This window comes from Thermobia domestica, chromosome 10, assembly GCF_964235325.1.
Source record: "Thermobia domestica chromosome 10, izTheDome1.hap1.1, whole genome shotgun sequence".
Lineage (NCBI taxonomy): Eukaryota > Metazoa > Arthropoda > Insecta > Zygentoma > Lepismatidae > Thermobia > Thermobia domestica.
In genome coordinates this window covers 121222885-121367063 of record NC_137463.1, presented here as the reverse complement: position 1 = coordinate 121367063, position 144179 = coordinate 121222885, and the positions used below count along the sequence as shown (strand labels likewise).

General features: G+C 36.0%; 2 protein-coding genes across 3 annotated transcripts; both read right to left on the bottom strand.

Moving 5' to 3' along the window:
- Positions 1 to 8454: 8454 nt before the first annotated feature.
- Positions 8455 to 22938, bottom strand: LOC145662079 (uncharacterized). The gene is made up of 5 exons (XM_081727419.1): positions 22818 to 22938; positions 15012 to 15116; positions 14040 to 14122; positions 13457 to 13556; positions 8455 to 11241 (listed from the first exon to the last, which is right to left on the bottom strand). The coding sequence occupies exon 5, from the start codon at positions 11119 to 11121 to the stop codon at positions 9079 to 9081; it is 2043 nt and encodes a 680-aa protein (XP_081583545.1). The 5' UTR covers positions 11122 to 11241; positions 13457 to 13556; positions 14040 to 14122; positions 15012 to 15116; positions 22818 to 22938; the 3' UTR covers positions 8455 to 9078.
- A 32957-nt stretch (positions 22939 to 55895) lies between these two features.
- On the bottom strand, positions 55896 to 142131 carry Patr-1 (Protein associated with topo II related - 1). Of its 2 annotated transcripts, none has more exons than XM_081728520.1 (12): positions 141973 to 142131; positions 129790 to 129889; positions 120151 to 120254; positions 117231 to 117359; positions 112754 to 112936; positions 107311 to 107803; positions 88808 to 89196; positions 72894 to 73061; positions 71721 to 71849; positions 69156 to 69317; positions 63381 to 63650; positions 55896 to 57547 (listed from the first exon to the last, which is right to left on the bottom strand). In XM_081728520.1, the coding sequence occupies exons 1-12, from the start codon at positions 142009 to 142011 to the stop codon at positions 57275 to 57277; spliced, it is 2439 nt and encodes an 812-aa protein (XP_081584646.1). In that variant the 5' UTR covers positions 142012 to 142131; the 3' UTR covers positions 55896 to 57274. The 2 variants fall into 2 exon arrangements, with proteins under 2 accessions (XP_081584646.1, XP_081584647.1); XM_081728521.1 differs by lacking the exon at positions 141973 to 142131 and adding an exon at positions 141638 to 141946.
- Positions 142132 to 144179: the final 2048 nt, after the last annotated feature.

Here is a 144179-nt window from a genome sequence, read left to right as displayed (position 1 = left end):
TAGATCTGTACATAACCGATTTACTTTCAGACAAAATTTTATGCTGTTTTTCTTGTACATCTTGGGTTAATGCTGGCTTATTTGGGCGATTTAATCGTATATATCTTTTATGCTCCTCCCATCTGATTTTCATTGTATGTACTATTTGTCCAATGTATATAAGGCCACATTCGCAAGGAATTGAATACATATCTGGGATATCCAATCTTTTCTGATCATTCACGGAACGCAGCATTTGTCCGATTTTTAAATGTGGTATGTGAACTGTTGTTATTCCATATTTGTTCCATAAACTCCATAAACGAGTTATTTTATTAGCATATTGCAAATGAAAAGTATGAAAGCTAAATTTTGTTTTCCTTCTGAAATGCTTTCTGAATTCTCTTGTTACATATTACACTTTTTGTTTTCTTCTTATGTTTTTTTTTTTTAATTGTAAACATTATCTAGAAACATATTTTAAATAACGTATTTCGTCCTGAAGGTAATCAGATTTATTAGATATTACTTTCGCGTTGTGTAATAATGTTTGTAATCTTGTATTTTTTTCTGGGTTGGATGATGATATGACGCCAAAATATATTTATTCTCAGAAAGTCAAGCTTTGCTCTACTAAGAGAAATAAAGTATATAAAAAAGAAATATGATTGGACAAAAAGAACTCTGGTTAAATTAAACTCTGATTCTAATCTGAAAATTTAATGAATCAGAAATACCTGTACTTTTAGAAGTTCTAAAATTCGCACCAATTCCTAAATTTCTTCCTAAGAAGGAGTTAATACGTTAATATGTCCCAACATGAATGTGTTTACTCGTCTAGAGGATGTACTGTTCAATATATCCGGATCAAATTTTAAATTGAAAACTTTTATAAGATTCTCCAGGGTATGGGATTCAATTTTTTTCACACCGTGTGCGTGGGTTTTCTCGGGGTTCTCCCGTTTCCTCCCACTTTCTTCATTCCACCATTTCATTCATTACTCATTATCACCGTCTCCTTTAGCCTAACCGGCATAAGCGTGGGACGTAAAACTCAAAATTTCATTTCATTTTTTTTCAAATTTTTTGTACCCCCTAAATTAGGAATAATTTACTGAAAGATGAAAACAAAAATTCTGATCTTTTTAAAAACAGTTCTAACTATTTTGTTTATATTTCGTACATAAATATTTCAGTAAGAACTTTATAGGAAATAATTTCTCTGGAAAAAAAAACCCTGAAAGATTAATTTACTCCTGCGGTGAATTTTTATCGGATGATTTTCTCAAAAACGACTCAGATAATTTTGTTTATATTTCATAAATAAATATTTCATTACTAACCTGACAATATAGCATAACTCATGTTTTCTGAAAAATTTACTTTTTTTTGTTTCAAAAAGGACAGACAATTTTGTTGATATTTTATAAATAAATGAATATTCCATTAATAAATCTAACAACATGGTATAACTCATTTGTCCTTTACAAATCCACAATGACTGCTTTACTCTTGAAGTGATCTTTCAGGGCGATTTAAAAAATCAGCCGATTTTCTTCATACTTCATAAACAAATACGTACTTCATTAATGATCTAAGAACATTTGTTCTAACAATATAACTGACTTGTTCTTTTAAAATGCACAAAGGGTAGTTTACTCTTGAGACGATCTTTGGGTGATTTTTTTTAGAAATCAGTCGATTTTGTTCATATTTCATAAATAAATGTTTCATTAATAATCTGACACTGTGGCTTAACTCGTTTGTCCTTAAAGCCACAAGGGGTAGTTTACTTTTGAGAATGAGTTCCTTTTCGGATGTTTTTCTCAAAAGCGACTCAAACGATTCTTTTTAATATGTCATAATTAAATATTCCATTAATAACCTGTAGCGTTGGCTAAATTACTTCTTATAAAACTGTCCACAAGGGCTAGTTTTCTTCTTCGGGCTAAGTTTCCTAGAAACGCCTTACAATAGTATTCGTGTTTTATAAATGAATGTTTCAGTAATAACTGCAGCATAACGTGATTTATAGCACGGCCAACAAGAGATGGTCTCTGACGTTTCTTACCACATGCGGTGGGACATTGCAGCCCCTACTTTGATACCAGTGTTACCAACCACGATCACTCTGTCTTATACCATTAATTAAATTGCCACTACAGTTGCACCGAAAAAGACCTTGACAGGCGAGTAGTGGCAATGTCACTGCGAGCTGTCAGAGACGTTCTCTTACTGGACGCACTATAGTTTAAGAAATTTGAACGAGAAAGTTTAGTGCGGTGGTTTTATTTTGTTTTAGAGTACAACGAATGCATGTTTGTTAATAAACGATAACATAAGAAAAAGACCACAAAAAGTTATTTACTAATTCGACTGAAAGGATAATATTTCCAAGGAATGATAAATATAACAATTGCATTTCGTTACAGAAGAAAATACTCGGCCAATCGAGCTGAAATTTAGAACACAGATGGAGACTAAGAAGTACCAGGTCTGAGAGAACACTACTGAATATAGGTTAGGGCTAGTTAACAAATCGCAATAATGTTACGTAAATCCTATAATGTTACGTGAATCATTTCCATGAAAATTCTTATAGTGTATAATTAGTGTATAGTGGGAGTGAGCTTTTTTAAAAGACAATTTTCTCAAATGTGACTCATATACAATTTTGTTATTTTAGAAACAAATATTTCATTAATATCCCTAATTTATGGCATAAATAATTTGTTATGAAAAAAATATATATAAGTGATAGTTTACTTTTGAAGTTGAATTTTCTTCGGGCGAAATATTCCGAAAACGCTTTATTAAGTTTGTTCATATATAACAGGAAAATGTTTCATTACAGTTAATAATAATTAACTATGATTTAGTTTAAAGAATTGGAGCAAGACAGTTCAGTGCGAACCTTTTATTTTTCAGAGTGTAACTACAGTGTTTTCAGAGTGTACCTTCCCTACACGTCCTAAAAGAAATGTTCCCCTGGAAGATGGGCTCTGATTCGGCCATCGACGTGATGAAGGCACTATCGTGATTCATCGAACAATGCAACATTGTGCACTTGTGCCGTTGCTCCATGGTCCAATAATCAAATAATGGGCCGTTGCTCCATGGTCCAATAATGGGCATGTGCCCAATCCAGTCGTAAACAACAATACCATTTGGTTAACATGTGGGCCTTTGTGGCGTACAATGTAGCCCAGGAAATGAAAGGAAAAAAATCATGATTGTCGGGAAAAATTCGAGACAAGCTGAATTTTTGCCAGTTGTTAAGACACAACTAGAGATGTGTTTTCCCAAAAGTCTCCCCCTTGTGTTTTCCCCTCCACCCCCTTTAACATCCAATTTGCAAGGTTTTCGATTATCGCTCATATCTTCATTATTATTAATCCGGCCTTCAAACTACTTTTACAATTATTTTCCTTGAACGACGATCTGAAAAAAAGCTATTCTTAACAATTTTCGCTAGGTCTAATACTTTAAGGGAGATCCGTAGAAATATGTAAAATTTTACATTTTTATAAATACTTCTTTCCGTTTTTTATATTTTAACTTTTGTGTATTCGATAATTTGCAGAAATGTTTCAAATAAAAGTTGTAGAGCACACCTTTAGCTTTAAAACGGTGTGTATATATATATTAATATACTTAGAGGTATGGAAAGTGTAAAAGGGCACCTTAAGAGAGCGAAGTGCGTGCTCACCAAGCAGTACCACACACACTGGCGCTTGGACAGCCGCTCCCTGCGAATTGTTTAGTCGACTTTAATATATCAACATAACAGTTGAGAAGTTTGATGTAATAATGGCGTAAGCGAGTTTACGCCCTTTTTGCATCAAACGCATTTGTGGCTTTTGCCATGCTTATTAGCCTCCTGGCAGTGGTGGACAAATTTCAATTGAATTAACAATTAATCTGTAAATTTAATTGTAAATTGCAATTAACAACTGAAGTAAGTAATGGTCAATTGTTAATTGCAGTTGGCCATTAATAGAGGAGAATCAATTGCAATTAATCAATCGATTGAAAGTAATTGCAGTGGAAAGAAATTGCAATTGAATTCAGTCATTCAATTGCAATTGAAATTAATTCGCAATTAATTCAATTGCAATTGATTTCCACAGCAATTACTTTCAATTGATTGATCAATTGCAATTGATTTTCACTGATTAATTTTCAACACTGTAGTTCAGAGAGGGCATGGGGCAATGAAAACTTTAGCCACGACCAACTGACCCACCACACATCGTGACCCACTCTGACCCACCACCCACCATGAACCACTCTCACCCACTGTGACCCACAGATCCACCAAAACCCATTGTCATCAACTCTGACCCATGATTCACACCCTCTTCTCTGCTGACTAAAGAGTTTAAACTTGTAATAAACAAGGCTATGAAATTATCACTCATCGAAGTTCGAATTTCTACGATCAACCGCTCAAGCACCGCTCTATTACAATAACGGTGGATTTGACCATTCTAATATAAAGAAAATAAAGAGTTTGTTTGTGTGCCTGTCTGTCTGTCTGTGTGTGGCCTGTGGACCGGACGAGTGGACCGAAAAGATTCAAAATTTGGTCACGGGTACCTTGGTCTAGGCCCCAGATCAAGACGAAGAGTTTTTTTTTTTTAATTTCGAACTAGGGGAGTCTCAGGGAGACGTTTACCGGGACCGGCCTGGGGACGAGACAAGTTGACCGAGGGTTACCAAATTTTGGTCACATATACCTTTGCTCCAGGCCCCAGACCAAGGCGAAGCATTTTTGACAAAATTCGAACCAGGGGGGTCTCAGAGGAGAGTTAACCGGGACATGTAAAAGTAGTAGAAAATGACCTATATTAGTGTCGATTTCATAGTTTTCACGGTCGCTGAGATCAATGGTGAAACTCAAAACCGCGTTTACTTTCACATTTAGCCCCCATCAGCTAAGAAACAGGAGCATTATAAAGGGTATCACGAGACATGTACAAATAATCCACAATGACCGGTATTAGTGTCAAATCCATAGTTTTCGCGGTCGCTGAGATCAATGGTGATGCTTTCATTAGCGATGATTTTCAAATTCAGCCACCATTGTATGCGGGCCGGAGTAGAGTGGTTTCCTATCGTGACCGCCCTGAGGCGATATCATTTTAATCGTGGTCTTTTACGCTGTATTATGGGGTTCTAGCGCCGCTGTGTTGCCAAATTATGCCCGAAAGGGTTGAAATTCCCTATATTTTGTATATTTATAGTGTAAATCATGCAACATTGTAAGATATAATTTAATTAAATTTTGATATCAATTTAATTAACCCTTTAATTAAACTCTTATCAAATTGATTACCCCTTTAATCAAACAGCTATTAATTTATTCAATTAAAGATGATTGCGTAGAATTAATGTAATCGCGTATGATGATATACGTACCGTTATTACCTTATAGTGGTATTTAATTACGAAAGGGTTTAATGTATTATTGAAGTAATGACTGCAATTATTTTGGATTGATAAAGCGTGTTAGATGGTACCGTTGGCGCCATTACTGTCTGACCGCAGCGCGAGTTTCCTTTATAGTTTTTCCGTGCATTTACTTTGTATATTACCGACTGTGCATTAACTGCACTGTATTGAGCGTTAGCTTTCCGCTGGCGCCATTTCCGTCGCGAGTTTTCAGCCCCGCCCGCTTTGTATATCCGCCGCCCGACAACCGTGGACGCTAATGGTATTTTCGGCGCACTTTGTATGTTGTCCGATATTTTAACTTAAGTAAGAAGAGAAAGTTTACTTACCTTTGATAATATTCCGCCACTGCCTATTTCCTGGTTGTTGTTACTGCTTTATTGATGATAACAATCTTTTTATGATGTAGGAGAACTTGTTGCACGAACAAACAAATATTGCGATACCGCATTTTGTAATTTTATGTTTTAGGATATATTTATAACCATGGTTGACTTTTTGATTCAGATTATTATTAAACTTAATAAAATAATAATTCATTGAGTGAATATATAAATTTGATATTGTAATTTTATGAAAAGTATAAATATTGTGGCTTTATTAATATTCTATTTTTATACATATGAAGCATATGTATTCTTCCTTTATCTTATACAGAATACACATACTTTAGTATAATGTACGTAAATAAGTTTATATAATAGTATATGAAGCATATGTATTCTTCCTTTATCTTATACAGAATACACATACTTTTGCATTAAGTACCTTTTTTAATTTTATAGGGTGTAGAAATTAAAGGCATGAATATAGTTTAAAAATTTTATTGTAGAAATAATGACAAAATATTATATATAATAAAAAATAAAAAAATGTAAATATAATAAAATGAAAATGTAAAATATATAATAAAAATTAAAATGAATGTATATAATAAAAATAAAAATGAATGTATATAATAAAAATAAAAATGTCGATATATAATAAAAATAAAAATTGTAAAATATATAACAACTGTTTAATATAATGATATATACAATGTTCTATTGATTGTTTGTACTTGATTAACAAAACTAATTTAATATTTGAAAAATGGTATTTACTATATGAAAAAAATCTATTTACAATATATAAAAACTATTTACAATATGAAAAATGTATTTACAAATTTACTATATGAAAAAATCTATTTGCAACATGAAAAATTCATAATATATAAAAACTATTTACAATAAGATACAAATGACTTAAAATACAATATACACAATATATAAATACTATTTATAATATAAATTATTTGAAAAAATATTATTTACATCTGAACCCGTGAATCATAGGGTGTGAGGGGTCATGAAAGATTTAAAGAATTTGATAATATAGCATACCCGGGAATAACATGTTAGAATGTATAATTCTTACGTGTTTCCTTTCATTTATTCATACCACTATTTATATTTTACTATTTATTCATTTATTTACAGTTTGTTCAATTTTATTAACAAGATATATACAAATATTTACATTACATTCATGCACTCACACATTCACACATTTGCCAACCATTAGGCACGGTACCCAAAGGGTAATGTCCTGTAGTCAGTCGTGCTGTCAGGATTTAATCGTCGTCGTTTGTTGGATACCATTTGATGGGTCTTTGTTTCAGGACGTGAAACGATGACAAATCCGCGCTTACGGGTAATCCTACCTGGGATGTTTATTGTTTTCCTTTCAATTTTTCCACGAACCAGGTTGTAAAAATGCTCAAAATTAATTTCTTCGCGTGTTCTATAATCCAAAGTGATACCCCGAATTTTATATACATAATCTAGTTTTCCCGTCCCAATTTCTTTCATACGGTAACTATAATTTTTTGGCCCCAGACCTATAAATTTGTCTATTTCCCACCCTTCCGGAACTTCGTCGGTTAGTTCACCCAAGTAGGGCCCTAATGTAAGCGGAGATTTTCCATCACGGCGTTGTACAAACATGATGCTATCAGTATCACAATACAACACCTTATCACGTCCTACACTTGTCATTAAGTCATACAGTTTTAACCGCGCCCATGACGTAATGAACGCCGCAAGAACAACGTTTGAGAATTTCCAGGGCTTATTCTTATTTTCCGTATTATGAAAAGTAAGAATAAGATGTTTATCTCCGACGGGTAATACGCTTTGTACCTCATATTGCGGTGCCCATAGATAATGCAAAAATTTTTCCGGTGTGTCAACAATTACAGATTGCGACAAGTCCCTTCTTTGTCCCCATTTCCCATAAAGCGAATTGAGGAATATCTTGGAGATATACCTCAGACCAGGGTTCAATCCAATATTATTCTCCATTAACTCTATGCCTTCGTGGGCATAATAATCTGTTATGTATTTTTGTTTGTCTCCTTTACTTTGACATGATGCAGGAAATCCTGAAGATTCCTGCTTCATTTGGAGGAAAGAATTCACGTAGTTGCGGAACAAACTACGCGAATTACGCTCCTCAGAACCGAACAGTTCGAATTCCCATACTTCAATAATTTGCAGAATTTTATATCCGGCCTTTAACGCTTTATGAAGTTCTGGGGAACAATACGTGTCTGTTAAGGCACGCTCGGCGTCGCAATGCGTGCAATTATTGATACCTTCTTCCATACACGTGCGACATAGGCCAAACATAAGTCGCCCGTTACACGTATATGGGAGCACCGGAAAATACAAATCTTTTGGAGGCAAAATGGTGCATTTTACTAGCCCATTGATACTTCCCACATCTGGAAAATCCGGCCCCTTGTATATTTTTGGCTTACCTACGGGCATTGGTTTACGTGCCATTACCCAAGGATACAATGATGTTACATCATAATATGCAATGAACTCATCGGAAGTACATTCGTACAAAGCATTGAAACACTCGGTCCGACCACCATGAAAACCGTCCTTGGGTACAAGATGATTAACAAGATCATTACACTGAGTTTTAATAAACTCTTGCAAACTCTTGTCATTTTTCACCATGTGATCCCAATTACATTCCCACATTTCAACGAGATTAACACCCCGTTTCTTGAGGTAATTAGCTTTTATGATGGTCTTTTCGTAGCGGTCTTGCAGGGATGCACTATCCTTAGAGGCAGAATCGAGACTGACGTGGCGCAATGCTGTAAAACAACGCTTACACCCGTGGAAAAAACATCCATGAAATTCATAAACTGTATTTGTTTTGCTATCATACCCATCGACTTTATATTTACCAATACGCCTTTCCAATCCATTCCCTGAATGTTCAATTTTATTACCTTTGGTACGTTCTAAATACCGTAACCAATACAAAGCTTTTAGACTTTGCCGGTCACGATGATCGAACCCATAAGGCGGAATAATTGGAATGACCTCATTTGGTAAATATAAGGACCGATAGGTTAGAATTGCCAAACTTGCAATTGTAGGGGAGGAAATAAAACACTGGATACCATTCGTTTTTTCCTCGATTAAGTTCGAAAACTTAATCACAGCCTCTGCAAGAATCTTAACGTCATTCCTACAGTATTCCATCATCTCGTATTGGAGATCATACTCCTCGCCGCTTAAAGCACGTTCTTGGTGCCAGGCGATTAATTGTCCCCGTTCTTTCGGGCTGAGACTGTCTGCATCAAAATACTCTAAAGACGGAATTTTGCCTACATAATTTTGATTTTTGGATGTTAAATAAATAGGGGAAATATCCCTTTCGCAAATTGCCAGATAAACCTAATGCTTCAGGGAGCCGGGACAATTTGACTCCCGTATACAAATATGTGTCACGAAAATAAATTTTATTTCCAAGTCTAATTTCCACAATTTTTTGGCCCGTCATTATTACATTTGGTACGAGATCATGTTTTTCTATTAAGGTTCTTGCACAGAACTGCATATCATAGTTACTTCCATTATGAGAAAGTAATGTGATCTTTTTGAACATTGGCCGACTTATTAGCACGTGACTAATAAATCCGTCAATATTCTGGAAATCAAACTTACGGGATCCATTTTTATCCCCACACACAAAGCATGGATCATTCAACTTTGTGTCTTTGCATTTATGGCAAATATTAATACAGTTTACGAAATTCACGCAATGTTCTTGTTCTCCCCGTTCATTCTTGGGTAATAACATCGTCTCCACGTCAAATACGATGTACAAGAAGGTATCGACATGCTCAACTTGGGCAGCCTGAACAAAACAAATATGGTCACCATCCACATGCATGTAGCATGCTTTGCAGAAATGTTCACCACATTTGTGTTCAGACTTCCTGTTTCGCATATCGAACATATCACCACAATCGGGACAAACTCTCTTTAATTCACACATTGTCTTGCCACGTGCAATTACATTTTTATGATTGGCAAAACACTCATGCGAAGGAAACAGTCGTAAACAATCATTACACTCGCGTTTAATATCGTCACCACAAGACTCATGATATTTTTCACACGCAGGACACTTATATGCACACTTGTGATATTGTACCTTATTATATCCTTGCAGACAATAGCAACAATATGAGTTTTTGTCCAAAAGTGTAGTAATATTGGTAATCAGCTCATAATGCCCTTCTGTGTACAATATTAAGATTTGTTTGTTTGCATGAATTCCCGGATATATTATATTATACTCCCGAGTCAGTTTGTTCTTCTCATAAATGACAATTTGATATTCGGGGGTTAGTTTGTTTTGGAATTTTTTCGCATCAGTAATAGTGCACCCATTTTGATGCTCAATGGTAACATCAGCATCATCGCACAAATCCTTAGCCTGCTTCAACAATCGGTCAGGATTGTTTTTTAACTTGTATACTTGAAATCGATTTTGATTAGCCCTAGCCTTCCCGAGGATGATAGCCTTAGGAAGACAATAGACATTTCTTTCCATAGGGATGGTACACTTTTCCAAAAGAGTTGTATATTCCTCATATTTGGCCGATCCACGGGTTCGACCCCTTCCCTTGCGTGGATTAACAATGTGAATTTTAAAATCCACCTTATTCCCAAAAAGAAAATGTTCATTACTATTTAAAACATTTTCAACTGTATGAAATAATACATCAGGGTTCAATTCCTTTTTAGGACGCCATGTCATGTACACTGGTTTGTTTAATTTTGACGCAGAACTTTCAATAGTAATAATAATGTACATATCATCATTGACGTCATTTAGCGTATGCTCTTGTACAAATTTAAATAATGAGCGAATATATGTTTGCGGGTCTTCAATTCCAGTAGTGCGCATACGCTCAATGGTAACTTCCTTTCCACGCAGACCAAAGTAAGGATAGTGCTTAGTTCTACTATTAACAATGCGAAAATAATCCCGTTTGCCTGCACCATACAATGTAGGTTCAGGTGTAGAACATGTACTATGTTCTGGTGCAGAACTCGTACTAGCCCCCGGAAGAACACCCATTAACTTGCCGGAATCATCAACAGTTAAGCCCGTAGTCTTCCCTGCAGACACAAATTCTCTAAATTTTTCACGCGCTGCTTCCAGCATATTGTCTTGACGAAAGAAGCCCACACGATACAAATCAATAATATCCTTTGCGGACTTGCAACTCTTCAATACAATAGCCGGTACACAGCCAAATGCACAAATACCGCTTGCAATAACTTTACATATGATAAAGTGTTTACCCTCACACCCGTAGCATGGCATTGCGTCAACACTTCCCACGTAAAAAACACTTCTTCGGCATTATTATAGCCCCGAGCTTCCTGGGCCGCCAGCATGGTGGAAATAACATTGGTGGCTTCCATTTTTTTCACTCTTCAAGCACTGTTTAAATAAAATACGTAGTTTAGTTCTTCCTTATAACTTTCTAAATATTCTTACACAGTTTTGCACTAATTATATAATTAAAAGTTTTCGTGCTTCAAATCAGTTACTTAATTTTTTAATTTACTGAACACACTGTTTAACTTTATCGGCAAATCCGTTAGTACTTTCCGCAAACAACAATTTGCAATGTCCCGTAATCACCTAATGATCACAACACGGAAACTACAATTAAGGACGTCTTCGCTTTTTCAATAATTCTTCACTACTGACTGACCGTGCAATTTTACCTGTTTTATATACACGAAAATATTGTAAATTCCAGACGAAGTTTTCCGAACATTAACGAAATTTTCCGAAGATTACCGAAGATTGCCGAAAAATACCAATCCTATATTAACACTGTTTATTGAAAATATAATTAAATGTTTATCAACAAATCCTGATAACTATAACTCCGTAAGTTTTTCACTTTACAGAATTGGCAAATCCGCTCACAGTTTCCAAGAACACTAAATGACAAAATCCTGTAATATTTATCTGTTTTGCAATTGCAGCACACAACGTACAAACAGGAACGTCTTCACTGCAGCAGTCCTTCTATAGTGAACCGCCGCGGCTTGCTGCGCTCTATTTATACTTTCGGAAATGTAATCTCGAACCCAAATGCATTTAGTTTGTAATCTCGTACCCGGATACACTTACTTTAAAGTCTCGTACCCAATCGTGTTCAGTTTGTAATCACGTACCCAGATAATTTAGTTTGTAATCTCGTACCCAGACGACATAAAATATTTTCTAAAGTAATAATGTTATTTTACAAACATGTATTATTTAAAGTCATGTGTCATTTTCGAAGATTTCCGAAGTTAACCGAATGTTTCCGAATATTTAATTTTCACGGAGATTAATATTTTCATATTTGAAAAATGAACATATCTGATGTGAACATTCCAATGAATAAAAATCATTTCAAATTAACATTGGCAATAAAGAAAATCCAAGTAGTAATAAACAGAAACACAAATTAATAAAAATAACATAGTAAACAAAACATATCAAAGAAGAAATAATTTAGCAAAAATCAATTAAGAAACAAGATTAGAAAAAGTTTTAGAATAGTTTATGACTCAAATCATCAGAACTTTATCAAAGAAGCAATATAGCAGAGATTTAAAGAATATACTGAATTAATCCACATAGGTTAGGAAACCCATATTTAATTAAACCAATTATTAAACAAACAATAGCATAGAAACAGCAGATTTTAAAGATAGTTAGTTAATGCAGTTCTATTCAAAATAGCATTCAAATAGTTAATTGTTAGAAATTATAGTTAAGAAAAATTACGTATGGTTAAAATGAAAGTTTGATTACTTACAAATCATAGTTAAACACCAATCAACAGAGAAAATTTATTAAATAGGATTAGCAAAAATTAAAATAATTAAATCATATTAGGAAAAGCATCATTATTTAAAAGATCAATTACTAAATTTAAAATACGTATAGTTAGAGAAAGCATATTAAATTAACAAACAAAATAAGAACAAATAAAATAATTAATATGATAACTGTTCTACAGTATTCAATGAAATGCATCAACAAAGAAAACTAATATATTTAATAAATATTTTGTGACTTTCTATTATTCAATTTGTAAATTTTGATTTATTGTAACTATTTTTTATAATGCACTACTAATGAAAGTTCAGTTAATTTTATTTTTTTACTTTACCTGTAAACGTTAATGTCTATTTTTAAATGACATTAAATTTTGCAATGCAATTCTTTATATGTTTACATGGTGCTTTTTGATTGTAAAATAAAAAAATGCAAAGTGTAAATGTAATTTTCACATCTAACATGAAACTTTTTGATTGCAAAATACATTTTTCATATATTCGTTTCATCATATGAAACTCTTTGACTGTAAAATAAAAAATGTAAAAAGTAATTAAAATTTAAATGAGTTGCAAACGAAAATATAATTTTACATGGTCTTAAAATATTCATTAAGTTTATGTACTTAAACACATGTAAAGTTAGTTTACTCAAAATTATTTGTCAATATGTTTTTAATTATATACTCTTTATATTATAGTTTCATTAGATTAAAATATTGTTTTTATTAGTTCATTTATGTAAGTAACAAATATTTTTATTTTTATTAACAAGTTTTAAAGTTTAACAAAAAATGTATATGAACACTTACCGCCGCTGTAAAGACAGGAAATCCTTATCTAAATGTTCTTAGATGTCAAATAAAATATGTGAAGTTGTAAATTCACAGTTGAGGATGAAACACTTGAATGCTGTAATAATAAAGAAAGACAATATTACTTTACATGAAATTATATTTCAGTATAAAAAATGAAAATGTGTATTACTAAACTGTAGAAATTAATTTGCAAAACTTTAACTATGTTGCGTGCTACAAAAATTTAAGAGGTGTTAACAAAACTGCATGCTAAAAAACTTACATGTGAACAAAAAATAAATTCAAAAGATGTATGCAAGAAAAAAATGTATCAGTTGTTAACAAAAAAAGAAAATGCATGTTGTAAACGGAAACATGTTACAAACTTTATGTTGTGCAAAACAAATGCATGTTCTCAAAAAATAAGTAATGCAAAATAATTCTTTCATAAAGTAATCTGCATGTTACAAAATAATGCAGGCTTTCAAAAAATAACTGATGCAAAATAATTCTTTCAAAAGTAATTTGCATGCTACACAAGCTCAAAGCAGCTACTCTGTGAACTTACAAACTATTAAATGTTGTCAATGATACTTACTTTACTTCTGTGAACTTTGATACTTTGGAATTCTTAATTCCGCTGCCACTTTTACTCCAAGTAGTTTCCTCCAATTAGTTGCCCTGAAACAATGAAACATTACTAAGTAACACTTGTAATTTATTTTCCTAATCATTTTTTATGATTCACTTCTTATTTTTATTGGATCGTATCTTATTTTTATAATCTCCTTTCTTATAGAAAGTCGTAATTTTAATAATGGATCGCTTCCATAAGAAGCTCCTTATTCATTTAACCTCTCGTAATAAATTACTCGAACACTTACAGTGTGATTATTTTATTCGTTCGTGTTATTTTATTTTATTGGTTCATTAGAAGTTCCGTGTTATTTATTGGATTGTATCTTATTTTTATATTCTCCTTTCTTATCTTTTACCGATCGCTTGGTACATAAGCTCAGAACAGGTACCCTTTGAACCTACAAATAATTTCAAAAATACTAAAAATTGAGAACTTGTAAATTAATCGGAACAACTATACTATGAATATTAGAATGATTAATCAAACTAACTCAACATAACTTAAGTTAACCATTTTTATATATTTGACTATTTCTATTTGGTCTTTAAATGTTCTTTCTTATATATTTGACTATTTCTATTTGGTCTTTCAATGTTCTTTTTTAACTTTGACGGATCATTTTCTGTGAAAACTTCTTATTTTTTATTGATTCGTATCTTTTTTATCATTTCGCTTGGTACACAAGCTCAGAGCAGCTATGCTGTGAACTTGTAAATATTAAAATGCTGCTAATAAATTACTCGAACACTTCGTGTGAACTTGCAAAAAGTTCTTATCTTTTATTGGACCGTATGCTAAAGCATACTCCTAAGAACACTTGCAGTGTGAACTTACAAAAAAAATCTTATTTTACTAATTCGTATTATTTTCAATAATATTTTTGCAGAAACATAATTGGTCTATTTAAGTACAAAGGAATAAAAAACATACCTTTGGTAGCAGAAAATATCTTGCTCCTCTGGTACTTTTGGTTGGTGCTTCTCGATACTTTGTAGTACTACACCAGTAATAATGGTATTGTCACAAAAGGGTAACCTAAAATATAACATAAAAGTGTTAGAACATATGTTGTAGTATAAAACCTTATACCTAACTATATATCTATATTTACATTAGAGATATATCTATATCTATATCTATCTATAACTATATCTATATCTATCTATAACTATATCTATAACTATATCTATAACTATATTTATATATATCTATATCTATCTATATCTATAACTATATATCTATATATAGCTATATATATATATCTATATCTATAACTATATCTATCTATCCATATCTATCTATAATTATATCTATCTATAACTATATCGATATCTATCTATATCTATAACTATATCTTTAACTATATCTATAACTACCCATAACTATATCTATATTTACAATACCGATATATCTATACCTATAACTATATATCTATATTTACATTAGAGATATATCTATAACTATATCTATCTATAACTATATATTTATATTTACATTAGAGATATATCTATATCTATATCTATCTTATATGTTAGTATACTATATGGTATGTCTTATATAAGATACAAGAACATGATATTGAGTGTATCTAAAGATATATATTTCTGAAATATGTATAAATAATTTGGTTCTGTTAGAATTAAATTTTCAAATATCAGTACTAAGACACTAGGAAGAGGTGGCAGGAAAAGGTATACAGGTGATGTCAATGGAGTTTTGATAAGTTACGAGAAACTTAAAGGAAACATTTATAAAAAACGGCTACGAAAACAGTACAAAAAACAATACAAAGAAAAAACAAAGGCAGGCATAAGAAGAAAACATGTATAAAGACAAATGACAAAACAACAAATTTAGATTATAAACAAACAGAAAGCTTCTGCTATATACAGAAAGATAAAAGACATATAATAGCTATTGTCAAATAGTTTGGGTTAGGTTAAAGAAGATATAATAGAATAACAGACAATCATCTTGAAAAAATACAAGTAGTAGTACTAATAATAGTAAATAGCAGTAGAAGCCAAGCAAGAAAAAGAAATACTAAACACAATAGAATAGTACTCAAGCAGATTAAGAAATATATAATGCTAACATAATAAGGAACCCGTACACCAGTCTTAAAATCATCTACAAAGAGGAGCACAATTGAAAATTCTAAGAGACATCTAACAATAGAATTGGTAACAGACATATAATAGCAAACAGGGAGACAGAAAAACTTTTCAAATAGCTTAAGCTTAGTTCAGGATAGGGACATAAACTTGAGTATGCAATAGTTAAAAGTACCATACTGGTTTAGCATTATTTAAGAAGTAGCGAACTAATTAGTTAGCAAGTAAAAGCAGAACATGAGCTTAAGTTTAGAGTTTAGGAAACATTTAAAGTTTAGTTGTTGTTTTGTATGGCTGCAAAACATTGTCACTTACTCTGAGGGAAGAACATAAACTAAAAAGTATTTGAAAACAAGATCCTAAAACGAATATTCAGTCCTCGGAAATGGAAAAATGGCGGAACTACATAATTTATATGGTTTTACCCAACATTGTTAGGATCGTCAAGTCTAGGAGGGCAAATCATGTAGCTAAAATGGAAGAACACTTTCAAACTCTTGACTGGAAGACCAGTCGGAAAACAACCATTAGGAAGTTCTAGGCGCAAATGGGAGGAAAATATTAAGATGGATCTCCCAGAGATTGGAATACAAAGTAAAAATTGATGCAAAAATAAAAGTCACTGGAGAGCTTCTGTGAACCTCCGGGTTCCATAAAGTTAGTTAGTTAGTTAGTTAAAGCTTAGCTGCGGACAAGATCTTAAAGTTTAAAATAATTCAAAACAAATTATTCAGATCATGACTGTATTGGCATTTATTAAGTATTGTAGGACATTGACAGTTGACGAATGAGGCAAAGCACAAATACAATAAATTAAATTTAGTTCAGTACAATATCCGCAGGAATAAAAGTAGCGGCAGCAAAGTAAAAGAGGAAATCATGTAGTACAACAAACAGAAAGAAAATATTTATCGATTCATACCATGAAAACAAAGGACAGATATATTACATAACAAGTAAAGGTGGCTGGGCAGAAGCAAGAATATGTTAGCTAAAGCATAGTTGAAAAGATACCAAAGAAAGAGCGGATCAAGATGTAATTTATGTAAAATTTAATTGGAAGGCCATCAAAGTTAGGGTAGCACACAATAAATTGGAATAGCTTAGGTTAGGACAGGTTACATAGAAAGTCGTCAGATTCAAGCAAGAGAAGATACTAATCTGTAAGAGAAGGCTTGTTAATGGTACTTTACTTAATTTACCTACTTCATCATATTATTCTATAAAAAGAGATAGACATACATGAGAAAAAGAGAAATATTCAATAGAGATAAACCACCGAAAGAAATGGGGGGAATTTAGAAGCCGATCAAGGAAAGAGTAAAATAGAAATAGGTACAAATAGTACAAAAAGGTGAAATAGAAATCTAATAGCATTCCACATAGAACAAATAGGTAAAAATAGAGAGAAACACAAAGAAAAGAAACTTTGATTAGAAAAAAGGGCATACAGGCAAAGAAAGAAAAAAAGAGGCATACATGGAAAAGTTTACATGGTAGTAGAAGAAAGAAGGTTAGATTACAAGCGGAACAAAGAAATAGCAGCAAAGCAACAAGTAGTAATCGATATTCGATAGTTCACATGCAACCAATAGGAGTAGTAGTAGCGGTAGTAATAGTAGTAATAGTAGTGGTAGTAGTAGCGGAAGTAGCGATAATAGTAGTAGTAGCAGTAGTAGTACTAATAGAGTATTAGTAGCAGTAGTAATTGTGGCAGTGGTAATACTAGTAGTAGTAGTAGTAGTAGTGGTAGAATACTAATAGCAGTAGTGGCTAACAGTGGTAATACTAGTCTGTAATAGTAGTAAAGGTTGTAGTAGTAGTAGCGGTAGCGGTAGTACTAATAGTAGTAGTAGTAAGAGTAATACTAATAATAGTAGTACTGATAAAAATCTGGTAGTACTAGTAGTAGGGGTAGTAGTAGCAGTGGTAGTGCTGATAGCGTATTAGTAGCAGTAGTGATGGTAATACTAGTAGTTGGTAGTAGTAGTAGTAGTGGGAGTAGCAATAGTAGTAGTACTAGTAATACGGGGTAATAGTAGTAGTAGCAATGATAGTACTGGTAGAATACTAGTGGCAATAGTGGCGGTGACAGTGGTAATACTAGTAGTCGGTAGTAGTAGTAGCGATAGCAGTAGTACTAATAGTAGTAGTAGTAGTAGTAATAGTAGTAGTGGGAGTAGCAATAGTAGTACTAGTAGTAGGTGGTAGTAGTAGCAATAATAGTACGGCTAAAATACTAATGGCACTAGTGGCGGTGACAGTGGTAATACTAGTAGTCGGTAGTAGCGATAGTAGTAGTAGTAGTAGTGGTAGTGGGAGTAGCAATAGCTGTAGTAATAATAGGAGTTCATGTAGTTTCAACGATCATGTGTTTTTACATATATAAAGTATCTGTACTTCAAAACTTAGTTACTTAAGAACCCAAGGTAAATACAAATGTAGCGGACTCAACTAATACAGATTTACTTTAAATTAAATACTTTCTGTTACATATACAATAAGTTTCCATATACGTAGACTCTCATTGGGTAAGCATTTATCTAATGTAGGGGTCCAGGGTAACCATTCTACTTTGAACTAAATTAGTGACTATAAGAAAAAAGGAATGCCTAAATTTAATAATTATTATTGGTAAGCTTGAAATGAGTCTTTACAATGTATCAGCTATATTTTCTAACAATATCAATAACTTGGCCCTATCTGGAAATATAAGTTGGACAAATAATGAACCGGTTTTTTTTCTTAGTTTCGCATGTGTCAGTGTCTTAAACAATACTATTCACATTGAATTGAAACAAGAGTTTCTGCTTCTATTATTCATATTGACTACTCCCTATACTTTCACGAGAATATTAACAGCGTACAGTTCTTTCGCCTCTGATTATATTGAAATCTTCTAATTAAATGCGTATCCTACTTATAGTTAAAATTGCGTCCATTTAACTCGAATGTATGCCATACTCAATAGTAAAATTGTTGGGGCCAGTGGTAGAAATTCTTGGTTCAACAAATCCTGTAGCGTTCTCATGACAAAAACAAGTGTTTTGTATAAATTGTAGTAAACAATCATCATAATCGTGGGTTTCCTTCCACTTTTTTATATACTTTTTTTCAACAGCTTTCTTTGTAAAGCAAATCAATATAAAATTCATTTTTCATAAGGGGCCGCGGAGGCTCAGTGGTAGAACGTTCACCTCCGGTGTTTGAGGTCCCGGGTTCAAACCCTGCTCCCTCCAAGTAAACTTTGTGGTGGACAACATCGTGTCCATGGTTTTTTCTCGGGGTTCTCCCGTTTCCTCCCACTTTCTTTATTCCACCATTTCATTCATCTCTCATCGTCACCGTCTCCTTTAGCCTAACCGGCATAACCGTGGGACTCAAAGATTTCATTTCATTTTTCATTTTCTCATAATCACCATAAACTGAAAGATACTGATCCTCTAACAAGTACATACAAAATTCCCTCTGCCCCAATCTTAGTGTCCGGTCTTAGTGTCCATGTCCGATCAAGTAATTTCATAACAATTTTAAATCTTATATAAATTGTGGTGGGACCCCACCCCGCCTTTGGCTTACATTTGAAAGAAAATTGGTGAGTATTTTTCGAAAGTCATAATTGTGGGACGCTAAACTAAAATATGTCATCTCAGTATAATAATAAATTTCAAAGAATAAGTTGAGATATGGTAGTATCCCTGGTTGTATGCAATCCAGCAGTACATAAGTGCTTATCTAGTCTACATAACATTTCAGGCACTTTTCTATTAAATATGTTTGGTATCGTTCCCTATATAGTTAAACCCGGTGTACGCTAAGCATTTTAAATGTCAAAATATACAAGTTTCGGCATGTCCTCAAATAAGTCATTATCCAAGGTAGCCTAGAAATCTAAAATTCTCAATTCCAATTCTATACGTATTTCTAAGTATTGTCCTGAACATCCCACTAATCAACCTTACAAGTATTGAGGAGTGCTATAACATTTCTCGCCGGCATCAAATATTTTAAGGAAGCTAAAGACTCTATTTGTTAATTAAAAAATTTCATTTAAAATTTTTTTGTCCATCTAAACATTTTCTCATTTGTATTATCAAACGGAAATAAATATAAAACAAATCGGGTACGGTAATATTCAAATATTACTGTAAACAAGGCTGCTAAAAAAAACACAATTTATGTATACTGTTCAACTTATTTTACATAAATACGGAACTAATACCTAATTTGATGATTCTGATATAAAATTATGTTTCCAATAATAATATTGAAACTCAATCGAGTACAAATCAAATTTAGTTTCAGGAAATACTAGTTTCAATAAAGTCAAATAGTACGCTACAAACAAAATTCAAGAGTACTATAACTCGTTGTATCTGAAATTGTGTCTACGGACCCTGTAATCATCATTATTTCTTAATAAAATGTAATCTACAAACTAAAATACAATGTAATTAATCTAAATACCAAATCAGTACAACTACTCCTTTATATAGTCTTAGTATTAATCAATTTGTCCTCATACCAATATATTTCCTATATTTCTTTAATTGTGGGGAAATCAGTGATAGAGTGCTTACTTCAAAGGCAAGTTAGGGCATTATAACAATGTCCATAGATTTTTTCGACGTTCTATCTATTTTAATGGATCAAAATAACCACCATTTCCTTCATAACTTAGCAACTATAATTGCAAAAAGTCGGAATTATTCCTCAAATCATTATAAGTGTTAGTTTTTCCTCAAGTGACTTAAAACATTATAATGCAGTAAACAAAGTGAGAGAATTCTTTAAATTTGTTCTCCAAAACTTTTTTTTAAAAAAAACGTGTGTGCCGTCCGTTTTTTAAAATTACTAACAGTCTTTAGAATCTCAAACCAAACAAAGCGGCGCTACTAATTCAATAATATATGCCTCATATAATTACACCGTTGGAGGTTCATGTCTCAAATAGCCATAACTTTAAAACTTATGTTTCGCCACCCATTAAAAAAGTAATAACTTAGTTCATACACTCTATCCAATGTCGTTAAGTGTCAACATTAACTGTATTACGCTATTACATCAGTTATGAATCTATTCGCTTTGCTTCACTCTATGACATCCAATAAATTAAAAACTGTTATTTCGCTCTACGCGATTTCTACTTTCATTTAAGCTGCTCCCCATAAATTTAATTTTATATGCGTCCAAAAGAAATAACATCTATAAAGTATTAAAGTTTTCTCGGAGTATCATATACGGCTTTAACACGGTGGAGATCCCCCATGTTACTTCCTGTGGTTCAGGAATATAATAATAAAATATAGGTCCGTGTCTCCTATAGCCTAGCTGATAAAGCTTGTTTCTTACTAATCAATTAACATACACGTCCTAGTTGTGAGAAACCCACCAATGGGGAAGCAACGCTAAGCTATACTTCATATAGCCACAGTTCTAAATGAACTCTATGTATTATCTTGGACTTTAAACGTAATTTTACTCAATAACCGTAAAATTGAAAAAGTACATTTTCGATAAGTTATAATCCAAAAGATCTAAGTGGGAAAATAAAATTCAATTACAAAGCTAATTAAAGAAATAACATTACGGTCAATAAGCGTAGACTCCTCTCATTATGCGGTGTAAAGCATCTAGATGTTAATGGAAATTATTCTACAATTACATCTCATGACTTGTCCCTAGCTGGACATTCTTTATTTTTACTGCTACCAACTCGCTGGATACTCACAAAATTTTATAATTCAAACCCTTTAAACTTAATTATTCTGTCACGCACCAATTCCTGTAACATTGGCAATGCCCCCATTTCATATAAAGTCAATACTTTATACTATCGGTATGTAAAATCAACAATAAAAAGCTTAGTATTCGATGACTATAAGGAAACATCCTAAATGTAATTCACTAGACTTGACATCATAATTTAATGGTCATATTACAAAATAAGGAAAACAAACGTAATGATGATAAAGGCACTGAAAAACAACCAAATAAGATAATATTCTTGCAATTAATCCTTTTTTCGCAAAACGAAGGAATCTCTCTTTATATATAATCTCAAATTGATTCCTAGTTAGAAAACCTTAAACACCAAAGTGATAAATACGCATTTCACACTAGTAAACTCCAATAAATCACTTCAACAAATAATGTTTCCTACAACTTTGATTCAATTCTGTACTGCACAATAATAAAATAAAAAAAATCTCCAAAACGGAAAACAAGTTTGAAATTAAGCTCAAAATGTGCAAAATTCCAGCTCAATAATAATAATAATAATAATAATCATAATAATAATAATAATAATAATAATAATAATAATAGAGCTTCTTTACTGCTAAACTTTTTAGCGTATGTGCCTTCGGCAATTAATTCTTTTATTCCTACAAAGTAATATTCAGCTTTGCTTTCCATTGTTTATTAGTTTGTTCGTTTCATTTAAAAAAAATCGGTGCTAAACAGGTCTATAAACTCAAACTTAAGTACAATCAACATAGTGAAACAAATCTCTTTTAATAAAACAAAGTTTAAAACGAAATATCAATTTCATGAATCAATCAATCTTTGCAATATTTAATTCTATATTTTCTATGTATAAAATTAGCTAAAGTTTTCTTACCTTAATTCTGCATAAGCGCTGAAACAATCTTCAATGTCAATACACCTATCTGCAGAAATCAAACACCAAACTAGTACACCAATAAATTCTAATACGACCACACAATAAATCTTCTCTATACCAAGCGCAGTACTCGGCATATAATAAAATGGCTATGGTCGGTCATGTATTTATAAAGCCACCTCAATTCCGTCAAAGCATAAGTTCATTTACCTGCCCTCCCTTCTTCTATCTATGATTAGTTACAAAATATCTTTCAGCTTTCTACCGGTATGCTTATTTAAAAAAAAAAAGATAAAATCTGATTTCCTCATGCGTTTTCATCAGATATAATAAATGAGGGGTCAGTCTCCTGCCTTGTCCTAGTTTTTGGGTTAAGCAAACAGTTAACCAATTTATTTATTTTATTTCTAGCCAGCATGTTATTCCAAAATAAGATTGCACTTAAAAGAGAAAATTGTGGAAACCGTTTACTGATTACATGGCAATAACCTCTGTAAATAATGACCCCAGTATACATAGCACTTTCTTTCCTTAACTAGCATTCCATCAAAGTAACCTTTAGTGGCCATTCCTTTCAAATCGTCTATTGGTACACAATTAGAGGCGTCTTACAGACATAAATATCTTCACATAAGTAAATCTTAAAATATCTAAAGAGTCGCCATAAAGTGGTTCTTTAGATAATATCACTCATTGGGCCATCACTGCAGATAATATCATCTATAGGAGAAAGTCCCATAGAGGTTCAGAAAATAGCACTAGAAATCAAAGCATGTATTTATTTCAACAGCTGTGGCTATTAATCAGATATTGTCTACATTTATAACTCGTCAACAGTCCTCATTTCAAAAATACTTTATAGTTCTTGTGTACATCAAAATAGACACAAGCATCAAAAATAATATTTCAACAAGCTGTATTTCAATTAGAGGTAAATGACATTTTAAAAATAAATATGTTCCACATGCTTTCAAGACTGAGTTCCAAATTTCCAATATCAACGAATATTCCGCTTCAATTACACCAAAACCTATTGCTAAGGGTTCATTTCAAACAGGTCATATATCTTGTCTCATTCTCCGACTCATTGTAGTACAAATATCTGCCACATGATGTCGCCAGCTCCTTATACGCAAAGAGAAATCTATCTTCAAAAGTATTAACACACAAAGAAAGATGCATAGCTGAATTGTCTTTGATTTTCTTTCACCAACGTATCGTAAACCGTTGTTACCGCTGTACCGTAAAAAATATCAAATATTTTATAGTGTAATTTCCAGTATTTATAATTCCACGTACTTAAATAGATCAACTATTTTTCCTAAATAAATATAATATGTAAAAATGTTATTATAACAATAAATAATTCTAAGTTGTTCGAAAAAATCAAGTTCATTCTAGAAATAATTAAAAATTAAAAAAAAAACTCCGGAATCATAAAACCACGATCTGTGCGGTTCATGTGTCATCGGAGTGCTACGTCAAAAACATCACTGGTGATATCAAAGGTAACATGTCTTCCTACTTAAGTTAAAATATTGTATAAATATACAAGTGTGCCGAAAATACCATTAGCGTCCACGGTTACCGAGCGGCAAATATACAAAGCGGGCGGGGCTAAAACTCGCGACAATAATGGCGTCAACGAAAAGCTAACGTTCAATACAGTGCGGCTGTCGGTAATATACAAAGTGGACGGGCAGGGAAAGTATAAAAGAAACTTGCATTACGGTCAGACAGTAATGGCGCCAGCGGCACCATCTGCCACGCGTTATCAATCCAAAATAATACATTAAACCCTTTCGTAATTAAATACCACTATAAGGTAATAACGGTGCGTATATCATCATACGCAATTACATTAATTCTACGCAATCATCTTTAATTGAATAAATTAATAGCTGTTTGATTAAAGGGGTAATCAATTTGATAGGAGTTTAATTAAAGGGTTAATTAAATTGATATCAAAATTTAATTAAATTATATCTTACAATGTTGCATAATTTACACTATAAATATACAAAATATAGGGAATTTCAACCCTTTAGGGCATAATTTAGCAACACCGCGGCGCTAGAAAGCCCATAATACAGCGTAAAAGGCTACAATTAAAATGATATCGCCTCAGGGAGGTCAGATAAGGGAACTATCCTACTGGCCGGGAGTCACCGGCGGTGGAGAATTGCGAGACATGTAAAAATAATGGAAAATGACCGATATTAGTGTCAAATCCATAGTTTTCGCTGTCGCTGAGATGCATGGTGATACACCCACAGGCGTTGACTCCCAAATACAACCCCCATCGACTGGGGGCCAGAATCGTTGTTTTATCAAAATTGGACCCAGAGGATCATAGGGGCGTTTACCGGAATATGTAAAAGTAGTAGAAAATGACAAATGTTAGTGTCTCATTCATAGTTTTCGCGTTATCGGCTGTGGGCCAGAGGCGTTTTTTTCACAATTTGAACCAAAGGGGTCTCAGGGGGCGTTTACCGGGACATGTAAAAGTAGTAGAATATTACCAATATTTCTGTCGAATCCATATTGATCGGGGTTGCTCAGATATATAGTGACACAACCGATAGTGTTTACGTTCAAATTCAACCCCCATCAGCCCCCAATGAAAACACGTACGTTGTTGGATATATATTCAGACAAAATATATCCAATTTTAGAAATGTTTTTTAATTGTTCTTCTGTTGTTCAGTTTGTTTACATTGATATTTTATCTGATCAGTGCGAAGAACGGGCATAACACCTAGTACGAAATGGTAAACTGTTTGTCATTGACCAAATTACAATGAATGCAATTATATGGATAATTATTATAATTATTTCCTTGTTGAATTATAGATACTTTTCAGTGAAAAAAAGAACAAAATTTGAAAGTTCCAAATCAAGGTAAAGTAGACCAACTTAAAGGGAACAAAGTATAAAATTTTCCATATAATTAAGCTTACAGTACAAATTTTATGTCTCTTTTTCTCACAACTTGATTTCCTTGTGACCTGAACGCTAAATACAAGCTTCAACAATTATTATAATAGAAAGCAGTGGATATATAATGCGCAGCACTGTATTTTCTGTTTCTCAGGTTTTTTTTTTCTCTAATATCGATCATTTTCGATTATTTTTTACAAATCAACCCACTACCAATTTCCCATACGTAGAAAGTCCACCTCCCCATAAAAGAGTTTTTTTTTTTTTAATGTTAGGACACGTTCTGTTTATTTTTAGCTCCATAAATTGATGTCAATTTGAGCCGAGTTTCTCAAATAGCTCCTTCGTTCAGCTCGTTTTAACTCGTTTTGAAATCATGATCTGCTTATACTGGAAAGCGAAAGCCATAAGAAATATAAGCAGTAATATGGAAGACTTTTAGTGGTGCTCACGACAGGGTTGCATTTTGTCTCGTACTTTTAGTGCATCTCGAGGGGTACTTTTAGTGCATCTCGACTCGTCTCTATAGCGAAACGACGGTAGATTTTTTATAACAAGACAGCGTAAAATGCCGTGAGCACCGGCGTCATTAACTTGTTCCACCACCAACGAATTTCGAGATGGTTTCTTTTGCATCGTTTTGTGCCATTTTGTACGCCTATTTCCACTTTTTGTGCGCCACCGCAAGTGGGTCAAAATGGGCCTACAAATATGACAGAACAAGTTAATGCAGTTCCGTCACCAACGAATTTCGAGGTCGATTCTTTACATCGTTTTGTGCGTGATTTGTGCCGTCTTGTGCGCCAACTTCCACGTTTTGTGCGTCATGGAAAGTTGGTTAAATTGGGTCTTCAAGGTGGGACGAAAATGACCCACTGTTCCTCCACCAACGAATTTCGAGGTCGCTTCTTTCACATCGTTTAGTGCCAGTTTCTTGCCGTCTTGAGCGCCTATTCCCACGTTTTGTGCGTCACCGGAAATGAGTCAAAATGGGCCTACAAATATTTGAGAACAACTTAATGCTGTTCCGCCACCAACGAATTTCGAGGTTGTTTCCTTCAAATCGCCTAGTGCCTGTTTCGTGCGGTTTTGTGCGCCAATTTCCACATTTTGTGAGTCACTGGAAGAATGTCATATGGGCCTCCAAGGTGAGACGAAAACGACCCACAGTTGCGCCTCTATCGAATTTCGAGGTCGTTTCTTTCGCAACGTTTAGTGCCATTTTTTTGTCGTTTTGTGTGTCATCGGAAATGGCTCAATGTTATCATACAAATATGGCGGAACAAGATAATGCTGTTCCGTCAGGAACGATTTCGAGGTCGTTTTTTTTTCGCATCGTCTTGTGCATGTTTTCTACCGTTTTGTAAGCCTATTTCCACGTTTTGTGAATCAATGGTAGTTTGTCAAAATAGGTATTCAATGTTAGAAGAAAAATTACCCACTGTCCCACCAGTATCGAATTTCGAGGTCGCTTCTTTCACAATGTTTAACGCCTGTTTTGTACCTTTTCTGGGCATATCTTCACGTTTTGTGCGCCACCGAAAGTGGGTCAAAGAGGATCTACAAATATGTCAGAAAAAGACATATTCATCCCACTTTCAAGGCCCATCTTGACCCACTTCCACTGACGCACAAAGCGACACAAACCACGCACAAAAAATGTGAAGGAAACGACCTCGACATTCGATGGTGACGGAACAGCATTAACTTATTCCGCTATACTTGTAGACCATTTTGACCCATTTTCGTAGTCGCACTAAAGTGAAAATAGGCGCACAAAACGGTACAAAACAGGCACTAAACGATATGAAGGAAACATTCTCCAAATTCGTTGGTGGCGGAACAGCATTAACTTGTTTCGTTATATTCGTAGGTCCCTTTTGACCCAGTTCCGGTGACGCAGAAACGTACAAAACAGGCACTAAACGATGCGAAAGAAATGACCTCGAAATTCGAGAGTGGCGGAACAGTGAGTCACTTAACTCCCACTTTGAAGTTCCGTTTAACTCACTTCCGGTGACGCTCGAGACGAGGAACTAGGCGCAAAAAAAATTAAAAAAACAAGCACTAAACGATGCGAAAGAAACGACCTAGAAATTCGATAGTGGCGGACCAGTTGGTCATTTTTGACACACTTCTGGTGACGCGCAAACCGTGGAAATAGAGGCACAAAATGACACAAAAGAGGTACTAGTCGATGCGAAAGGAACGACCTCGAAATTCGATAGTGGCGGAGCAGTGGGTCATTTTCGTCCCACCTTCGAGACACATTTTGACCCTCTTCCAGTGACGCAAAAACGTCGAAATAAGCGCACAAAAGGGTACGCGATGTGAAATTAACGACCTCGAAATTCGTTGGACGCGAAACAGAATTAACTTGTTTCGTTATATTCGTAGATCCATTTTGACCCATTTCCGGTGACGCACAATAGTACAAAACAGGTATTAAACAGTGCGAAAGAAACGACCTCGAAATTCGATAGTAGCGGAACAGCGAGTCCTTTAACTCCCACTTTGAAGGCCCGTTTAACTCACTTCCGGTGACGCACAAGACGAGGAAGTAGGCGGAGAAAACTTTTAAAAAAATAGGCACTAAACGATGCGAAAGAAATGACCTCAAAATCCGATAGTGGCGGAACAGTGAGTTATTTAACTCCCACTTTGAATTCCCGTTTAACTCACTTCCGGTGACGCACAAGAGGAAGTAGGCGCAGAAAACTTTTTAAAAAATAGGCACTAAACGATGCGGAAGAAATGACCTCGAAATTCGATAGTGGCGGAACAGAGAGTTATCGGAGTTGGTCTCGGGTCCGATTCCTGGTGGGAAAGTACAAAATGTAACTTTACAATCCTTCACTCTCATTAATCATCTGTCTTATTAGCCTAAAACACATAAGCGTAGGACGTTAAACTAAAAAAATAGGCAAAAATGGGCACATTATAAACAGCAATTTAAAATATCTACTTCCTTTTACACTTTTAGTGGAAGACATAACAACGTGGTAGAAATCTTCAGTAATCTTGCTTCATATTTAGTGGAACCATATATCGAATAATCTAAAGAATTCCTGACTGGCACAACAGCCCATGATGGGCTATATAGCAAACTAGATGGCGAATATTTAATTGGGTGATGCGTAGTCAAATGGTCTACATTGCATGCATTCTTTCTTTGATCTTTGTATACAGTAGCTTATCTCTTAATTCATGCTCAACTTTCTCCTTTCTGTTGGATAAACAACGAGAATTCTGAAAGAAAGGAAGAAAGAAATGTAAGCATAGACCACAGATAGCGAAAAGTAAGTACGCTAATTATTTGCTTAGGATCACAGTGACACACACAAGAAAATAATAGTTCTATGCACTAGACCCCAGGATATGGATTAAATGCAATTTGTTACGCAGAATCCAAATTTCGAAACACCAAGACAATCGACCGTGTCATTTTTTTATGGGCGAAAAACTTCAAGGAATTGTGGTACGTAAGACAGAACATGTGTTTTTCGCCCATAAAACAAAATTTACACGGTCAATCGTCCTCGGGTTTCGAAGTTTGGGATTCTGTGTACCAAAATGAATCGAATTCATACCCTGGGGTACACTGCACAGAACTTTGTTTTTTTTTTATGGCTCTATTACCTGTATCCTCCTTATCTAAAATCGCTACTAAAGTTTTTCGCCGATAAAAAAATTGACACGATCGATCGTCCTGGGGTTTCGAAGCTTATATTCTCCGTAACAAAATACATCGAATTCGTATCCTGGGGTCTGGTGCATAGAACTTTTATTTTTGTGTGTGTTTGAATTCTATATTCTACATTCTGACTAAGAAGTAAAAATAAATACTCACGTTTTCTATTTTCTTTATTCGAAATTTTAACGGAAAGTGACTTCCATTACACATAGAGAGATCTTTTTAACTTTAAACTGCATATAAGTTCACTGTCTGTTCTACATAATGTACAGATAAATATTCCACTTTACTTATTAAATTAAGATTCATTTTCTTGCATAGGCTCTGCCGCAATATGTGTTCGCGAGACAAAAATACATTTGCCGATTCAGATCATAAATCAGACTAATTTCACGGATAATATAAAGTTATCATTAAAAGTATTTGTTTTATATAATTTTAAAATTGAAATTATGCGTTTTACGATCTATAATGATTTGAGTTGAACCAATCGCACATCAGACATAAATAATCAAATGTTTAATTTTCATTACGAAACAAAACTTTCCTTATTAAAGAAATACACACATCTATCTATCTATCCACATCTACATATATCTCTATCTATCTATCTATCTATCTATCTATCTATCTAAAAGTAAACAAGAAAGTTCTATCGCTTTTTGCGGAGGTTTGTGTTCAATTGCTTCTCACATGGTGAGTTGAATCCGAATAGAGATAAGGCAAAGGTCAGTTGTTTGTGTGGGTATGTCCAACATACTAACTGGTTGTGGCAGTTCAGCTACACCGAGAACTGCGTAAGGACAGAGTAAACATGGAACCACCACAGAGAGTCATAAGGACGTGTATGCGGCACGTGTTCAAACTGGGGTCAAAAGCTGCTGCAGCGAGACGGAAGATATGCCAGGTCTTTGGTGAGGGTGTGGTAACTACGTCAAGAATGCAGCGGTGGTTTAACAAGTTTAAGGACGGCAATGAAACACTCGAAGACGCACACGTGCTGGAAGACAAGCACGTGTATGAAATGAAGATCTTCAGGCAGTAATTGAGGTGAACAGTGGCCATACATGTGAGGAACTGGGATTACAATTCAATGGAGAAACAATTCGACAGCAACTCCATCAACTTGGGAAGCACTACAAGTTGGGCTGATGGGTCTCACATGATTTAACTCCGGATCAGAAGGCAACATGAGCAGACACCTGTATTACTTTGTTGTCTCGTCTGAGAAAGTAGCCATTTCTGGACAGGATGTTGACATGTGATGAGAAGTGGATCCTGCATGAACTTCCACTGCACCGTCATCATTGGTTAGCATCCCATGAACCGGTTCCACAACAAGCAAAACCAGCATTGCACTAGAAGAAGGTCCTCCTGTGTGTTTGGTGAACTGCTCGCGGCATCGTGCATCGCGAACTGCTACCAGCTGGTCAGAGCATCAATGCAACTGTGTGCGGTCAGCAGTTGAGCTGTGTTCACGAAAAATTCAGAACTCTGGAGTCAGCACTTCTTAATCGCAAAGGGGTTCTCCTGTTACAGGATAACGCGAAGTCCCACGTGGCTAGGATGATTCGGGACACCATTCTACGCCTTGGATGGGAAATACTATTGCATCCGCCACACTCCCTGGACATTGCACCCTTCTATTATCACCTGTTCCATGCCTTGGACAATTACCTTAGAGGATACCAGTTCAAATCGCTAGTAGAGGCACAAAATGCATTCTACCACAATGAAATCCATGGCTTTCCTCGACGTTGGCAGAAGGTCGTCGATGAAAATAGGGATTATTTGTGATCTTCCACGTACGTTTTAAGTGACATGTCGATGTTCGAAGATGGTGGGTGAAAAAGCGACAAATAACTCTATGGTCTACACAGAGCACTATTCTAGAGGCCAAAAGAAAGCGAAAATGTTATATGATGTTTTGCCCACCAGGGCTTCCTTCAGCCGCTGTGGGGAATCAAAATTTCACAATGTGGCAAGGTCGCAGATTAACTTGGAACTTGGATGGACTTGGAACCATCACTCTCAAATACATCAAGCAGTTAAATCGATTGCTACACTAATAAGTAATGCTAGTATCAATCTATATCGACTTTAGCTGCCATCTGGAAAGAATCGATGCAACTATTCGATAGATTACTAGATCTACTTTATAGTTCTTTATTTGCGACGTTACCACATAGTGCAATTCGTGTTTTTAGACAAGGTCACGAAAGGTATATATTAATTATGACTTGTAGAATAATACTCAATGGTCCGTGGGCGCCATTTTTAGAACACCCGGAGATATATATATTTCTCCGTATTTATTTCAAAATCCATGTCTGTATGCGTTCAATAAAACCTTTGCACTTCTTTTTTATTGTTGTCATATTATTCTCTATCACACTTATTAAATACATCATCAGCATAAACTATAACCTGGCGAGTGCCATTCCCTCTAGGCTCTGGTTGCTCTATTTTCCTTATACGAGGAGTGACTGAAAAGTTTTGAGCCTAACATAGAAAATGAGAATCTAGAATAGAATAATTACATGTACTAGAATAGTACAACCTTTGATATTAATGTGTATCAAGCTCTTGGTTCTAAGTAATTTCTTTTGTCTTTTACAGACTCTTGAAGTGAGTGAGATGGCAGAAGTTGGGAAAATGGAAAAATCGAGTATAGGTCAGTCATCAAGTATCTGCAATTAAAAGGAATGGCAGCGTCTGAGATCCACCAGGATATGGTTAGTACCGTAGGTGAATCTGTCTCTTCATATGACACCATCAAAAGATGGGTACAGGAATTCAAGCGTGGTAGGCAGTGCTGAAGATGAGCCGAGATTTGGGAGACCATCAAGTTCTACCACCACGGAAAACATTGGCCTGGTACTTGATATGATCATGGAGGATCGCCGATTGTCAATTCGACAGATAGCAGACAGGCTAGACATATCACAGGAGCGAGCAGATCATATTTTGAAGAATGACTTGGTTTATCAAAAGTTTCTGCTCGATGGGTCCCACGTCTTCTCACTTTCGAACAAAAACGCACTTGGTACCACCTATCCGTGGACAATTTGAAACTGTTAGAACGTGATGCGGACAATTTTCTCTGTCCTTTCATCACCACGGATGAGTATTGGGTACACCATTACCAGCCAGAAACAAAACAACAATCCAAACAATCGAAACACCACTCCTCCCATACCCTAAAGAAGGCAAAGGTGATCACCTCCGCTGGCAAAATGATGGTCTCTGATTTTTGGGGTTCCCAAGGTGTAATATTCATTGATTACCTGCTAAGGGGTCATACCATCACAGAAGAATACAAGAGTGACCTTTTGAAAAAAAAAACTTCGAGTGCAAATTCAAGGATAAAAGGCCACAAATGATGTCCAGACAATGCTCCCGGCCACACATCAGCAGTTGCCATGGTTACTATTCACGAATGCGGCTTTGAACTCGTTCCTCATCCACCCTATTCACCGGATCTGACTCCTTCAGACTTTCACCTGTTCCATAATCTTAAAAAAGCTCTAGCAGGACGACGTTTTGCAAGCGATAGTGACGTCATGACAACCGTGGAAAAGTTTCTGTGGTCACAAGCTTTTTTTTTTTTTTTTTTTTTTTGCTGGGATAAGGGCATTGCAGTACCGTTGGAGCAAGTGTGTTGCTGTCCAAGGGGATTATGTTGAAAAATAAAGGTACTACCAAATCTGTACTTCTTATAGTTTCCTCAAGGCTCAAAATTTTCAGTCACTCCTCGTAGCGTATACCAGGTTAAAATTGAATAATAATGATGTCAACCATCGTCTTGTTTTACACTATTCTCGACGTGAAACCCCGTTGACAAGTAATTTTCTACGTGGAATTGATTTTGGGACTTACTTAAACACTTCTTAATTAATCTAACTAGCTTTTTTGGTATAACAAATTCAATAAGAATGTTATACAATGACTCTCTCTCCACACCGAGCCTTAAGCCTTTCTGAAATCAATAATACTGATGTACCGGCTTATTGTATTCCCATTTCTTTTCGATCATTTGACGAATGACAAATATTTGATCGATAATCGATTTAGCCCAAAATACACACTCATAATATCCAGTAATTTCATCTGCGTGTAGGGTCAACCTTGCTAACAATATTTTAAACATTTTTATAAGATAATCATAAGAGATATATGACTTTTCTTATGACTTGGAAGAATGATTGATTCTTTTCACTCTTGTGGTAACTTCTCCTTGTTCCAGATGAGAATGAGAGTAGTGTGGGCGAGAGTTGGCCGAAATTTCGTGGCCCTGAGTCCGTGGTTCAATGATCCTGGAGCTGATATGACCACCTCTACAATTTCGAAAGGGATACCCATCCCCAAAATTTTGAGAGAGGTATATAGGATCACTCTAAGGGGTAGGCTATTCAAGAATGCGTTAGCGAACGCGACCCCGCAGCTAACGCGACCTAGGTGACTACTCGGTAATTTTACTTTTGCCAGAGTTATAAATCATACTGTGAACCAGTCAGGGTTTCCAGGTCTTTTTTTGCCAGGTCCACTTCTATCCCCTTCAGTCCCTATGTCCACATTTGTGGACATAAATTGATATATTGCTTCTGATCGTTTCGTTAAATTTGCTCGATTAATTCCTGGCTTACACATGCGTGGACGTCTGAACACCAAATACATTTGTTTTCGTTAAGCTAGAGTGCAAGCGGCAGGCGCATTTAAATTGTTTGAGATGGCAAATGCTGGTGGAACATAGGCTTTTGTAAGTTGGAAAAGTAAGTATTATTTCCGCCCATATATATAATTGCTACAATCAAGATTTTTTTGGTGATAAACAAAGTTTCAGAGACGTGTCGAGGATTATTAGCTTTGCTTTATCTCTGATGAACAAAAAATGATGAGGAATTACTTTTTAATGTCCACAATTGTGGACACTGGTTGTATATTTGAGAGTTGTTTCTCTATATTTTTTCGTATAATTTTTTAGGTTTGTTTTGATGCAAAATTGTACATGCTAGAAACGAAACACGATATACTTTCATTGAAAGAGTAAAATATCTATTATTAACTACAGAATTATTTCATTTTCACTATTAGAAAGTATAAGAAAATTTGTAACTACACTAATTTCAACTATTTGTGCTCATCATTGATGCAACAAATATTGCAACCATACTGGCAATGGTTTCATTATTTTCATTCTTAGGAGAGTTAACCACAGAAGATGTTTAGATTTGCTTAAGGTTAAGATATCGTCGCTTCAGATAATGATCCAGATTTTATGGATGATGACTCCAGTAAGTCTTTGCAGTGAAGATAACGATGGCGGCGTTGCAAGAGACGAAAATGGTAAGCAATAAATTGTTTTACTTGTTATCTATTCTGAAGAACTGAATTAATTACACGAGGTTATTTGGCCAGTCACAGGCGGGTCTATTTAATTGTAGTGCGATTCCTTCGTTTATTTGAATAGTACAAAAATTTTTTGTTGGTTGGACAAAAATTGGAAAATATCCTGAGCCACTTAAAGTCAAATATGAAAATGTTGTACTACAACTAAATGGACCCGCCTGTGATTGGCCAAATAACCTCGTGTAAATAATTCAGTTCTTTAGAATTGACAATGAGTAAAACAATTTATTGCTTCCCATTTTCGTCTCTTACAGCACTGCCATCGTTATCTTTACTGCTAGACTTACTGTAGTCATCATCCATAAAATCTGGATCATTATCTGAATCGGCGATATCTGAACCCTCAAGCAAATCTAGAACATCTTCTGTGGTTAGCTCTCCTAAAAATGAAAACAACGAAACAATTGACTATATGCTCGTTTTTGCAAAGTGGAGATGAAAATTGCTTTTATTTGTTCCCCCAAAAAATGAGAAAATAGATATTCAGAAACACAACAAAGTAGTAGAAAATGGATCGATCTGGAACATACTAGAACAACTCAGGAGCCCCTGGGAAATTGAGCATCGTACACCGTGAGCCCACGGTCTTTTACGACCTCCATTTTAGGGGTGAATTTATTCCCTTTTATGACCACTTTTTAGGGGGTGTATTCGTTCTCTTTTACGAGCACATTTTATGGGGTGAACTCGTTCCCTTTTATGAGCATATTTTCCAACCCCTATTTGAACATAGCAGAAATTACACTGAGATTATGAACACACAGCAGAGAAGATAACACATAGCACTATTTTAACATAGCAGATAACATATAAGATTACGAACACATAACATAGCAAGGGTGTACTCGTTTTCCACCCCTATTCTGAACATAGCAGATAACACATAGAAGAGCAGATAAGACATAGCACTATTTTAACATAGCAGATAACATATAAGATTACGAACACATAACATAGCAAGGGTGTACTCGTTTTCAACCCCTATTTTAACATAGGAGATAACACATAAGATTACGAACACATAGAAGAGAAGATAACACATAACACTACGTAACACACAGCAGAACAGATAACACATAAGAGTACGTAACATAACAAGGGTGTATTCATTCCCATTTATGAGCATATTTTTCAACCCCTATTTTAACATAGGAGATAACACATAAGATTACGAACACATAGAAGAGAAGATACCACATAACACTACGTAACACACAGCAGAACAGATAACACATAAGAGTACCTAACATAACAAGGGTGTATTCATTCCCTTTTATGAGCATATTTTTCAACCCTTATTTTAACATAGCAGAAATTACACTGAGACTATGAACACACAGCAGAACAGATAATACATAGCACAGCTAATAAAAGAACATGGCTTATTTTCCAACCCCTATTTTAACATAGCAGAAATTACACTGAGACTATGAACACACAGCAGAGCAGATAATAAACACAACATCCTCCATTTTAGGGGTGTATTCATACCCCTTTTATGATTACTTTTCCAACCCCTATTTCACCATAGCATTTTTTTTTCAACCCCTATTTTAAGACAATGAATACCTATGTAACATAGCGATTCGATACGTTCTTTGAACCGATTTGGATGAAACTCGGCATATGGGGGTTTTCGACCATGCTGAGTACGAATATCATACATTTAGCAATAGGTCATCAGATACTACATGTCCCAAAACTAGTGACCATCGAGGTCAAAGGTCAAAATACTTAAAATCTAATAACTCAGAAACGGAGCCACATATTGAGATGCTCTTTCCACATTTAGTAATTGGTCATCAAGTACTACAAGTTCCAAAATAATGTCCATCGAGGTCAAAGGTCAAAATACTTAAAACCTAATAACACGAAAACTGAGCCACATATTGAGGTGCCGTTTCCACATTTAGTAATTGGTCATCAGGTACTACATGTTCCAAAATAATGACCATCGAGGTCAAAGGTCAACATACTTAAAACCCAATAACTCGAAAATGGATCCACATATTGAGGTGCCGTTTCCACATTTAGTAACTGGTCATCAGGTACTACATGTTCCAAAATAATGACCATCGAGGTCAAAGGTCAAAATACTTAAAACCCAATTACTCGTAAACGAAGCAACATAATCAGGTGTTGTTGCCACATTTAGTAATTGGTCCTCAACCACTGCAAGTTTCAAAAATAATAACCATCGAGGTGAAAGGTCAAAGTACTTAAAACCCAATAACTCGAAAACGGAGCCAAGTATTGAGGTGCTGTTTCCAAATCTGGTAATTGGTTATCAACTACTACAAGTTCCAAAATAATGACCCTCTAGGTCAAAGGTCAAATATTTAAACGCAAATAACTCGAAAACGGAGCCAAATATCGAAGTGGTGTTTCCATATTTAGTAATTGGTCATCAGGTACCACAAGTTCCAAAAATAATGACCATCGAGGTCAAAGGTCAAAATACTTAAAACCCAATAACTGGAAAACGAAGCAACGTATTGAGGTGATGTTTCCCCATTTAGTAATGGGTCACCAGGTACTACAAGTTCCAAAATAATGACCATTGAGGTCAAAGGTCAACATACTTAAAACCTAATAACTCGTAAACGGACCCACATATTGAGATGGTGTTTCCAAATCTAGTAATTGGTCATCAGGTACTACAAGTTCCAAAATAATGATCATCGAGGTCAAAGGTCAACATACTTAAAACTTAATCACTCGAAAACGGATCCACTTATTGAGATGGTGTTTCCAAATCTAGTAATTGGTCATCAGGTACCACAGGTTCCAAAATTAGTGGTCATCAAGGTCAAAGGTCAAAATACTTAAAACCCAATAACTCGAAAACGAAGCAACGTATTGAGGTGCTGTTTCCACATTTAGTTATTGGTCATCAGGTACCACAAGTTCCAAAAATAATGACCATCGAGGTCAAAGGTCAACATACTTAAAACCTAATCACTCGAAAACGAATCCACTTATTGAGATGGTGTTTCCAAATCTAGTAATTGGTCATCAGGTACCACAAGTTCCAAAATTAGTGGTCATCAAGGTCAAAGGTCAAAATACTTAAAACCCAATAACTCGAAAACGAAGCAACGTATTGAGGTGCTGTTTCCACATTTAGTTATTGGTCATCAGGTACCACAAGTTCCAAAAATAATGACCATCGAGGTCAAAGGTCAACATACTTAAAACCTAATAACTCGAAAACGGAGCCAAATATTGAGGTGCTGTTTCCAAATCTAGTAATAGGTCATCAACTAGTACAAGTTCCAAAATAGTGACCATCGAGGTCAAAGGTCAAAGTACTTAAAACCCAATAACTCGGAAACGGAGCCAAGTATTGAGGTGCTGTTTCCAAATCTGGTAATTGGTCATCAACTAGTACAAGTTCCAAAATAGTGACCATCGAGGTCAAAGGTCAAAATACTTAAAACCTAATAACTCGAAAATGGATCCACATACTGAGGTGCTGTTTCCACATTTAGTAATTGGTCATCAGGTACCACAAGTTTAAAAAATAATGGTCATCGAGGTCAAAGGTCAAAAACTCGAAAGCGGAGCCAAGTATTGAGGTGTTGTTTCCACATTTAGTAATTGGTTATCAACTACTACAAGTTCCAAAATAATAACCCTCTAGGTCAAAGGTCAAATATTTAAACGCAAATAACCCTTAAACAGAGCAACGTATTGAAGTGCTGTTTCCACATTTAGTAATTGGTTATCAACTAGTACAAGTTCCAAAATAATGACCATCGAGGTCAAAGGTCAAATATTTAAACGCATATAACCCTTAAACAGAGCAACGTATTGAGGTGCTGTTTCCAAATCTAGTAATACGTTATCAACTATTACATGTTCCAAAAGTATTGACTATCGAGGTCAATGGTCAAATATTTAAGCCTTAATAACTTTAAACAAAGCCTGTGTGATCTATTCAATTTTGTACAAGTGAAGAAGGAATAAATTTGAGTGGCTTATTTACTTTTGTATTAATGAGAAAGAAATCCAATTTTAACTAGCGCAGAATTTCTGTACCTTTTTAGGCTATTCAAATGGATTAACAAGAAAGCAAGCAAAGATATGCCATATTAACTAGCTGAGAATTATATGTCATCTTGTATTATTTAAGCAAAACGAAGAAAGCGAACATGGACCATTTTACTCAAATTTGGATGGAGTATTCATCTTTGTATGAACCAGAAAAAAATGAAGAAGGTCCGTTTTAACTAGTTCAATATTTCTGTACAATTTTGTACTACTCAAATAAACGAAATTTTATTTTTGTATCAATCACAAGAAAATCAAAGAAGGGTCATTTTATACCTTTTTTGTGCTATTCAAATAATAGAGGGAACAAATTTCAGTGGTCTATTTTATTTTTTGTAGCAATCAGAAGAAAAGCAAAGATATGCCATTTTAACTATTTAAACAAAAGAAAGGATAAATTTGAGTGACCTATTCAATTTTGTACCAACGAGAAATACCATTTTGTACTACTCCAATAAACGAAGGAATACCAATAAAAAAGAAGCGAAGATTAGGTGAATTATTTTCTTTTGTACCAACTGGAAAAGAGAAGAAGAGCTACTTTAACTAGCTCAGAACTTATATACATTTTCTACTAATCAAATATACGAAAGAATAAATTTAAGTGACCTATTCAATTTTGTACCAATGAGAAAAGTCATTTAACTGGCTCAGAATTTTACTACTCAAATAAACAATGGAGTATTTAGTTTTTCACCATTTTGGAGTATTCAAATAAACAAAGGACTTATAATTTGTGTCAACACAAAATCAATTAAACGAAGTAATGCATTTGAGTGAGGTATTTAATTTGAAAAACCGAAGCAGGATCATCTTATACCATTTTGTATTATTTCAACAAACAAAGAAATAAATTTATATTAACCAGAAAAAGCAAAAAAAGGACCATTTTAAACTAGTCTAATAAACGAAGGCATAAATATGAGTGAGCTATTTAGCTTTGTACGAACCAGAAAAAAGTGAAGAAGGTTAATTTTATAAATTTTGGTGCTATTCAAATAATCGAGAGAATAAATTTGGGTGGTCTATTTTATTTTTGTACTCATTCGAAAAAAAGCGAAGAAGGACCATTTTATACATTTTTTACCATTCCTATTTCCTTTTGTTCCAACGAGAACCATTTATAACAGGCTTAGATTTTTATGCCTTTTTTGTAATATTTCTACCAAACAGAAAAAAGCTACCCAAATAAACAAAGGAATAAATTTGTAATAACCACAAAAAGCGAAGAAATGACATTTTTAACTAGCTCAGAATTTCTAGACCATGTTGTACTATTTAAACAAACAAAGGGATAAATTTGAGTGGTTATTCAATTTTGTAGCAAGAAGAAAAAAGGAAAGAACTAACATTTTGTACTAATCAAATAAATGAAGGAATATTTAGTTTTGTACCAAGCAAAATAAGAAAAAGCAGTGAAGAACAAATAAAATTTGGATGGACTATTTTTTTATGTACCAACAAAAAAGAGAAACCGAAGGAGGAATAAATTTGGGTGACCTATTCAGTTTTGTACTACTAAAATAAACGAAGGAATAAAACGGAGAATGGCCATTTTATTTAATTTTGTAGTACTCAAATATACAAAGGTATAAATCTGTGTAACCCATTCAGTTTTGTACTAAGCAGAAAATTTGTTGGCTTTGTTTAGAAAGACCATTTTATCTTTTGTATTCAGATTTTCCGGCTACTTTTTGCGCTCTACAAATAGAGATCATTTTATGTGCCTTTTGTAACGAAGGAACAAATTTGAAGAAGGCTCATTTTAACTAATCCTGCTTCGAGTAGATCAATGTGGCATTATTGCGACTTTCATTTTCGAATACATACGGATTAAACAAGAGGACCAACAATTAGAAACCCACTAGTACAGGGCATCGATTCAGTAAAAGCCCGTTATGCTTTCTTCTACGGTCTTCTTCGGCATGCAAGATTAATATTCGATACTTGGAACTTGACCCAATAAGCATCTGTTAACTTTATCCATATCCGTAAAATATTCTTTGGTGTGTAAAATTGGATCCACTCATCAGTATAGTAGTTAAAGATAATTGCTTCCCATCTCGTAATACCCTGTAAAGGCTTGTCTGAACAATGAACAAAATCAATTAGATACTTGTAAATTTTAATGGAAGAATTACCTGTATTCTATCTAAGACAATCTACACTCACGGAATCATCGTTATTACAAATAGTGTTAATAGGCATGTTTTTCCACCCCAAAATTAAAATAGAAGTTCTGAAATTTTTCTATTGGCACATCCTAGTACTTCTTAGTTATATCTCCCAAATACTGTACATCTCTTGCCCATTTAATTTAGCCTTAAATCTGAGAAATTGGATTGTATAAATGTGTTCGCAGAATGGCGGTGTAATTGGTTCTCCACTAGCAAATTGTTATCTTTACCTAACAACTCTCTTAGAGATCATTATTGCTGGTAGACTACAACACACCTTTAAAATCTATTCTCATTCGAAAAATAAACTGCACAATAACAGACTATTATAAGTACAGTGCAATACCGCTATTAATTGGAAATTCTTACACAATGTATCGTTCTTGTGAAACCTACTACTAATCGGGGAATTATTGTTATCGAAGTCTATTCCAACTAAGCATAAGGAGAAAGTAGTATTTTTTTGCCATAATGGATTATTCTGTATGTATAGCTTTATTGTGAGAAAAACCATTTGTTATTCTTTATCACCAAGTTTCCAAATACCGCGAGGTCCAACAGATAGGTATCAGGAGATACCGCAAAAAGGCCACTTTTACCACATCGTGTAAAGCAACCAAGTAAATCTGCAATCTGGATACATGGCCTGAACTCGCACCCATGATTCCAAAACTGTAGTAGCTCATCCAAAGAGTCCTGTGTTCTCCCATAGCGAAAGAAGCGATAATATCTATCCATCAAATAATTGTCTACCACATCGTTATAGTGTGACTTATGCTCAACAAAACATGGCTGTATACCATTATGTAACCGAAAATATCTAATTGTAGACCATTACATTGTACCACAGGGAAATGAAAAAACAGTAACTCACACAACCAAGTATGTGTTAAAGTATTTAGTCGTTAATACAAAAGTAAACAAGCCTTGGTACAAAACTAAATATTCTATACCTTCATTTATTTGAATGATTTTTATCCTCGGTGGTACTAAATAGTACAAAATACTCAGTTTGTTACAATGGTACAAAACTAAATTCCTTCACTTTTCCCAGCTGGTACAAAAGAAAATATTCCATTCTTCACTCCTTTTTTTGCCTGGTACAAAACTAAATTCCTTCGTTTATTTGAGTAGTGCATTTCCATACATTTGTTTAAACAGCACACGCTAATATAATAAAATGGCATATCTTGTTCGTACATATGCCACTCAAATTCATTTATTCTTCCCTTTGACCTCTAAAATGATAATAATAATGATTTAAAATTTAATTATCCATTTTTTCACACTCTCTCTTTATCTCTACTTAATTTAAAAAAACTACCGTTTCTACTACTACAGTATTTACCCATATGGAACTGTCTCAAAATTATCTATTCGTTTTCTTTTACTAGCTGTAACCTCATAAATTCTAAGATATGGATAAAGTTAACAGATGCTTATTGGGTCAAGTTCCAAGTATCGAATATTAATCTTGCATGCCGAAGAAGACCGTAGAAGAAAGCATAACGGGCTTTTACTGAATCGATGCCCTGTACTAGTGGGTTTCTAATTGTTGGTCCTCTTGTTTAATCCGTATGTATTCGAAAATGAAAGTCGCAATAATGCCACATTGATCTACTCGAAGCAGAATTAGTTAAAATGAGCCTCCTTCAAATTTGTTCCTTCGTTACAAAAGGCACATAAAATGATCTCTATTTGTAGAGCGCAAAAAGTAGCCGGAAAATCTGAATACAAAAGATAAAATGGTCTTTCTAAACAAAGCCAACAAATTTTCTGCTTAGTACAAAACTGAATGGGTTACACAGATTTATACCTTTGTATATTTGAGTACTACAAAATTAAATAAAATGGCCATTCTCCGTTTTATTCCTTCGTTTATTTTAGTAGTACAAAACTGAATAGGTCACCCAAATTTATTCCTCCTTCGGTTTCTCTTTTTTGTTGGTACATAAAAAAATAGTCCATCCAAATTTTATTTGTTCTTCACTGCTTTTTCTTATTTTGCTTGGTACAAAACTAAATATTCCTTCATTTATTTGATTAGTACAAAATGTTAGTTCTTTCCTTTTTTCTTCTTGCTACAAAATTGAATAACCACTCAAATTTATCCCTTTGTTTGTTTAAATAGTACAACATGGTCTAGAAATTCTGAGCTAGTTAAAAATGTCATTTCTTCGCTTTTTGTGGTTATTACAAATTTATTCCTTTGTTTATTTGGGTAGCTTTTTTCTGTTTGGTAGAAATATTACAAAAAAGGCATAAAAATCTAAGCCTGTTATAAATGGTTCTCGTTGGAACAAAAGGAAATAGGAATGGTAAAAAATGTATAAAATGGTCCTTCTTCGCTTTTTTTCGAATGAGTACAAAAATAAAATAGACCACCCAAATTTATTCTCTCGATTATTTGAATAGCACCAAAATTTATAAAATTAACCTTCTTCACTTTTTTCTGGTTCGTACAAAGCTAAATAGCTCACTCATATTTATGCCTTCGTTTATTAGACTAGTTTAAAATGGTCCTTTTTTTGCTTTTTCTGGTTAATATAAATTTATTTCTTTGTTTGTTGAAATAATACAAAATGGTATAAGATGATCCTGCTTCGGTTTTTCAAATTAAATACCTCACTCAAATGCATTACTTCGTTTAATTGATTTTGTGTTGACACAAATTATAAGTCCTTTGTTTATTTGAATACTCCAAAATGGTGAAAAACTAAATACTCCATTGTTTATTTGAGTAGTAAAATTCTGAGCCAGTTAAATGACTTTTCTCATTGGTACAAAATTGAATAGGTCACTTAAATTTATTCTTTCGTATATTTGATTAGTAGAAAATGTATATAAGTTCTGAGCTAGTTAAAGTAGCTCTTCTTCTCTTTTCCAGTTGGTACAAAAGAAAATAATTCACCTAATCTTCGCTTCTTTTTTATTGGTATTCCTTCGTTTATTGGAGTAGTACAAAATGGTATTTCTCGTTGGTACAAAATTGAATAGGTCACTCAAATTTATCCTTTCTTTTGTTTAAATAGTTAAAATGGCATATCTTTGCTTTTCTTCTGATTGCTACAAAAAATAAAATAGACCACTGAAATTTGTTCCCTCTATTATTTGAATAGCACAAAAAAGGTATAAAATGATCCTTCTTTGATTTTCTTGTGATTGATACAAAAATAAAATTTCGTTTATTTGAGTAGTACAAAATTGTACAGAAATATTGAACTAGTTAAAACGGACCTTCTTCATTTTTTTCTGGTTCATACAAAGATGAATACTCCATCCAAATTTGAGTAAAATGGTCCATGTTCGCTTTCTTCGTTTTGCTTAAATAATACAAGATGACATATAATTCTCAGCTAGTTAATATGGCATATCTTTGCTTACTTTCTTGTTAATCCATTTGAATAGCCTAAAAAGGTACAGAAATTCTGCGCTAGTTAAAATTGGATTTCTTTCTCATTAATACAAAAGTAAATAAGCCACTCAAATTTATTCCTTCTTCACTTGTACAAAATTGAATAGATCACACAGGCTTTGTTTAAAGTTATTAAGGCTTAAATATTTGACCATTGACCTCGATAGTCAATACTTTTGGAACATGTAATAGTTGATAACGTATTACTAGATTTGGAAACAGCACCTCAATACGTTGCTCTGTTTAAGGGTTATTCGCGTTTAAATATTTGACCTTTGACCTCGATGGTCATTATTTTGGAATTTGTAGTAGTTGATAACCAATTACTAAATGTGGAAACAGCACCTCAATACGTTCCTCTGTTTAAGGGTTATTTGCGTTTAAATATTTGACCTTTGAACTAGAGGGTCATTATTTTGGAACTTGTAGTAGTTGATAACCAATTACTAAATGTGGAAACAACACCTCAATACTTGGCTCCGCTTTCGAGTTTTTGACCTTTGACCTCGATGACCATTATTTTTTAAACTTGTGGTACCTGATGACCAATTTCTAAATGTGGAAACAGCACCTCAGTATGTGGATCCATTTTCGAGTTATTAGGTTTTAAGTATTTTGACCTTTGACCTCGATGGTCACTATTTTGGAACTTGTACTAGTTGATGACCAATTACCAGATTTGGAAACAGCACCTCAATACTTGGCTCCGTTTCCGAGTTATTGGGTTTTAAGTACTTTGACCTTTGAACTCGATGGTCACTATTTTGGAACTTGTACTAGTTGATGACCTATTACTAGATTTGGAAACAGCACCTCAATATTTGGCTCCGTTTTCGAGTTATTAGGTTTTAAGTATGTTGACCTTTGACCTCGATGGTCATTATTTTTGGAACTTGTGGTACCTGATGACCAATAACTAAATGTGGAAACAGCACCTCAATACGTTGCTTCGTTTTCGAGTTATTGGGTTTTAAGTATTTTGACCACCTTTGACCTTGATGACCACTAATTTTGGAACTTGTGGTACCTGATGACCAATTACTAGATTTGGAAACACCATCTCAATAAGTGGATTCGTTTTCGAGTGATTAGGTTTTAAGTATGTTGACCTTTGACCTCGATGGTCATTATTTTGGAACTTGTGGTACCTGATGACCAATTACCAGATTTGGAAACAGCACCTCAATACTTGGCTCCGTTTCCGAGTTATTGGGTTTTAAGTACTTTGACCTTTGACCTCGATGGTCACTATTTTGGAACTTGTACTAGTTGATGACCTATTACTAGATTTGGAAACAGCACCTCAATATTTGGCTCCGTTTTCGAGTTATTAGGTTTTAAGTATGTTGACCTTTGACCTCGATGGTCATTATTTTTGGAACTTGTGGTACCTGATGACCAATAACTAAATGTGGAAACAGCACCTCAATACGTTGCTTCGTTTTTGAGTTATTGGGTTTTAAGTATTTTGACCTTTGACCTTGATGACCACTAATTTTGGAACTTGTGGTACCTGATGACCAATTACTAGATTTGGAAACACCATCTCAATAAGTGGATTCGTTTTCGAGTGATTAGGTTTTAAGTATGTTGACCTTTGACCTCGATGGTCATTATTTTTGGAACTTGTGGTACCTGATGACCAATAACTAAATGTGGAAACAGCACCTCAATACGTTGCTTCGTTTTCGAGTTATTGGGTTTTAAGTATTTTGACCTTTGACCTTGATGACCACTAATTTTGGAACTTGTGGTACCTGATGACCAATTACTAGATTTGGAAACACCATCTCAATATTTGGCTCCGTTTTCGAGTTATTAGGTTTTAAGTATGTTGACCTTTGTCCTCGATGGTCACTATTTTGGAACTTGTACTAGTTGATGACCAATTACCAGATTTGGAAACAGCACCTCAATACTTGGCTCCGTTTCCGAGTTATTGGGTTTTAAGTACTTTGACCATTGACCTCGATAGTCAATACTTTTGGAACATGTAATAGTTGATGAGCTATTACTAGATTTGGAAACAGTACCTCAATATTTGGCTCCGTTTTCGAGTTATTGGGTTTTAAGTATTGTGACCTTGGACCTCGATGATCATTATTTTGGACTTTGTAGTACCTGATGACCTATTGCTAAATGTGGAAACACCACCTCAATACGTTGCTTCGTTTTCGAGTTATTGGGTTTTTAAGTGTCATACAAAGGGCGTATCCCACATAAACTATAAGACCCAGGTAAAAATAAGTATGATATTCGTAATCAGCATGTCCGAAAACCCCCATATGCCGAGTTTCATCCAAATCGGTTCAAAGAGCGTATCGAATCGCTATGTTACATAGGTATTCATTGTCTTAAAATAGGGGTTGAAAAAAATATTTTATGTAATTTCTGCTATGGTAAAATAGGTGTTGGAAAAGTAATTATAAAAGAGTACGAGTACACCCCTTAAAATGTACTCATAAAAGGGAATGAATTTTATGTATTCTCTGGTCTGCTGTGTGTCCGTAGTCTCAGTGTAATTTCTGCTATGTTCAATTAGGGTGGAGAAAATGAATACACCCCCTGTGCTATGTTTCGTAGTCTCTGTTATGGTAAAATAAGGGTTGGAAAATATGCTCATAAAAGGGAATGAATACACCCCTAAAATGGAGGTGGTTGTGTTTATTATCTGCTCTACTATGTGTTCGTAACTGCTATGTTACATACTCTTATGCTAAGGGGTTGAAAACGAATACACCTCTGCTATGTGTTCGTAGGGGTTGCAAAATATGCTCATAAAAGAGAACGAGTCTACCCCTAAAATGGAGGTTGTTGTGTGTTACGTAGTCTTATGCTCTGCTATGTGTTCTCACTGTAATTTCTGCTATGTTAAAATAAGGGTTGAAAAAATATACTCATAAAAGGGAACGAGTACACCCTTGCTATGTTACGTAGTCTTATGTTCTGCTATGTTAAAATAGTGCTATGTGTTATCAGCTCTTCTATGTGTTCGTAATCTTATGTGTTATCTCCTATGTTAAAATAGGGGTTGAAAAATATGCTCATAAAAGAGAATGAGTACACCCTTGTTATGTTACGTACTCTTTTGTGTTATCTGTTCTGTTGTGTGTTACGTAGTGTTATGTGTTATCTTCTCTTCTATGTGTTCGTAATCTTATGTGTTATCTCCTATGTTAAAATAGGGGTTGAAAAATATGCTCATAAAAGAGAACGAGTACACCTTTGTTATGTTACGTACTCTTATGTGTTATCTGTTCTGCTATGTGTTACGTAGTGTTATGTGTTATCTTCTCTTCTATGTGTTCGTAATTAACATAGGGGTTGGAAAAGTGCTCATAAAAGGGAACGAGTTCACCCTTAAAATGTGCTCATAAAAGAAAACGAATACACCCTTGCTATGTTACGTATTCTTATGTATTATCTGTTCTGTTGTGTGTTCGTAGTCTCAGTGTAATTTCTGCTATGTGTTAATAGGGGTTGGAAAATATGCTCATAAAAGGGAACGAGTTCACTCCCTAAAATGTGCTCATAAAAGAGAACGAGTACAACCCCTAAAAAGTGCTCATAAAAGGGAATAAATTCACCCCTAAAATGGAGGTCGTAAAAGACCGTGGGCTCACGGTGTACGATGCTCAATTTCCCAGGGGCTCGTGAGTTGTTCTAGTATGTTCCAGATCGATCCATTTTCTACTACTCAACAAACACTTTGATGTGTCATATTATCTTCTCAAAAAACGAAAAAAATGTAAGAAAAATATTACTAAATAAAAGTGTTATATTTAATAATAATGTATTCAGTTCATGCTATTTTCAGTGTACGTACAAACGTAGCCGTTGTTTTATTGTCACAACAATGTATATTATACAGTAGAGCGTCGATTATCCGAACGTCGGTCAACCGAACGACCGCTTAACCGAACTGTGTACTCGCTCGCACCTGTTACTCTCCCACCCTACCGTCCATCATCCCCCTCACTCCCAAACCAAGTTTCCCACAGTAGTCGCCGTACTGAGCCACCGCTGGCGGAACATTGCTTCTAATGGGGCCTTCATAAGGCGCTGCTGACCGGCCAAGCCGCCAGTCGCTGTGTTTCAACAATCAGCACACTTCTGTCGGTTTGGCACTGGCTGTAGAAGTACAGTCCAGTACAGTGCAGTACAGTACAGTACAGTTCGATTATCCGAACAAACCAGTTTTCCGAACACCCATGTGCCCCAATTACTTCGGATAATCGACGCTCTACTGTAATAATATATCAGAAGAAAGGTGTAGCATAGCCAGGGCCGGCCTTAGGTGGTGCGGGGTCCGATAGGAAACATTTTGCGGGGCCCCAGGTTTACAACTAACTTCTGTACCAAGGTCTGTAAAACCAATATATATTCTGGTGAAAACACTCACCCTCTTCATTGCTTATAGCTAGTTTTTCAGAGAAATAACAAAAATGGGAATGCAAATAGTGAGTGAGTCAATTTTAAAATACGTATTTCATCCTTTTGCCTATCAATTTTTCAAGAAGGTTCTGTACCAGTACTTCAGTTTTCTTCTGTTACAAGTAAACTTATCGATGTCGAAATCTCAGAGAAATGTGGAATATCAAGAAACGAGCGTAAGCCAAATTTAAAGTGCTTCCATCCACAAAGACGGCCGCAGTGGCCAAAATCCTGATTGATCAGAATAAACCATAACAATGTGTTTCAAGTTTGAAAATTTCATTTTATTTGTAAAACTGGTAAAGGGATGAAAAACAAAAAAGCACATTAACCGACACCGGGAGGAAGTAAATATCTATTTGAAGGTATGCTTATCATGACCGCCATCTTATATCTCGCTCGACTTTTTTAAATAGGAAGGGGGTCATGTAATATACCAAATTGAGCTGGAATTTTACGAGAAATACAATGGTGAAGTCTTAAGTTTCCATAAGTTCATATTTGTAAGACATAATGAAATGCATATTGAGACGAATTCGTTGGCTCAAAGATTTCTTAACAGCTGTATCTTTTTAAAAGTAATTCGTCAGGAAAACCTAATGTACTCTAGTGAGAACATCGCAGGTAGCTACTTATGAAAGATATAATGAGCTTGAAATCGTTCTCGACTGCAGACAAAATGAAATGGTGATAAGAGCCGTAACTATAGAGTTCGGCGCCCCTACGCTCACCTTACCAAGTTTTTTTTTATTATTATTATTATTTATTTATTTTTACATACAAGAGAAGCATCTTCCGTTGTTATACCTAGATACTACACTGAATAGCTGCTTGGATGGATCATTGCAACGACCAAAAGCAATTATTGCGTATTCATTTACAAATAAGAGCTATTTGTTAAGAATTTCGTCTGCAGAGGATTGTGTGCGCCTATGCTAGAGAGATTTTGCTGCACTATTAAATTTGATTATGAAAGACATATTAACAGAACCATTGAGGAATGTCCCAGCAATATGGGATAAAAAAAAAACAAACATTATAATAGGCACGTTTTAAATAGAGAATTAATAGCTTAAGAGGGGAATTAAAGAACTGTTTTAGTGTATATACTATGTTCATGTTGCTTAGTTATTACTGTAATTATATTTTGCTTAACATGAAATAAATTTTAAAATATTTTCAATAGAGAATGGAAGAAAAAAGCAATTGAAATGGGAATGTTAGATAAGTTATTCATATTTATATGAGAATTATACTGTAGCTTATTATTATATAAGGCAGTGGCGGTCACAGGGAGGGGGCTTTCGGGCTGAAGTCCGTTAATTGTGGAATTTCTAAAGGAAAAAAAAGAACCTACTCTTAATCATATCTACACTTAAAAATTCCACGCCCCCCCCCCCCTCCATTCCGAGATTAATAAAGAAGAGTTTCTTCTAAATTCGTTCTCGTAAGGTAAAGAAATATCTGTAAAGATGCAAGTACCGATAGGGAGGAAACGTCGAATAATGGAACTGCAGTGATAAAAGTTCATTTGCTGAAGTTAATACCCCCCCTTTTTTTTAATCGTTTTTTTTTTTTTTTTTTTTTTTAATTTTACTGGGAAATGATTTCTCGCCTGAAGAGGGCATTTTTTCACAGAAAATTGAAAAGGCACAAGTCTTTGATTTATTGATAGAGATGGACAAAAGATGAGACTCGAATATTTTTGCGAAACAAGAGACGAGACTGGTATTTCTCATGTCTCGTCTCGCGTCCATCCCTATTTATAAACTGTTTGGTCCTTTCAATTTCAAAATGTAGTTTCGCAGTGATTTTTACACACTGTCGGAATAATTTCACACGCATCACAGTAATGTTTCTTCTCAAACTTGAGAATTTATGGCGAGGGTGCGACCTCCTCGCTATGTGCGCCCTTCATCCATCGCGACCTAGACATCGAGGTAGCGACCGCGACTTAAACCTCCACCTCGATCGCGAGGTCTCTTCGGCATTTTCGTACCCTTAGTTTTTTATGAGTTTAATCAATGGATCGAAATTAACTTATACATTAAAACAATGGGGGAAACATACTAGATACCCCCCAAAAATATTTTTCGAATTTCTGGACACACTGACTTCACTTTTAGTTTCCTCTTGAAGGTTGCTGGTTGTAGGTCACTATACTTAAATGGGAAAGTCTGTAAGAACAGGTAAAATAGGAACTTCAATCAGCATTATTATGTTTCGCTAGTTTTAAACTTGGAACTAATGCTACTGACAGTGCAACGAAGATTTAACAAATACAGGGTTTTCATAAGTCTGGACGGATTTAATTTGCTTATAATTTTCCTAAAAATGCTCATAATGAAATCAAATAAAGTGCAAACGGTAGCGGAAGGATTAAATTTTTAGTTGGCAACACTGTTAGATAAGCGGCAACTATGAACACGTTGAGAGAGGGAGAGGGAGGGCAAGGGTCAGTTTCTTATGTTCTGTGGTACGCAGAGCTAAAATCACCAATTCTGGTGTGTCGAAAGTTCGCCAAAGAGTTCAAAAAGCCGGCACCGACTGAGAGTGCAATCCGAAAGTGGCATGCTAAGTTCTTGGAGACAGGAAGCGTCCTGGACCGTCCTCGAAGTGGGAGGCCGCCAACATTCCAGCGCTGCCTACGCGAATGTGGACGTAAATGGCGCCCAGTTGGAGGTGTGGCGGTGAATGAACTGAGCTGGTGCAGATTACAGGTAAAAATTTAATCCTTCCGCTACCGTTTGCACTTTATTTGATTTCAATATAAGCATTTTTATGTAAATTATAAGCGAATTATATCCGTCCATACTTTATGAAAACCCTGTACAACTGCAATGGATTCCTCCAGGATGTACACTCATGTCCAAAATTATTGTCGCATGTCTATAAATACGTTGTTGTACGAATATAATTTGATGACGAATTCGCGCGGTATTTCTTATAATGTTAATATCTGTATAATCGGCAAAGAGATGTATGTGGCAAATTTCATGTCAAAAGAGCACTAAATAAAAACAATAAAACGAAAATAAAACTTTCTTGTTCATTTAGCAACATTTTGTTTTAATCATTCTAATTTACGCATTTATAATTCTTTTCCTATGAAATTTACCACAAATAGATATTTCGCAATTATACACATAGTATTAAAAGTACCTTGCAAAATCATTATCAAATTATATTCTTACAAGAAAACAGTTAAAGATATGCGACGATCATTTTGGACATGAGTGTACCACATATGGGACGCCCCCAAGTCATAAACAAAAATGGGTCCAATGTTCAAGCATATGAAGCATTGGAAGATGCATTCAACTCCTATTTAGAAGCCATCTGCGAAAACCTACATCAGCTTGGGTAAACGCGCGAAGTGGACAATGAGACCGGTGTAACCTGACCGGCTCAAAAGTATCATGTACAAATGTATTTCTTTCTTGTCTCATCAGAGGAAGGATAAATTTCTGAACAGACTGATATAAAAAGTGGGTTCTTTACGATAATTTGAGGTCCCGTTATCGTCTATTGGCACCAAACAACTCATCAAAACTATTACTGTATCAAAAGGAACTTTCGCTCTACTATGTTTGATAAACTACTCGAGATATAATGCATTGCGAACTGCTGCTACGTGCATAATACTCGCAGCAATATGAACGAAAAACTGGAAGCAGTGGACCAAGTGCTTATGAATCATAAGAGGTGTTTCTCTGCTTTAAGAAACACGGAACCACATGCTGCTAAAGTCACCAGAAACACCATTATCCCACTCGAGTGAAAACTCCAGTTTCCCCATATTCTCTGAAAATTGCACCGTCGGATTAGCAATTACAAGCATTTCTTAAGACAATCATCTACGGAAGCGACGGTTCCGATTCCTTAACGATATGGATCCACACACTAGATGACTTCCTTAATTTATGTTCCACTGAGTTCTACCATTGTGGAATCCTATACTTTACCCAAGTATTTAAGACAGATTATTGTACTGATTGAAACTATTTCTGATTTTACAGGTCATTGTAGTCTTACTTCAAACTTATCGCCTTTTCCATTACATACTGTAATATAGGTAGAGACTGTACACGGGTTATTTCTTTTCCCTCACCTTTTAATTACAAAAGTTCTATACAACTTCTTTGTACATTCTACAACAAAATGAATAGTTTCCTCTATGTAACAGTCCGTCCTTTATGAGGCAGAACATCCTGCCCGTAGCAGACAGAGGCCTTTGTGCTTGACGGTAGGAACCTCCTGCCCGTGCAGCACGGACATGGATTGATGTCTCCTGCTCAGTGCATCTCAGAGACGAAAGGAACTTCCTGCCCACTGCAGTGCGGGGGTAGGTAATATCTCCTGCCCAATGCAGTGCGGAGATAGGATAGGAACCTCTTGCCCAGAGCAGCGCAGAGGTAAGATTAGGGTATCTTTCCTGGCCGGAGCAGAGCTGCAACTGATGTCTTCTATCCCACGACATGCTCTTTTATAGCCGATTTTGGAGGTGGAACCTGTGAAGGGGTTGTAATGGTCCTTCGTACTTCTTTGTAGGTGGCTTCTGTCGGCTGCTTGACGATCCTTGTAAAGCACATGTTTACAAATATGAAGGGATATTGCAATACGGTCAAATTCCAACATCATTTTTTGGTACCTAACATAGGTGTAGCCACGGGGAGTGCCGCGTGTGCCCAGGCACACCCTAACAGACTGCTTTATCAAAGAGAATTAATGACAGATATTTCAATAAGAGAAAAATAAGTGGTATCTTTTTCCAGGGCAAAATTATTAAAAGTACAGATTATTCGAAATATTGGACCCGCTGAGTATAGTCCCGAATTCCACCTTCCTTCCTCAATATTTGTTTAAAACTTCTGTATTTGTGGAAATGTAGAAACTGATAATTTTCTTTCCCGAACCCTCGAAATTAAAAATATATAAAACAGGGCTTTGTGTTCCAGGCAAGAACAAACAAGATTGCAAAATCGATAAATCATGGAGAAACTAATAAACATAATTCTTTGGCTTACAAAAGGAGTCCACCCATTGAGAGGTCACACTGAAAATAAAGAACTATACGACAGTGGGTTATTTCTAGATACTAGATTTAATTTCCAAATATGACAGCGTTTTGAAGGAACACGCAAGTAACGGGCAAAAAACAGTTACTGAAGCCCACAAATTCAGAATGATATAGTCGCAGTTTGAAAGAAGTTGAAAATGTCATTACTTGGTACAAACGTGTGCATGATGAAACGAGAGATTGTGGTCATCATGAACAGATGCCAATAAACAGTGACCTGTTGAGCATTTAGTGGCTCTTCGTAAGTTATATTCTGCAGATGCACAAACAATTTTAATAAGTTAACACTAGTAGTGTCAGAGTTCGGTGTTGATAGGGAAAACGTTCTTTCTGTTTGCTTCAATGGAGCCTCAACAATGTCTGGGACACTATCTGGGATGCCAATGAAATGTAAAGAAAAGAACAGTTCAATAATGTACGTTCACTGTTATTCTCATTGTTTGAATCTTGTACTTGTGGATTCACGCAGCTCGCTACCCGAAAATGGGTACGTTTCAGATTTTATCGGAACATTTCAATTCCTTTATTCTTTCATTGAAGTAGTTTGTCAAGGCATGCAGTTTTTGAAAGTGTATAACCATGAAATTGGTGTAAGTTTAAGAACACTGAAGTCTTTGTCAACAACGAGATGGCTGTGCCATGCTGAAGCTGTTTCTGCAATGAAAAGAAACTTACTCTGCAATTATTTTGGCTTTGGAAGAAATCACTCAGTCATCAGGATGATGTGAGAGCTAAAGGGAATGGACTAAAACAACAAATCAGATCGTTTGAGTTCTTTTATCTCATAATGCTACATCTAGTCTTATAAATGATCGTAAAGGTTAGCGTGTTACTCGCAGCTCGCGACGTCCAGATGTAAATCTACTTTCGGCTGTATCTAGTGTAAGTAGTTTCGGAATGATGCGCAATCCATGATACCTCATCTCAATTTATGAAACTTTACAACAAAGCTATTAAGACCTGTGATAGTCTGGAGATTTCAATTCCTTCAATGAAGAGGCGAAACATTGCAGTCTTGACAAATCAATCAGCTCGCAGTATTTGTACGAAGAGGATATGAGAATTTCTTATTATTCTCTTTTAGACTCAGTAGTGTGCGGTATTGGTGAAAGATTTAGTCGAACTATTCGGGTCATCAGTGCCGTACGAAATCTGATTTGAATGTAAAGAATGAAGAAATAATCCTCTTAGCTAGAACATGCAAATTGTCAGGCAACGAGTTGACACCAGAAGTAAGACTTGTGAAAGGAAAATCATCTGCACCTAAGAGAAGTTCTTCTTTATGCTACAGGAGTGATTTCAGTGGTTGGAGAAAGATATTTACTTGAGATATTCCGTAAATCAGCACTTCACTTCTATACCTGTCACAAGCTGCACGTATGAGAGTGCTTTCTCCAAGCTTACCCAAGTTAAAACTAAATGAAGAACAATTCAGAAGCAGGATAGATTGGAAGCTTTGTTCTGGTTGTTTGTGAAACAGGAAAAAACTTCGTCTATTGATGTAGATGAGGTTATTGATGAATTTAAGAACATTGCGCCTTTTGATAGACATCTTTTGTTATAAATTATGTGCTTTATGATCTATTTGTTTGTAACATTTACGAACATTTTGTGTGTGTGTAATTTCTATACAATTTGATTCTTTTTCTACTAAACTCAGTTTGCAAGGACTCCAGCTTCATATACAAGCATGTATAACATTCTGCCTGTATATACAACACTTGATGGGATTGGATGCAACATTACAGAATATACACTATGACTAAAATCTTGATGACAACTGTTATATATCTAAGATTACACAGAACAATTTTGTAATCATTCATTGAAACGTCTGCATACTTAAATGAAACAAATAAAAACATACAAAAGGTTAAACTGTAAATTAAATTTTATTTTCAGCATCAGTCCTAAACCTGCTTCATGATTCTTTTTATTTTTATTTTTTCAAACAATGTCTTATATACATATGAAACACATATGAAAACAAAAAGTATTACAAATTTTGTACATAATAGAGAATTTCATCACAGTACTTGCTGAATTTCGAAAAAAAAATCAGATTCCTTGTTGCAATTAAGACAGCTTTGAAAAACACCCTTAAATCTGCCTTGTTTCTCCTTAAGTGTTCTTAAAAAATGTAAATAACACTGACTTACATTCGTATTTCATATTGAAGCATTCTCTATAATCTTTAATTGATAATATACACAGAAATACATATAAAATTAATTAGCTAGTATTAATTAATAAGAAAGAAACAAGAATATATTTTTCTTTTAGTTACATTCTGAAAAAAGCAACATGCTACCTAAATGACCATTTTTTTCTAAACATTTAATAAACACGTATGAGGGACGGTATAGATTTTTTTCTTATTTTAACAATTAACATGATCGGGGCATTTTATACATATGTGTGTGTGTGTGTGTATGTATGTGTCAGCAGACACATGAAACAAAACATAAAAGTATTTAAACTTGCAAGTAACTTAGATCAAAAAGTTTCCATTGACTTCTCAAGGGTGTTTTTCTATCGTTTTAAGAATATTTTCCAATATACAATAGTTATATTTAACATATTTCGTTTTTCTTTTATAGGCTAAACGTGCTGTCATACATTTTTTAATTACAGCAGATAATGAACTCAAACTTTTCGCTCATTGATAATTAATATAATCAAAGTATACTAAAATGAGTAAACTAGCTGTTAGACTGTAATCTTCAACAGAATGTCATGTGCCATTACTATACTGCCATTTTCAAAGCATTTCAGTTCGAACTAAACAAAATTACATTTTTCTCTTTTAGCTGTTTATAACTTTCATATTTCGACATATGATGTGAAATAAACCCGTTCACATAGTCACGGATCGAAACACTAGTAGCATATAATAATAAATGGAGGAAAAATTACATTTTCCAACAATCATATAGATGTAAAAAGGGACGTGCATTTCCTTCACAGCAATAGATCGAAATGCATTATTTTTAATTATTTTTTTTAAAAGAAAAAATCTGCGAACCTTGTGGGGTACCTATTGATCCTTTCATTCAGGTACTGTATTATTACATTCAACCCACTCACAGCTGTCACTTCCGAGTCTACAGTCAACAAATAAATAAAATCATTCAAATGTTTGAAAAGTAATAAATGAAAAAAGAAAAACAAAAGAAAAATAAACAAATCAGCTGTGTATTTCTACGGAAGATTGGCACAAAATTTTGCAATTCGTGCTTCTCTGTTTTAGTTTTAAGACTCTTTTAAACTGCATTTCTCTTCATTCTTGAGGCCTTTTAGAGCTTTCTCCAGAATATCATAGTTTTCAGTGCGGACATTCACGTGATTCAAATGCGTGTCCAACGAACTCACTGGTTCCGCAGGGATTGGCGTATTGGAAACCAGTTCCGTAGCTTCAATTAGATTCACGAAGAAGTTGGACCATTCTTTCAGTTCGGATTCTTCTAACGATGGATACAGTCTCTCTACGCGATTCATTAAAGCTGCCACCGCCGACACACCGAACTAGGAAAAACAAAATAAGGTTAATGTCCTACTAGTTATAAATAAACCTATTGACATTGAAACTTAAGGCAAAAATTTGCCCAAGCTGGTAAATTATCATCACATACTCATACCTTTACACGAGAAGAAAGATTGTCAACATTTTTTTCTATCTTTTTTTTTACTTCAATAAATAATTCTAGAACGAGCATGCTTATTTACTACAATCATCCACAACTCTAATACTTCGAATCTAACTCCTCACTTCATCCCTAAACGACAATACAGGATTTAAGATATGTTAACACTTCGTTCAAACGATTTCCTTTCAGTTGTACTATTATCCCATTAAAAGTTGTAGCCTAAATAAATACATTCTTCGATGTAAATTTAGATTGCCTGAACATAATTGCACGAGTTTTGCATGTCATTGGTTGGCTGACTTTTTCTTTAAAGTTATGTGACAACCCTAAATACTCTCAAAATTCTATAACTGAAATCCAACAGTAACGGAAAAATGACTTTTCATCAGAGAAAATAATGGAATTAATTTAAATCAATGGTCCTATGGGACGTGAAGAACGAGCAGGAGGAGGAGGGGCAAAAGCTAGCATCAGAAATAGACCGTAAAATCATGGAGAATGCACCAGTTATAGTTATTATTCAACTTACTTTTAGCAAACTTCAAAGACACTACGTGTTTGACTCTACAGTACCCATAACTCTTCGTTTCTAAGCTTTTTTCTGACAATACCATTGACATTTTTTTAAATACTGTAGAAGCGGTTGTCGGTGTTGTTGGAAGTATTGAAAAATATAAAAGCAAGACATTATAAATAATCCATAACTGATTTACAAGGAGCCAAGAATGTATGCTTAATTTCACGGTTTCTTATATATATTTTTAACTTACAAATACTGTATTACAAATGCTGTAACAAAGAGGCGTTAAATTCAATACCTTACAAACACAAAAACAACTATTAACAAGTTCAGTGGTTTCATTAAGAATGATGGTAAAACATATTACTGCACTGCAATGGTATGCAGAAGTCTTGCTAGAAATAAATTGTGAGATAATAATAATAATAATAATAATAATAATAATAATAATAATAATAATAATAATAATAATAATAATACGTTGGCTACAAAATCCGAATGAAATAACTATACAAAATTTAGTAGACATCAGGCGGGAAACTTCCAAAACTTTTAGAACAAAGAAACGCGATTTTTTGAAAGCTAAAATTAAGGAACTTTAAGATAATAGTAAAAATAAAAACATTCTGCACATGTATAAGGGATCAATGAATTTAAGAAAGGCTATCAACCTCGTGCTTATATATTAAAGAAAACTGACGGAACAGTTCTCACTGATACGGGTAGCATCTTAAATAGATGGTAAGATTTCTTTGACGATTTGCTGAACACGCAGCCAAAAACTAATGTGCGTAGAGAAAAGGAGATACACACCGCAGAGCCGTATATTCCAGAACCTAACCGAATAGAAATAGAAACCGCTATAAAGAAATTAAAGAAACACAAATATCCTGGTGTAGACGAAATTTCGGCTGAGTTAATTTTAGCTGGAGGCGAAAAACTGTGGAACCAGATATACAAACTCATTCTCCTCATCTGGAACAAAGAATAATTGTCACAAGAGTGGACAGAATCAATCATTGTTCCAATTCACAAGAAAGGCGACAAAACTGACTGTAATAATTATCGATGTATTTCTCTTCTGTCAACATCCTACAAAATCCCTTCAAATATTCTATTAGCAAGATTGACCCCATACGTAGATAAAATTATTGGAGATTATCAGTGCGGATTTAGGCGAAATCGATTCAACTATCGACCAAATATGAGCGGAAAACGAATGAGAGAGTGTTAGAAATGGTGGGTGAGAAAAGAACACTTTTAGATAGTATTAGGAAGAGGAAGATAAACTGGTTGGGACATTGCCTAAGAAGAGATTGTATCATGAGGGACGTGCTAGAGGGTATGGTGGCGGGAAAGAGAGGGAGGGGGCGAAGGAGACTACAATTAATGGATGATATTAAAACAGAAAGATCATACGCGAAGACGAAAAGGTTAGCGGAGGACCGTGGAGCATGGAAGCTTCTCAGCTGCGGCAAGTGACCTGCCAATAAAGGCAGAATACCTATGATGATGATGATGATCGACCAAATAAGATGTATACCATGCGCCAAATACTCGAAAAGAATTGGGAATACAATACCCGGTACATCTATTTTTTATTGATTTTAGAAAGGCTTACGACTTGGTTAGGAGATAAATATTATACAACGTTCTTACAGAACTTGGAATACCGAGAAAGCTAATTAGATTAATTAAGATATGTTTAAATGAATTCCAAAGTAAAGTCCGGGTAGGGAAATTTCTGTCCACGAGCTTTCACGTCGAAAATGGCCTGAAACAAGGAGATGCGTTGTCGCCATTATTATTTAACTTCGTTCTGGAATACGCTATAAGGAAAATCAAAGATAGCAACCAGGGCCTACAGTTGAACGGTATTCACCAGGTTATGGCATATGCTGATGATGTAAATTTAATAGGGGATGATAGGAGAATAGAAAGAAATGCAGAGATCTTATTAAACGCTTGCAGGGACATGGGTTTAGAAGTAAATGCAGAGAAAACTAAATACATGGAAGTGCGTCGGGACCGGAATACAGCAAATTATGGATGCGTTAAAATATTAAATAATACTTTTGATAAAGTGGATACTTTCAAATATCTAGGATCAATATTAACAGACGAAAATCATATTCACGAAGAAATTAAATGTCGACTAAAAGCAGGGAATTCGTGTTACTATTCGGTTCAAAATCCTCTTGTTGTCGCGAATTCTATCGAGGAATTTGAAGCTTAAAATATATAAAACGATAATCATGCCTGTTGTTCTATATGGCTGGGAAACATGGTCGCTTATTCTGAGGGAAGAACATAGACTGGAAGTATTTGAGAACAAGATCCTGAGAAGAATATTCGGACCCAAGAGGAACGAGAATGGGAATGGAGGAAACTTCATAACGAGGAACTACATAGTTTATACGGTTTACCAAACATTGTTAGGGTCATCAAGTCTAGGAGGCTTAGGTGGGCAGGTCATGTAGCTAGGATGGAAGAAAGTAGAAACGCTTTCAAAGTCTTGACTGGAAGACCAATTGGAAAACGACCATTAGGAAGACCTAGACGCAGATGGGAGGACAATATTAAGATGGATCTCGCAGAGATAGGAATACAAAGTAGAAACTGGATCCAGTTGGCTAAGGATAGAAGTCAGTGGAGAGCTTTTGTGAACGCGGCATTAAACTTCCGGGTTTCATAAGCCATAGAGTTAGTTAGTTCGTTTATTATTATTATTATTATTATTATTATTATTATTATTATTATTATTATTATTATTATTATTATTATTAAATACTGACAAAGAGAAAAATTTAAGAACCTAAAAGGAATGGTCTGATATCAACATAATTTTGTACTCGTGCATACTATCAGTAAGTATGCAAATGATGAAAGAGTTACAATGGTCTGGGACAGATAGAACGGCCAATATTTCAGCACCCCTCGAGCTTGGATGCATGCATTGATTCGATTGGAAAGAGTGTCATACAGCTGTATTGTCTTATCCTGAGGAAAGTTGGTCCACGACTGATGCAGTTAGCCCTCGATATCCTGGATACTGGCACTAGTATGGATGGAGTTGACGTTCGAACTGGTCCCATATTCTATCGAGGATCTTGCTGGCCAATGGAGCACCTCAACATCATGTAGGTAGTTCATAGGCACACATATCGTGTATAGGCGAGCGTTGTCCTGTTGAAAGATGATGCTAAGATACTATCTCATGAGAGGTAACATGATGACGCAGGATGTCCGTGATGTAGCTTGTTACGTCCGAATTCCTAGAATCATTACGACAGGTGATTGAAGTAATATCCGATACCTCCCTCAACCATGACGCCTGGAGTAATATCGGTCTCTCTCTCCCAAATACTGATAAAATGTGTCCTTTCCCCTCGGCGCCGCCATACTCGCAGACGCTAGTCATTTGGAATAGTGCCGAACCGAGATTTCATCGCTGAAAATGATGCGATGGCCCCTAGTCAGCAATCTCTGCTCCCCGGATACGGCATCATTCCAAACGAGCCATGGTGTTAACTGTCATGGTGTTAACTGCACGGGCGATTCCGTAATCCGGCTGCTGTTAGTATCCAACCAATGCTATGGGACGACATAGGGTGTTTTGGTGAGTCCATTACTTGTGTCCGAATGGCAGAGCGGATATGAAGGGATTACGTTATGCTTGGGACACAATATGCTGATCCTCCTTTGGTGTGGTCACACTTGTTCGACTGAAACCTTAACGACACATGTGGTCCCCCCACGTTCACATTCAGTTCAACATGGAGCCACTGTCACATCTGAATGGCCCAACGGCAAAATATACAAACCGAGACCCCTTTCAAAATCTGTTAGTTGCTGATAACCTTGTCTCACGAACACACACCATTCTCCCTGATCCCTCACAGTACTCATACAGTCTGACACTGAACACGTCCCTTATATACCCTATGAGGCGCGATAACGCGGTCTCGTCTTGACAATACTAATGCACTCAGGTGGTCGTTCTAGCAGATCATTACAACTCTAATAATTTACATATCATGCCGATGGTATGGATAACATTGAATCATTCCTTAGAGTCCATAACTTCTTTTTGTCAGTCAGTGTATTATTATTAGTAGTAATAACGACGATTTGAGAATTCAATGCAACATCTAATACCGCAGAAAGGATCCGACAAAAAGCACGTGACACTAACGAGCTGGAGGATGAAGTATGCAGAGTTTACGAAGGGATCGCCAGGTAAACCAGGTTGGGAACCACTGATTTAAATAAACAAGAAGAAGTTTCACTTGCCTCTCCGAAAACTGCAGAAAATTGTGATACACTACTCTGTCAGCCGGCCGACTATATTACATATTATCCATACGACATGCAAAAATCATTCAATTCTGTTCAGACATCTCAAAAAACAACGGACTACTTTTCATGACGTAATCGTGCAAACACAATATAACACATGCATTATACGTATTACAGGCTTCCCAATGCTAATAAAAATAAATAAATAAATAAATATATAAGCTGTGAAAAGGAACATTTCAATTATCCAACAGGTAGAAATAAAAAAAATCACATGGAAATTACATCAATTGTTATAGGAACATACATTCTACTCTAAATATAACTAAATGGGAAAATATCTCCTTGCAAATTTTTTTGTTCCATTTTGTAGGTGTATGAATACTTTTTTGCGCTAACCGCATATTGTTCGGTGTTAGACAATAAACAGGAAAGGACGAAACACAGAAGAGTTTCCATTCAATCATCCTATTGTGGACAACAGGCCCTCCAACCACCCACACATTATTTCCTTATATTATTTACACAAATGGATGTAGCACTGCCACAAAAATATAGGTGGTTTCGTTAAAATGTAGGAAATATAGAAGTTTATAGGAAGAGACGTAAATTTATAGAAAAAAAAAAAAAAAAAGGAAATATAGGAACATTGGAAAGCCTGGTATTGATAAGAAAGAAAGAAAGGAAGTAGGGTGCTATGTTTTTAAGTTCATTTGGACCATAAAATTTACAAGAACAGGAAATTACATTAATTCTTCTATAGTTCTGTTGCGCGTTGCGAAGGGTGATGATTTCGCATAGCATCCATTTAAAACCTTACCAACTACGAAATTATTTTGTATAAACAATTTAACTCAGAAAAAATAATGACTAACACGAAACAGGTACTTACTTTGTTACTAAGAATAATTGCTAATGAATTCTTTGTGGCATTAGTTGTTGAGCTAGCATTGTCAGTGGGTGCCAAGCTGTTTGTAACTTGAAGCAAAGATGCAAACGTAGAGTGCTCCATCCAGCTTTTGAAAAACTGATAGAACAACTCAAATAAAACTTGATCCGTTTGATCACGTCGAATTATTGTAGAAAGACCCCGCATGATACGCATCCAGACTTCCTCCTGCTGATCCATTGACAGGTGAGGGAGTACTCGCGCAATCAGGGTCTGAAACAACAGAGATGATGCATCATTCAGAAAATAAATAAATACATTTAAAGGAAAAATCCATCTAAACAACTAAATAAAACTTTCTAAAATTGAAAAAAACATATAGTTATATTTTAGGAACTCCTAGGTATCACAAATTTTGACAGGTATTAATTAACACTGGGAGAAATGCTTTAGGACTACACTACATATTATCCGACTGGAATGAATATGTGGCACGCACCACATAATACGTCTATAAAGGGAAGCTGATTTTAGTTTGAAGATGTCAGCATATCGGCTACCAAAGAGACGACAGGCCGATCGTAGTATATGAGAATATGCTGGAAGTAGTTTTAAGGTCGTAGGACAAAATCACGTGTAACTGTGTGGATCATAGTGTCTGTACTGCCAAAATGGCGTCAGCGGGCGCCTATTATGGAAATGACTTCGACCGCGGCCATTTAGTGAGGCTGCAGGAAGTCGTTTTGCAAAATTACCGCTCGAGTCGCTCGTAACTATCAGTGGTCCAGTATTGCTGTAGACGGTGAGAGACAAGTTCTCCATAGCACTTGTGCTCCAGCGAGACCCTGTACAAATGAATTGTCTAAGCCACCCTAATTGACTGGACGGCGACTGCAAGTGCAATTCTATCCAACGTGGTGCCCTGCCTGAACACACAAACACTAACATTCGATTGTTGAGGCAGATCTATGTTCCCGCGTTCCTCTTGCAGAATTACCTCTGACACCTATTCTTCACCAAGGACTTTGCCGGTGGTCTCGGGAAAAACTAGTTTCAATGTGAATGGAGGGGGATTGTATTCTGCGATGAGAATGAGCAGTTTCTCGTCTCAGATACAGTGAAGGATATGTGCTTTGTCTAAACGTGTCGGTAAACGAAAAAAGCAGGTATATCCACTCCTCACACATTGATGAGGGCAAAAGCTTAACATTCCGCTTCATTCAGCAGATATAACTAGTGTGTCGTACACTTATCTGGACAGTTTTAGGGACCTTATCTTCTAGAAACTAACACGCGTTCCCGCAACCCGCACAGGGCTCTATTCGGTACACGCCTTCTACATGGTCTATGCGCTATTGAGAGCACGTATAGGTCATAATGAAACTGCGTACGACCGCCAACTGTACTCCGACAACTAGCAGCACCTCGCTACGCCATGTTTTATAGCGAGCGTAGGATATAATATCTCAGGTAGATATTCAGAACTTGTACATGTCAGAACTGTTGCTTGTATGGGCACTCAATGCGTCCTACTTGGGTGTACTGTATATTTTCGAACACCTGGTGTAACATGTTTGAACCCAGTAGGATCACAACCAACAAAATACATCTTGTGCATCAACTTTGGATCAAATCAATAAATTACAATTGTTTTTATTTTTTAAAAAACGTTTCCACAAATATACTTCTATAGTGGAATTTGTTTTTCTTTCTAAAATATGTACGAGGCGCGTCCAGAAAATAGTGTGGTAAATACAAAAAAAAAACACGGTGACCTTAAAACATTTATCATCAAGATACAATACAGGTGACACTACTAACATATTTACTACTGGAATTTAGACACTTGTCATACCATGGAAGCAAACGTAAAGTCAGCCGCCTGTGAGTGGAACTTGGATGACAGCCGTCTGCAATTGTTCATAGTTATCAAAATACTTACCGGAAATCGGACAGGTCTTTTTTGAGGTGCAAGACGACATGAAAATCACTCGGAGCAAGATCAGGAGTATATGGAGGGACACAACCAATCTTCTACAGTCGAAAGGGTTGGCGAGCAAATTAAAAATATCTAAGAAAACTAAATACTTAATTTTGGGATCGAAATTGCAGAGAAATCCAATTATAAAATTAAAATGGTGTAAGAGTAGATAGAGTTCAACACGTAAGATATCTCGGCATAATGTTAGATGATAAATTAAAATTTGATGAACATTTAAAATATACAATAAAAAAGGAAATAATATAGCAAATAAACTAACCACTATAGCAAAAAAAAGATACAGGATGTCATTAAAAATATTAAAATTGTATCAAGAAACAATACTATCAGCTGCTATGGGATACGCTTCAAGTGTTTGGATAAATAGGATATTAAAAAACAAGACCATTAAAAAATTATGTCAACAAATCACAAAGGAATTTATTAATTAGAATGAGTGGAGCTTTCAGCACCACACCTCATAGTGCACTTTGTGTGATTTTAGGGATGAAACCGATGAACTACAGATAATCTATACAGAATTAAATCAAACTCCAACTCAAACTGTTAATGTGGAAAAGAGGGAACTCCTGACCATCACGTTATTTGGTGCCCACTATCAGAAAATACATTAGAATTAAAAACACAGATAAGAGAAAAACCGCTAGAAGAAATTTTAAGAGTAAAGGAAGACTGTCAAATACTGGAGAATCTAGCAAATGCATATTCTGAATTAAGGAGAAACATTTTTAGAAGAAGAATATAGACCAAAAAAAAAAGTGTAAGTGGAAGAATGCATGTGGAAGTCCTCTGACCGGAGAAAGGACTTCTGGAAAAACAAGCACTGAATCACCGTGCTTCCACCGAGGAGAGGAATGTGTCTTGCCTTACATCTCCGGCCCTTTGGCCAGGAAATGGAATTCTGATGCAAGAGTGTGAGATGCGTGAGCGTGAAAAGTGTCGTTCGGCATTTAGAAACCGAAGTGTCTCAGTGACGGATCCCAGCGAAAGCACTGCCAACCTAAATTGACATAACGGTCCCAGCCCGGGTATGCGGGCGGAAGGATACAACGGACCAGGGCCCGCACTAAGTGCTCTGAGTGGGCCCTGGACCTCAAGCCAGCATACACGGGACTGTGAATAGGCATAGTCACGTAACTGAGAACACTAGTAGCATCGTTGTAGAAATTCAAAACTGATCACATGGAAATGCAAGAACCGAGTTGTACTGTACTGAAATGCAGAAAGAACTTCGATACAAATACGTGTTTCCTCTGAAAATTTAGTTTTTTCTTGGTGTAGGTCAGGGATTTTTTTTTAACTTAGAAATAGTAAGTGTTGGTGCAGAAACAGAGTTAGTGAAGTACTAGTGTAAAATACGTGAAGACACAGGTGAAAGCCTAGTGTAAAAAGTGAAATAAATAGAAATTATAACACACAGGAGAAACACAGGGAGAAACAAGAGAAACTGAGCACACAGGGTGAAAACCTGAAGAAAGAAGATGGCCATGAGGTAAACTACATACACAACACAAAAACAGACAGCCAGCCAATAAAACACACAGAACAAACATACAACATGAGAAATTAAGACACGAGTCAAGTAAACATTTTTTTTTTTTTTTTTTTTTTTTTTGTCCAAGCCCCTTGTTTTGTTTTGAGTCCCCCTTTCCCCTTTTTTCCTGCTTTTCCTTCCAAATTAAGAAATAAAGAATCCCAAATAAAGAAAGAAAAAAAAAACATTCGCAGTGATAATAATTTGCTGGTTTTGAATGCTCGAAGCTGACAGTAACGCGGCTTAGCGAATCTTTATATATAATAAATAAATAAATAAAATCGTTCCACTGAGACGTGTTTGAACACCCATCGTAAGTCCGATCTTGCTCTAAACGATTTTCATGTTTTCCTATACCCCAAGGAATTCCTGTCTGGTAAGCATTTTATAGTGATGAACAATTGCAGACGGCTGTCATGCTGTAGTCCCACAACCAGGCGACTAATTTTCACGACATCGGAATTTTTTTTTTTTTTTTTTTAAGCTTCTACACCACAATTTATATATTTACACTACAAGGTTAGAAAAACGATAAAGAGCATTTAATAGTATTTTGAACTGCACTAATACAAAGTTCCCTATAATATATATATATATATATAAAACCTGCCTATTACTTTCACATTCCACATTGGGCATTCCTTATATACCTATTTTAGTTTTCTTCCTGTCTTCTGGAATCGCAAAACAATGCAACTCACTGTCCTTCAACTAAATCAAGAAGAAACAAACAAAACTGTTTCTGAAAATTGGCATAGACACAAACGATTACCAAAATCTATGTTATTTCAGGCAGCATCAGGGGTATTAGTTTTCATCGGAATACTGAGTACAGAAGTCAAATATATCGTATGTATTTCGAAAGGACTGTCACATGAGATGAAATTAATATTTTATTTAAGTACCACGGTTATACCCTTTAGGCTAAAGGAGACGGAAGAATTGTCACATGTAAGCTCTATCATGATTTAGGTAGTGCTGGATCTGGACAGTGAAGTACTGGAAATCAGTCATCTGTAATGATTAATCAATATTAAAACTTTTGCTCCAATGGAAGCATAGATGTGATGTCTTCTAAACCATCTGCTGCCAGTGTTTCACACAAACCACGAAATACAATGTAATTATGGTTTGAAGCTGTTACTTCTCCTATGGCATTGGACTATTAATTGTTCATGGCACAATAACATCAGGGGCCTGTAGTAATACTCTACATAATTGAAACAGTATGCCGGTTTAATTGTATGGACCCATGCTTCTCATAGATAATGCGTATTATGTTATAGTGGATATTATGCAGTGGTATGAGGAAAACATTGTTCGTTGACTGTTTTTATCCAGCTCAGAACATTGATGTCAACATGGGGATGAATTGAAATGCAGTTAGGTTCACGCCGACGAGTATATCTATGGCCCAGCCAGCTAAAATTGCGAGATCTCCCGAGGATTGTAACAATGGATGCTTAATTTTCTCTTAATAGTAATATACCTCCAATTGTGAATAAAATGTTTTCAGTTTGTTATCATTAATGAAGTTAGCGGCACTCCACTTGCAACTTATGTATTACCGAGACTGGGCAAGTAACTTGATAGTTCTCATTATCTTAAGATTGGAATACAGGAAACAGAATACCTGTCGGGGCCCCGGTGGCTCAGTGGTAGAGCGCTCACTTTTGGTGCATAGGATCCTTGGTTCGATCCCAGTTCGCGCCAATGAGCTTTGTGGTGGACAAACACCATGTACGTGGGTTTCCTCGGGGTTCTCCCGTTTCCTTCCATTTTCTTCATTCCAGGTTTCATCGACACACAATTTGAGTGCACAAATCATGAATTATCATCGACACAATTTGAGTGCACAAATCACGAATTATCATCTTGAAGTTTCTACTCAATTTTCTCTAATTTTGATACCTTATTGCTACTCTACTACATTTTACGAGATTAATAGGTACAGACTTTTGATCCTCTTTAATTATTACTTCTTGCATATTCCATATCGCTAAAATTTTCGAAACACTTGCGTAAACTGGTTCTTCCATTTTTGCATATATACGTCCTAATTAAGAAACATGGATCCGACGGACTTCAGAATGCCTATTTTAATTTAGTATGACTTAGCATGCCTATTTTATTTCGATATTTATCTCAATGGGTTTTGGAATTCAGTTTTTTGAAAACTCAAAACTGAAAGTTGAGCACTGAAGATTTTCATGAAAAGTTTTTAAAAATGATGTTAGCTTACCTTTCCTTTACGCAGGCACATTATACTAATCAGTCTGTCATCTTGTAACAACGATGCTAGTATCTTCTGTACTAGGTCCCCTTTGTTTACTTCTGGTTCTTCTTCCTGCTTCTCCCGTAAAGGATTCACCAAGTCTTCGATTTGAAGCAGTATCACATACAACTGAAAATACATCACGTAAAAAACATAAATTACTTCTATTATTATTAAATCAACAAATTTCTATTACGAAGGTTGTCCCAAAAGTTCAGTCTGGAGAGAACAAATGAAACACTTGCAAAAACTGTGAGAACTAATTCTTTAAAAAAAGAATAAAGATCTAATTTCAACAATTGTTCTTTCTTTCACGTATTTTGAAATTTGAAATCCGCGAGTTTAATCTGAAATGGGGAATAGATTTCCTGGTCGAATATTTGTGTGTTGGAAAGGGAAGTCTTTAAAGAATATTCATGAAAATACGATGGATATTAAGAAGGCAGTCCCCTAAAGCATAGAGATGGCTGATTTAAACAGAGCACTGAAATTACTTGAATGGCCGTCCGGACAATTATTCAGGATAATGCATACGAGGTGTATGATTATCGAAAAAAGCGCACCGTCTGCCAAACCGAGGAAATATTTTGAATTTCCACAAATCACTTGGTTCCGAGAGAATTTTCTGCACACTGGGTACCAAACTTTTTAACATATCAAAAGGCAGTGAGGAAGCAGTATGTGGAACATTTCTCCTTTTAAAAGCACGAAAAATGATGGTGTCTATGAGGGGGATTCTGAGGATATACTGCTTTTATTGAACTGGAAAACATACTTCATATTTATGATTTTCACGTCTCTCTCTGTCTGATTCTTTGATGATTATTTTGTTTAATTCGCTATTTTTATACTTGAAATATTTTGATATGGGAAATGTGTTATTTTAAAAACTATTCCGTTCGGAATATCCGTCATTTTTTTTTCTTTTTTTTTTTTTTTTTTTAATTCTAACAACACTGTTGAGCCAATGTAGGCATACATATTTTTTTGGTTAGAAGATATCTGGAACTACTTTCTTCAAAAACATTTTTTTCATGTGTTTAGCAATTTATGGATCAAAGCTGTAGCAATGAATCTCCTCAAATAATTCTTGAAATTTGCAACATTGCTACATATTAATTATATATATATTTTTTTACCATTACCCGATCATTTTATATATGTAATAACATGACGTATTGCCATTTGTTCCTTCCCTGCTTGTCTAGTGGCTAGCGCATGCCTTTGGTTGGAGGTTCCAGGATAGATTCCAGGCGGGAAAGCACAAAAAAATTAATTTCATTCACTTTAATTATCAGTCTCCATTAGTCTAAGTAGTATAACCGTTGAACTACGAACTTTAATTTGTTTTGTAGTGCCACTTGAAATTAAAATTTTACTTCAGAGTAAGCAGTACTGTATTACTATAACATTGATGATAATGCTTTTGGATAGCCTCTATGTATAGTGTTACAGAAATTTAAATTTGAAAGATACCTGAAATTTGTCTTAAGATTTGACCATTACCTGAGTTCACGTTTCTGAAATCTTTATTATGTCATAACTCCATTATTTAAGCCCATCAGTAGCTAAAACTTTGGAATATGTTACACCTTTGAAGTGGCTATCTAAATCAGTTATAAGTTTATTCAAAACCCATTTTACAGTTGGAAAGCATTTATGGTATGGTGATAGTATACGGCTACAGTCTATGGGTACTAGTTTTGGAGTTCTTTACCTAAAAAGTTCATTTTTTCCATACTTTCGACAGCCTTTAACTCTGAAACCCTGAGATTCAGAAGAAATGTACACTGGAATATTTTTTCTTATTTCTATAAGCATAGAAACGATATATAGAAATATTCTGTATAGTAATTGAACATTCTGTTTTTGAATAATAAAGCAAATGCTAAACATGGTGAGAATTCCTAAAATCTCACGTAAAGATGATCATTAAGATTTTGTAAACTAACCAATTAGTAGTACATTCTTGTGAAATTAAAGTAGTGGATTATGAGTTTCTAAACCTTACATTCTACATTATAGCAGATCTTGATTATGAAAATTTACTGGAACATATACCGAAACAGTTTCTGCAATATGACAAGCCATGTATTTCAATAACACTTTATTACATCAATAAATACACAAATGATGAATCAGAAGGGAGTTCGATATTCATCTCGGTTTCCTATTTATACAAAGATAAGTTAAAAATGTCAATTAGATTAAGTCTAGCAGCTTCTAGTCAAACAGAAGGTTCTCTTAAATATATCAGCATGAAAAACAACTTTAACGTAAGATATGACTCAAAGCACCATTTTGACTAGATATACCTCAGGCTTCGCCAATATAAAAATGAAAGAACGTTAACTTACAAACAAAACGTTAAACTTTATGGTAAAATATTTAGATACTCTCACCAGATTTGTCATAAATAAGGAGAAACATCAGTGACCTGGAGATATTTTTGAGACATCTAGTATCTATATACGTACAGTATCTCTAACAAGTCAAACAAACAAAAAATGCGTACGAACTCAATTTAATTACCCTTTCAGTCTCCAGCAACAACTGTCGGAACTTCCTCGAATCCTTCTGTGCAGATTGTGCTGGATCAATTGCTTCAGTGGAAACAACATCCATGTCTATGATTTTCCTCGGTGCTGTTACACTAACCACCTGGAAAGAAATTAGTTCACATACATTGTACATCCACAAATCACTTTCTAATGACCAACGCTAAACAATAAGCTATTGAACACGTGTATCTTAACATTTCTTTCGTACCTTAAGATCTTGAAGATGATGATATATGACATTAATGATGCATTCGGAGTTGAAGCAAAAATTCAAGTATTAAAAAGTCCAACAGATAGGATATGAGATGTTTTTAAGAATGCACAAATTAGACCGAAGAGATCCTAATTCTAGTGATAGCAATCAATTCAAGAAAAAGTGAAAAACCTTAATCTATTGCTTCAGAGGACATTATTCAGAAAATAAAGACTGTTATCCCGTCAAAAGCAGACATAGCTTTCGATGTTAAGTGGCTTCCTTATTTTGTACATATTTATGAAACATGTACTTCAGTAACGGCAGGGAATACTTTAAAGACAAGTCTAGCACTGCGAAGACAAAGAAACATCAGCTAAGATTCTGAATACCTAAATTAATTCATAATGGAGCAGCAACAAATTCGCTGCATGTAAACATTGGCTAATCTTTAGTCACTTTCTTCATTTTATTTATTTATTTATTTCAAAGAATCCTAACAATTAAAAACTTTAGCAAATATATACGCAATACAATATTTTACTCCATACACACTTATCTTCCTACAATATAAAGACGCATCGCGATACAGAACCACATATAACGAACAGTACACAGAACTAATTGAAGATTAATCGAAGTGGAAATCAGTGATTTGGTTAACCAACAATTTAATCATACTTTGCATATAATCTAAGTAATTCTGGGAAATGCTAAATATTACACAACGTATAATTTTGAATATATTTTCTTTTATCGCTTAAAAAAAATGAAGGGTAATATAAACAAAATTGAAATATTATGTTAAAAGACAAGCTCAGAACATCTGAAACACATCATACACGCACTCACGTTATGCTACAATCTGTGAGCGAGTTCCTTATGCTCAGAGCTCAAATACAGAAAGTTAGCCAATTCTTACAAAGAATCTATGTGGAACTTGTTATTTACCTGAAGTTTTCCCAGAGAGTTCTCAAATTGTGCTGGAGTGTATATCCTAGGTTCCAATCGGACGTGGTCCTTATCCTTGTCACGATTTTTGTCCTGGATATTTTTCGTTAGGTCTTTCTTGTTCTGATTTCTTTGATCTTGAGTTTTATTTCTTTTCAAATTATACATCTGAAACAGAAAATGTTTTGTTTCAAAATGACACTTTTAAAACTCATTCAATCGCTCTGATCAATTAAAATGCTATTATCGGTGGATTACTGAAGTTTTGTAATTTAAAGCATCAAACTTCCGTTTGTTTGTTTATTTATTTATTTTAAAACCAGTTTCAACACAATCCAGTAAATAAAAAACCACATTAAATATCATTACAAATGAACTAATTTATTGCCCAGAATCATTCACTTTATTGAGTAGATATCAGTAAGTTCAATACTGTTGCTAATAAAAATCACCAATTAGGAATAGTGTTTTTCGTTCACAAACGAATATCAGTTATTAAGCGGGCTGAATTTGTTAATGATGGACTTTCTTTTATTACTCTTAAGGTGGATCACCACCCGGAAGTCAGTACATATTTTAGTTCATTCCCTTAACTACTGCGCAATGAAACGTTACATATTATAAATACTGTACTATAAGATAGAGTATTGTTTCAGCTACAGCACGACACTGATTCATTTGGCTCTCTCTCCTATCGAAAAATGTAACAAATAAAAGAAAATATTTGATTCGTTTTACAATGAGCACACAAGATGGCACTTGCTGTTCGATTTCCTAGAAGTGCTCCGTTTCATGAAATGGTTATTTGTGTATGTAAAGTATTTTAAAGTAACAATCTTATCACGAAATAGATATATTGTTTGACCGCTTTTCGTGTTATATTTAATATTTTATTTAATTATTATTTACACTTATAGAAATAGATTTTGAGACGAAACTTGCGCAGAACGCCATAATGCGTTGTTGCCAAATTTGTACGTCTGCTGTAGTAGTCATAATAAGAAAATTCCTGGATTCTAGCGTTGTTCGAGAAGAGGAATTGCGGTAAAGGTCGAAAAATGATTTCTCCAGTAAGTACCTAAGTAGAATTCCATGATTACTCCCTTTATTATCTGGCATCAGTACAGACTCGACACTATTTGGCAACGCCGCACTATTCAATAAGCGTTTAACATAGCACCGAGAACACCTAGTGATCCACCTTAAGGGTCGGTGGTGTGATGATATTGTTTCAAATGTATATACCTCAACAGAAGATAAGGATGACGATATAAAAGACAGTTTTTACGAAGAAGTAGAACGGGTATTTGATCAATTCAATTCACGCGATGCCATATGAAAATTCTATTAGGAGATTTCAATAAGAAGGTAGGACGAGAGAATATTTTCAAACGGATTATAGGAAATGAAAGTCTGCATAAGGAAAGTAATGACAACGGTGTACGATTTATGAACTTTGCAACGTTTAGAAGAGTACAAAATTCCCACATCGCGACGTTCATAAATATATTTGGACCTCTCCAGACGAAAAAAAAAAAAAAAAAAATTTGATTACCTTTTAGTAGATAGATGATGACAGTCTAGCATAACTGATGTTCGGTTAGAGGAGCTGACTGCGACACTGATCACTATCTGGTAGCAGCGATAATAAGAAAGATTATCGTTGAATAAAGGAAATATTCAATGTCTGAAAACGGAGAAGTTAAATTTAAAGAAATTAGAGAAGAGCCACGTAAGAGAAAAATATCAGATTAAAGTTTCGAATAGATACTCGGTTTTAGGAAGTTCGGAGTGCACCAGTTGAGGGTAGCATTAAAATTTCAGCAAAGGAAAAATTGGGACACGCAGAAATATGCAGGAACAAACCATGATTCGAGCAGGAATGCACTAAAATAACAGAGAAAAAGAGGCAGAATTGCGTTGGCTACAAAATCCAAACGAAATAACTACACAAAATTTCGTAGACATCAGGCAGGAAACTTCCAAAACTTCGAGAACAAAGAAACGAGATTTTTTTGAAAGCTAAAATTAAGGAACTTGAAGACAATAGTAAAAACAACACCATTCCGGACATGTATAAGGGCATCAACGAATTTAAGAAATGTTATCAACCTCGCGCGTATATATTGAGGAGAGACGACGGAACAATTCTCACTGGTACAGATTGCATTTTGCATAGATGGAAAGATTTCTTGGACGACTTCCTTAACATGCAGCTAAAAACTAATGTTCGTGGAGAAAGTGAAATGCACAGAGCAGAACCGTATATTTCAGAGCCTAACTGAACAGAAGTAGAAATCTCTATTAAAAAAATTAAAGGAACACAAATCTTCCGGTGTAGACGAAAAACTGTGGAACAAGATACAACTACTCACTTTAATTATCTGTAACAAGGGGGAATTGTCACAAGAGTGGAAAGAATCAATCATTGTGCCAATCCACAAGAAAGGTGACAAAACTGATTGTAATACGTATAGAGGCAGTTCTCTTTGTCAACATCCTATAAAATCTTCTCAAAGATTCTATTAGCAAGACTGACCCTATACGCTGATGAAATTATTGCAATTATCAGTGCGAATTTAGACGAAATCGATTAACTATCGACCAGATAGTTACCATTCGACAAATACTCGAAAAGAAATGGGAATACAATACCCGGTACATCGATTTTTTTATTGATTGTAGAAAGGCTTACTTGGTTAGGACAGAAACACTGTACAACATTCTTACAGAATTTGGAATACCAGAAAAGCTAGTAAGATTAATTAGGATATGTTTAAATGAATCCCAAAGTAAAATCCGGGTAGGAAAATTCTTGTTCATAAGCTCTCACGTCGAACCATTATTATTCAACTTAGTCCTGAGTAGGCTATTAGGAAAACCAAAGATAGCAAACAGGGCTTACAGCTAAATGATATTCACCCGGTTATGGATTATGCTGATGATGTGACTTTAATAGGGGATAAGAGAACAATAGAAAGGCAGAGGTTTTAATAAAAGCTTGCAGGGACGTGTGTTTAGAAGTAAAAGCAGAGAAAACTAAATATATGGAAGTTCGTCGGGATCGTAATACTGCAAATTATGGATGCGTTAGAATATCAAATAATACCTTCGAAAATGTGGATATTTTCAAATATTTAGGATCAAAATTACCAAACTAAAACCATATTTACGAAGAAATTAAATGTCGACTAAAAGCAGGGAATTCGTGTTATTATTCGGTTCAAAATTTTTTGTCGTCGCGAATCCTGTCGAGAAATTTGAAGCTTAAAATATATAAAACGATAATCATGCTTGTTGTGTTGTATGGTTCCGAAACATGGTCGATTACTCTGAGGGAAGAACGCGAAGTATTTGAGAACAAAATCATCAGACGGATATCTGAAAAGCCAGAGGAACGGAAATAGGGAATGGCAAAAACTTCATAACGAGGAACTACATAATTTATACCGTTTACCTAACATTGTTAGGGTCCTCAAATCTAGGAGGCTCAGCTGGGCACGCCATGAAGCCAGAATGGAAGAAAACAGAAGTAGTTTTAACTGGAAGTCCAATCGGAAAACGACCATTACGGAGACCTAGGCGCAAATGGGAGGATAATATTAAGACGGATCTCGCAGAAATATAAAAGTAACCAAGAATGTTCTGTCGCTTTTTGTGGAGGTGTCTGTTCCATTGGCCCTCACGCCATGAGTTGAATGCGATTGGAGATAAGGTGAAGGTTAGTTCTTGGAGTGGGTATAGCCAACATACTATTTGGTTGTGGCAGTTCAGTTACACCATGAACTTGCGTAAGGACAAAGTGAACATGGGCTCCACAGAGCGTCATAAGGGCGTGTATGCTGTACGAGTTCAAACTGGGGTCAAACGCTGTTGTAGCGGGGCGAAAGATATGCCAGTCTTTAGTGAGGATGTCGTGACTACGTGGACAGTGCAGCGGTGGTTTAACAAGTTTAAGGGCGGTGACGAAACACTCGAAGACGCACCACGTGCCGGAAGACCAACACATGTACAAAATGAAGATCTTCAGGCAGCAATTGAGGTGAACAGTGACCAGACATGTGAAAAACTAGGGCTACAATTCATTGTGAATGGAGAAACCATTCGACAACTCCAACTTGGGGAGCACTACAGGTTGGGTTGATGGGTCCCACATGATTTGACTCCGGGCCAAAATCAACGCGAGCAGACATCTGTATTTATTTGCTGTCTCGTCTGAGGAAGGAGCCATTTCTGGACAGGATATTGACATGTGATGAGAAGAGGGTCCCTGTACAAAGTTCCACGGCGCTGTCATCATCGGTTAGCAACCGGTTCCAAAACAGCCGAAACCGCACTGCACCAGAAAAAGGTCCTCCTGTCTGTTTGGTGGACTGCTCGCGGCATCGTCAATTGGAGCAACTGTATACTGTCAGCACTTGAGCTGTGTTTAAGAAAAACTAAAAAGTCTGGAGCCAGCACTTCTGAATCGCAATGGAGTCCTTCTGTTACAGGACAACGCAAAGTCCCACGTGGCTAGGATGACCAGGAACACCATTCTACGCCTTGGATGGGAAACACTATTGCATCCGCCATACTCCCCGGGAATTTCACCGTTCGATTATCACCTGTTCCATTCCTTGGACAATCACCTTAGGAGGACGCCAGTTCAAATCCCTAGTAGAGATGCAAAAATCGATGTTCGAAGGTGGTGGGTGAAAAAGCAATAGAATTTTCTTGGTTACCTTTATTGGAATACAAAGAAGAAACTGGATGCAGTTGGGTAAAGATAGAAGTCGATGGAGAGCTTTTGTGAACCGGCATTGAACTTCCGGATTCCATAGGCCAAAGATTGAGTTAGTTATGTCAGTGGTTCCTTAGCTTAAGAAATTGTCAACAAGAACAAGCGAAGGTTATGTCACTGAATGATTCAAGCGTTCCGTTGGGGAGGGGGACAGTTTCCTCGACATCACTGTGACTGGCGTCGGAACGTGGATTATGTGTTACACTCCTAAGTCAAAATACCAGAACTTGCGTGGAAACATCCCGACTCGCCAGTAACGAAGAAATTATGAACAACACCATTGCCAGTAAACTGAAGCTCATAGTGTTTTGGGATAGTCGGGAACCATTCCTACTGAATTTCCTGCCAAGAGGTGTAATAATCGACGCAAAATGCTGTCGCACACTCTACCATGCGCGAGCAGCCATTAGGAAAAAGCGTCAGGGTATTCAGGATGTTGACGATGTGATTTCCTACATGACAACACAAACCCGCCCGTAGCAAACAGAACAATCGCCAAACTTCATTCATGGAGGTGGAAGATTATGGAGCAGTCCCCCTTACAGTCTAACATTGCCCCTAGTGATTACCTTCTTTCTCGGTCTATTAAAGAAGTTCCTGAAAGGACACAAGTTCACGAGCAACACAGAAGCGTAGAACGTTGCTATTTTTTGGTTCCGTGATCAGCTGTCGCCTTCTACGAAGTGGGCATAGAGAAACTTGTGGTGCGATGGGGCAAGTGTCTCAACAGATGCAGTGATGATGTGGAAAAATAGACAAAGGTGTGTACAATATTGCATATATCTTATTTTTCGTTTATGGATTGTAAATATTATAATAATTGCAATCCTACCCATTTTATCCTCTCCTAACTCATTTTCTTTTCTTCTAGTTCAAACATCACCTATCAAATTATTTTAAATGTTAAGTCTATATACTGAATTTCATGTCTCTAACCTTATGAGACTCCGTGATACGGGCATCTTATAATAGTTATAATCCCACTCATTTTGCATTCTCAAAATCTTTTCTTCCATTCTGGGTGAAATTTATGTCAAATATTATAGGACATTCCGAATTATATACATTTTATTATAGTAGTTATAATCCTTATCCCTTTTCTTTTTCCACCAACTTTCTTCCCTTCTAGGTATTAAAAAAAAATTTAAAATAAAAACGCTGAAACACATCTGTCTCTAACAATCACGGTTCGGAGATATGAACATTTTAATGTAAAAATTACCGACCCCTATTTTCCCTCTTCCTCGTCCAATTTCCAAAAATCCTTCCTTTGAGGTATCTTACATCAGAAATCATATGCTCTGTCAAATTTTCAAGTTTCTAGCTTAAACTCTTTGGCCTGGGCGTGTATCAGTCATTCACTCACTTCTTTCATATATATAGAGAGAGAACGCTACTGTACATTCTTTATTGTTCTCTTTTTCCTACCTGTGACAATAAATGTAGATAAGCTCGACAGTCCCAGGGAACACTGGAACATCCATGTCTTTTTGTCCCTACTGGCTCTTAGTTCTGGATTCACTAAAAGATTTATCCTGTTTGACCACCAAGGAGTGGGTATAAGCAGTGGCACAACACTCGGCAACGTGACTCAGACTGTCATTTACTATAAATTAAATGCAAGTTTCCTAAGACGAAAAGGCTATCAACAGGTGATGAAAGTGAATTGTGTTAGTCGGTTTTTAGGTGAGCTCAGTTTGAATTTTTGAATGCTCCTTTTTCGAGGGTAACACTTTGGACTCTTGTGTTAACATGAATATATATGACTATGAATTTTCCCACGCTAAAGGTCTCCTCTTTTATAAAAAAATGTTCAAAATCAAGCAAAGTTTTTACATGATACTGGTAAATGTTGAATTTGAACTTTAAACTGCTTCAGTCGTGTATCTACCTTGTTGCTTGCGCCCAAAATGAATACTTTGATATATCGTATCATTTGAATTTTGCCACTCACACATCCTTCTCTTCGTCACCCATCCCCCGGGCAAAATAAACACAGGTAAATTTTCCAAGGTTAAAAAACTATCCTTGGGACAAAAATGCCCCAAACTGATCAGACTGATTTTGCATGATGCTAAGTTCGAATTTCGGGTCCCTTCCATCGCGTATCCACTTTATTTACAGCGCTATAATTAACAAATATAAAGAAATATTCCCGGGCTTAGCCTTGTGCCAAGAATGATTGAAGTCAACAATTCCTACATTCCTGGCCACTATGCTTTCGAAATTTTATATTGCATTTTGCTTTACATATTTTTTTAAATGTAAAATTGAGTTTGTCATTTCAAATATAAACCCAATTCATACATACATTACTTTATTCTTTAATCATCTCAAACAAAGAATTCATTCACTCGGTATATTCAGAATTTTGCTATGTTCTTAGAATAGTCTCACTATTTATTAAATACTAAGATTATGTCTCTTAATAATACGTGAAAGTGTCTAATTCTCCCAAGAAATGTGCAAAATGTCGTAAAAAATAAAGCAATATGATACATCTTGATGTTACCAATTTAGCATAGTTTTTTTTTCTTTCTTTTTTTAAAGGATGTTACATCACAGGTTGATGTACAAAATCATTGGTTTCATTCTCCTCAATCTCGCATTTATCTTTCTGTTACACTGAATTATTTTTTCCAATGCGTCTTTTCATGTCTTGTCCTTGTCTTCCAATGCGTCTTGTCCTTTACGCTGTTTACACAGTCCAAATGCTTAACACAGATATACACAAAAACGAAATTGTGACACACTGATATAGGAGCTATTTATAAGGTAGAAAGAATCTAACAGTAAGGTTTTGTTGAACAGCCCATAGTTCCATGTAGAATAATATTTCCACTGTTATTATTATTATTATTATTGGGATTGTAAATAAGTTTAGTTTATTCTGGAAAAGTAAAGTCTATTGTATTGGAAAGCTCTCTCAATATCCATCACAAACCCGGGACACTACTCAGTGGATATGAGGCTAAAAAACCGGAAATTTTTTAAACTGCCGCTCTTATCAGAAATTAACGTGCAAGTGAAACAAATTATAATCTGGAGAGTAAACATCTCAGCTATGTTGAAAATAAAGTTGTTAAAGTAAACATTTTCTCTCTTCCTGGCGAGTTTATGACAAATGTTTTCCACCAAAATCTGCTACAAATTTGGGCAGTATACGACTACAAAATAGGATCTATCTAAAAGCCAACTAAAAACTGTATATAATAATCCACCTAATACACTTCTTTTTAATAATTTAACAATTACTCTTCACCTTGCCATAAGCACTACTTATTAAGGCACTATTACCTCCCAACACCTTCCCACTGACCATTTTCATAACTAATTCACATCATTTTCCTCCGCTGCCAGCTAAACATTTTGTACTGCATTCCTCCTTGGCTCTTATCAACTTCATCTCGTCTTATTTTTCTGCGATTACTAACCGTTTTTTGAGCACATGGCTTCCCTAAGTTTTGAGCACAAAGCTCCTTCTACATCTGATCGCTAAGTTTCCTTTTGCATTTGGGCTCAAGCACACTTTAACATTTGAGCAAAAGCTTCCTCTTAGCACATCACCGAATAACTCCTTAGCCTTCGGAAACCATCATCTTACGATTTTCATGTAGCCAACTCAAACTATGCTCTCCTCTGAATTTCTTAGGAATTAAATTCTAGGAATGAATTATAGGAATTACATTCTTTTCCCATAACTCCACAGAGCTCCCAGTGATATTTTGCATAAAAATAGTTGCAAGACTGAAAACAAAAGTTGCAAACTGTGTTTACGAAAAGTGGCAAGAATAATAAAATAAGGATCAAAGCATTTTAAACTCAGCAATATATATAGACCTGCCAAATCCCACACAGATTTTACTGTTTCTCACTTCTCTTCTTATACTATGCAGTTATGTGCTGACTATTTACTGGTAATCATCTTTTGTGTTTTATCTGTGGCTGCATGTTGATTTCTTTTATCTTTTCTAACTGTTGCCATGTCCTATTTCTCTAATGCTGTTTCAAGCCGTTTGTTAGGCACCGAGAGAAGCTGGTAAGATGCTTTCCATTTGGACAGCTCAACTTCCTTTGATTTCGCTAACTTCTTTTCCAAGTCAGTTATTACTGCTTCCTTGATTTTTTCTGTTTCGAGTCGCTCGTGCTCCTGCTTTAGTTCCTCTTCTTCCTTTTGTTTCCTCATCCTTTCTTTGTAATTTAGATAACTACGATGAGCCGTCTGAGTCATTCTGATGAGTTCTTGACTTATAGGAAAAGCTGCTGCGTTGCTTCCATACTTCTTCATTCCGTCGTACACAGCAAGTCTTGCATTCAACAATTTCTCAAACATGCTGCTTCGTTCTTTAGATAGGACTCTCCTTGAGAAAGAATACCCACGTTCAATGTCAGAATTTCCATGGGACAGTGTCAAGATGGGCTTCACTAGGTTCATGACATTAGGATAATTAAGTGAGCCACTGGCGTTTTTCAGAGGAAAAATCTTATTCCAGAAATAGTCGATTCTCTCATTCTCTTCATACTGTATTGTTTCTTATTTCAACAGCGTCCACTCATTAAAAAAATTAAAAAAAAAAAAAAAAAAAACGAACTTTACATGGGATAGATGAACAAGCAACATCTGTAATGTCACTGTCACTGGTCACTTTCCGATATTCCATAGGGTGCACACAACACTGTTTCGGAATGTTATTTTCGAAGATTTTGCATTTTTCGATCATATGTATCCCAACTGCCTTGTAATGTTTCTGCACACTTGAAAGTAACTCTGCTGACTTTACTAGGAAGCGTGCTGATCACTGAGGAAAGTTTCTCACCAAACTTCACTACCTTCCATGGCAAAAGATTTTCAGCGCATAAAGACTTCGTCCTTTAATGCGACGAAGCGTTGAGATTCTGGCTTGGAAACCCTACCATCTTCAGAAGAACGGTGTGAAGCTCGTTGTACAGCATGTGTACAAGAGCTTCTTTTTGGAACATAGTTAAGAATGGTGTGAACAAAGATGCACTTTCACATCTACTTCAGCTTTCACAATGGCTCCTTTCTTCAGCATCTAGGAAATCGATACGTAGTATGAGGCGTTGATCAGACTCCTTTGCCTTTTAGGAATGAACTGCAAGAAATCATTTTCAATGGCTGGAAAGTGTTCCGTAAAACGAACCACAGAGGGAAACGCTGTCAACCAGCATGAAGGGACATGCTTGATGAAACGATGCATTGGTGTTCCTGTCTTTTCCTGAATTCTTTCAAAATCTTCCCACCGCGATGGCCATCCATGGAAAAAAAAATGTAAATCATGTTGACAAGATTACAGACATCATCACCAAATATCTGCAAGCCTTTTCTGAACCCATTATGAACGGTATGAATATTGCAACTACCAATATCCAGTAACGGAAAGCCACGCACATTTTGCACAAACTCAGACGTGATTCTGGATACTTTATCGTTGACATTTGGTCCATCCATCACTTCCCAACATAAGATTATTGGGTAACAAATAGTATAAATCCAGCACTTTACAAATGTACTTATGGATGTTCTCACCTTTTGCGTGTCCAATGAAAAATGAGTGCAAGTGGCGTACAATAACCTGTTTTAAAGTAGAGCTCCAATAACGAATTGCAAACTGTAGTTCTTTGCGATTTTGAAAATTTGTCGTTTCATCATAGAGAAGTGTAAACGGGATGTTCAAATTTTCACGAAGCTGTTTGTGAAAAAATGGCCCTAAAGCACCAGTCAACACATACGACAGTTTAGGATGGATCAAACGAAAGTTTTTAGGAAAACTGTTTGAATTTGGAAGCATGGATCGTATAACATCAGCTATACTATCGTACGATGCCGCAGGTAAGTTTTGAATAACAACATAAAAAGCCAAAACAATTTGTACTCTGGTAGCTGCATGACACACTGAGCTTAACTGTAGCTTGATCGGTGTTATTGCTTCAGTGAAAGGTGGCTGGTTTGGAGACAACAGACATTGGACTTACCGAACTCGCAGTATCAGTTAAATCAGTTCTCACGGAACTTCCACTTCCTAAGTATATGCTAGTCGGGCAGATTTTCAACTGCAGCTCACTCAGTTTCTCCTTTGCATGAGTACCATGTTTTGGTGTTGACACATGCTGTGACACAACTTGAAATCCTTTACTTCCAATGTTTATTGCTGCACTACAAACGCGACAGAACACTTCTACTTATAAAGTAATAATATAGTATAAGAGATTTCAGCTGCTCTTCCCGCTGAAACTGTGGAGACTGTGGTGCTGCCACTCAAGGAAGTTGGGTACTACAAACTACTAAAAAGCAAGAACGAATCAAATCATTCACAGCGCGTGAGTCTGATAAAATTAGCCAATGATACATTTAGCTACTGCCAGTAGCAGACGATGCAGTTAGTTACAACTCTAGCCGGTAGTGTTGCCGAGTCACTTTTGTTACATTGTGGGAACGATCTGAATTTCCATTAGGAATATAGAGAATGGTTCCCATCAGGGTAATCAGTGCTTCCACTTTACTCTTCTTTGATAACCAAGATGATTGTTCGTGTACTAAAGCATCAGTTCGCTGAAACCAATCATCCAAAACGCGGTAACTAGACTTGGACATTCTGCAACGCTCAAATTACAATTTTTGCACTTAAATAACACTGTCCTGCAGGAAAACACAACATGGCTTCATTACTGGCTGTTCCAACTGAAATATTCACACTTTGAAATAAAATGAAAATGAAATGAATGGCCTCTGTAAAGCTTGGCAACTTTAACATATTATAAAAAGAGTAACAAATAAAACAATTAATTTAGAAAAAGCAAATTCGTAGATTCAACAAGTTGGAAGCAGGCTCTTCCACAGAGCGGATTCACTCCCTTCCAGAACACAAGTAATGAGTGAATGTACACAATGGAGGGAAATTCAAATGCACGTTTGTTCATGAACAACTTGTGTTCTCAACATGCTCTACAAACAATTTTACTTTTTTTTTTTTTTTTTTTTTTTTAATTTGTAGGCTACAACACTGGAACAAGTTGCAAATAGATGCAAATAGTTGAAAAATAAAAATAGTTGCATCCATGAAAAGGAAAAAAAAAATTGCAAAAAGTGGCAAATAGTTGCTTGCTGGGAACCCTGACTCCCATCAGTGTTGGAAACATAGCTGCATTTTTGTTATTAAATGACTGCTGCAATACATAGCTAAACACATGCTTCTTACATGCCATTAATCTTAATAGTTAACAACATATGAGATACAATTGTACATATATAAATGCATATCTAATAAATCATTCCAATTTATCAAAATAGGAATGTACTTCAATTTCATAATGTTCCCCACCATAATTGCTATAAATATAACTATACATCCAATTCCGACAGTACAAAACTACAAAATAGGACCTGTCTAAAAAACCAACCAAAAACTATACATAATAAGCTCCTTTTTAATCTTTTAATTATTGCTCTTTGCCTTGTCATAAGCTTATTAAGGCACCATTATCTTCCAAAGGCTACATGTGAGGTCTTGAACAAATTGGAACCCCCGAAATCCTTAAGAGCTCTTGGGTACCTACTCATAACCAGTCACATGGGTATTATCGACCTAATGCAAAACATTCTTGATATAATCAAAGCCAGGTATTCTGTCGTATAAATTCATGGCCCACTATAATCGATTCACATAAAGGTTACACAGCACGGCACTGGACCAATCTATATTCCACGACATACATAACATGATCTTTGCTTCAAACATTACCCTTTGGACTGCTGACAGTACCTTCTGATCGGTCGTATTCACTGATGACCATTGGAAAAATATATCAAGATCAATTTTTCAATACCTGTGACAATCCAATCAACTTGTCATGAGGATTCTGTAACAAACGTTGACACAGAGCTTGCTATTTATCGGGCTGCTGTTGTGCCAGCTTGTATGAGACAAATTGAGGCAGTCGAGAAACTCATTGACGAAGATGACACAATGCTTTGGAATTATCCCATCTGTATTGCCGGCTGACGTGTAGTTGTGCGTAGAACGATCGTTACAGTCTACTCCAGGAGGTCCTTGTTCACAGCAAGTGGCCTCCCGCCTGAGGTTTGATTTACACTTCGTGTAGCCCGACATAAATCGCACAAACCATTCTTTGGCTCTCAGAATATTCAGTTCTCTCCCCTCATGCAATTTCATTGCAACTTCTGGAGTTCTAATCTTTCTTCCAGCATATGAATAGCCACTTGATTGAGCTCAATATTTTACAGACTTTGTTTGAATATAACGCGGTTCTCTACGTAAGAGGGACATGAGGAAGGGCTCAAAAACTAAGTTTTGACTCACCTTGGTACTCCCATTATATAACAATCATTGCAGAATCGTGCCACGCTGGCAACACAATAAAATTGTTTTACTATTTTTTTTCTCCGCTTCTACTATGCAGCAGTAGTATGGGACGTGGATAAAATAAGAAACCACTTGCTCAGACTAAATTTTAGGACACATTTATTGAAGCATAGGATGTCATATTAAATTTAGTGTTTATATCTACTTTTTTATATTGTTTCAAGTAAAGAAAGACTGAAATGAGCGACTTCTAACCAAATAGAAAAAATGAAGGGCTGTGGCTGTTATTGAGTATCTCCAAAAGCAGAGTTCGTTTAACGTCATAGATATTCACGTTGAAATGGTTACTACATTAGGCGACAGCATCCCACTTGTGCCACAGTGAAGAAATGAGCAACTGAATTTCGGAGACAGCCCGCGATGAAGATAAACCTCGACCAGGAAGGATCGTTGAAGCACTAACCAAGGAAAATATTCTCAAAACCCATGAAAGTGTCATAAATGATTGCTAACTGACCGTCAGGTGGATTGCTGAGGCAGCAAGGCTTGTCAACTGCAACCGTTGACAGAATTATCAGTAGCTGACAGTTTGGCAGAATTCCCTACATTATGAGGAAAAAAAAAAATCACCGAAATGGGCACCCAAACTTTTACCCTCTGACCAAAAGATGACATTATGCAACGTTTTCAAGGGATAGTCCGGGAAAATCCAGGTTCCTTTTTGACTCGATTAATAAAGTGTGGGTCCACCCGTCAAAACAGTTCCACGTAGTAGAAGCACTCCGCGAAACGGTTATCGCCAAGGCAACAATTCATGACTGTGGCACTGAATTAGTCCCCACCCACCCACCTTGTGACTTCCATTGTTCCCAAATCTCAAAAAGAAGGTTGAAGATTTTTATTTTAAAACGACGACGACGTCATGTATGACGTAAATGACATTCTGGACAGCTTCGATAAAAGTACTTTTATCAATGAATAAACGCAATTAATGGGCAACCCGACTATAATTTTTTCCTCTTTCTTTCAAATTTGTCACTTCAAAAACACGGGTTCGTCTTAGTGGCCCCGCGTAACATAGTCGCTAACACTCTCGCCTTCGGTGCGAGCGGTCCCGGGCTCGATTCTCGGTAAGGGCACTCGGTCGAAAAAGTGTAAAACGCTTTTTCAGGCCAGCCACCCTGAATGAGGTTTTCCTGAGTTTTTCCCATTCACACCAGGCAAATGCCGGGGTAGTACCTAATATACAGGTCCCAAGGTCGCTTCCTTCCTTTCTTCCTTTCCTTCCCCCGGACAGTGTGCTCGCCGAGGGACGTCATCCCTCAAACGTGACGGGCTAAATGGCCTTAGATGCCGAGAGCCCAGGAATCTAAATCCTAAACGGGTGAGTCTTATTCGGAGATTAAGATTTGGTAATTGAGGTCAATATTTATACATTGTGTAATACCTTACACCGAGCGTTAAAAACCTTCAATATACTCTATTACACAACACCTGATGGATGGCTTAGAAAGTGATATACTATAGGAGTAATATTGAGAAAGAAGAAACAGTTTTAGGCTTACAAATGGAGGTGATAATACATGTGATAATAACGATGATGCAGAAAATACCACAGAATATTAAAGAAAAAAGAAAGTTGTGAAAGTAAAAATGCATGAATTGTGATGGTACTGTATTTTACCTGCATTTGTTTATTTATTACCATGATTTAGGCATCCAATAATTGGCTTAAGTTTATAATAGGTAATGCTAACTTTCTTGGTGTATTTGAAGATTTTTTATTTTTTGAAAAAAAATGTAATTTCCATTATTCAGAATTCGTTAAAAATGACATTCTGAAGGACTCCTGACAGTCTTTTCTGAAGAACTCCTTCAGGAGAATTTTCTGAGGAGTTTAAAAGTGAGTCGTCTTATAGTCAGGTAAATATGGTACTTTGAATTGTCAGGAAACTATATTGACTGAAAAGTAATACTTAAATTCTTAGATGTTCCTTTTCTAGTTGGGCTTGGAACCTGTAAGAACTCTCTTATACAGAGTTCAGTATATTCCACAAAGTGTATACACGAATATTCCACATTACATTATGAACTGACACGAATTTAAGTAATTCTATCTTAAACAGTAGGGAAGAATAGGTTAATTTACCTGTATCTATATTTTTATTTAACTTCTGCAAATCAAGTTACGAAAGTGGAATTTGCACGTTTATCCTAATTCAACTATGAAGGATGATGAAATGGATCAGTTTACTATATATTTCTTTTGAGCCGTTACACAAAGCCACTGAACTTAGTATATTGAGGTTATTTTTTACATAGAGAATACGGACATCTCACTCGTTTGCATCAATTAATGCATTACTTTTCTACAGGGTTACGAAATGAGGAGAACTCAATGTGGCAACAGCACACGAGCAGTTTACCTAATGTATACGTATACATTTACTACAGTATGAATATCCGCTGAAATTAAAATGTCCAAATACATTTTTGTTATAAGATTAGAACAAAAATTATCTTTCTGAGCGTTACATTAAATTTCCATCTTATTTGCTGATTCTGAAATACAATTCTTCTGCAAACACAAAAATATTTGCTTCCCCTTTTATTTTTTAAAAGTATTTTATAAACGACGTATTTTATCCGTTAATAAAGCTAATGATAAATAGATATTTCAAAACACTAACGTTGGACACCCAACAGTAAATACGAATAACACCACTCGTACTTTTAGTAATACAGCCGGTGTTGATTTCCATATCTTCTTTGATTCTATTTTTACTTACCGTATAATAGTAATCATTTACAAAGAGAGTTTGTGTATTTAATTGCAACATCTGAATATTAATAAGCCACTGCTTTTCTCTCTGTGTCATTAAACCAGAATAATCATCATGGTCTCCACTACCATTTTCAAAGTCTCTATGATTATGGCCACGATGCGACACATGATGGCTGAGTCCATCCTTTCTGTGATTCGAATTATTCTGGTAAGAGTGCATATTCCTATCAGAACGCATATGACCAGGAGCATTCCTTTGGTCCTGGAAGTTGCGATAAGGAACTTCTCTCTGATTTGAATTCCCATGGTTTCGATGCGGCTGCTGAAAGCCATGAAGGAGTTTATTATCTCTCTGCATAGGTGTCAGGAACCGCAGAACATTTGAAGCCCCACCTGCAACATAGGGACAAAATAAAACTACTCGCCAAAAAACTCAATAGTTTTATAAAATAAGTAAAACAATCTACGCTGGAGAAATTAACCTATCAGTAAGTTTCTTCAGCCATTAAAAACGAACTAGTAGCAAGACCTTGTTAAAAGAAATTCTGTTGGCATTTGGTTATGCATACCTAAATTATATTGATTATATTTGCCATACTTATTCCAATATGGTGCCCACCTGGAAGTTTCTCAGATTTTTATCTGTTCGTTATTACTTCTTTCCCTCCCTATGTCATGTTGCGATTCATAGAAAGTGCTCATGGTGTACGTACGTATTCTAACTATGTTTCCATTATTTTATGGTAAATAATTCATTATTTACAGAGGGTTGATCTATTTATATTTTACCAATTCGGAAACGCTGCCGTCACCTATATAACTGCACTAAAAGCATGAAATTGGGCTCATTAGTGTGGTGTGTCTGTATCATGTTAAGGTTAAGAAATTCCGCTCAAATTAAACCGTTATTGGGAAGAGTAATCTTTCGTAAACCAAAGAGTTAAAAATGTTTAACTATCAGAATGACCACAGCTAAAGATATCGTAGCCACGCAAACACGCGCGAGGCTTATGACAAAACATTCGCCAACGAAAGTGGTCGTTCAGGGTTATTAGCAAACGCGTCGGCTGAGATGCTTCGTGAAATTCGCTGAGAATTCACTACCCAAAGTGAATGGCTCAGAGATTAAATCTGATGCAGTTCATGTCACTCGCTGCCGTCTTGGTCTGCAGTGAGTATACACTGTTGAAAAAGATTGTTACATTTTCATTTACTATATTTATAAACCAAGAACTTAAGTTATTTTTCTCTGATTGTTATCTGTTATTCTCCTCTAAAGGTGACACGCATACTCCCAACACTGACACACAGTCATACCAGTGACGCACATAACTAGGGATTACCGATATATCGGTGTCGGTGATATCGGCCACTTTAGGGAGTATCGGTATCGGCAAATGGACACCGATATTTATCGATACATTTTCCCAACTATTTTCAATTTGTTTAATATTAACTGTTTCTTTTAGACCAAGTTGATCTAAATTATTATAAATTGTACAATCGATTTCTTTATGCATGAGTACGCCTTTGATTTGCACCACTCGTATTCAACTGATATTTTTAGTCCCTCGATGCCAAAATAGTGGTGAAGAAAAGCCAAAGGTCCTCAGGATCATGGACGCCAGAAAAAGACTTCTAGGAGGGGCCGATTCCATGGTTGCTATATTACGTCTGGTATTTAATATACGTGGTTTACTATATTACGTATACATTTTTGTGAACCAGGGGGGGGGGGGTCCCACTGTGCCCTCCCGCTTTGGACGACCATGGTCAGGATAACAGACCCGTAATTTGAATCCCAAACGAGATAGAAGTTTTGATTCAGAAGAAGATGCTATGGATGAAAAACACAAGACGCTCACTTTGTCATTATTTTCTCCTACTTACTCGTTAAAAACAATTAGTTCTGAAGTTAATAGTTTTTTTGTTTTCGACTTCGCTTAAATGACCCTCTTTTTTTTTTTTTTTTTTTTTTTACGGTATACACAGCAACACCCGGTTCAGCACGCATCATTTTGTAAATAATAAAAATGTGTAACGGTAGTATCTGTTTGCATTGTATGTATGTAAGAGGGACTATTAAATACAATGTAACTATCAAAGTACGTTTTCACTCTAAATATCAATCACTTGACTCTTAGAATTAAGTTTACACAATATAAGTATCTGTAGCTTTTTAGTTCATTTTATGTGAGCTGGATTAAATTTGGAGGAAATATATTTTTTTGTGTGGAACCTAATATAAAATTCTGCTTTTTGTCTTTGTATGTCGAATTTTGGCCTTATATCTAATATACCCTGACAATGTTGATCATTTCATTATTCTGAAAATTCCCGATAAAATATAAGAAACATGTTTAAAAGTATTCTTCTACAACTTCTGTTTTTAGTAGAGAGAAACTGATTTTTTGAACGTCAAATCCATTTCAGAAAACAGTTTCTCCATACATGCGCGCCGTCTATGTGCGTGCTCCGGAGCTCCAGCACCCACAAGATTTTTAGTTTGATAGAAACAAAATAAGATAAATATTTCTCACTTGCCATTATCAAAAAATAATAAGCAATTAAAACACTGAGACGGAAGTTAAAATTTCTATTCATTACAGTGACTTATCCTTAAAATTGGGCCCGGGTTTGAACCCGTCTCTCTAGCGTTTAAGTCAGCCGTGTTACCGACTGAACTACAACAATCCCTCCTTATACAAGGTGTCTACCAAAATTCCAAAATGAAATTTCGTCTTTTCCGTGACTTTTCTTTACCAAATCATAAAATTTCGTAACATTCTCAAGAGCGAATTTGGGTGGTGCGAATTAGGCCGAAGTTTCGTGCATGCGATAGAAGCGTGCTTTGCTTGCGATTTGGTAGCGTCTAAAGCCGACCACAGATATTTTTGGTGGTGAATTTTGACGTTTTATACAACAAAATTTTACAGTCTGTACTTATATTTGTACAGATAAAAAAAAAAAAAAAAAAAAAAAAAGTCGTGACCTAAAAGCTGAACTTCGTGACTTTTTCTTGACTTTCATGACCATTTTCTGATTTCGTGACTTTTTCGTGACCGATAGACACCCTGTTATAGGCTAGTATCGGTATATTTACTTTATCACAGCACATCTCTTTATAACAAGATTTTAACTAAAAGGAAACCAATCAAGAAATATCTATACTCCCCTGAAAACATAGCACGTCCCGCCATTGATATGCACCCTCATAAATTTTGGAAAGTAGGCGCCGTTGTATCCATATTAATTACCATCTTTGTTTTATGGTGAATGTGGCTGATTTCCAAACTTCCGGTTTGATTTGAAGGGTTGAGAGAGGAGACGGAAGCTATGGTATTCTTGGACATCAAGAAACATTTTCTCGCTGTCTCTTATCGTTTTTACTCTGATGCTTGTCGACAGACGAATGGACATACCCTCTCTATGAGACTTCCATTACTTATGCATAGCAAAATTCGGAAGTCTAAAGTTAAAAAACAATAATCTCACGTTTCAGTACGGACTGCAATAATTATGGAGGGATTTCTCTTTCCCCAAACTAACTCTTGGCAACATTTTGGTGGCACGATTCACAACAAAATTTTGATAGTTCTTCCTAACTACACAAAAAAGGATTAAACAGTGATTCATACAGTATTAACACATCCTACGAATCAATATATATATATATATATATATATATATACAGATGGTGATCAGAAAAATGGAAACACCTGAACGAAATTGCAACTTACCAGATTAATATGGTGTCGGGCCACCTTTCGCCTTCAGAACAGCCTTGATGCGACGTGGGATGGAGGCATAGAGGTCGTGAATGGTAGCAAGTGTAATATTACACCATTCCTCGTGCAGGGCATCGGCCAGTTCTGTGAGAGATGATGGAGGTGGAAATCGTCGCCGGAGTAGTGTTTCCAAGACGGATCACAGATGTTCAATTATGTTGAGATCTGGGGATTGGGCGGGCCAGGGGAGGTGTTGAACTTCATCCTGATGTTCCTCAAACCACGCTGCAACAAGGCCAGCTGTGTGAATGTGTGCATTATCATCCTGGAAGATGGCGTCATTGTCCGGGAACAACATCCGGACCATAGGATGCAAGTGGTCTCCTAAAATTGCGACATAATCGTTGGCAGTGATTCGTCCGCTAAGTGTGACCACAGGACCCAATGAAAACCATGATATGGCGGCCCACAGCATCACCGAGCCACCGCCATGTTTCACAGTTGGGCGGAGACACTGCAGATCATAAGTTTCTTTGGGCGTTCTCCACACATAAACGCAGCCCGTGGTTGGGAATAGGGTGAAGGATGACTCATCCGACCATATCACACGTTTCCAGTCCTCAACGGTCCAAGTTGCATGGTCGCGGCACCATTTGCGGCGTGCGAAAGCGTTATGGTCCCTGATGAGCGGTTTGGCCCGTGCATAAGTTCATATCATGTAATTCGCGGCGGACTGTGATTGTCGAAACAGGGGGGGGGGAGAGGTGCTGATTGAGTTCCTCCGTCACTTGCTCCGCAGTGGCACGACGGTTCTGCGTGACAATGCGCTTTAATACCCGGCGTGACCTGTCACTCATGATTTTCTTCCGCCCACTGTTCCGCTTCCCCGATGTGGTTTTCCCGTGTGTTGTGTAGGCCGTCATCACCTTCGACACTGTCCCACGCGACACACCTAACACAGTAGCCACTGCCGTCACACTCACTCCACATAACCGCGCACCAACAATTTGCCCTCTTTGAAAATCTGAGAGTTCTCCCATTTTACACTACCTCCGTCTGCTGCAGCCACTGGACACTGCTGTTCTACTGCGCCTGACGTAGTATGGAGACCGACCTAACACACCACTACCAGCGTTCCGGCGCTGCGGGCGCCACGACACCACTGCCAACCCATACATCTGACGTGTTGTCAACTATAGGTGTTTCCATTTTTCTGATCATCTGTATATATATATATATATATATATATATATATCCAGGCCTCCCAGCAGGACATTGAAAATATATAGGACAGCTTGGCTTATAAAACAGGAAGTTTGGTTTCTACAATAAAATATTACGCTCTGAAGCACAGAAAAAATATAAATGTATTGTAAAAAAAAAAAAAAAAAAAAAAAAAAAAAAAAAAAAAACCACCCTTCCAAGACTTTTCCAGTATTCATTGCAGATTTTCCGGGGTACCAACAATTTTAACTACAATGCACAAATATAAATTAGTAATGCAACTGGAAGTATTATTTTTTTAAGGATGCCACCTCTCCATACATTCTGAATTACACTTTTCACGTTACTTTTTCTTTTGTTTTTATGATTTGTGTGCAAACAATGGAATCTGAATAAGGCATTGAAAGTAGTAGAAACACTGAAAAATGCAGCTTCAATATTGTTAGAATTTAGAACATATTCGCACTACCTCAGAAGAAAAAGAAACAGTTAACTCTTATTTATAGGATTACCATGGCATTTAACACTTTTTACATGTCGTTATTTATACATAATTTTGAATACACGCAAACTATTTCTCTACCTTCCTACTATTTTTCTAGTTCTTTTAATTACAGATGAACTTTATTTTGACATTATTTTTCATTACTTCGTATCTTTCTAATGAAAGACGACGACTGTAACTTATTTCTCTGTAATGAAGTATTTGAATCTAATTAAACATTGAATTATTTGATCAACGTATTTCCTTCTGAAATAAATAATGTAACAGCATTTCATTCATCATAGCTCTGCAAATTATATATCCACTTCTAACCACTGTTATACAACATAAATTTCATCACATTTCCAGTTCATAAAGAATTTCCAGGATTTTCATCACTTTTCTGCTTTCCATAACTTTTCCAGGGCGTTTCCACGACACACTCTTATTTCCAGCTTTTCCAGGACACGTGTGGGAACCCTGCATATTATGTACAGCAATATTGGAAGGCGTTGGAATATGTTGGTGAATACCAACACACCTTCACGCTTAGCCAATAATGCTGCACACTCTGATGAAAGAAAATGCTAACACAGCTTGCGTTCTAAGAAATTAGAGCAGCAAGGTTCCTCAGCTAAGCTTCACTGGGGAAGAATAAGCACATAGGAAAAACAGAAAAAAAGAATGGACATGGAAGGATATGATAAAACAAAAATGAAATGAAATTAAGTTTACGTCCCACGGTTATGCCGGCTCGGCTAAAGGAGACGGTGATTATGAGAAATGAATGAATTGGTGGAATGAAGAAAGTGGGAGGAAACGGGAGAACCCACGCACACGGTGTTTGTCCACCACAAAGTTCACTTGGCGTGGGTCGGGATCGAACCCAGGACCTCTAGTACCAGAGGTGAACGCTCTACCACTGAGCCACCGTGGCCCCCTAGGAAAAAACAAATTTAAAAAAAATAATGGTGAGGATTGTGACTAGTCCCTCAGAAAAAAATAGCATATTGCTAATATATACATAGCAATTTAGACCTTGGTCTGTATTTTTAATAATTCAATCACTGACAAATATAGGAAATAAAGGACAAGATTAAAATATAGGACAAATATACACGAATTTCCGAAATATAGGAAAAAATAGGACAGCTGGGAGCCCTGTATATACGAAAACTTTCAACTAACAACAAAAGCTATTTTAGCGAGGCTATACAGCATAATGGAGTTTACGAGGTCACATGTAGAAATTTCAAAATTGGTGACACCAAAATAAAATGTAAGCATTGGATAAAACAAAAATACAGAAAATGAGAAGCCAGTTTCAGTCTGTCAAAGCATCACAAAAAAATTGTGTTAAAAAAAGAGTTGTATACTTCCTGTGCTTAGACCAATCTTAAGGTATTCGATTAAAAAAAAAAATCGGCATTAAATTCAGAAAATCGAATTTTTAGAAGTAATTTAATAAGGCATGTTTAAATTTTGTCGATAAAGAGAAAGAGAATTCCAGGAACACAAATGCTATTGATGGTGATGATGATGTCAGCTGCGATATGTCTTGAAAGAACGTTGGGAACGACTAGAAGGATGCCAGTACACAATGTTCTAACAATTTCCTTGGATGTTAGTATTATTTATTATGCACTCTTTTACGATTTTATTTCTGTTCCTACCTATTCTTTTTAATGTATTTTATGTCTTTAAAGGAAAGGCCACATGGATCTGAAATATTAGGAATAAGTTTGTTATTGAATAAGATATTTTATCATTTCAAAATGTTCACTGCACACCAAAGTACATGGAAATTTTGCCCTCAAGTCCAGACTTTTTGTCATTTCAGATAAGCAACTGTGGCATCGGAGACCTCCATCCTCAATCTTTAAGCAGTAAAAGTTTTGTTTACTAGCTGGCAGCAGTTGAGTCACAGTGCCTGAACGAGTAAGACGTGTTTCTCATATTGCCCGGGAACATGAAATTTTCGGCTGAAAAGCAACAGGTAATTGTGAAATTCCTCACTGTAGCTGGACGTTGTGTAACCGATATTCATTCCCAATTGGAGGATGTTAGCAAGTCGGTACATGAGTTCAAACCAGGGCGAACGAGTGTGAAAGATGAGAACGTTCAAAAACAGCATTACCTGACGATAACATTGCCTGTCTTGAAAATTTCATCATGGAAGATAGGCGTGCCGTCATGCAGGAGATTTGTGATACACTGGACCTAACAACGGGAACAGTAGAATGAATAATTACAAACCAACTCGGTCTAAGGAAAATTTCCCCTCGCTAGGTTTCACGAATGCTTAATGACGATCAAGAAGAAGCAAGGATTCGATCAAGTGTTGCAAATTTGACATGCTTCAGAAGAGAGGAACCCAATCTCTCGAAAGATATTGCAACAATGGATGTATCTTAGATTCCATTACTCAACCGAGAAACAAAAAGGTAGTCCATGCAGTGGTAACACACACATTCACCACCTCCAAAAGTCCAGTGAGAAGCTGCTGTACGCTATCTTCCGGGATTCCCAAGGAGTGATACTGTTCCACCCTGTTCCGAAAAATCATACACTTATGGGCGAGTATTTTCATACACTTTTGGATACAGAATTTTTGCCAAAATGCACTGCCACACTGTGCTAATGTTGTGACCTCATTCTTGGCTGACCACGGTATTGAACTTCAGCCACACCCATCCTACTCACCAGATTTATTCCCGAGTGACTTCTGATTGTTCCCAAACCTCAAGTATTTTCTTCGTGAATGCTATTTTGCCAGTAGATCATCCCTGGGAGTGCTTTTTTTCAGTATTTGGACACCCCAAAGATGACTATGCCACATGCTACACAAAATGGACGGGGTGATGGCAAACTGTGTATCAATGAAGAGAAAGAGTTTGCTGAGAAATAGACACAGGTTAGTTCCCTGTATTCCCTTGTTCTTGGTAATTGGAACGAAAGGGCAGGTACTTTTGGTGTGCATCTCGTACATCATCTCATCCTAGTTTTTGCTCTTCGCAGAAATTTATGACCCTCGTTTCTTCTATTTCTACTTCACTAACGGAAATCGAAAAAGGCTTGCTTTATGTGTCCAAAATTGTGTACTGAATTCTAATCTAATGAGGTTCAAAATTGATGAGGAAAGTAGAATCTCTCAGGAGCCCCTCATGAAACTCTGTATAAACTCATTACAAATAAGCGGACACGTGATCCAATACTTTCCAAAATTCTGAGTTTTAAGTGGGAAGGGGCAAATTTCTACATTTTCATGTTACATTGGAATCGCATGTTGTATGCTGTTCGTGAGCGCATAATGGAAAACGGCTTACCCGTTTGGAATGAACTTTGGAACATGGCTAATATCAACTTCAAGAGTTTATATAATATGAATCCGACGAGGAAATGGAGACAAATATTTTTCATAAATCTATTATCCGCGTACAAAGAACGGGCATTTCACCTAGTTAGCAGTGATAATGATACCAGCGACTAACGCCACTATTATCTGTCTACTCATTATTACTATTTAGTTTATGTATTTCGAGATTTATTTTACATTAGATTCACTTTCTTTACCATTCGCTATTTTCACATTTCCACTACTTAATTTTACAGCAGGACTGCATAAAACACAATACTTTAAAAAAAAAAAAAATTTAAACCAGTAAATTCGTCTAAACAATTTTCTAAACTGTATTTCTTTTAAAATAAGAGTACACGTTATGAAATACCAATTAATACATTTTAAAGATGTATTAATTAAAATATGAAGAACGTATTTTGTTTGTTTCTGTTTCCACTTTTAACAAATTTAAAAGATAGAAAATAAAGTTCATTACAGTATTAAAATGTTCTTTGGTTGCTTTGTACAACTCTTTTCTATTATAACGTTATCTAACTTTAAATAATTTATTAAAAATTTAGCATTTCATTCCGAAATCTTATTACTATCTTCAAATACATGGGAGAGAGAGGAAAAGTCATTTCAGTATCGTACACCCGGGTACTTGACAATTACTTGGAACAGCTAGTATTTATTATTTATGAGAAGTTCTACGTTCAATCGCAGTATAAGGCAACAAGAAGCAAGGATTGTGCCACGAAGCAAATGATGGAATGGTATCTATAAATAAGGTTCAGATCAGTACGCTCCTTAACAGTGTAAGCCGAGCGGACGTTGACTAATTGTCTGCATTCTTGCTTTGCAATCGGAAGAAATTGGATTAGAATCAGAAAGCCAGTCATCTTGACTGAGGTTTTCGTCAGGTTCACGAGACAAATAACGAGACATTGAATTACAGGTCCTGGTTGATTTCGTCACACTTTCTTTCTTATTGTTGTGGGTTTTCATTGTTAATTCAATGAGTCAGTTGAAAAACTAACGAATTCCAAAAACCTCAGCTTTCCAGTAATGTTCCTTTTTCAATTCACAGGTTTTCGAAGACCTCAGTATAGAGGATCTAAAATTAAGGAATCTTTTTCCTCGAAATGGGTATTGGTATCTGTAACCCTTTTACCTCGAAATGGATGTTGATATCTGTAACCCTTTTAGGATTTCCACTTTTTGAGGTAAATTTTAGACTTCCAGTCAAACAGCTATTGCTTCCTTGCTACTTGCTATTCATCGTAGGATTATGGTTCATACTTTTTTTTCTTTTTTTTTTTACAAAACAAAAAAGAATAGAGCATACTTTCCAATGGTAGCACTCGTTTGTGTCTATTATACACCAGAAATGGGAAAAATCGGAGTTTTTTCGAATTTAGCTTTTTCAAAATTTTTGCGCCCCTCTGGCCCGGGCCTGGGTTTATGTAGGGACCTGAATTTTCTTTTTGAAAAATACGTAGTTATGTACACAATGTGTGTCCAAAATTACAATCTTATATCTTCAAAACTAAGGGCGGCAGAAATTTTTGGAAGTCTAAAGATGATCTATTTTATATACTGGGTGTCAATGAACTAGACCGACAAACTGTAAGAGGTGATTTCTCAATCAAAATAAGAAAAAAATTCATATGGAGCTACAGGGAAAAGTATATAGTTTCAGAGCTAGAGCTGTCCAAAATCGCGAAAATGCCAAATATCGAGAGGCCCTATTTCCAATTCGAAAGACTGTGGATGGTGGTCCTTCTCAGCGTAAAACAAGTCACGCATACGCAATCCAAAAATGCACATTTCATTAATGTTCAATGGATATACATAGTATTCTCTGCAAGGTGAGGTTCCCAGACATGATACCAACCGAATTTTGAGATAAGCTCTGACTTTATAATTGGTCCAAAATAGGCAAACGATAAGTCTTGCTATCAGTGAATACGGAATCCTTTGGCGCGATGTCGGAAGTGTTAAGGGTTGTCAGCAGCACGGTCTTTCGTACTCGGCAAAACACATGCTGCGATGTTTTCTTTCACGCTTATAAGTGAAGAAAATGTGAAATATACCGTAACGAAATACATCACATCACACGTTATTCTGAACACAAAAAACATGGAGCTGCCAGTTCATAACACTTCCGACATCTCTCCGAAGCACTGGATGTCTATTGTTGTCAAGGCCTACCTCCTGCCTACTTTGGACCCTCCTTGAAATCAGGGTATATCTGAAAACTATTGAGAGCATATCTGAAAATTATACTCTGTAGGGAATACCCTGTACACCTATTGAAAACTGATCAAATATGTACTTTTAGATTGTGCATGCGTAGCTTCCTTTACGCTGATAAGAACTACCATCCACAGTTTCTGGAATTCGAAACAGGGCCTGTTGAAATTTAGCTCTTTCGAGATTTTGGACAGCCCTAGCTCTGAAACTATGCACTTTTCGCCATAGGTCCATATGAACTTTTTCTCTTATTTTGAAGTAAGAAATCGCTTCTTACAGTTTGTCGGTATCGTTCATTAATACCGTACCGAAAACTTAGGAAAAAAAACTTTTTTTTTTTGACAAATCATCTTCGGAAATCCCGGGCCTGGGTTCACGTAGGGATCTGAAAATCTCTTGAAAAATACGCAGTTCTGTACACAATGCGTGCGCAAAATTTCAATCTTCTATCTTGAAAATACAGGGCGGAAAAAATTTTGAAAGTCTTAAGGTGAGCCATACATATATATTATACAAATTCACTGCATCTTGGCTTAGAGTCACGGTTTAAACGTCACTTTCATCAGTTGAAAAAAATCACTCCCTCGGAAAAGCTGCACCCTTCGCGCCCGGGCCCGGTTTCACGTAGGAATCTCAAAATACTCAAAGGTGCACACAATCCGTATGCAAAACTTCAATCTGATATCTTGAAAACCAAGGGCGTGAATTTTTTTTGAAATTTGCCTAAAGAAAAAAGAAAAAAGTCACGACCTTCAGCCCCTACTTGTCGCCGCTAAGTTTACCATCTGGTTCCAAAACGCCTCTGGGGTGTTCTTTGGTCCATGCTTGACTTGACCAATTAAGAAAGAAAGAAAAAAAAAACGGCTTAAACGCTGTTATAGAACCTAAATAAGCGGTCAAAGACAACACTGCTCCATGGTAACAAAATTTACTAAAATCCTCAAAGGAATAAAGATTAAAATTCCTACCTCAGTTCAACTTAAGTATTTTGGGGAATGTGTACCTTTTCCAACTCACTTATTCAATTATTCTATTGTAAATTGACCTTGCAAACCGTATACTAGTCCTTACTTTGCTCTTCCAGGCACTGATCTTTCTTATTACTAGGATCCTAATCCTAAAATAACACTGGCTGGCTTATATTCGTGTGCTCTTATCTTTTATACTTAAAAGTTTGTTTTCAACAACCAAAAAAGTTTTTCTCGGTGAAAGAAATTTAACCGGGCAACCCTGCTTGTTATATGATCAGGTGGCCCCAGTGATTTTTCCGTGGTTCATTCCCCCCTCTTTCTAATTCTCTTCCCCTCTCACATGACTTGCCTGAGACTTCGATTTCGAGGCTCTTTCTTACACCATTAACTTCTGGTACTGCTTTCAACATTGCAGACTGAAGACACTACTTTTTTGACCCCCCCCCCTTTTTTTTTCTATTCTCTTCTAAATTTGATAACAGGACATGAGCTATTCATGCTGCTCTCGTGTCTAGCGCGCGTCATTGGTAGATGTACTACGTTCAATTCCGATGGAAGAGGATTACAGTGGTTGGGATTCTACCTTAAACTATAGGTTCAAGTATAATTTCGAGGCTGAAAAGAACGAACAAGACGTAAGTCTTAAATGTGAGCTTCTGTTAAGTTTAATTGTTCTCTACTATCATATAAGCACGTTTATTTCTGATACGAGTTTAGGGTCTGTTTCAGCGGTGGTGTTATATAAGACATGCACTTACAACATAACACAGAATCTAAACCATATTGAGTTACTACCAGGAATCGAACCAGTTTCCCATGCCGAAGGCCCGTACGCTACCATTTATCCACCAAGGAATTCAGCAAGGCTTTGAGACGCTGACTTATAGTACTGATTCTATGAGTTTCAAATTCTAATCTTCAACGTAACAGGCAAGCCGCAACAACGTGGACGAATGTTCAGGGAACTGGTAGGCAATCAATTGCACTCTGTGCATATGTATGCCGCATTAGGATTATATTTCTCTCTGACATACCTAACTTAAACGTCAACACATCATCAGCCAAGGGTAGAGTTTTGCATGGCGAGGCGATGAAATTATTTCGTCTGCTCTCTAAAGCGAGTCAATACCTACTGCTAGACACTAGCCCTTCTGCTTTCCTTTCGATATCTCACACTCAAAAATTATATACGGTAGTGGTTTATCAACTTGGGCAAAGGAGGAAGGTCTAGACCACACATCTGCATTTTCCCTCTAAGCAGAACCACCATGCTTACTGTTATTTATTTTTACAAAAATATCCTTGCATGAATCCTCCTTGTCACATTAAAACTGAAATTTCATAAAGCGTGAAAGTGCTAGTCAAAAATTGCAACTGAGGACTAATAAATATGTAGCACACACTAATTACCTTTTATACGAGTTTATAGACTATGTTGAATCTTCCTTCGTGATAAATATTTCAGAACTACTGGTGGAAAAAAAAACTTACACACTTTCTCAGATGGCAAAAATATATATAATGAAGGTTTCACTAGAAATCAGCGAGTGCATGCATAGTTGTATACATAGTTGTACTAGGAATTCTAATCCTATTTTGTAGGAAGAACAGGAAGGCAGTATAGGAGGTAAATAGTTTGGGGAAAAGGAATACACGAATTTTTGTATATCGTTCTCACTACTAAGAGAAAGCACTGGGTCCAGCGGAACAAACCAAGACGATAAACTTTGTACTTCCCAAAAGGAAGATTATGTCGTGATACAGAAAATGTTTTGGATAGCCCGCGAAAACTTCAACGCGAAGGACGCGAAATTCTCCACTCGTGCCGAACTCCTATCAGATTTAAATCTGTTAGTCAAATGAATGCTCAAATAAAATATGTTGCAAGAAGAGCATATAAAAATCTCATACTGGAAAGTTGAAAAACGAGAAAATAAATATATTCTCTGGGAAATTCGAAGCGAAGCGGGATTCTGTGAGCGAAGAGAAACAGACAGTGGTTCAAGAAAATGGATCCAATTTTAAATTACGAGGGAGGATCAGAAACTAGGGTTACAAAGCCGATATTTCTGGTGTTTCGTCTGTTATAGGGGTCAGTCCATGTCAATTCATCCAGGTCATGAAACCCATAGTCTCAGAATGGCATGAGGATTTTTTGTTTACTCTACTTGCCATCCTTATTGATCACACCAAATTTTAATTTGATATCTTATATACTTTTTTAGTTAATTTTTTTTTTTAGTTTGGTAAAATATACGTTTTTGTTGTTGCCGAGGGTTAAAGAGATTACGACATTGATATACTAAAAAGATCATAACTTTGTTAATTCTCATCATATCACAATGACTTTTTCACTAAAATGATCACAATAAGATACAGAATAAGGTAAAAATACATTCAGTTACTTGTACTTGAAGTGTTGTAGTAAATATTAGCTCAAACCTGGATATTACCATTTTTTTTTTAAAGAAAAAACATAAAATTTTAAAATACAGTAAAAACTTAAAGGCACTACATAAACCAAAGTATTTTATATGTATTTATAAGCCTAAAGGCATGAGCTAATGTGTTCTGAAAGAAGCGTTTATGTAAGCTCAAATTCACCGGCAGCTGATAGAGGTTAATGGCCAGGAATTCTCACGAAGGGTGTTATCTTCCTGCACGACAACGCGCGCCCACATACAGCCCAGAAGACCACTACGCTGTTAAAGCAGTTTTGCTGGGACACCGTCAACTATCCTCCCTACAGCCCGGACCTCGCTGCACTTCAGACGAGGAGGTGACACTTCGTAACAACGTGGCTGAACACGCAAGGACAGGATTTTTATCAGGAGGGAATCTTCAAACTCATCCCACGATGCGACAAGTGCCTCAAACGACATGGAGCCTAGTCGAAAAATAACTTAATGTATGTAAAGACTGAAATCTAAGTTTTACATCCCATGGTTATGCCGGCTAGGCTCAAGGAGACGGCCTAATGTATGTTGGCTGTGTTGGTTGTATGAAATAATATATATACACATTTCACTGCAGGCTTTGTAACCTACTTTCTGATCATACCTCGTATGTTATTTCAATCGAACAGAAACTGCGAATAGTTTAGTAAGGAATAACTTTTATGCACTATGTGTTGTAGATAAAACTACAACACAATATCTAAGTGTTGCACGTAAATATATCCCACACCCCACGCCCGCCACCACCGCCCTGCACTCTTTGACATTATACATGAAGATTCACGGGTTGGGTATTTTTTGAAGTACAGTAATAGTTATCTACTTCAACAATAATCATAATAATCCACAAGCAATGAAATATTAGTATTTATCATTACTTATTATATGATTATACCTGTAAAACTTCCAGATATATAAGGAACATGCCAATACTATTTACACAAGAGTTGACAATGAAGAAGGTATCTCTAATAGTTCCTTGCATCTTCACAGTTCTGTTTATTGGAGAGCCCACAGTAGTTCTCGATTTATGTTTGTAGAGAGTATAACATTCTTGTTGATTGTTGTTTACATCATGTCTTTTCTTTCTAACGATGAGATCCTTGCAGAACTTCAAACTAAGGAGCAGAGTCTGATATTTTGAGGTAAATTGCGGAGACTCAGAGAAAATTATGTCACATTATTAAAATTACTACAGCGAAATTCAAGTGAAGAATCTACAAGCGATTACGGTATAGAACACAGGATTCTTAATACAGACACAGATGTGAAAGAAGACATAGGGAATGTAAAATATTACAGAGTGGAGTGACTAACGAAAGGTTAAAAGCCTTAATGTTAAAGCTCAGTTGATACTGAGAATACTTGCCACATCAAAAGATGAAGTTTGAAAGAATCCTAAAACATAAAATGGTCCCAACCCTGCACACAAAGCGTAATACTGCATTACGGTGGAGAACGCTATAACTGTTTGGGAATTGCTACTTGCTAAGTGCAATAGCGCATACTAAACAGATTCTCCGTATAGTGAAGAACGAGGAGTGGACAATCGGAATTAAGTGAACTCAAAGTGTTTACTGCAATAATGTATGCATATGATGTCTCGTTGCAAGAATATGGATATTCACAGAGCATCTGAAATTTGAGATGTACAATTATGTAAAGCAAGAATGGTTTATAAATGCTTTATTGAGATAACTGTATTTCGTAGATTTGACGTACAAGTGACTCGCAGCCACAGTCTAGAAAATGACAGATTCCTGTTATTTACTGACTTCACTCAAATCCGTCAAGCTTTCATCAAACCAAGATAGTATAAACCATTGCTGAATAGCTCCCTACGTAAGATCTTCTGTTCATTTACTTCGTCCGTTGTCTCAAAAACGTTGATGATGCTATCTTCTACGCATCTGTAATAGTGCTGAACATATCGAGAAAAAAGTGTTTACTCAGAAGTTGACAGATCTTCGTGTTTGATTACATGAGGAAAAGCAGAAAGAACGTATTCCACATGCTACCATAGAGCAACCAAATTCTGGCTAGATGTATGGAAATTTGGTTTGCAAACTTGAAAAAACCTACTCCGAGACTCAAAGGCCCTTTATTCCCCAAGTTATAACATTGCTTCGTCAATATAAGAAAGATAATAGGTCAAAGAAATCAAGTATGACCTATTTTCAACGTTTACGCAACGATAAGAACAAAAAGCTATTAAGGACAAACTATCAATCCAGGGGCGTTAAAGGTTGCTGAAAACCCTGGGCGTTTGTGTGTTATAGGTATGCGTTAGGAACTAGATCAGCAGAGCTCCGCGAAGCTACTAAGGACAAACCGTCCGTCCACTGTGGGTGTTTAAGGTTGTTGAAAATCCTGAACTTTCGTGTGTTACAGGTACGCGTTAAGCTGTAGACAAGAAGAGAGCGCCGCGGATGGTGCTGCGTATATATATATATATGATATTTATGTCATAAGGCACAGATGTTTCCTCTTTTTTTTTCCCTTTCTTTCTTTCTTTCTTCTAATCATTTATCATCTCCATTACTTGCCTTTAAAATCAGCTGAGAATAACAGTGATTTTATCTTCCTATTCCTCTCCTTCCAAAGTTTGGAAACTCTTCCGCAATAAAATGATTGTATTCTGACATAATATGGTGCATATATTGTTTAAGATTTTCACACAATCTTTACTGCTTCAAATTCAAACCAGTAAATTGCGTGGAACTGAACTGATCCCTTCATTCCCGATTATATATAGTCGAGTGGTCCCGATTTTTCGACTCCCGAGTTTTTTTTAGTCTCAACCCCCTAAAACGGTTCCAAATCACACCAAAGTAACCTATGAGCAAAATTAGCTCAATTGGATAATATTAAATACCATCCAAGGCGACCTCGATTTTTCAATGCATTTTACAATATGTAATATGAGGCAAAGGCACACTAGAGTTCACAATTGCTAAATGAGTAATACTACATCTTGGATAAGGGTACGGAAGACAGAACCGCATGTATTGTTGTATAGTACCATTTTAATCATCTTGGCCATCTTAAAGTTCGCCATCTTGGATTCAGATCCAAAATTTTTAGTAAGGTGTAATGTGACACATTTTGGGGTGCTTTTCATCACAAACACACGTTTGACATTATTTTAAAGTTATCAATAATTACTTAAGAGTATCTGAGTACCTTCATGATATCTGTTTATTCACCTACAATTTTCTTTCCATACTTACAAGGTACTTTTGCCTTATATTGTAAATGCATTGAGAACTGGAGGTTGCTTGGGGGCGACATTTAATATTATTCAATTGAGCAAATCTTCCTCATGGGTTACTTTGGTCTGATACAAAACCATTTCAGAGGTTGACTCAAAAAACTCGTTAAGTCGAAAAATAAGGACCAGTTTAATATATGGACCAGTTTATATATATGTTCCAGGATAATTTTAGTCTAAAAAATCTGACTTTTCGGCGATTTAGTTAAAAAAAATTGCCCGTTCCTACAATGTATCACTAGTGTCAGTGTTACTAGATATGTGACAGGAGTTATAGAATATTGCAATTGATGTACGATATTAAAGAAGTCAATTCTTACGTCAAAACGAAAATTTTAAGAGTTTCTGAATTGGCGGCAAGTGACCTACCTTTGATGGCACAATGAATTGGATAAGAAAGATACAGCTCAACTCAATGAATAAATTCAATTTTAACCCATTGTATATAGACTTGAACAACGTAATTTTCACAGCATGGTACAAGCTAACTGCGTTATGCACAATAGTTCTATATATGACTCAGGCAATTAAGTAAATGAATACTAAATACAAACGACCTGCATATTCATATAGCTACTATATTATGTGGCGTTTAACACTGACTATTGGATATTTTCAATAAATTTCCACTCAACGTTGTTTAACAATTTCACAAATACACACACACAAACTAACCTTCACCAATACCACAACATGAAACTAAAGAACTAAAATAACACTCAATATCCTAATACGACCCAAAATGGGTAAATACATCTTGGTAAATAATAAACGTACCCATCAGCCTTTGATTGTGAGCAATGCCAGTTAGTTGTGGAGGCAAAAACTGACGCACAGCACCACCTAATTCTGTCACACCCATCGGTGAGAGATGAGAGTTCAGACCTCCTTTAAAAGGCTGCCCATGTCCGGAAGGAGGTGACACCAAATGCGGAGGCACAACTACTTGTCCAAATGACGCATTGTTCCCCACTTGCGGTAAGTGTGGAAAGCGACTTGAAAGAACAGGACCAGGCATTCCCAGTAAGTTTTTTGTATTCTTGATGGGTACATCCTGAGCGATCGGAGAAGGGTAGACCAAATGTGTTCGCCCCACACCAACGCTAGTTTTCATTTCACGTTCCACATCCTCCACCAACCACGCTGAAGGTTTCAGCAACACTTCCCGCTCTACATCTTGAATAGATTTTGCTCCACCAGGTTTCTTTGCAGGGGTGGAAGCATTATGGGACATCAGATCTCTCTCCAATTCTTCTACTGTTCGTACATTCTGAAATCAAGAAACGAAGATGCTATCAGACGTTTAACACATACAAATATAATTAACTAGAGTTAAAAATTATTTGTTATTTAAAAAAAAAAAAAAACTGGAAAAGTGTATAAAAATGAAATGAAATGAAATCTTTCGGTTTAACGTCTTATGATTATACTCATGAGGCTAAGGAAGACGGATGATTAAGGCAAGTGAATGATAACGTAAAATTTGTTGGAATGATAATATGGGAAGAAACAGGAGTACCACGAGAAAACCCACGGACACGGATGTTGTCCATCACAAACTTACTTGGAAGAGTCGAACCTGGGACACCTCAGATCAAAGGTAAGTGCTCTACCACTGAGCCACCGCACCTCCCAAAACAGTGTATAAATACTGAAGTGTATGGTTAGAACACAACTGAAGCACTAAGCTTTGCATCGTGCGACTCGTCTACGAAATATAGAAAAAAAAAAAAAAAAAAAAAAAAAAAAACAACAACAACAACAACAACAACAACAAAATTGAAAATACGACGAATGAACGTGTAACCAGGCGAACAATCGAAAAGTTTCAAGATACTGATAAAAGGAGAGCACAACCCGCAAGAAATTACAGCAGGGAAATATGTAAAAATAACTGCTGGAAAAATGGTATAAGTGGAAGGGAAAAATCCCTTATACAAGGTAATGTAAAATAGTAGAGGATAATAAAATTGCGACATACGTGGATGAAAACAACTTACACGTATACAGTTGCTGTCCAATACCGCCACACTGTAGGTGACAAAGTCATAAAATTCAATAAGGAGCTTATTTATGGCAGATCGAAGAGTACTCAATAAAGCTGAGTTTTCTGTTGCCATGATTTTTGGGAAAATATCACCTTCTACCATTTGTGTGTGTGCTGAGGGTGGGGTCTGAAATTTTCATTCATTCACTTGTTTTAGTCTGTGATAATTAAATATATTCTAGCAGTGAAGAAAAGGGAGAAAATATCCTTAACTTTACAACCGTAAAAATATAACAAGATAGAAGAGGAGCGCATTAGGCTGACATACGCTTTAGATTTTTTCTTATTTATTTATTTATCCTTTTAATTCTTTTAAAGGAACGGGCATATGTGTTAGATATGTTCTGCTGACAAGAGAGTTGTTCCTTGGCATCATTTGAATTGTGTTCTGTGGTTATAAGCATAGGAAACTGCTTCTGAAACTGTACATGAGAAAAAATTCTCGCAACAAGAGTTGGTTATTTCTCCATTTTTAAACTGATAACTAATTCAACCGTCATAGTTCATTAACGTGAGCAAATGGATTACTGAAGAACAGAAGTTATGGCAGTATGTAAGATCTGAATGCCTGACCATCGGGCTCACGAGTGACACGGTCTCTCGTCAGGGGGACAGACTAGGCTGTGTAGTACTTAGAGTACCAATATTGTATGTCGGAGACCTGATTCGATCCCCGTTCAGCAACATTTTTGTTGATTTGAATTTAATTGAGAAAAGTTTTGATCAATGCATCGATGATGTAAATTCAGTTTTTACCCCCACTACCAATATAATTATTTAACTCTAACGTTGTACGTTTTGAGTCGAAAGTTTCAAATACCTGTATTTATATTAAATATGAAGGTTGTTTTCAGTATCTTAATAATCCAACCCTACCTTTTCATGGTGACAAAGGACAGTTTTCGTAAGGGCGAAGAATCCATTACTATGGCCTAGCAACCTAATAGGTGATTGGTTTTAAATCATACGGGACTTCGAACTTTTAAGACATGACATAAGAAAATGAAATTAAATTTTGGTACACAGAATTGTAGACAGAATTTGGTACACAGATTTGGAACACAGAACATCATATCCCTTATAGGTATAAGAAGACAGTAACGTTACAAAATTAACAAAGAAAGAAAAAAAAAGTCTCTGTCAAATGACTAGAAAGAGTAAGGCGAAGTGATCTAAGAAGAATAGCATGAATGAAATACGAATAAAGTTACTAAGAACCTAAAGAAATGCGGAGGAAAAGTGAATATGTTTCAGACAGAAGCACAACAATTCCCGTGAACAACAAACTGTTGAAACCTACAAAGTAGATACGAAGAAGAAAATAAAGGAAGAAAGAAAGAGAACTACAGGAAACGGTAGAACGCACGAATAGTATTTCAACATGAATGCACCAAGTCTGAGAAGAAGAAATTATTGTATTGTGATAATTCCATACTGTAGAATGAAGAGAACACATTTTTAGCGGGAAGTCATGTGGTTTACAATCCACGTAAGCTGTAGGCCCACGTCTTATATAGACTTGGTGCTGAACGGAACTGCATTTCAACCTACCGATCAAGCACAAGACTGCCTGCCGAGAACAAAAACTATTGAAATTCAAAAAGTTTTCCTTGGATGCAGCATTAATAATGAAACAAACAGTAGGATTAGAGAACTATACAGTACACGCACAGTCGTCGAGTCTTTTGCTTCGACATATTCTTTCAATAATCCAATGTGTTCTAAATTCCTTTGGGCCCATAATTTGAAAACAAAATCGAGGTATAACGAACGTATGATTACGTGAAGTACAAAAGGTAGCTGGCGTTGTCCTTTTCCTTGGCTATAGTGATTGTGACGGGAATTTTCGTATGTTACCAAGACAGGGCTTCTTTTAATGTGCTAGCCTTATATTCAAATCAACAAAATTCTACAGGTTCCGATTTATATTGAAGGAATGGACTAGCAATTAGGAACGGGCGGTTTGAGAAAAGAGAAATCCACAAAATACTAAGGTAGAGTCGAAATGAAAAATCAGCCAGACTACATAATTAGCGATCGAATATAGGGATAGAGCACTCAGGAACATGAAAATTATTCCTAACATGAGACTGGACGTTGATGACTGACTAGCAAAAAGAGCAAACAGAAATCAGTCCTCAAATGCGATGACTTTAAATTGGTAGACAAACAATGTAAGACTTAAGGTAACAATGATAAAAGCGACGGAAGAAATACACGAAAAACACCTGGAAGAAAAGAAACAGTCGGAACAACAAGAGTGCTACAGGCAATGAGAAAAAAGTACACAGTTAGGAAAGAATGGCTTAGAAATAGATCTGCGAATACTGAGAACATACAAAACCAAAAGCAGATTACGTAAAAATATAGTAAGAGTAGTCCGAACTCATTACACATCTGTAAAACGATGGTGAATGAAACAAGAAAATACTGTTATGTGGATTAATAAGGAAGGAACAGAGGAAGTATTCTAAAGATAGAAAACGGAGAGATCTTTCCAATCTTAGTAGATGCGAACGAATCGTAATATGGAAGGCATAGTTAGACAGTAAACACAAAACAGAGTAACAGAAACGTTTAGATTTGCTTAATTTGTGAGGTCGAATGTAAGAAGTAGAACTCACGAATATAATGTACAAGAAGAGTTTCTCTTTTTAACGTGAACTTCTTGACATCGAAAAGAACGATTGCAGAACAGCAGACGAAAGATTTAGAGCTTACTACGGCGCATCCGAGGACTGTCAACTATATATTTCCTAAGTTAATAATGGTTCTTGAAAATTCTAGTACGATAATTTCAAGATTATCCGGTAACACGTTTAGTAAACAACATTTTAATTTTGTAAGCTTTTTTCTACAATACATATTGACAGGCAAAAAAATATTCCAATGTGTTTTTCATAACGTATACAGTATGGCAATGATGTTCCCGGATTGAATTTTTTGAAATCAAAGGAACTGGTCCATCACAGGAACGACATCAGCACCGCGAGTACACTAGTGATTAGTAAAAGTTCCAATACGCTTTAATCAGTGAACTGTACACACGCTTTCGTGAAGTCAGGGAGTATTTGGAAGATGATGAGCGTATAGAATGACAAAAACACGAAGTTAACAAAACTGTGGACTGAGAAACGTTCTTGCTTACAATCATCTGAGCCACCGGAAAGTAAGCAAAATTCTCGGCATCAATAAGGAGATCATTAGGTGTTTCATCTATGTAACTTGGGGAAAAGGAAGCTGTGGGCCTGTTTTGCAAACTATTCTCCATGTTTAACAGAAGAGGCAGTAAGTGTCAAGTTGCAAAACATTTCGTCATGAAAACGGTTCCTCGCCAGATTTCCGCAACACCATTGTCACCTGGAATGACGTTTCAAGTGCGATTTTCTTACCAAATGACAGTTGTTGGCATGGGTCAATCCAGGGAATCCAAAACTAACCAAAGTTTGAATCAAAAAGTCACGAGAAAAAGTCTATTGATTTTCTCTTTGATGCCAAGGGTTTTCTCATTCAACACAATTTGTTCCAGAAGGCCATACTATAAATAGCAATTTCTATCTAGAGGTCATGAAGCGACTATAACAACGAATGATCCTTGTCATGCCACAATCAGCTCTAGCAACTGGAGCATATTCTCTATGACAATGTCTTCATATGCAACTGCTGTAAGAGAATCGTACAGCCGTACTGTGTATATATATATAAGCAATTGGAAAACTCAACTTACTGCTAATAATAATAATAATAATAATAATAATAATAATAATAATAATAATAATAATAATAATAATAATAATAATAATAAAAGACGAAGAAGTAAAAAATAAAATAAAACAGTTAAAAGCATTTTAAACTTCAAGAAAACATGAAAACGTGTTTAATATCCCGAGATACATAACATGAAAAACACCATGAAATTTCGCAGCCATCAACCGTTCTTCCGTAAGCAAAAATAACGATGTCATATAACAAACTGACTGACTTTGGAAATAACACAAGGAACTTAGCAAGTAGTTCCCCAACAGGTATTTTAGTAACTTCTCACATGTTGTTCAAGAAATTCTCTCCCAAAATAAAGCCCCCCCAAAAAAAAAATGTTTATAAAACGAACACTTAGAATGGCTAACGTGGCGTATTTATTCTGAAGTGATAATTAAAATATCATTTTCTTACCATCACATTCTGAAAATTCCCAATGCCTTGGTTTCTGCGAGGTGTTGGAGGTGAGACCTCAAGTATGGAAGGATCCCGCAAACCATCAGCCTTCCCCGGAGTCCAAAGCGAGAATCCTGGAGGAGCGGAACTGCTGTATCCATTACTTAGTATACTTGGAACTGATTGGTATCGCTGCACATTCTAAAAAAGAAACATTTAATACAGTAGCTATTATACTACAGATTCTTCTCTTAAATCTTATGTTTTGTTGAATCTTCATATATGGTATGCTTCGGAGGATATTATTGTGAAGCGAAAAAATGTCAACGTGTATAGAACAATTACGGAAACCGGAAAAAATAAAAGAAAAAAAAACGTTGGATTGGTATACAACCAAACTACGGTGTCCAGTTTCTCTGTAGTGAGCACCGTGTCTGTTATGTAAAACTACTCGCAGTATTCTGTGAATATACTCCGTGGTAAGAATTTTAACATGCCGAGAGTTTGAACCCTCTAAAATAATCGAGGGGAAGCACTGTTAATAATGAACAACATTGTTTGTTTTTAAGATACTATCACTCTCACTTGACTGAGATTATATTACATGTCAAAAATGAGAGCAGTCTAAGACAAATAATTTTGTGAAGGGATGAAAAAGATAAAACATTGTTAACTGAAAGATACACAATCACAAATATTGTAAAATAATGTAGACTTGCAAGGAATAGAAATAACTGTCATTTCTCTCATACGAACCACATGTGGCAAAATAACGACAAATTCGCACCTCAATAGCTGTAGAATGTAAGAGATGATACACTGGAACACAAAATTCCCGGCGGGTAGACATGTGGTTCGGATTCCACGTTGTAGGTCCCTATAGCCTCGGTGCTGAAAGGAACGCTCAATTTTTAATTCAATTAACCAATCGAGCACAGGACTGCCTGCCGGAATAAGAACTACTGAAATTCTAAAAGTTTTCCCTGGAGGCAGCGTTGATAATGAAACACGCACACGCAGTCGTCGCACACGCACAGTCGACGAATCTTCTGCTTCGACATATTCTTTCAATAACCCAATATCCTCCAAATTTATTCTGTCTAATAGTTTAAAGACAAAATCGTGGTGTAACGAATGTACGGTTATATGAACTACAAAAGGTAGTTGCATTATCCTTTTTCTTGGCAAGAATTTCACTGCGTGTGACAAGAATTTTCGTGTTACCAACACAAGCCTTCCTTTTCATGTGCTGGCCTTATATTCAGACCAACAGAATTCTATAGTGTTTCCTTGTACTATTTTCCGTACAGTTATCATTTCATTTGTATGTAGCAGTTCTCGAAACATCCATTTTTATATAGCAGTTTTTGGGACACCCATTTTATACAGCGGGTTTTGGGACGCAACAGGTGATGTATATATATATATATATATACAGGGTGGTAGGTAACTCCATCGACGAGGTGATTGCTTATATGAAATGAAAGAAAAAAGTTCTGATAAACTTAGGTCGACAAACGTCTCCTTTCAGAGTTATGAACCGCCGGAAATTCGAAAAATCATGTTTCGAAACGCTCTGCCTTAGAAACTACAGGACCTATCTCAAGCGGTTTAAGGAATTACACAGGAACTAGTATGCGATCTATCTAAATATCCATGTTTTAACATCCTCCGTTATCGGCGAAACGAACACGCCATTAGTACTTAAAGGAATATCCCTATACCTCAACTTCCTTTTTACAGTTCGTTTCGCCGATAACGGACCACGGTAGAACATGGATATTTAGATAGAGCGCATACTAGTTCCTTTGTAATTCCTTAAACCGCTTGGGATCGGTCCTGTAGTTTCTAAGGCAGAGCGTTTCGAAACGTGAATTTTCGGCGGCTCATAACTCTGAAAGGAGACGTTTTTCGTCCCATGTTTACCAGAACTTTTTTCTTTCATTTCATATAAGGAATCACCTCCCAAACTTTGTCGGTGGAGTTACCTACCACCCTGTATATATCCAATCAGCTGCCGGTGTAGAGATTAATTTTGATGGTCAGTATGTGCTCGTGTATCTTAATGAGGGAAAAACGTGAGGTTCTAAACTGATTATATATATATATATATATATATATATATATATATATATATATATATATATTATATATATATTATATATATAGCTTCCTATACTTTCCCAATACTTTGAACATCTGGACAGCATAGTGCCTTGCCTTCAGAAAATCACCTTTCACACCGTGCTCAGCCAATCTCAACTTGTCTGCATGAAACATTATTACATTATTTATGTTGCTACCGTGTTCCTTGCAGTGAACTACCGGACTACCTATAAAATCGGTGATATGGATATAGATAGTCAATACCCTGACTTCGTGTGTTCCTATTAACATCTGCATGTTTCCTGTGAGACACGTGTTTTGTTCTCTGTTCTGCAGCCATTCTTCATATGTAGTAATTTCACGAAGTGCCATTTGAAAAAAAAAAAGTTTTTAACCAAGACAGTAACGCTGCATTCTGATGAGATTAGTAATTTAATCTCCATTATGGCCTGTGTAATATGTATTGTGCTATCACAGTTTCTCAAAGATTGCTAATGAGCATTTGAAGATATTTTATCTACAAAATTTCCTACTGTCTAAATTTACGATTCTCAAACCTTTATTGCACCATTATCAGATAAAACTTTGCATGAAGGAGATGCGAAACCACGTATTTTTCTGATTTTCTAGCCCAATATTGGGAGGCAACATATTTGAAACACGAAGCTATGCAGGTGAAGGGATGTTACTCCAGACATAAAAACCAGGGAGAAACAAAAAGCTTTCATGCTCAGCTGCGTTCGCTCTTTATTATACTTATAATTCTTCCAATAGATGGCATTAAAGTTTCCTTTTTTAAAATGGTTTTAACATTTCAATCTTTGGATTATTCCCCAATGGTTAAACAGTTCACATAACAATGTGTTGAGAGATTATTGTGAATTAACAAGGTAGGCAGAAAATGCTTTTAAAAAGTGTAGCAAGTAGAAGTTGTTAATCAGTTGGTTTAGTAAAAGTATATTGTTGTACCTTGTTTATAATAGTGAAGATGTTTGAGGATATGAACCGAAAAAAGATTGAGAGTTCTATTCTGAAGTTTTCATGTGGAATTATTATGTTTATTGTTGGTAGAACTGCTTCACATATGCATATCAATAGTCTGTTTTTGTAACTAATGAGTTATTTTGTCCTACGGATAAATAGAGAAATATAACTAAATTTATAATCAACACAATGATCATGTCACTTGCTGGATGGTGCGAAATTACAATGACTGAAGAACAATTTTTTTTCCCCCTTCACTAAAACCTTTTTCCCTTACTTTACCTTTGCCATATTTCAAACATGCACAGTTACATTTGGAGTATTGTTAAAAAGAGAGAAATAGACCTTACTTTGTAGCCGACCCAAAAACTTTCTCTAAAGGTTTCATTACTCTCTGGCAACTACTGAAATGCTAAACTCGTAATATACAGAAGAGTTTTTTTTCTTTCTGTAGAATCCTTATAAGAAAAATAAATCAATTTAATTCTCAACGTCAAGAGTTGTGTAAAGTGTGTATTTTTATAATTAAAAGAAAGTTATAATTTGTAGTTGCGTTTCACTTTGTTGGTATTGAGTTATAATTTTCTACAAGTTCGTAAAACAGAACACTTTTCTTACAGTTAAGGCATGAAGGATAGAGTGCTGTGTTTAATGTATTATCTTGGAAAAAAAAAAAAAAAAAAAAAGTTAGTTTTCCATGAATAGTTTAAAAAAAAAATGAACCAGGATTTTCGGCATACCGTGCCGATGCATTTAATCACACTACCCATTTTGCTTCCCAGAACAGCCACACACTCTCTTACTCCTGAAGTCTGTGCTCTCCACTCAGACAACATGGCTTGTATTACAGCCTAGCTGCTATGCTTGGACAATCAAATGTCCATGTACTGAGAACATTTTTTTGACGGTTATAATATATTATATATCATGTTTCCTCCTTTCATTAATTCTGGTGACAGGATGATAGCAACTGCTTCAGCATTCCGGACTTTGCGTTTTAGAAGAATCAACTTCTCATGCTCCCCCCCCCCCCCCCCCCGAAAGTCGTATAATGGTTATGTTAACTTTTGAAAGTACATCCCTCAGTTCGGTCAGGATTATACAATTGATAAACAATTACTTCAGTAGAATACAATCAATACATTAAATTTGAAAGCCTTAAACGTAGTTACAGTGATGTTTTGAAAATGTTACATATTCACGAAAATGTAACTATCGTTCAGTATAATATGAATATTACAGGTAATGTCGAATCTTTTAATTTAATACCGAAAACACTTAATTTATCCAATATAACAAAGCCTTTACTACTGGAAACTGTCGTTAACTCATCTGACGCGATTCTCAATTGGTGTCAACCTAATGCATAATTATACCTATACTAACATCATAATGATCAACTTACTCGTGCAGACGAAATGGGCCTTTTGGTCACCTCCGAAGGAGAATCGTCACCATCATCAAGCACCAGCTGATTTAACTGATCCTCGATGCTCGTCTCAGGTTCCCCGTTAAAATCATTCTCATTCTCTTTCTGTAAAACATGAATAACAAGTTAATCAGCACAAATTAATCTTTCTCATAGTTTTGAAACTAAAACCTAATATAGCAATCAATACGTATACTGGTGGCCATTTTAGCAGTTACGAGCAAGAGAGGCTTCAATTAAAACTTAACATGCTTCGACATCTCAGTTAATCACTGGATTTTATTTTCCATTTTTTTTTAAAACACAAATTGTTTCCTCCTACTCGAAAACAACATTATTCTATTACTATTCATCTACGCTATGGGTTTTGTTTGATCAAACTGTCTTACAGCTAATCACAAATTCCCCTTGCCTTTGCGTATCCTGTTGTGAATTCGTTAAATTGACTAATTGATGGGTTAATGGGGACGTCAACATCGAGGCTATTTGTCCCCGTCATGATCAACACGGACTATATGTTCAAAAACGAACATATTAAAATTAAATTTTAAAAAAAAACTGCTGCAAAATATAAATAAAGCCGTAGAGATAAAATAATAAATACATAACAAAGTTTAAAAAAAATAATCAGAAATTAACGTTTCAGGCGAACTTTTACACATGGGCCAAACACCGTTCACTCAGTATCCATTAGTTTATCTTGCACCGTGTCAGATATTAAAGAAACTACAGGCGGCTTAGGTGTGAAGTTTGATCTTTTCGGGGAAAAAAACTGTATCACTGAGCTGGCGTATAGGATGGCTAAATTTTAGGTGGCGATATAAGGTGAGATGCAAAGAGTTCACGTTCGCTGAAGACCAACACTGACAGGAACATGTCCTAGTCGATGAAGATGTGAATTTCTGGACTTTTGTCGGGAACAAGATCTCTTTAGGTGGAAACGTCGGACGTCTGGGTTGTCACATATTTAGAAGAAGTAGCTGCCCCACCAGCAAAGGGCACAAAAAGCGAGGAAGACCTGCTTTCTTTTAAGCGAGACTTAGCATCTGCAGCAGAGATCTGTTCACCATTAGCTATCGGATAAGTTTCTCACGTTGAAAGGCTAGACAGTCTGAAGATTAGGCAGAATACTCGCCCTTGTCGTTGACACACAAAGGCTTAGTTGCTGTACATGGTTACGCCCCATGATTACTCTGGCCACAATTTGCACAAAGAACAGCATTTGCATTACAAGACGTGCTGATGTGCCTCAAGTGTTTACATTTGAAACAGTGCAGGGGATTGGGAATACAGGGACGGACATTAAGTCGACAATGGCCAGCCTTCACGTAGTTTGGAAGTGTAGATAAACTAAAAGTAAGAATCAGCAACGAGCAGCAACGAGTTCACCTGACTTCTTACTTTTGAGGCAAGCTACCTCCACATGTTGGTCAGCGAGCTCCGACTTAATCCTCTCCTCGGTAGCATTAAGAGGTCCTAACACGATATGACTCCTCGAGAGACGTTCAACAGACGGTGACGTTCTACTGATATGTTTACTGGTCCAATGATATTCAAATTGAGTAGCTTCCTTGTTTGCTTCTTGTCGGCCGTTTCCAGCAATGAGGTGTCATTCCGTAATTTCTTGATATCCTTAACATGTCCAGCGTTATAAGTGATAATTTTGTAAATGACAAGAAGGGCGTAATAACACTCGGACGGTTTGCTTCAGCATTGGCACTGTTAGCATCTTTAATTACACGATATCGACCTACCGGCGTCGCGATATTTGTCTTTTCCACACTATCCACAACTTGAGGGTTTTTTTTTAAGTGTGTGAGTCTGAACAAGATTTTAAAGATCTTTTAGTACCCCTTTATAAACAGAAAATGTGTGTGAACGCTGCAACTTCACACCGGGACGCTGGCGACAAGAACTTATGCTACTACCCTGGCTATCCCATAAGCATACCCTCACCGTAGGATCAGCGTGGGGCTGACGTGCTCGAGGAATGGGGATATACGTAAGAAAACCATTTCCATTGACAGAAAGGTGTGGCCCGCAAGAAAGAAAGAAAGAAAAAAAGAATTGGAGCTAAAAGAAAATACCTATTTAACCAACAATGAGACTCCACCAATAAACAAGACAACACATTGTGCGTTTTTAATCTGCTACCACTGAGTCACCGTGGCCCCCTTATATTTATTTATACCCCAACATTTGAAATCACTTTTCTAAGCACTCCACGAATATGTTATTTAAAAGCAGTTCCATTTGATTCAACGTTCTCAAGTTCGTATAAAATTGGAATTAAAATGTAATCCAAGCATGGACACATTTACTAGTGTCATAAAGCGGTACCTCAATGAACTCAAATTTGAGACGATTTTTCCCGTAATTCCATGGGCAGATATGTTTAGAAATTAATCCACAGGATTCAACATCCTTAACGTAATATAAAAAGTCCAATCAGAAATGTATCCAAGCGTGTGCATTTTTTACTACTTGTGCACATTGAATCTTTCATTTGAAAAAATAATTAATTTATGGGTAACGATTTTCCAATGAAAATTTTGAAAATTTCTGATTACTAACTTCAAAGAACTAATATTTAGTTTTATCACTAATTATTATGACTCTAGGCTAACAGACTAATGATCGATGATTCAGCAGGAGGAAACAAACAAAGATCATTCAAATATTTGACCACGGATTTAACCCTACAGAAGTGAGCATTTTCATACCCTATAAAGAAAAATTAATTTATAAACTACTGTCATAACAATAATAATGTTTCGAAAGAAATGATTTTTCGAAATCTAAATCTCTGATCATTTCGATCTTGAAGAAATTATCCTTAAAGAAGAAAAGTAAAAACAAATGAAAGAATAAAAAGCCGAGTAGCCTGAGTACTTACATTCTCTTCCGTTTTCTCAAGATTACCATTATAGCTGTTCCTGTGGATGCGTTCTTGCTCTGTGATTTCAGCAAGCTTTTCATGGTCTTCTTCCCAGTCTCCCTCTGTAATAAAGTTAAAAAATATAATAATAAACAATTTCCAAGTTAATCCAAGGCATAGCTTTCTGATTTGTTTGCTATTTATATGTTAATGTTCACGTATCAAAAAACAATTATTTCCAACTAAAAGTAGGTCAATCCACAACGCAAACAATGCTTTTAAAGGATACAAGGCTAATTATACGCATATCATACAGATAGGAGATGCACATGGGAAAAATATGCCCATTATGCGATTTCATAGAACTGAACAATTGATACAGAACTTTAATAATAAAAGCTATTAGCTGATGATGATGAATATACATTATGTATTGAAAACAACCTTCAATGTACACACTAAACACATTACTAAAAATCATGATTCACAGTGACTATGTGGTTTATCAATTAGCATACTTAGTAGTAGAAATTATTGTTCCATAGGGGAATCAGTCCAACATTAAAGAATGTACAACATGAAATACAGCGAAAGTAAGTAAAAGTGAAATCAGAAAAACTAACCGAAGTTAAAATGATCTCTCGTCCTAATGTATTTTTCTAAAATACAGAATTGCAGGTCAAACAAAACAAGACTTCAGGAGCTAAAAATAAGTTTGTTTCAAAGCGTAAATATACATATATTAACAGAAATAGTTTCTTTTTTTTTAAAAAAAAAATGGGATCTTTAAATTTATTTAAATGAAAAAACTATTAAGTGTAGGATCATAAAATACCATTGTATATGATTTTGATATTTCCAACAAATTTTCTTGTCTATCCAATCCAAATGAGATTTAAAAAGTAACGTTAAAAAAATAGTATTTCGCTATGATTAAAAAATTAAGTCTGCACAAGTTGCTACCAGAAAATAGGGAAAATACCTCACAACATAAAAGAAGGTAAAACATACACATTTCTTCACGTAAAGAGGAGACGTAGGAAAAGAAAAAGGACACATATCTAACTAAGGAGTATCTATTCGGACACCATATTGGATTAATAGACATGTGCCTCTAAACTACATTTTTTTATATTTATTTTAGTTTAATGTCCCACGATTATGCACCGAGGCTAAGAGAGACTGGCAATGAAATGATGATAATGGTGGAATGACGAAAGTGGAGAAGAAAACTATTTGTTTACCACCAAGCCCACATTTCGCGAGATCTGGGATCGAATACAATGGTAATGTGCTGATTAAGGAGTATCTCTATTGTATCCTGATTTCTGTATCTATTTGGATTGAGGAAGGTACCAGAACTATACTGAAATCATTTCCAGTGAAATGTCGATAGTCACTTAGTGATGAGAACCATTCTGCTTTTTGTATCTGCTATCGGAATCATACAAAGCAAAGAGAAAATGAAATGAAATCTTTCAGTTCAACGCCCCACAATTATATCCTTGTACAGACCTTATCTAAGGAGACGGATGACTAAGGCAAGTGAATGATGATGGAAGGATTGGTGGAATGAAATTGTGAGATGAAACGAGAATACCAGAGAAAACCCACGAACACGATGTTGTTCACCACAAACTTACTTGGCAGAGGATCGAACCAGAAACCTCATGCACCAGAGGTAAGCGCTCTACCACTAAGCCACCGTGCCCCCCGAAAGGAAAAAGAAATACCGTATTTTGTGTATTAGTGAATTACGGTACGGTAAAAACTCTTATTTGTTGTATCAAAAATACACATGTCCACGTGACGTGAAATTTCAATCCATTATCTTTTTCATTTGTATTTATTGCATATTGTATACGTATTATATTTAATGTATCTCCCCATTAAACATAACAGTGAATAATAATAATAATAATAATAATAATAATAATAATAATAATAATAATAATAATAATAATAATAATAATAAGACACAATCTAACATTGACGCAGAAGACCCGAGTTCGATTCCCTACAGCAGCTCATGTTGTTCAATTCCGCAATAAGCTGAAGGTCCATATCTCATATAGCCTCGGTGCTGAAAGGGACATTAAACTCCAATGTAACCAATCAAGGACGAAGCTCAATGAAAGTCATAAATGATTAACCTATCACGATAAATGCATACATTAAGAAACCAAAATTGTTACCCTGATTGGTGCACCTTGAAGCTGATCGGAAGCTGCGAGATTACTTTGATTAAATTCCTGTTAACTTTGATGATCAAGTTATTACTCTGTTCCCGTTGAAAACAAATTTTACAAAGCAGAGGTTTTATCTATAGACAGCAGGTTCGTAAAATAATATAGGTATGCAGAAGATTCTTTCGGTCCACAAAAATACTAACAGTATACAAAAGTTATTAGGAAGACGGAAAAATAAACTCTGGTAATTACGTGGTGGTATGTAATCGTAACCACCTACACAGAAATGACGAAGAGGGACATCGATACTAGAATCAAAGAAACACAGCATAGTTTAACAAAATCTAACCAAAAATCAATTTCACCGTATCACTGGAAGATAGGAAATTTCTCTGGCATGACCATTAGCAAATTGGTTAATCTTTACAGAAAACGCAATGCCAATACAAAAGTAATGTCTACATAAATAAGCTGAGTTGATTTTTTTAGTTTAGCGTCTCTTTCAGCAGCGAGGCTATATGAGACGTGGACCTACTGATTAACGTGGAATCCGAACCACATGTGCTCCCGCCGGGAATCGTACCTGGGTCTCCCACGCCAAAGGTGTGTACGCTAACCGCTTAGCCACAAGGGAGCTCTCTACATAAATAAATTGGTGCATTATACTACAAAAAATTCAAAACACTCAGATTAACTTCTTCCTTACGGTATATAAACCTGTATCACGAAATGAGGACAATAATAGACAAGAAGATTTTGTTTATAAAAATGGTTTCCAAAATTGCTATAGTAAATATTCGTTAGTTACATGAAACAACAAATTTTACCAGTTATAAAAATCAACAATAAATAAATAAAACATGAAACACAACAAAAAAAAAAAAAAAGAAAAGAAAAGAAAAGAAAAGAAAGAAAGAAAGGAAAAAGGCGAATAACTGGGTCTCTCTCCGTTACGGACAAGTCTCTTATTTATGTAGAATGCACAAAAATTACATAAGGATATGGTTTCAGAGTAATCCCTGAATAAATAATAAAAAAACCGGATTTTTTAAAACAGGAAACAAAAGTTATTAGGAAGATGGAAAAGAAAACTGGTAATTACAAGGTGGTATGTAATTCTAACAACCCACATAGAAATTACGAAGAGGGACGGCAGAGACTCTAAGGGACAAGGACAAGAATTAAATGGTTTCAGGATTATCCAAACACCTAAATGAACCCAAGAATACCGTAGAACAAACCAGCATTTTGCACAAATTCATCTCCGCCTATCCCTATTTACGTAAGAGGGGAAGATATCCACGATTACCTCAAAATCACGGTTAATACAAAGGCAGAGGAAAAATGAAAAAGATAAATAACCACCATATAATGAATAGGAATATGGTACATGACAATTCACGAGTATTATATTTTCAGGAATTGTGTATTAATTAAGTTTTAAATAAACTATATCAACAAACAAAAAGAAAAGGTCTTTCTATTTCCTCTCTTGCACTGGTGCCAGACATGCATTAACAAGTTCATACTGTATGCGTGAACTACCTGCTTAAAAGGATTGAAATTGACTTTTTAAAAGACGCAACACATCAGCAATACTGTCCGATACACCCTTGTTCTTTCAAGCACCATTTCGTGACTTTTTTCTTTTTTTCGTAAAACGCAATCTTTTTATCAAAAGACAGACTACTGTTATCATTCTTCATTTAGATTTCAAGCATTTCGTTTTGTCAAGTGATTACGTAAATATGGATTGTGTTTTTAATTTCGGACAGTACATAGAAGCAGGGTGATTCTTATTGCTTTAAGATCGAACAGGAATGCACAGAAAAACGTTCCTAATGCTGAAAGTAACTGAGGCACTAGGTGGGTAACAGGAAATAGTCTGTTACGTGACGAAGGGATTTGTAAACTGCAGTCAGGTTGTCAAAAGTTTGGGTAAGGGGGAAAAGTAGGAGAAATCTGAAAAGTAGTTGTCAACTCCATATTTGTTCTCTCCCTCTCTCTCTCCTTTTCCCTCTAACGTGTCTACTGATAATTCTTGCGATTTTTTTTTTTTTTAAGCACCGGTTAAGCCGCGTCTGGTAAATAGAAAGTCATCAGAACCAAAGACTCAAGATCAGATCCGGATAAACCAGGATTATTGAAGTTTTCCCACACCAAAAATAACCAGTGGGCTTTCTTGGGTAAAACTTACAAACAACAACCCCAAAACTTAAATTGAAATGGTCTGGAACAAAAACCCATCCGACTACCTTCCCTTTGCCTTTGTAATACATACTAGCGTATTAGTACAACAAATAATAGATGTTCTTTCCCCCCATGTGTCAGTTAATTACAAACTGAAAATTCTTCACTTATAAGGAAATTATTGAAGACATATATCTATTTTCCCAACACTACATCTAGATAGTGCTGACCCTGAGATACTATTGCATCTTAGTATCTGAGAGGCGTGTTTTTGAGGAAAACTAAAGGAATCTTCAGTCAGAACAGTTGACCCAGCGATTTCAATCCTGAATGTAATCGATGATTATATTCCTATTCCACACTATGGAATGGATGGCACTTAAGACCTTCCTCCCCTTAGGATAAACATTTCAATGAAAGTACTTATAAATATCAGTACGATAATGTATTCTCAGCAAAATGTTTGAACGTCTCTACTTATTTAGGATATCTCATTCAGCCACAGTGACATGACAAGAATCCACCCTGAGATAGGTATTATGTTCTAAAATTAATTCCAAATAGTTCAACCATCTTCCCGTGATGCAAACACAGAAAAATGATTTTCATCCCGAAAACTAAGAATTGGACACTAACATCAGTCGTATCCGATTACTTTTATATGTCGTCTCCTTCCTACTCCCACCCTTCACTCTATCTCAATTATCTCGAAAACTGTGGATTGATACTAATAACAGTATTTTTCGATTATTTTTACATGTCATCCCCTTCTAACTCCAACCCCTTAAGGTGCGAGGAGTTTCTTACATGGCGTAGGCATGTCACTATTCACCTCAGCGACTTCGAAAACTGTAGATCCGACACTAATATCCGCCTTTTTCGATTATTTTTACGTCATACTCCCACATCCCCAGGGGTGTTTTATACCAAAAGAAATTTTTTCGGAGTTATAAATCGTATGTGTACCAAGTGTGGTTGAATTTGCTCCAAGTATTCAAGTGTTATGCTAGAATACACACATATATATAATGTTGCCCATGAGACACGGTTTGAATCATTCTAGTCGCGAAAAGCCGTCCTGAAAGTACCAGGTTATCATAAAATAAGTATCGCTGTTCAGAGAACCCTGGAGACGTGACCACTCTACAAAATGCAACCAAACTTAGTAGGAGTACATTTGGGAACATGCAGAAGCGATTGGTGTAGAAAATAAAATTAGTTCCAATTTTCGCCACCAGAGGTCATTGTGGCGCTGTACAACGCCAAGTAAGTGCAGCCTGGAAGAAAAACGACATTAGTGATACTAAATGATACGAAAAGCTGTAATTGCCTCTCCAGGTGTTTACTCACGCCTACATGTGTTTCAGTGATACAGGTTTGAGCTCCACTATGTGCCAAATGTGAATTAATGGTGATCCGATGTTTGCTTGTTTTTTCTTCGCACACTGTCTTGTGATTGAAGGGTCCCGGGTTCGATTTCCGGTGAAGACACACGTGGGTCGGATCCCATGTTAACCTGTAGGTCCCGTCCTTAGATCATCATCATCTCATGCGGTACTATTCACCGTGGGTTTTACTTATCCAGGGACCTTCACGTCAAGTGAGTACATTTGGGCAGAACCCCACATCACCATCATTGCCCATAACACATCACTACACCACAGGTTATTAATAGGAGTACAAATCAATGCTACGCGTCGCACGGGGGGCATAATTACGGCCCTTTTTCATTGAATATCGATATAATTTGTCTTCCATACCACACTTACCGTATTTAACACTGAACAGACACACAATCGACTCTGGAGGTGAGATCTGACACCAGTTTTTTCCTGAAATTTTGGGGGGAGCTTGCAGTTTATTAGCACAGGAAAGACAAACATTTAACTTTGTTTCTGTAAGGTATCCAAGAATTTTAAAGGGACACTTCAGCTCAAAAGCCCCCTCCCTCCGTAAATCCCACCTGAGTTGAGCTGATTTTGAGTTTAACGTCCCTTTCAGCAGCGAGGCTATATGAGACGTGAACCTACTGATTAACGTGGAATCCGAACCACATGAGCTCCCGCTGGGAATCGAATCCAGTTCTCCAACGCCTAAGGCGTGTATGCTAACCGCTTAGCCACGGAGGAGCTAAAAAAAATCCGCCACTGACTACAGGGAACTAATAGCATTGGTATTCAATGTCACGAGACCCTAAGGAGACGTAATGACAGCCTTTATCATCATTTAGCATCACTAGTGTCGATTTTCTTCCACGTTGCACTTACTTGATGTTGTACAGTCCGCAGCAAAAAACCTGCAACATGAGCATGTAAGTTTATTGTGAAACTCCACCCAACAGTGCAGGGAATCAACATAATGTCTAAGTGGCACGAATCACGCCAGAGAAACTTGGGCGTACTCCCCTGCACACTTATTTTGGAGCAAAAGACTTCGTCGTTTCACAATAAACTTACATACTCATGTTGCAGGTTTTTTGCTGCGGACTGTACAACGCCACAATTACCTCTGGTGGAGAAAATTGGAACTAATTTTATTTTCTACCCCAACCGCTTCTGCATGTTCTCAAATATACTCCTACCAAGTATGGTTGCATTCTGTCAAGTGTTTACGTCTCCAGAATTCTCTGAACAGCGATACTTATAACTTGGTACACTCTCGTCTCGAAAATTGCGTCTATTTCTATCGGAAGATCTCGGTCTCGGATCACGGGTATCTAGAGGGTAGCGCGCGTTCTTGATGCATGTGGTTCTGGGTTCGGCCTGGTGGAAGAGCACAAAAAATGTAATTGTGCTCTTCCACAATCGTTTACTTTCATTAATCATCCGCCTCTTTGGCCTAAACGGCATAACAGGGTGTCTACTAAAATTTCAAAATGAAATCTCGTGACTTTTTCGTGACCTTTTCTTTACCAAACCATAAAATTTAGTAACAATCTCAAGAGTGAATTTCGGTAGAAACTGGGCTGAATTTCCATGTATGCGATAGAAGCGTGCTTTGCTTGCGATTTGGTAGCGTCTAAAGCCGACCATAGAAATTTTTGGTGGTGAATTTTCATGTTTTATAGAACAAAATTTTCCAGTCTATACTTATATTTGTACAGATTTTAAAAAATCGTGACCCAAAAGCTAAATTTCTTGATCTTCACGACTGTTTTCTGATTTCGTGACTTTTCCATGACTTTCGTGACCGATAGACACCCTGCATAATTGTGGTATGTTAAATTTACCCACCTCTTTATTACTCTACAAAACTGTCTACTACCTTCTTTCTAGAAACCGAAATACAAACTAGTGCGAATGTTCCAAAACGTATCCTATGAAACGCGGATCGACTTCACGGATTCCCTTTGTGTGACAGGAAATTCCGTAATTTCATGTGCACAATAAAATATGAATAATTAAATGGTATTTTAAGCAGGAATACGGCTTTAAATGTAAATAAAAAAATTAATAAAATCCAATTTTGCCCAATAAAGCTCACTGATTTTTTTAACAATCTGGGATAATCGAAGTAACCTAAAGAAAGAATGCAAAATCATTCAATATAGATAATAACTGGAGACACGATTTTTTGGTGACATGCGAAAACACGAAATGTATCAGTTTTGTACGAAAATGTTGTGTACCTAAAATATATTCTTTCACTATTTGTTACGCCATATAAGGCTCGCTATTAAACGCGAAATTCTGTCGAATTAGCGAATTTTGCAACAAGTTTCGATATTGCACGAAATTTACGCAAAAAGTGACAATTTTTCGACGCAATGTGATGAAAATTCAGACTTTTGAGAAAACAGACTACCATGAATTTTTGAAATTCTACGTGCAGTTGCAAAATGAGCTCCAAACGGTATCTACTGGTAAAGTAGATACTATGGAAAGTGGTTGTGGGGTATATTAGATGAGCATTCAGAAATCGCTATAAAGTGTCTCCAACTAATATACATAAAAGTTTCCAATGCTGATGTGGAGAGGGCTCTCTTCTTACAATGACATACTTACGGACAACAGAATAAATTTAACACCAGAAAACACTGAAACAATGCTTACGTGTTATTTGCATAAGTAAACTGTACAAACTGGTTATTATTTTTCTATTAATGTTCTGTGTGTGTGTGTTTTCTTTCTTTAAATGATGCTTTTATTCAATGAGGATGATTAGTGTTATAAACTCAATGTTTAATATAGTCATGCATGAGCTCATGTTATGATGATTGATGAGTGGAAATTAAGGTGAAACAAAAGGTAACAAATTGTAATTGCTAATGAAAATAGTGTTCTTACATTGAATTTTTATTCATCGATTTTTTCCCGCTTTTCGCATATTTTTATAACAAAATTACGAATTCTTATTTACCACAAAATCGTGTCTCTAATAATAACCATATATTTACAGGTACTGGACTCAAATTTCCGTAGCAGTCAAGTCAATGAACAGACCTCAAAGCCTCTATCTAGTTTAATGTCAAACGATTATGGTATCACTATTGGTTGATAAGTAAATATCATAACAACATTATCCGTATGTTATTCGTATAGTGTCCTACAGTTTCGTTAGCACATTAAGGAAGCGCACAGGCCCACAAATGTATCTATTTTTAGCCTTTTAAGTATTAAAATTATCAATGTTCCGCATACAAGAGGATCAAACCTGGAAAGTAGCAATATATGAAATAATTCCACAGAAATAACCTGGTCGTCAAAACTGCAGGACTTAATTCAACGAGACATAGCAAATTTTGAAAAACTTCACAGTGCACTACTAAGGTAACGATTCTTGTTTTTCAAATATAAAATAATGGGTTGAAATGTACATCCTAATGTATTATATACAATACATAACTGCTACGTTTCGTATTCTTACGATTTTCTCTTCACAACATATCTAATCTCACGGATAAATGTCTTTAAAAAAAACCTACTAGAAATTCCTTTAATTCTAAAAACGACAGATTAATCAGGCAATCGTCATAGCGTAAAGTACAGTAACTCTCTATGCCAAGCACGAACAACAGAACACAAAACGAATATCAACAAAACACTTGGCGGTGAATAGGAAGTAGTATGTAGACAAGTAAATGTCAGTCATAATTTTAATATCAACATCCTCTCAGTTCGAAAGCCAAACACCACGTTCAAAATTCATTTTACAAATTCCATGAAGCTGTGTCAGCTGTTTGCTTCAAGCAACACTGATTTGCGCAATTACTGTAACACGTTACTCATCTAAAGCATTTGTTGATGACTTAGTTCCTAAAAATATTTATCAAACTTACCGACAGCATCTGCACCAAATGTTTCATCGTTCAGTGCATCATACTCCTCCTCCTCTTCATCTAGACCATGACCATCAGGAATCTCATCGTCAAGCGACGGCTGATAATGAAGAAAATAAACTAGTTAATGCAATATAAGCCTTGTGTCTTTTAATGACATAGTGTATTTCACTTCTAAAGCTGAATAATTCAGCAATACTGTAACTGAATAGACTTTTTTTTCCGAATTTATTGTGTACGTAAAATACTGTTTCCATAAGTCCTGACGCCTATTTCTCAAAACTACTAGGTTACTATTTACTAACTGAAGCCATAGAATACGTATCACGAAGTACATAAGACCCACGTATGTACTTCAGAGATTTCGTTCACAGAAGTGAAAAAGATGCGTTAAGAATAAAAATCTCCGAAGTACAAAGATGGTCTAATATATTAGTCTAGTACTTCACAAGCTACGAGCTTGAATTTCATACGTTCTTGCAATTTCTGTTTCCCAAAGTTTTACAAGAATTTGTGTACAGAATAGTGTTTTCACCATTTACAACTCAGCTGACAAATACATAGAAAGCCAAAAACTGTATGATATGCTGAGGGTTTGGCTATTTTCTGTAGGGTTATTTCAATCAAAAATGGCAAATAGAATTGAATATTTTGAATGTGACAAGAGAATCAAAAGATATTTCGTTTCGTGCATTCTTTTGTGGTTGACAAAGATAGATCAAGTAAGCGAATGGATAAAAATACTAACGGCATGCAGGCCCATGGAATCGCTGTAACACACAATACCTACTCGTATGTTCGGAACATGTACTCACCAAACATTAATATAATTACATTCATAAATACTAATATTATTACTTGGCATGCACTATATAATTTATCACAGGAAGTAAACAAAGAGTAATAAATGTATATTACAAATTATTCTTTAAGAAAAAAAATGTGAAAGTTAGTTTAAATCGCGGTTATTACAATTTTCCTAGCCCAAAAATACATTCTTTTTTAAGTAAAACAGACAAAGCCCACAATAAAACTCATACAGTTACTTTCTTCAATCGTGTTCCCCATTATACGTATACAGTGTCACAATTACTTCAAAATATGTAGAAAAGAACACTATTGATATGTTTGGGAAACACGCATAATGAATTCTGTTCGAACTCGATCAAATTCGTTATAACGATATCCAACTGTAATCTGGAACAAAAAGCTAATGCAGCTACATTGCCTTTTTCTTTGTAGTACATACTCATGTATTAGCTAGTACAAACGAACAAAACCTCTCTCTCTTTCCATGTCACTTAATTATAAAATCAAAAATGTTTCACTCAAAGAAGGAAGCCAAGATATATCTCTGTCTACTCAACATTAAACTTGGATAGTGCTGTCCTTGGGGTACTGCCCCAAAATTTGCTTGGCGTGCTCTGCGTGCAACGAAATAAAACTTCAGTCAAGACAGTTGGTCCAGGTATTGAAATCCTAAATATAATAGGGTATTTTATTTCTATTTTATATGCGTGTTTTCAAGGAATTTAGTTTACCAGAATTCCTTTATACTATATTTACTCTGTCCGTGTTTCTGTCCGGGAGAGAATTACTTGATAAACCGCCATCACTTTTGCTCAGGAAATAAAGGGTCAAAAGTTAGAGCTCAAGTTTTTTTTTGACGGAGGTGATATTCAAACTGGAAGTACTAGAAATCAATCATTTTCGGTTTTTACGTTAATCACTAGAGACAAAAAACGGAACAGATAGCGAAAAGAGGTTCCCTGCAATCGATTAAGCGTCTTAAGAACACACTTCATCTCTATCCTTAACCTTCTACTAAAACCAGAAGTGACAGAAATCCACTTCATCCCTGTTTCAAGATTTATCTACATACAGTAAAAACGACAAGAGATTGCGAAAATCTCTTCTTTTTTCTCGATTTAGAGTTCTAAGAATAAGTACCTTTTCTTTCTTAGGCCGCGCCTTCATTGCTTCCAATTGCAAATTTCCCAGCACACGTAAATAAATTAAGAGTGCCTCGACTAGTTCCGACCTGCGAACTGCAAAAACCGACGAAACAATGCGAATGCGAACCATCCCAACCTGCTGGGAATGTTCGTCCGAATTCGTGCGAATGGAGAGTCGTCTGCAGAGGAATTGAACGTTACGTGAGAAAAAAAGTTTCTTTTGTGTGAAAGCAGACGACGTTGGGAGGTGCGGAGATAAAAAAAGAAAAATAAAAAATAATAAAAATAAAAATAAAAATGGAAATAGATGATGCACTAATAAATTGTGTTTTTGATAAAGTTCCATTGTGGAACAAAGTTCATCCAGATTATCACCAACGACACGTCGTGAACAAATTATGGGCAGATGTAAGCAAGGAACTTGGAGTGGAAGGTGTGTATATTTTTCTTTGTTTTGTCTTTAAAATATGAAGATTTAATTAATACACGAACCGCGACTTTTTATTCAATTTATATTTCCTTTTTGACATTGAAACTTTGAAAATATTTCACACTGAAGCTCTGAAAGTGACACTGGAACTTGATTCGCATTCGCAAATCTTCGGATCTAAAGACTGTTCGGCGTAAGCTCTAAACTGCGATAAACAAAACCACGTGAAATTAAATCTCGCTGATTTGCTGTTGTCCTACCGACGCTTGTAATCCTCCGCAAAATAGTTCATGTGATTGGATTATTACTTTTACTATGAAGCTTCATATAAAACTGCTATATTATTATAAACGACAAAATATAATACGGATTATCTAATAATACTGCAATCGAGTGTGGCTAATGAAACAATAGAAATAAACACTAAGCATGCGCAGTAATTCTGGCGCCAACTCAACTGTGGACGGGTGTTCTGCTTTTAAAGTCTGAAAGATGGATGGCATGAATTCTGGTTCCGCGGTTGTTGTGGTGAAACGCCAAGGCAAACCTTGACTCACTAAGCAACAATTGTTTACCAGCGAAACTCAAATACTTTTTTTTTAATCTTTCGGGTTTTTTTCTTCTCTTCTGCTGCTGCTGTAAGTATTTGAACAACACGAGACAGTATTGTCAAAATCCACGTGTATAATTTGCTCCTCCCCATTGGGAGTGGGAGTGATACATTACTAGCCAATCGTATTTGTGTCAAGCGGAAGGATACAAATATTTTGTTTATCGGAGTTTAGAGCTTACGCTGAACAGGGAATAGTAGAGGCACATGAATTCGCAATCGCATTGGGAAGCAATGGAGGCGCGGTCTTAATCCTCTATTCAAACCGGAAGTGACAAATCAACCACTTCCGGTTTCAATGTTGATCGCTAGAGTAAAAACTGTATAGAAGCAATTTTGGCTATCTTTCAAGCGCTCCAATAACATATCCTATCTATACTTTAATTTATCTACTACCACTTCTGGCTTCAATATTGAGAAAATGTCACACAAAACCCACTAATATCTAACACGTGGCACATCTACTTATATAGATTTACACACTTCTTTGATACTCTACAGACCTGCCTACTTCCTTCTTCCTAGAAAAACGACAAAGTGTGCCCCACAAAATACATATATTTCACTAATTATTTCCATTGATATAAAAAATACAATGGTTTTAATGTAATTGCACCCATTTGATACGAGGGCCGTCCATTTCCTTTAGCTTAAAGAACATATGCGTGGGATATTAAACTAAAAAATTCCATTTGATGTAGCTGAAGCGAGCTGTGAGGGGAAGCGAATCAAACACCTCTATATATTTCAGATATATAATTATGGCTATAAATAGTGTTTCCAAATATCCCTCATTCCTGAGTGAAAATGTGTTGCAGAAACAGAATTTTTACTTTGTACTAATGTAAAAATTGAAGAAATAGAATTTGTACTTTTTACTAATGTACAGTTGTGTTCCAAAAGTACCTAGCCACTAGCTTCTTAAAACATCCTACTCCAGGATGTCTACTAAAAATTTCAAAATGAAATTTTCTGACTCTTTCTTGACCTTTCTTTCCCAGCCCATAAAATTTTGTAACATTCTCAAGAGCAAATTTGGAGTGCAAATTGGGCAGAATTTTCATGAAAATGAAATGAAATCCTTGAGTTTTACGTCCCACGGTTATGCCGGTTAGGCTAAAGGAGACTGTGATGATGAGGAATGAATGAAATGGTGGAATGAATAAAGTGGGAGGAAACGGGAGAACCCCGAGAAAACCCACGCACACGGTGTTTGTCCACCACAAAGTTCACTTGGCGGGGGCTGGGATCGAACCCGGGACCCCAAGCACCAGAAGTGAACGCTCTAACGAATTTTCATGCATGCGATAGAAGAGTGCTTTTCTTGCGATTTAGTATCGTCTAAAGGCCGACCATAGATTTTTTGGTGGTGAATTCTGACATTTTATAGAACAAAATTTTCCAGTCTATACTTATATTTGTACAGATAAAAAATATCGTGACCCAAAAGCTAAATTTCTTCTCTTTTTTTTCCCCATGACGGTTTTCTGATTTCGTGACGAATAGACACCCTGTACTCTGGTAGTCGTACGGGAGAAAAATGAATTCTTAGGCTAGAATTCAATATCTCAGTTGGCAGATGATGATTTCAACTGGTCTTATGTAGCTTTATCCATGGTGAAGAATACTGGCTTTTTGAACATATACCAATGGGCTCCACTTCTAACAAGTCAACCTAAACTTCGTATTACGTTCCTTCCTGTTTATAAGGTTAGTGTAAATGCCTTCACCGCGGAATAATTTCAATCAACTTACTTTTTGAGAATATTTTCGTAAGATGTAAGTTACCCAACATTAGTTATTAATGAAAAGTTTACTAATGAAATACGAACAAAATCTTCAATATTTGATAAAATCGTTCGAAAAGGCATTAATCCCTTAAGAGTGAACTATCATTTCTGGACTCTTTCATAAGAAATTACATATCCTGTATTCTGGTGTTACTAATGGAACATTAACAATTTTCCAACAGCTATGTCGAGTACGCTAAAGTAGGCGATGATGATGAGAACGAACGAACTGGTGGAATGAAGAAAGTAAAAGGAAACGGGAGAATCCTAAGAAAAACTCATGCACACGGCGTTTGTCCACCACAAAGCCCATTTGGTGCGAGCTGAAATCAAACCAAAGACCTCAAGCACCACAGTTGAACGCCCTGCCATCAAGCTATCGCAGCCTATGGAACACGAACAAAATCGTATGACATTTTTGAGAAAATCGTTCGAAAATATTCAGCCCCGCGAGTAAATATTCAGCCCTTGTGGATCTGTTCAGAATAAACACATCTTACATAATATTTTTAGGTCATTAATAAAACATTTATGATAAACATAGCTTAAGAAGTTTTTCAGGAAATTCTCAGGAAAAAATATCCAAGAATAATCTATCTTTCGTAAATTTTTCAGAACAAATGAGTTACGCCATATGGTAGATTTATGAAATATACAGAAAATAGCCTGGATCGTTTTGAGAAAATCACAAGAGAACTCAACCCCAAGAATAAACTATACACCTCGCAGATTTGTCCTAGAAAAATTGACTTATACTACAGCATAGACTGTTAATGAAATATAATATATGAAAATAAACAATAGTTTCCAACATATCTCATTTTTATTATTTAAAATTCTTTCCTTCAGTGAACTACCTTTATTTTTGAAGTAAGAAGAAAATGTTGTTTCCCCCTCGCGCTTGAGAATCTTCTATTAAAAAAACTTAAGTGGACAATTTGGTGTGGATATACTGACCGGTATGGTATACGGGCAAATACAACCTATATAGGGACAACGAACGGACAGTTACTCAAAAATCATTTTTCGGTTTCACAGAGGCCAAGTTTTGACGTCTAAATTTCAAATTCGATTTAATCGCTATCACCATACTTTCTTCTCTATTGTCGAGGCTCGACGGTATAAATAAAAATATTACATTGCTTTACCACTTTCCTTGTCAAACATACTTTCATTATTACTAAGAATCAACTGATTTTTAGCCTTCATTGACAGCATTAGATGGAACATTGGATATGTATAGTAACTTGACTAACAAGCGCGGTACAAGTCTTCAATCTCTTGCGGACATTTACTAGCAAATCATACACGGATACTACGCCACAATAAAGTAACCATCATTGATAAAGGAAGACACGTCCTCTAATCCACCTGTGGCTAGTATTTTACTCAAGGTTGTAGGTTCGAGAAAAACACAAACTTATATTTTAACTATCATCACAGTACATAAACAAATATTACTAGTTTAGTAGCTTCAAGAAATAGTAACCTAATCATTCTTCCCCTAAAAGAGATGCATCTGATGAACAATCAGACCGCATCACGATTTTAAAAAGAATAAAAAAATACCGGTACTTAGCAAAATAATAAATGTTAAAATCCTAGAATAAACACACACACAGACCTATTAATACAGATGGTGATCAGAAAAATGGAAACACCTGTAGTTGGCAACACGTCAGATGTATGGTAGGCAGTGGTGTCGTGGCGCCCGCAGCGCCGGACCGCTGGTGGTGGTGTGTTAGGTCGGTATCCATACTACGGCAGGCGCAGTGGAACAGCAGTGTCCAGTGGCTGCAGCAGGCGCCGGAGGTAGTGTAAAATGGGAGACCTCTCAGATTTTCAAAGAGGGCAAATTGTTGGTGCGCGGTTATGTGGAATGAGTGTGACAGCAGTGGCTACTGTGTTAGGTGTGTCGCGTGGGACAGTGTCGAAGGTGATGACGGTCTACACAACACACGGGAAAACCACATCGGGGAAGCGGAACAGTGGGCGGAAGAAAATCATGAGTGACAGGTCACGCCGGGTATTAAAGCGCATTGTCACGCAGAACCGTCGTGCCACTGCGGAGCAAGTGACGGAGGAACTCAATCAGAATCTCCCCCACCCTGTTTCGACAATCACAGTCCGCCGCGAATTACATGACATGAACTTACGTGGTCGTGTTGCACGGGCCAAACCGCTCATCAGGGACCATAACGCTTTCGCACGCCGCAAATGCTGCCGCGACCATGCAACTTGGACCGTTGAGGACTGGAAACGTGTGATATAGTCGGATGAGTCATCCTTCACCCTATTTCCAACCACGGGCCGTGTTTATGTGTGGAGAACGCCCAAAGAAGCTTATGATCTGCAGTGTCTCCGCCCAACTGTGAAACATGGGGCGGCTCGGCGATGCTGTGGGCCGCCATATCATGGTTTTCATTGGGTCCTGTTTTCACACTTAGCGGACGAATTACTGCCAACGATTATGTCGCAATTTTAGGAAACCATTTGCATCCTATGGTCCGGATGTTGTTCCCGGACAATGACGCCATCTTCCAGGATGATAATGCACCCATTCACACAGCTGGCGTTGTTGCAGCTTGGTTTGAGGAATATCGGGATGAAGTTCAACGCCTCCCCTGGCCCGCCCAATCGCCAGATCTCAACATAATTGAACATCTGTGGTCCGTCTTGAAAACGACTCCGGCGACGATTTCCACCTCCATCCTCTCTCACAGAACTGGCCGATGCCCTGCACGAGGAATGGTGTAAAATTCCACTTGCTACCATTCACGACCTCTATGCTTCCATCCCACGTCGCATCAAGGCTGTTCTGAAGGCGAAAGGTGGCCCGACACCATATTTATCTGGTAAGTTGCAATTTCGTTCAGGTGTTTCCATTTTTTTGATCACCATCTGTGTATATATATATATATATATATATATATATATATATATATATATATATATATATGTGTGTGTCTTAACAGACAATTACAACACATGTTAGTTATTAAAAGTATTCAACAGATGAATATATATATGCATTTGAACATGACTAATTGCTACAGAATTTTCACATAGCCCACCCAAACTCTCAACATCAAAACATTAAGGATTACTAAAAATTCCGTTCATCTTAGAACAAATGAACTTCGGATGTTCACATGTATCAGCCAGCAAGACACTTAGAATCGAGAAATCTACCGTCGTTAACTAGAATCACCTACCCAATTTTTCACATTTTCTTTACCATAGGACGCTCGTAGGAGAGTGATCACGGCAAGTTTTTACTTTGGTCATTTCATTCATTTTATGCGATTCTTCGGTTCAGTGATTTATTCTTTAGGTTCTGGTTCCAGTGTACGTATCTATTCCACTAGATTCATTTCGAGTCACGAGGGACGTGATGTCATACTGTTGACGCTTTTCTTTTTGAGCGAGGAAATACGCATATGATTTGACGTCACGTTTTTGTCAGTGTTTTCCAGTTCTTCACGTAATTTGTTCACTGGTGCATTGCTCCTGTGTTGGTCTGTACCGGTACTGTGTTACGGTGACACATGTCTAATGGTGTAGAGGCTCTTTCTGATGAACAAATAAGATATTTAAATTTATATCGCATATCAACATTAACATTTGACAGTGATGTTAATAGTTACAGGTTCTGTTTTAGTGTCGGATTATTACAGCTGAATAGAAATTGCAATGTTATGTAGAATAAGGTGTAAGTTCTTATGTCCAGTACGAGTTGATCGGCTGAAAGTGAACTATGTATGCTACAATTGCATTTGTTCTGATTATAGCACTGGGAAAAAAAGATTTTTTATTCATGAAACCTGCTTCAGAACTATATTCACCAAATTAAAATCTCAGGAGAAAAGCAAAACGCTAATACTCACCGCAGAAGACATGTAAGAAGCGCTTTTGGAAGAAATTTCTTCCATCTTCGGCCTATTAAAGACTCAAAAAGGATTTAAGAACATGAAGGAAGGGTAAAAAAATTGTGAAGTGTTTAAGATATGTAGAAAACAAGTCTTCTATCAAATCTTAACGTTTTAACCCTTTTTTCCTTTCCTTCATGCTTTTAAATTCTTTTAGAGTCTTTAACAGGCCGAAGATGGAAGAAGTTTCTTCCTAAAGCGCTACTTCTTACACGTAGAGGAAATTCTGATATATATCTTCTGCTGTGAGTATTAGCCTTTTGCTTTTCTCATTGAATATCATCATCGCTCGCAATATTTTGATATAAAATCTCAGGAATGTATTTCTAATTTTCTTTCTTAATTGTAAGACATTTAGTTGGTTTGAGTAGGGACCTTGCTTCCTTTCAAATATATGAGTGTGCAATTTGTAGTGCACATTAGTTTTTAAGTTTTTATATTGTAACAAGGAGAGGTGTTAGGATGGCCTGCCCTTCCCATGTGTATAGTAAGCAATCTGAAAATGTGGTGGTTCGTGCTGTGGCTTTCTCTTTTACTGTTTTATACATTGCATATTTCAAGTTTTGAATTTAGAACTATTTTACGACGGGAACTTAGTATGGTCCTAAACCTATCAGCATTTGAATCTGGCAAGGTTTAAAATAATTCAAACATTAGTCTGAACCACCATGATTTCTATCCGATTAGATTCATGAGGAACTGGTTCCTAGTGATATTGAACGAACTGTTCCGAAGAAACAGAAACTTACAAATTGATTCATTGAATGAAATGACCAAAGTAAAAACCTGCCGTAATTACGTATGGTGCGAGAGGTTCCTAGTCCGATGCCAGGCCATTTGACTTTCAGACGAACAACATCGTGCCTGTGGTTTTCTCGGGTTCTCCTATTTCCTCCAATTTTCTCATTCCGCCAATTATTTCATGAGAATTCACTTTCATTAATTTTTGTCTCCTTTAGCCTGACGGATATAACCGTCAGACGCTAAAACTTTACTATACCTGGTCTACTTGGTATCCTTACGCAGACACGATAAATTACACTCGATTAATTTTAACAAAATGGGTCCAAACTCTTTAACCATAAATGAACCCAACCCTACCTTCTTCTATAATACCATTTTCCAATGGTCCTACTTATCGACGAGTTACTAGAGCGTTTATTATAGTTTAACGAAAAATAGATTTTATTATTATTATTATTTTTTTCCTTTTCTGTACTTTCTAACTTTGCCTATCCTATTGTGGTCTAGACTATTTATGCAAACTTACGATAGAACGATATCATGTACGGATAGGACGCCATCCTATTTTCGGGGGGCATAAATTTGTACTGAAGAGATGTTAATTGATTTTACAGTAAGTTTGTATACGGAACTCAAATATATCGGGATCTTACCTCTTACATGCATAATAACGTAGAAACACAAATACGAAATGTGCTTCTGACCACGTAGTACTCCGTAAGAAAGACATGCTTAAGTGAAGCACTATGTGAAAGACAGTGCACTAAGTGGTTATAGTAGTGCCGCAAATCTGTGCCACAGCCAAGGCATGTGTTTTTGCGGCGTATGAAGTGTTCTTCTACTACCCTCATTTACGAGATACACACCGTCGCTGACGCGACTTTCCCTGCGGACGCATCTTCACGCATATCTCCCTACTTTGCTCCTGCCCTGAATCAGTGTTTTTATAGACCATCTAACACAAGTGTCTTATGCATTATAGATTTTTTATGCCATATATCCACACACTGTATTTATACTCAGCCCTCGCAAGTCAATCTGCAGGCATTAATCCAACTTCTTCCTCAAGAAATACTTCTTAAGGCAGTAAATGAATTGTGTCCCTCTAAAAGAGGATAGGTTCTACTTCAAGAATCAGAGACCGAAAAGAATTTAAGTATAACTATATCAAAACACATGCAGCTATTACATAATGACAATCTATATTTCTCAGGGATATGTTAAGCAGAAGGGGTCCAAAATCAGGTAAAAATACAAGATTTAAAGAAGCAATGAGGTTCAGGCATGTCTGTTTAGAAATGTAATAAAAGTACAATTTGTATCTACTTACCGGAAGACGACAAAGAAATATGAATATAGATACGGTGAGCTCGTATATCGGATTTGACATTTCCATTTCCAACCTTGTACATACTTATGTTGGTAATGAAGATTAAACAGGCCTATTAAAGTTTGTATATAGACACGGATTGTTGAAGTTGAGGAAAAATCTTTTTAAGTTTAACGTCCCACGTTTATGCCGGTTAGGCTAAAGGAGACGGTGATAATGAAAAATGAGTGAAATGGTGGAATGAAGAAAGTGGGAGGAAACGGGAGAACCCCGAGAAAACCCACGAGCACGGTGTTTGTCCACCACAAAGTTCACACGGCGCGAGCTGGGATCGAACCAGGGACCCCAAGCACCGGAGGTGAACGCTCTACCACTGAGCCACCGCGTCCCCCTTTAAGTTGAGGACTCAATGTGGAAAATACAATCGAGATTTGACAATAAAGATAATGTAAGTAGTCACCTAACCTAACCTACACTAAACTAATCTAATATGAACAGAAATCAGCGAAATTGTAACAGTTTTTAAACTAACGTAATCTAACCTAAACTCACCTAATATGAACAAAAATCACTCTTTTTTTCTTTTTTTTTAAGAAAGAATAGGCTGGATCTCTTTTGCTTAACGTATGCCATACTCAGAATTGATTGTGAATTATAATCCTATTCCTTATCTGCATCACATACTCTAATACAGCGGTGTTAACCATTTAACCCTACCCAACATATAATTGGTGCTTACCGAGCCATCAACAATAAAAACAAAGAACTATCCAAAAACAAAGCATTAAGAGAGATACGAAATCAACCCATTTAATCTCTTAAAATATAATCTCCGTCCAACACTCCCACTCAATGAACTATTTGAAAGGAAAATCATTTAGTGGACCTACGTTAGGTTAGGTTCGATTATGCAGCAGTAAAATCCATCATTTCATGTGTTCTTAAGGTCGAATAATTAATTACCTAAAGTAAAATCGTACGAAATTTACAGCTTGTGTGGGTATACTCAAATCCAATCAATAAATTTAAACTGAATGCATGTGTTACGAACTATACATACCATCTCCACTACACACATGTTACAAAAAAACACTGAAAATTCCGCAGTAACACAAAGGAAAAAATATCAAAGGCACTATATCTCACGCTGTCACTCTACGCAAAAAACTTATCACTGTTTTATTAACTGAGTAAAACGTATACAAGTCAAATAATTAATTAAACAGAATTAATTTCTTAACTAAAACAGAAGTTTGTTGAACGTTGTTAATGCGATGCTCGCTTTGGTCATAGAATCGAATTTACTTGAAAGTATACACAAAACAAAGCAACGTGATAAGCTTATCGCTTCTGAAGAGACGTGTCTCTGCACATGGGTTTTAAAATGATACTAACCGCTAACGTAGGGTCAAAACCAAAGAAAGAATCGGCCATTTGTCTTCTCTTTTCCGTGTGACATGACGTTCACCTAAAATCACTCAAGTCAGCTGTCATGGCGGATAGCTAACTTTCATTATCACACAGCAGAGGTCACTAGATATACATAGTTCCTACGAGCTGCTCGTTTCATGAAAATAAGAATTATACGCCATTTTGGAGTCAGCCAAAGTACTTGTATAGTAAAAATACTTGTATGTGGGAAAGTAAGTCAGAATTTTTTGTGTATAAAAAAAGTTTTGATCTATAAGAATAACAAATATGAGAAAAGCAGTTACATTCATACTATGTTTAGTTCGTATATCTTTTATTAAACAAAATACCCTTAAGTACTAATGGTAGAATGGGGTTTGCCATTATTTCTACTTATTTTAATTTAAAAGAACACCATAGGGAATAAATATTTTTCGTTTTGTATATGCAATATTAACGAATTAAATTGCGTTTCAAGAGCTCTTTAACCTCCACCTACTGAAAACGAGCCCGAGCCATGTTTCTGCGGAATGGCTTTAGGCTAGTTTTAGACGGAAGCATTTGTCCTAGCATTTCTCGTAACAAATGTGCTGTCAAAAAATCTCCTATAATATTCTATGGCATCTTTTATACGGCAGCGTTTTGATAAGCATCTTGTCGTGACGTAGCAAACAAATCGGAGAAGAGCGCAATTATGGCTCGGAAACTAAAGCGTGAAGTAGCTAAAGCTATAGTGGTTGTAACAACAGTTCTAGTCATTTATATTAAAAAACAAAAACCACAAAGAAGTTTGTGGGCAAAGAATTGGTTGCTGCGAAGGCATGATAATATTTCAGTTCTTTCTATGGTGGAGAAAGAACTGAAGCCTCGGGATCTATTGCATTCAAGAACTTCCTGCGTATGGATAATGAAACCTTCGAAAAGTTCTTTCGAAAGTTTCAAAGGAGGATGCTCCTTATATTTTTCAATCAGCATAATAATAGCATTCCTACTCCAACTCATTTTTCTTTAATACAATTCAATTTCCCACACAAAACAAGAGCATGGCTATTTGGCACAAATCTTTCGCTTCCTTTCAACACACCACGGCGCGGCGCTGCAATCGGACCAAAAATGTTGGGGGAAATGCTACAAAATAGAGCAGGATCTTTCGACAAGAAATGCCATAGGATATGCCATGGCATGGAAAAGGCTATAGAATTTGCTACTTTACACGGTAGGATATCGATGATACAATTTTTGCTACGAGAAATGTTTCCGTATAAAACCAGCCTAAGTGGTGTCAAAGGGCTTTATGAAGAATCGTGCTGACACGTGATTAATGTCATACTAAAGAGTTTGACTAGCATATGTTTCCTGTAGTAGTGAGACCTTCAGTATGACGCTAATCGTAGGCCAAAACGACTCTGCGTAAGGCCCAAAGAGTGTATGGCGAGTTTAAGAAGTTATCTATATATATAGCAAATAGGGGGAATATACAGTGAAACCTCTCTAAAACGGACACCCGTGGGGAATCAAAAATTGTCCGCTATAGAGAGGCGTCCGCCTTAGAGAGGTTTCAATATCTTTTTACGTAAATTAGTACAAAGCACTATGCAATTAGAAAAAAATACTTTTGCACGAATCATGTATTTATGAATATTACCAAACGTTACTGTACCTGCATTATATTGCGCCATTCAATACTGTATGTTCGAGGCAGAACATGGAAATAAGATGTTATAGTTCTCTGTATTTTACACTTATTGCTACTTACTACGTTTTCGGTATGTTGCTTTAATTTGTGAGTCACTTGCAATCCAGTAATGACTTTTTTTTTTTTTTTGAGACAATATGCCTACCGCGGTCAAAAAATACCAAACTTCTCTTCTGCTTGGTTAGAGATTCCAGCGGGACAGTAAAATGACTTGTTATCCCAAACAGTGGCAACTGTCAATCACTTTTATGTCTAAAACAGATTGGGTGAAAGTGAAATGCAAGCAAAGGACATCAGTGTATTGTTAAACGGAGACCTTTCCTCTGGGTTGCTGAGGAGGTAAAATGTTGTCACACTCTCATGTCCTTCATTGCTGATACATGTATGGATTACAAAAAATGTATTTATACTATAATTTTCAACTTGTTTGCAGAGAAAGTGTCCGTAATATGGAGGTAAATAATACCTATAAAAGACAGTAAAGACTGTCCGTGTC

Excerpts from the sequence above, each read along its gene's own strand:
- LOC145662079 (XM_081727419.1), bottom strand. The coding sequence starts at position 11,121 with ATGCCATGCTACGGGTGTGAGGGTAAACACTTTATCATATGTAAAGTT.
- Patr-1 (XM_081728520.1), bottom strand. The coding sequence starts at position 142,011 with ATGGCCGATTCTTTCTTTGGTTTTGACCCTACGTTAGCG. Across the intron at positions 129,890-141,972 it reads GTTTTGACCCTACGTTAGCG|CCGTCGCTTGACGATGAGAT; the intron begins GTTAGTATCATT and ends CTTCATTATCAG. Across the intron at positions 107,804-112,753 it reads GGAATTTTCAGAATGTGATG|AATGTACGAACAGTAGAAGA; the intron begins GTAAGAAAATGA and ends TCTTGATTTCAG.